The sequence below is a fragment of the Girardinichthys multiradiatus genome, chromosome 13 (assembly GCF_021462225.1).
Source record: "Girardinichthys multiradiatus isolate DD_20200921_A chromosome 13, DD_fGirMul_XY1, whole genome shotgun sequence".
Lineage (NCBI taxonomy): Eukaryota > Metazoa > Chordata > Actinopteri > Cyprinodontiformes > Goodeidae > Girardinichthys > Girardinichthys multiradiatus.
In genome coordinates this window covers 22,923,047-23,067,225 of record NC_061806.1, presented here as the reverse complement: position 1 = coordinate 23,067,225, position 144,179 = coordinate 22,923,047, and the positions used below count along the sequence as shown (strand labels likewise).

Below are 144,179 nucleotides of genomic sequence, written 5' to 3'. Positions count from 1 at the left end.
TGCTATTTGAAAAGCATTGGATGAAGATTCAAACGAATCCTTAAAAGTCCAAAGCTTGACCTGAACAGAAGTATGAAAATCCCATGTCCTTACAGTGAGGATTTGTTTTAAAAACAAAAACATAATTGACATTTTGAGAGCATTTAATCCAAATTTAATAAATAGACAAAAGGTCTATACTGTTTATGAAAATTGTCAAAATATTCTCAGACGACCAAACCTATAGAACAATATCTGTTTAACACTTTTCCAACTAAAAATAACTATCAGTTCCACAATACAGAGATTCAAATATTCATGAAAAGTTCACAGTTCATTCACAGTATCATAAAATTCCCAAAGTATTCTCAAACCATGTCTGTTTTGCTCTCTGACTTATAGAATATCTATTTTCAAACAGAAAACAATCACTAGATATGCAGCTGGTTTGTCTTTGTGTTGTCAATTAAATCCATTAAAATGAAAATCTTTTTAAAGTCATATAGTTTTATTCTAAGTCACTTTCAAAAATACATAGTATGAATGAGAACTGATTCATACTTCATGGTTAATCTGTCCACTCAGATTAACAAACAACTATTTATGTTTCTTATCATTAAAGCTGAAATATTTCATTCACAATTTCTTTAATGGAAAAACGCTAATATTGATATTTTTGTGCATTTTACAAAATTGTCCAACATCCCTGGTTTCACTTGATATTATTCATTCCCTTCATGGTTTTACATCTGTTTGCTCTTCTTCTTGTTACACATAATGCAACGTATTTAAAAGCTGATGTGCTCCCAGTCTTTCACATGTTTTTCCTTGCCCTTCACTGACTTCCAATTGGAGTTGTTGCTTTTGGTGATGGAATGGGACGCTGACACAGCAGGACGTATAAAAACTGTCCTCATCCCACGCGGCCATCCTGATCAGGCAGCACTGACCAGGTCCCCACCCCACCCCCGTTACTACTGACAGCAAAGACATCCATGCAGAGACATTTTCCACTAGATTATCACTTTATATAGAAAAAAAAATTGTTGATCTCAAATATTTCGCGAAGTCAGATGCAAGTGGGTATTGGAAAGAATTTATTAAGGAGGTCAACAGTAATATGGTATTGCTTTGAGTGAACACAGAACAAAGGACAGATTTCATTTAATCACTGCACAAGTAAAATAATCTAATTTACACGTCTTGGAATAAATAAAGCCCACAAATAAACAAGACAGATAGGGATTATCTCAGTCTAAATGTGCAAGCTTCTGGTAGCCTTCTGTTGACAGTACTGGGAAGATTTTGCTCTTAATGAGATGCAGCTATGGAAACCCTTCAGGAAAAGAAAAGGAGAATATGCAATAATACAAGCACAAGAAACAGTGTGGAGACTTTTTTTTTTCCTTTTACGCTTTGTTTTTCATGCCCAGTGCCCTCTAATAAATTTTTGTCAATATTGATAATAAATTATGATTGTTTTAGAAAATAACTTTCTTGGATTGTTTGATTCCTCTAGTTTCGGTCAAATCATCTACTTCTCGTCTTTGGCTTTTCCTGCTTCCACACATGCATACGCATTTTTTTAAACAACATTGTTTTTGTATTGTAGTGAGCATAAAGCAATTTGTCAAGGGATAAAACTGAAGCTTGCAATGCACCGCATTGCACATTGCTTGTCCATCCAGACATTCCTCTGTGCTTTTGCATCTTTCTGTCTATTCATGCCTGAAGCAAAGACAGAAAGACCTTAAAGATCACAAGACACGATGAGAGAGAAATTCCTTTTGAAGTCAAAGCTGAAGCAGGGCCAGGATGTAATCTAAGATACAAAGTAATAACAAACTGAGTTTTTCTTTTCAAGTCAGGTGAATACAGATAAAGGAACATTTAAAGGATATTTTGAAAAGGAAGTCAGGTGAGACTTTAATCTATTTGTTATTGAAGTGGTTTTACATACAGTGAAATATTTAAATCCCTTAAAATATTTTACAGTTGGTTACAACCACAAACTTCACTCTGTTCTGCTGGGATTTTAGGTGACAGATCAACTCACAGTGGAATATAATTGTGAAGTGAAAGACAAACTATATAAGGTTTTTAAAGTTTAACACAAATAAAAATCTGATGAAAAATATTCAAGCATTTGTGTTCTGTCCCCCTTACTAGAAGTCATCTAAATAAAGAGAGTCCACCTGTGTGTAAGTTATTCTCAGTATTGTCCAGCGGTTCTGTGAAGACCTCGGAGATTTCCTAAAGAACATTAATGAACAAACAACATCATGAAGACCAAGAACACAGCAGACAGGTCAAGGAGAAAGTTGTGGACATATTGAAAGCAGAGTTAGCAGAGGGTTTACCAGAACTGTAGTCTGGCCATGGAAGAGAGGAAACATCAAAGCAATTCAACGAAAACCATAACAGTACCTGTTTGCTACAAGCCAGGGAGCACAACACACATGTGGAAAGAGAGGAGACCAAAATTTCACTTTTTTGTAAACATGCAAAATAATACACGCACCACTGTAAAACATGATGGTGACAGCATCACGCTGTAGGGATGCTTTGCTTCAGCAGGAACAAAGAAGCTGGATGGAGCTGAATACAGGGCAATCCTGGAAGCAAAGCTTTTAAAGGTCCTTCCAGCAAGGCTGTCCTAAACTAACAGCCAGTACTACAATGGAATGGTTTAGATAAAAACTAAATAATGTGTTAGAATAGTCTAGTCAAAGTCCAGTCCTAAATTACAATTAAGAATTTAAGGCGAGAACTGACTCAAGCATGAAAACCAGATATCCTTTATCTTCTACTTCACAATTATGCTCTCGTGAGTGTTGGATTTTCATATAAAAAATCTTAATAAAATACATTAAAGTAAACTTAAAAAATGTGAAAAGGTTCTAGTGTGAATACTTGCATTGTAATGTAAAACAAATAAAACATATAAAGACAAATACTGTGGCATACAGGGAGCAGCAGTTTTACCATTTGGTCCAAACCGTTGTATTAAAACCACAACAGTTCTGCCGAAAAGAAAGTTAAATGTTATGAGGATTTTTATACACAGTTTGCGTTAAAACACATATATAAAATATAATTTTAATGTATGACTGCGACATAAAATTGTATATTGAACATGTAACAGTGAACACACAACGGAGTAAATTAAGACACATGTTTTTGCAGAGGTTAATTCTGTCTCCATAAGGCATTTCAAACTGTAAAATTTGTAAATTAATTGCTGCATTTAGGCTTAGATTGAAACCAAAACAATCAGGTGTTTCAGTAACATGGTCACATCTTAGTTGATTCTTCTTTCATAGACATGCTCAAAAGAGAAATAATTTCAGAATATGAGATATTTAAACTCTTGTGTGGATTTCTGTTAAATCTGTGTAGAACGGTTAAACCTTTCCTTTTGTGTAGCTGACAGGTTAGTATCATTGGGTCATCTATGATATATTATCAGGTTGCAGCGTTTAGCAGGGCGTGTCTTCCACAGAGGGACTGATGTCTGGTAATCTGCTTCTCAGATTCCTAATTTTCCCAGCTCTGCTTGCAGTGTCCGGTTTTTCTGGATTATAGATACAAAGCTAGAGAAGACTAAAGAGTAAAAGGAACACATTGAACTTTTTCATCAGTCATCATCTCTGAAATGAGCTTGGTCTGTCAGATGCCTTGAGGATTCTGGATCTGTGGTCTTTGGATCAGAAGGTAGAAGAAGACTGCAAGGAAAAATGAAGAAGCTTTGAATGTTTTTTTTGTTTGTTTCTTTGTTTTTTGGTGCCATAAACCTGAGTTTGAGTTACAGAGAAAGTTAGGAAGGTTTTTCCAACGAAAAAGGGAATTAACAGTGTTTGCATAGATTCCCCATTGTAAAGTAAGATTTTTGGCTGATTTTGTGGCCGTCCCAGACAGCGTGTTGGTTAAAGGGACATTGTGATGTTCTCTGCTGTGGAGCAAAAAAAAACAAAGGTAAAAGTGGTGGGTTTCAACATCCGGGTCTTTCAAATGTGTCTGCGGCGATGGTGATGGTGATGATTGTGCATGTCCTCCATGGTGATTCTGCCCCAAACGCCGATCACAAACGTTTCGATCTCACACTCGTTGTCTCCCCGAGCGATGCGGAAGTATCCGTCCTCCCCCCAGTTCTTACCCCAGGAGTTGGCAGCAATCTGGAAATAAAATACAACACTCAGCAAATCAATGAACAGTTTGATTTGTAATAATCGCCCTTAAAAACATGTCTGTATAAAATATAGTTTTAATTTGTTTGCATTAGAAAGCAGTGTTATTGTGACAATGAAGAGAAAATTCAAGACTTTTCTTTATTATGAACTTCAGGAACATGAAAATCAGTGACTCTGTGTGTTTGGAAAAAAAAATCATACCCAAAATTTCTGTGGTGTCCCATTATAGTCCCTGTCCTCTCCCCACCTGTGCACAAAGCAAAATAAGAAATGAGAAACAGACAAAAATCCGGATAGACCAACACAAAGTAGAGCATATGAAAATGATGTATGGTTTTCATATAAAAATCTGAAATCTGTGGTATATATATATAAATTCAAGCCCCTTTACTATGATACCCCTAAATAAAACCTGGTATAATGAATTGCTTTCAGAAGCCACTTAAATAGTAAATAGATTCCACCTGTGTGTAATTAAATCTGAGAAAAAGAATCGCTGTTCTGTGAAGGCCTCAAATGTTTGTTAAAGAACATTATTGAACAAAAAGCACAATGAAGACCAAAGAACACAGAAGATGTTGAAGAGATGTTTAAAGCAGAGTTGGGTTTTAAAGCAACATTTTGAGCTTTAAACATCTCAAAGAGCTCTATTTTCTCCATCATCCAAAAGTCTGACATAAACTACAAACCTACCAAGGTGTTTGACAACCACCTAAACTGACCAGTCGCCAAGGACAGCAATAATTATTAAAGCAGCCAAGAAGGCCACTCTGGTACATGTGGAACAAGGTGATCTGAGGCCAAGATTAAACTTGCAACATTCAAAACGCTATGTGTGGTAAAAACAAAAAAAGAAATCTAATACTAAACATCAATCTGTACAACCCCTACCCCTCTGAAACAGGGTGGTGGCAGCATTTTGATGTGCAGATGCTTTTCTTCAGCAATGCAATGCAATGCATGACAGATTTTGAATAAAATGTAAAAAGAATGTATCATTTTCCTACTACTTTACAATAATGCTATACTTCAAGTTTTTGATTCATATAAAATCACAATAAAAAATATATTAACGTTGAAAAGTCCAAGTTGTATATGCTGTGACAGGTCTCAAACATATCCATTGCAAACATTTCTACAAGATATGACTGTCAGAGAAAAGTATATATGAACTGCAGTCAAGTGCTTTGATCTTGTCAACATCTTAAAAACCAGTTATTTATATCGCAGCCTTTTCACACCCATATGCTATTCCATCCAAAGAAAATGGAATTCCCCTTTTTGATTCGCGTTTACACCCTCAAGATATGGAAACAGGGGATAGGTTATGAGGAAATGAACGCCACCTCGGTCCACCAACACCAACATAGAACAAAACATTTAAAAATATACAAGCACAGCAAGCAAACCTTATCTTTACTTTTCGTGCTTGCCAACAGATTTGTTTTCAGGAAACCTTGGCATCGGCCCACAAATTCCCACTATGGTCCCAAGCCTGGCTGTCAGCCCCAGCAGTATCTGCTTAGCATCATCAAAACAATCTCCCAAAGCCAATTCCCATCCTGTTTTTGCACTCCAGGCCTCTCATTTCCCAAGAGACACCCGGTGCCCAATCCCTTGTTATCTTTTTATAAAAGAAGGGAACGTTGGGAAACAGAGCAGAAGGTTGGAATCTCTGCCAACAATTACCTCTTTTCTATTCACGGTTCCAGCACAGCATGGCTCCACCCTGCTCATTCTAGCTCTACTCAGCACAAAAGTTGTTGTGCTTCCATTGACTCACTGACGGCTAGAGTTTTGGCCGTCAGCATTGTGGGCTGTGCTGCTATTAACCGTTACTGTTTTATGGGTCGTGTGAGCCTACCAAACATAAGATAAGTTTCAAGTACAAACCTGCAAAGAAAAAAAAAACACTCACTGTCCTCAAATAGTAACTTCAAACCACCAACACGGCTTTTGGTTTGACCTGCTCCATCCATTCTTTTTAGGTTTTCCCGGCACTGCGGCAGTGTGCGATAAAATGTGTGACTTGTCATTGGGTTCCTAATGCCGCTGATATACAACGGATCACGCTCATGGTCAATCACTGGACAGCAGTGTGTTGATATCACATTTGGCACTGCTCAGCCCTGGACCTGCTGATGACCAGAGACCAAGGAAGCCAATACCGGGCCGGAAAACCAATAATGGAACGGGCTGAGTGGAGGGGAGCCACCCAAAGTAGACCCCATGGAAAAGGGGCATCTTTGGGTGCCCCTTTTCCATGGGGTCAACAACATGCAACAAGAAGAGTCTAAAAGAGTTTGTGAATGAGGAACAAACACACCTATACTCATGTGTTTGTTTGGGAGAGATCCCATGTGCATGCCTTCCAGCATTTTTACTGATACAGACAGAGCCAGACAGAATCAGACTACTACTTATCACTTATCAGACGCCCAAACACAAGCTCCGTTACTCACTCATGGACAATGATGGACATACCACTGTGCCTGTGCTCCCCTCATCCCTCTCTGCGTACCTCTTCTGGCCAGTTGATCCCCCTCTCTGTCCAGTGCGGTAAGGATCAGTATCCCAGACAATGCTCTGTCCACCACACTGGACCTCAATGCTTTTTTCATAAACCTTCCCAGGCCCCAGCTTAAAGGAATGCAAGGCTACATGATTTGGGCTGCAAAACACAAGGCCCCCAGCAGCCCAGCCCAACATCTCATCTGTGTATAAACCTGTGTCACTTATACATCCACCCAACTAAAACAGTTTTGAGGAACAAAAATGTCAGTAGCAGCATTCAACAAGCAAAAGAAACTATATAGAGAAGTAAATAAAATGTTGCATCTAGTTATGCAAAATTTGATTCACAAATTTCTGAAGTCAGCGCTCCAAGGGCCACCTCACAAAGACCTATACTGGACATGACAACTGTTTTTTCCTTGTGTTAAATCACTAATAAAGCAAACTGGGCTTCGCGACTCTTGTTAAATACGAGACATTGTGATCCCTGAAAGAAGCAAAATCGACTCAGCAACTTCCTGTTGGTAGATATTGTTTATAGGAAGATGCATGTTTAAATGGGTCCTTTTCATACCCCCACAATAGATACAAAATGACAAAAACAGCAAAAGTACAAACAGTACAAATGGTTAACAGTTGTTGGCAAACCAACTGGGGTTGTTTCTTACACCTCATAGGGTGCGGTCTTGATGAATAAGTGCAAAGTCTAACCAAACAGGTAAAAACAAAAGACACTGCCTCAATCATCAGGCTTAATTAGCCTGTCTGGAGATTTTTGCAGTTGTCCCTGCCGGATCGGGTCACATAGTGATAGACAAATGTTTCCAAACCTACATTCTTCAACCCCTGTGGTAGGCACTTTGCAAGCCAGTTGTTAATGTTTCTGACTTTTTCATCACATTCTAGAGATTTTATCACTCTAATGACAGATACATGTCAAAACCAGCTAGAAGAACTCCAGAGAAGATTCTTGTCAAATGTGTATGAGTAAAAGGCTTGTTGATGATATTTCACAGGTCAAAACCTTCCCTTGCCTTTTATTGTCCTCCAGACAAAACGTGCTGCAGCACGAAACAAGTACCTGTCTGTCTGGCGGGGATAGTTGTCTAAATGATAACGGGTGTTTTTTAGTCTGGATTTGAGGGGGAGAAAATAAGTGGAAACAGGACTGTCTGCGTATGGAGAGACTATGGAGGCACAATAGAACGTGAAGAGATGTGGAAGCAGAAAAGATGGAGGAATAACGAGAGAAAACGGGTTGGAGTGGGCAGTTCCAGGTGCGTTAGTCGTCTACCTGCCTGTATATTTGTGGTCAACACAGTTATAGGATGGAGGAGAGGGGAACGCTGTGAAGAGCAAATCGAGGAGTAGAGCCAGAGGTGTATCTCTAACAGCTGGAGTTTGGGTGGAAATTTTACTCACAAGAACATTTTTGGCATTGGGCAAGCACATGTGCAAATGGAGATTTGAACTGAACTCAATACAGGCAGCTACTCAATTGAAGACTAATAAATCGATTCATAAATATGTCTTTCTGCTGATAGAGCATGTATGAAATGAGGGAAAACAGACTCATTATCTATTAAAAAATGTTCATCTCCAGGCTGTAATCAGATTGTTTGATGTAAGTTTCTGTAATGTTTTTCTGCTGATAAGCCAAGAATCATCACAGTTGATATCAAAACCCACTCCTAATATCCTGTTTGTTCATGGTCAACCTAATTAGACAAAAGAAGCCAAAAATGATCTGTTGTTAATGGTTACTGTATGGCAGAAACTCACCCAAGGATCCTGACTGAGTGTGTGCCATGTTTGCGGTACTGTGGCTGTTTGGCAAAGCTGACGTCAGTGTGTTTGTAGATCCCACTCTTGTAGACAAAGAAGTCTTCGTGGACATCCATAATAGCTGTAAGAACACACAAACAGGAAGAATTAGATGGCAGATTCAAACAAACACACAGACACATACTTTCTAGAATCTATTATATTGGAGGGATAAAACCTTGTATATCTGGATTTATCTAAAACCAATTGGGCCCCCAATTCAAACACACTCATGCATCAGAGAAGGCTCTAATCTTTGTTTGTTTTGTGTTTGTGGGGGGAAGGGGTGCATGTGTGTGTGTGTGTGTGTGCATTCATCACTATGAGCTGAACACCTGACCCTAGAGATGCTTCTCTATTCAAGTACAGTAAGTACGGTATATCATGCCTTGTAAAAGTATTTATACACCTTGAGCTATTCACATTTTGCCACAAACCTTCATGTATTGTATTAGGATTCTGAGGGATAGACCAACACAAACTGCATAATTATGAAGTGGAAAGAAGTGTGCATGGTTTTGTTTTTTTCTAAATAAAATCTGAGGAGCGTGGTGTGCATTTCTATTTAGCCCCATTTACTCTCAGAAAGAAAGTTGTGGAGACGTTTACAGTTAAGTTTGGTTATAAAACAAAAACAGAAGTAGCCAAGGGACCTATAGCAGCTCTGGAGGAGCTGCAGAGATCTACAGGTCAGGTAGGATAATTGTCAACAGGACAATTATTAATTGGTGCACTCAACACCTCAACAACTCTGGCCTTTATGGAAGAATAGGGAATGAGAGGTCCCATTTGCAGTTTGCCATCAGCCATGTAGGGAACAAAGCAAACATGTAGAAGAAGGTACTTTGGTCAACTGGTCAGATGAGATGAAAATGTAACTTTTTGTCCACATCCTGCTCTTTTTGTCCAACTGCTATGTGTGGAGGAAACCTAACTCAGCACATCACCCTAAGCACACCATCTCCACAGGGATATACACTCACCGGCCACTTTATTAGGTATTAGGGTTTACAGAGAATGGTCCGAAAATATCCAGTGAACGGCAGTTCTGTGGGCGCAAATGCCTTGTTGAGAGGTCAGAGGAGAATGGCCAGACTGGTCCGAGCTGATAGAAAGGCAACAGTAACTCAAATAACCACTCGTTACAACCAACGCATGCAGAAGAGCATCTCTGAACGCACAACATGTCGAACCTTGAAGCTGATGGGATACAGCAGCAGAAGACCACACCGGGTGCCACTCCTGTCAGCTAAGAACAGGAAACTGAGGCTACAATTCACACAGGCTCACCAAAATTGGACAATAGAAGATTGGAAAAACGTTGCCTGGTCTGATGAGTCTCGATTTCTGCTGTGACATTCAGATGGTAGGGTCAGAATTAGGCGTCAACAACATGAAAGCATGGATCCATCCTGCCTTGTATCAACGGTTCAGGCTGGTGGTGGTGGTGTAATGGTGTGGGGGATATTTTCTTGGCACACTGTGGGCCCCTTAGTACCAGTTGAGCATCATGTCAACGCCACAGCCTACCTGAGTATTGTTGCTGACCATGTCCATCCCTTTATGACCACAGTGTACCCATCTTCTGATGGTTACTTCCAGCAGGATAACGTGCCATGTCATAAAGCACGAATCATCTCAGACTGGTTTCTTGAACATGACAATGAGTTCACTGGACTCAAATGGTCTCCACAGTCACCAGATCTCAATCCTATAGAGCACCTTTGGGATGTGGTGGAAAAGGAGATTCACGTCATGGATGTGCAGCTGACAAATCTGCAGCATCTGTGTGATGCTGTCATGTAAATATGGACCAAACTCTCCGAGGAATATTTCCAGTGCCTTGTTGAATCTATGCCACGAAGGATTGAGGCAGTTCTGAAGGCAAAAGGGGGTCCAACCCGGTACTAGCAACGTGTACCTAATAAAGTGGCTGGTGAGTGTAGATATTGATATTTACAGGCATTCTCTATCCAAGCTCATAGAGACATGCAGACTTGCAGCTAAAATGTTAAACTCATACTTTCATTGCACCTCACACTTTTGGACTACTTCATATTGGTATCACATAAAATGTGTAATGTGACAAAATGTCAAAACATTCCAGAGGTCTGGTTAGTGCTCAAGGCACTAAATTGAATGTTTTTAAGAATTAATGTAATGAATGCGTGGGTTCTCACCGGGTACTCCAGCTTCCTCCCACAGTCCAAAGACATGCCTGTTAGGTTAATTGGTCACTCTAAATTGCCCTTAGGTGTATGAATGAGTGTGTGTGCATGGTTGTTTGTGTGTTGCCCTGTGATGGACTGGCGACCTGTCCAGGGTGTACCCTGCCTCTCGCCCATAGACTGCTGGAGATAGGCCCCAGCTCCCCTGCGACCCACTATGGAATAAGCGGTAGAAAATGACTGACTGATGACTGACTGTAATGAATGCATTTTTAATGCCTGAGAAGACTGCATTGACTCTAAAACAAAATTGATAAATATGAAACAAAGGCACACACATATGCCTTTACAGCTTTGTGTCTTCATGGTGAAAAGTGAAATTTGATATGAGGCCAACAAGCATTCCTGCCTGTACTGCTGAACAATAAAATTACACGTGGCCGGCAGAGAATTAGAAAGGACTCACACGCACATTACACATATACTTCTACATGTGACTTCTCTATTTAAAAGTACTTGACAGTGGCCTAGATGAGCAACAGACAGTGAGGCAGCTGGTAAAGAAAAGCCGGGTCAATCCCATCTGCACAAAAGCCAATCATTTGTGACCTTGGTACTGAGGTCAGAGTTGAAACCGTGGACAACAATTACAAGGGTAAGAGGGTCAAACATGACATCCTAGGTTCAGATAGTCTGGATGAAGATGTAGGATGCCACGGCATTGTAGAAACATTTTCTTTTTTACAGAACGCTAGGAGGAAATGTTAATAAAAAATATTTGTGGTGACAATTATTGAAAATAACACAGATTTATGTAAGGAAATGGCCTTACCTTGCACAGGCCCATTATCCATGATCTCCTTCATAATCTCCTTTTCCTAAAGAACAAGATAAAAGAAACAATTTACTGGAGAAGGAGACAGGCAGATCTGATCAGAGAAACAGAGAGGAAAACAACAAATGCTTCTGGAGTAAAAACTTAGATAAAAGAAATTGAGTTATCAGGGCCTGCTGGTCTTAATGCCTTCCTTATTGACTTCAACAGCTATCAGGGAGCAGAAACAAGAGACTATAATGATTTTCAAAAGCATTAGCCGCCATTTAACACTGACAGATGCTGCCAGATAAAACCCAATGCTGGCTGCAGGTCAGTGGAGACGAAACATTGAATCTTTTATAGTCAAAATCAAAGAGGTTTGTTATTGTTTTATGACCCATTAATTATTTTGTGTAACTGCACTGCTTTAATGACATAATTAACGCTCACTCCTATGTAAAGTCATTTATATTTCGATTTGCTAAAGTTCTTACAGCAGTTAAGGACAGGACACACAAAACATTAGGGTAATGTCATAAAAAGTAAACACAAATCTAATTTCCAATAAATCTCAAAGCCTTTATATGACAATAAAAAATCATTTCATACAAGGATTTCTAAAGTGGGCACTGTAAGCTGGTGTTGTATTCTCAGTAATTTATTTATCAATATATTTCAAGTTAAATAAATCTAATTCATAACAATTAATGATATTATAATTCCATAAAGCTGGTACAGATAAAGCACATACAGTTTCCAGCACATTTATCAGCAGCAATATAAGGTTGTGTTTAAGGCTATTTAATAAATGAATTCTCTCACGTACAAGCATAATCTCACACTGAACGTTTTTTAAATGTGTCCTTTAATTTGAGTGCATTTATTCAGCAGGGGGGAAAAAACCATGTTAAGAAGCCTTTTAGCGAAATTCCTGATTTGAGAGTTATTGTGTCTAGGAATGATTCAATTTTAATTCATGATTTCTTGTTTCTTTTGGGTAAAATATGACATGACACACAGGGCCAAACTCTCTTATGCCACTCTTCAAGATGGGAAAGACAGGAAAACTGGCCATTCAGGCAAGGCAGATGTGTTTTGACCTTCATAAGTCAAAAAATGTCCACATGAAAGCAGCTACTCAGTAAACCTGCTCATATGAAATTTATTTATTTGTAAATTTATTTACTTTATGATATGCTGTGATAAATAAATTGTTATATATATTTTTTTGATAGTGCTACACATTTCTATCATATATGCCACTGATTTACATACAATTATTATTATAATACATTCAACATAATGCTGCAAACTGTGATGTATGCTAAAGATGAAAAAAACAAGCAATACATCAGGTAGGTAGTGTCTACTACGTAATCAAATGTGGTAAACTGATGCATTTCTTGTGTTTTCTGAGTAATGATGGTAAATTAAATGCGCAAAATCTTGTTTTTAATCTCAACTTGTTTGTGGAGCTATGCACATGAATATGCATGATGGTAGATGGTTGCTCTGTGAACAGTTGTTGATCTGTTTGGGGTTTATGAGACATTTCTGTGGTTGAGCAATTCTTACGTTGGATGAGAGCCTGTAGGGTGGTGTGGACTGGTAGATGTCATTGTGATAGTTCTGTGTGTTGGGGCAACGCTGTGTCGCTTGCCTCTTGCCCCGCCCTACTGAACGGCTCTGCATCATGCAGCGACCCATCTCTGCTGGGGTTTGCTGCGGAGGTTGGTATGGATAACAGTCCTCTGTCACAACTCTTTAATGAAAAAACAAACATTTCAACCTTTTATATACATAAAGGTTTGTTTATTTTCAGGGTGAAATGCAAAGTTCTTACCCACGGCGCCGGAGGTACCACCAGGCTCCATCTACCCGCCCTCCTGCACAGCCTCCTTGGTTGCGAGTGTCACAGGAGATAAGATTTTGGGGCGAAAGCTGAGGAGTCATATGACCCATGGACTGAATGGAGATTCGGTCTGATGCCACAGCTAGTAAAAAGAAGCAGAGACTAAACATTGTGCATGTTCTTGCTTGTATCTCTTCCTCTCCTTCAATACCTTTAAAAAAGTATTCATACGTCTTTATGTGATAAAACAAAACAAAAAGGTGCATAATTGTGAAGTGAAAGGAAAAGGTCTCAAGGTTTTACATTTTATTTCTAATAAAAGCAAATTATAAAGTGTGACATGCAATTTTATTCAAGCCTTTTTTTTTTTTTTTTTCTGGAATGCTGGAGAGATCCCACCTGAGGTGCATATCTCTACAGCTCCTCCAGAGTTACCATGGGAACCTTAGCTGCTTGTCTGATTAATGCTTCCCTTGCATGGACTGTCAGTTGAGGTGGATGGCCATATTTAATAGCTTTGCAGTTCTCTATTCATTATCTAATGATGGATTAAACAGTGAGCGTGTGAGATGTTCAAGGCTCAGGATTTTGTTTTATAACCTAACCCTGCAATAAAATTATCCAAAACGTTCTCCCTGACCCATCTGCTGTGTTCCTTGGTCTTCATGATAGTGTTTGTTCCCTAATGTTCTCTAACAAGAACAGCTGGATTTATACTAGGATTAGGGAACCCACCTGCAGTTGAAAAAGCCCATGAGGCGGCACAGTTGCCCTGATCCAGCGGTTCGTGAATCTTCCCCGGCCACTTCTCCACTGAGTTGAAGTGTGGTGGTAGACGATCATTCTGAGGATCCATGTTCATCTGTAAGAAACAGAATGAAACACAATTTAACTAATTCTGGTGTTGATCAGTAAATTAGTGATTTCATAAAATCTTGTAAAATGTTTTTGTATGTTTTTCTTCTAATAGGAAATGTATACACTGTGCATTGCTTTAGTCACTGTTGACTATGAGCTTTCAAACACTTGTTCTCAGGTCAGTATGTTTGTCTAAGCAGAAAAGGCTGCCTAACAATAATAGTTCTTAATGTTAATATATAGCCTAAAAATGAATGAATCATCATTCAGGCTTATGTTACTCCCCGATGAGGAATGTGCAGAGAAGTCTGGTGAGGCCAGAACAGTTACATATCTTACAATTGTCCTCTATAAAAAGAGCAATTAAAATTCTTGCAGAGAGCTCTGTCTGACAAGTTTGGATCCCAGCAAGATTACATAAGTCTGCTAATCAACTCTACAGTGTAAGAGGCTTCTGCATATAATTAGGACCATTTAGATCTGGGTCACACAAGAACCTCTGATCCCAATCCTTCCTTTAAACCTGTTGGTCTGTATGGTATCTGTGTAAATGTGAATGCATTTCCAGGCTTACATTCAGTCACAGATAATACTCAGATGCCAGACTTGTTCCCTCTCACTTTGCACTTGAGACTGGATGCTCGCCCAGTCCGCCAAAGGTTTGTAATAACGGAGTAGACACTTCTAACTGACTTCCCTCTGTCTCACAAAGACTTCGATTACCTGCACCACATTCCACTGATTAATGATGGGGTATTCAGAGCAAACACAGCCACCTTATACGTAACTAAGGAATGCTGTTCTCAGGTTTGTAGTTGTGCAGGGTCAAAGTCCAAAAAGCAGCCATCCAGACGAAAGAGACAAATTGTGCAAGAATATGTTGGCAGGTGTTTGTGTTAGTGGTTCTCATGTAAGTCATGTAATCCCAGTGTCCCAGACTGTAAAATGTTGAGGGTTGGGTCAGGGATGTCTGAACGGGTTGTGATGCTGGTAGTGGCACAGGTAGGGACATGCCAACAGCGAAAGAAGGAGTCTGTTTGGGTGGGGATGGATGGAAGGTGTGAACTAAACAGGGAGTTGTTCTTTATCTTGCCTCCATCATCTTCAACGTTTGATGTTTTGTTTCGGTCTTATGTTATCTGTCTGGGTAGAATGTAAACAAAAGATGGAGCCAACAAGGGAAGGGCCTCTATTGCATACCAACAAACCCCCATAATTAGGTAAACATTTTTTTGAAATCAGGGCTCATTCATAAAAGGGAGCTTGCAAAGAAGCAAAAGACCCAACTGAGTGGCACATTCCGACCTGTTGTTTATATCTAGACACCCAGCTCCACTAAACCCCTCCTGCAGCATTCTCTGAACATGTTTGCATGCTTTGAATTCATTTTCAATATGACATTTCCATTTTCTAATTGGATTTTGCATCTTTTTAACCTAGATGGAATAATAATGAGCATGATTAAATAGATTAAAGAATGCTTGAAATACTTCAATAAGTCCACAAAATAAAATGTGTCACAACCAGAGGTGTGTTGATTAGTTATATTTCTGTGACTTACACAGATGGAACCTGTGGCTTCTTTCTCTGTTTTAAAGATTTGCGGTTTATAAAGAACCATTTAATAAAGGTATTGAATTATTACATTAAAAAGCATTTGTACAATGCGTTGCAATAGTGTTAACCTTTTCCCGTTTTTCATGTTGCAGCTATAAACCTGAAGATGTTTTATTTGATTTTATGTGAGAGACCAACACAAAGTAATGCAAGTGGAAGGAAATTGATACATAGTTCTCAAACTTGTTTTGTAAAAAAAATCAGAGAGGTCTAGACCTAAACCTAACAAGACATGGACATCCGCGCAAGTAGAGCATCCAAGCAACCCATGGTAACTCTGGATGAGCTGCAGAGATTCACAGCTCAGGTGAGAGAATCTGTTGCCAGGACAACTATTGTTTGTGTAATTCACAAATGAAGCGTTAATGAAACTGTGGACAGAAGAAAGCAATTGCTAAAAGAAAGTCATAAGAAATCCTGTTTGTAGTTTGCCACATCCATAGGGTAAACAACAAGTATGTGGAAGAAAGTTCTCTGTTGAAAGAAGAAAAAATGAGTTTTTTGGCCTACATGCAAGACATTAATTTGACAGAAAACTAACACCCTGAACATACTATTTTCACAATCAAGCATGATGGTAGCAGCATCATGCTATGGGGATGCGTTTCTTCAGCAGGAACAAGGATGTTTGTTGATGGGAAATGGATGGAGCAAACAATATAGCAATGTTATAAGAAAACCTGTTAGAGGCTGTGAAGGACTTGAGACTGGGGTACAAGTTCAGCTTCTGGCAAGAAAACAACTGTAGACAGACAATTAGAACACTATGGCTAGATCAAATTACATCCATGTGTGTGAATAGCCCAGAAAAAATATGGAAACGAGACTCTGACACAATGTGAAAACTAATGTTCACAGACGTTCTCCTTCCATTGTGACAGAGCTTGAATTATTTGGCAAAAACCTTTATCTCTTAATGTGCAAAGAGGGACATAGAGATGTACCCCAAAGACTCACAGGTGTAATTACAACTAAAGGTGGTCCTACCATAGGATTTACTCAAGGAAGCTGAATACGAATTCAAAACACGCTTTTCAGATTTCTCAAAAGAAATATCCCTTCCTTCCTCTTCACATATATTCACTACATTTTGTGTTGCTCCATTGCATGTAATAATAATAAAATATATTGAAATTTGTGCCTGTAACATGACAAAATGTGACATGGTCAAGGCAGTTTTAGTTGGATCCCTCTGAGCCCTCTACTTATTTACGGGAATGAACATTGGATCTACCTGAATTTCATTCATGTTCATAATAGTGCTGGAAGGTCTCTGTGTGCCTAGTCTGAAGCGGATGCCTTCATCCAAGGTCATGCCAAAGAACTGACTGTAGTTGGCAGCTTTCCATCTGAAAACAGAAAGAATAAGAAAAAAAAAACCTTTGCAACATGTCTTCAACATCAGTCTTCAAAAAGCCTCAACACTAAAAAAGCCATTAAGTGGTGTAACTACATGATTGCTTGTCTCTGTGTTTGTTTTATACCCGTAGTTTCCTCTGTTGACGGCATGGATGACGTCAGGTTCAATCAGACAGGCATTCTGCTCGCACTCCCAGCGTCCAGAGGACCCACATGTACTGCAAGACAGGAAAACAGAAAGTAGTGGGTTATCAAAGCCTGACAGCAGCTGCATAGGGTCAATAACCACATTTATACTAAAGGCAATAAAATCAACTTCAATAGAAAGACCCAATGAGAGACCAGTGCAGAGGCCCAGTGGAATTCCCTAATAGGAAATTAATCAAGAGAGGAATGCAAGAGGAAGAAACTGGGTAAAAGATGGAAAGATTTTGGGAAACATTCAGATGAATAAACCCTGTCCATTTTTAGTCACAAGACCGCAAGATAAGGCAACAGGATATTAATGATGACACACAGAGACTTTTATTACCGTGATGCTTTGAAGTAATTTACTTCCTGATGACTCACTCTGGAGGAGTCTGCCTGCATATGCTTGTGTAGTTTGACAAGTGACAGAGCACAGCACTTTATATTAAGATATTTTGGATTATCTTAACAAAATGGAAGTCTTTACACAACTTGAGCCCAGAAACATGTTATTTTATCATTTTTTCTTAATGTGAGGACACAATAAATGCTGCAGGACTGTTCACGAAGATTGTGCAAAACTGAATCAGACAGCTGACTCACACAGCAAGTCATTGGAAAATACATGGCTTTAGTTTTTCCTTTGTTCTTTTATGCTTCAAGGTGTATGATTGAAAGCTTTTTCTAAGAGCTAAAGTTGAGGTTAAACAGCGTGATGGAACGTGCAGTTAAGCACAAAATTATTCACACCCCTGGTGAATTTATGGTATTTAAAAAACTTTTCATTAAGGTTAGAATTTCTGATAGGAAATGAAACAGGTAGCTTTCAGAAGATAATAAAACAATATATAGAAGTATCAACTTTGAAAGAAAAACTGTTCTTTTGATATAATTTATTTTAAAAAATGTCATGCAGAAAATTATTTATACCCTCCCCTATAATCAATGGAAAATTTTGGCATTAAAACAATGGAACCCTTCCTTAAATGTCTGACCAGTTTTTGTATGGTTCCACTGGTATGTTAATGATTTATCTTTGAGGTTGGAAATCCTTCTTGCTTTCACCTAATCGGTTTCAAGTTGGGACTCTAACTGGGCCACAAAACATTTCTTCCAGTCACGAGCAATACGGTAGTAGAATCAAAAGATTACTTTAAACCCCAACATGCCAGTAGTATAAATAATTGTGTTGTAAAAACATCAGTAGATCTGTTGATGTCCTGATTATTGCTCAGCCAAAAGCCCAATCTGTGACATGGCAATATTTGCATGTAAAATAAGTAACTTTGTTTAATTTGCTCAGAATCTATATTAATGTCAGGTGGGAATGGTCATCCTTGCATCAGTAGTAGCCAGGATGTGTGTAAACCCCTTATACACTATTGTTGTGAATTTCCCTAAATATCACCACAGAGCCAAGATGGCATATGTGTACCACCAATGCATGTTAATGCATATTCGATACATAACAAGGTTAATTTTGTCACCATCTAGTGGTTGGAGTTTTGCCGAATTGTGGAATTTAGCTATTTTGGATACTAAATAGCTAAAGTCACACCTATAACAGTCTCTACCTAATTTAGAAGCTGTTTGAGATCAAAGATAAAAAAAAACTTTTTTCGCAATGTAAATAAATAAGGGCTTAATGCAATGTCTGAGAGATACATCCCCTCTAATTCTTTATTCTGATCATATAGACAAACTCTTTGTTTAAAGAATATAAAATAGGCAACACTCCAAAAATTGCGACAGTTATTGTACATTTACCTTCATTAAGGTAGATATCCTAACTATCTGTTCATATCAGTTTGGCTTTATATTAAATACACACTTATTTCTCTGTGCTCAGAAACATCATAACTGCAGAAATATTTGACAAGTAAATATTTTTTATTGAAAAAAAACACCCTTTAAAAGAACCATGTGCTGGAGGAGATAAACTATCAGGACTCAAAAAAGCAGCACATCTGCACAGTAATAATGAGCTTGATGACAGAGTTATGGAGATAAAGTTTGACTTTGAAATAAAATATGAGCACTGAGATGAGACTGGGAGGCCATATTTACCATTTAAGGTCACAATACCTATTAAAAACAGAACAAGCAAGATGACATGCTGCAAACTGTCTCGCCACCCTGATCAGCATCACTGGTGTGTGTTTAGGTATCTGTTATTTGCTTAAGCTTTGAAATCATTACTGCCTTTGGCTGCTGTCTAGTCAGATGCACATGGAGCCAAATCAAAGTGCAAATATTTGGTTCTTCAGACACTTTCATCAGAAAGTGCAATGTTTCACATCATTCTGGGCAGTTATGGTGCTTTCACAGAGGAAACATCTCAGAAACATATCAGACAGGCAATACCAGTTAATACCAGTAGCTACATGTTGGAGAAACTGATTTAAGTTTTAAGTGGCTTGACTGCTGCTAAGGAGAGAGTTTGGAAGGAGCCAGCTGAGAGTTAGCTGTCAACCCTAAGAGGAAGCTGTGATCTCCGTCCTGCAGTGCTAAAAGAACACACGTTTAGCAAATTAAGTGGAGGGAGTGGGAGTAGGGAAAGGGGGTGTTAGTTTCCCCCCTTTGTCATTGTTGTGGCGTAACTTTTAAAGAGGCCATGTGCATGGCCTTAGTGAGCATGTGTGGGAGCTTATGCACCTATAAGAATCTTCGCTTGATGGGAAAATAGGGTTTGAAATGTGTTAAGCATTGCGTTTTCTGTTAACCAGCTTGGGTTTAGCTTGGTGTTCTAATCCATCTGTGTTTGTTTGTCTTTTTTGAGTCGCCAAAATACTGCACAAGCGCAATCTAAAGAATTGAAAAAATGAAAATAAACTGAACTATAAAAAGGAAAACACTATTACAATTTTTCAAAACACATATTTATAAAGCAAAGGGCCTTTAGATATTTCACAGAACTAGGATATGTTTTCCCCTTCCCAACGCTGCAAAGAAAAAAGAAAAGTAATTATTTTCTTGCAGGTTGGTTTGGAAATTGACATGCCAAACTTTTTTCTCATGTGGTATCTGACCGCTATTGTGTGAAGGGTCAGAAATTAGGGTCAGAAAATTAGGGTTAGAAAATGTGCTATTGTGCCACTGATTTAATGATGTCAGTTAGGTAGATATGTAAAGCTAATCTGTGTCTGACACTGCAAGGAAACCAGTCCCACCATGCAGTTTGCCTTAACTGCCAGGTAAACTGCACACCCAAAACAGAGTTGTTTCACAAAAATATTTTCTCCGATCATATGAATGTTTTTATGAATACCTTTTTACATTCTGTTCTTCTTATAATGTAATTCTGTTTTTTGACATTGTGTTTTATAACAAGTTGGTGTCTTTGGTTTTGTTTCACTGTTGTTGCATTTCAGTGTTCCCATAAAAGCTGTGCTATTGTATCCTAAATACTCAATGAGATGAATGCAGCTAATCCTGAAAGCTTGGATAAGAGGGGTAAGAATGGTTTGTTTACAAAATGCTATGACTAAAATTATAGTGTGTTCCTATAATAAAAACAAAATATCACACTGACAATCAAAAAAAACCATGAACTGACCAGGCCAGTGGACCATGTCTATGTCCAAAACAGGTCATACTGAGCACATGTTTTAACGCACGCTTTAACTTGGCATGAATGTGAGAAACACAAGTCAAAGTCAGGGGAGGAATTTAGCTGCTTCTTTTTGACTTCACTCTCCAGATCTGCTGCTCTTTACCCAGACTGCTTGCCATTCAAAAAAACATAGCCACATGAACTGTGTAGTCAGTCAGTGTTTGCCTTAAGTTCGAGTTTAATTCCACATCAGGGTCAGACAATGAGGGAACGACGTATAAACACGTCCTTCAGGAATAGCGAACAGGAATAGCAAATCAACACTACCAAGAAGATTCACACAGAAATTTACTCAAGGAGTCAAAACAAGAACCATGCAGCTTTGTCTTACTGGATCCAGGATTAGTTTTATCTTCTGAAGTTAAGTGCATTTTTATCTACATCAAAGAAGGAGCTAAACAGGAAAACTGCCTCAAATACGATCAAATTGACTATGTAACTCAAAGGGCAACATGAAACAGCTGTCTATAAATATAATTTTGCTATTACAAGATATGGGGAAATTTTTGGGCCTTGTTTTGTTTTAGTCTGAGTTAAGTTGTTGCTATTTTAGTCCTGCAGATACAGACTGAACTGTGCTTTGATGGAAGCCCATTAGAGTAAATCATTTAATCAGTGAAAGCTGTTCATGACATGCTGCATATTGCTTGAAATCAGCACAGTCATCATGGTGGTCTTAGCTATTTCACAGGCACTTTCCTGTTTAGCATTTTAATATGCTAATATGAGCTACAGTGGATAAAATGAGTACTGAACAAATCAATGTGAATATATTTATAATATATTCACACTAGATGTCATTGCCAGCCCAAGAAATCCACACATACCAAGAAATCAAAAAGAACTGGTCAATTAAGTTATTTATAGGGAATTAGTATGGTGCCCATGCAGAAAAATATATGCAAAAAGGCACAGAAAGCCAAGAAATCAGCTGAAATCTGTTAGTATTACGAAAGCTTATAAAAAGGTTTCTCATTACCAAAGTACTGCATGCAGTGATATGATAAAAGTAAAAAGAAACTTTACAAAAAAAGCCTTATTGTCATAATCTGGAGATGGACCATGATTTCACTATAAACCAGCAACAGGCCAGGTGCCCTTCATAAGTTTTATGACAGAGGAGTCAAAGAAATGCTCAAAAGAGTTGTCCATGAGCCAAGGAGCACTCTTAGATAGTTTCATAAAGTCAGTGTTAGAGCACTCTAACTGCACAAGACTCCACTGCTGAAATAAAAGCATGCTGACGCTTATTTAAAATTTGCTGATCAAGATTAGTCAGTTATATAATGGGAGAATATAGTCTGGTCAAATGAGACCAAAGCTGAACTCTTTGGATGTCATTGTACACACTATGTTTGGAGAAAGAATGATTCTGCACATCACCCCAAAAACATCATGCCAAAAGTAAAGGTTGCAGGTGGGCAGATCATGGTGCAGACTGTCTTACATCACATGGTACTAGCAGACTTCATATCACTGAAGCAAGGATGAATCGAAAAATGTACTGGGGCATTCTTAATATGAAACTGAAGATTAAATGTTTGGATTTCCAGGCAAGACAATAGTTCCAAACACACAGCCAGGGACACTCTTTAAGTGGTTTCAGAAGAGGAAAGTAAAACTGCTAGAATGGCCCAGTCAATCATCTGACCCCGATTCAACTGAAAATCTAGAGCGAGATCTTAGTAGCAGAATGTACAGAAGGGACACCCAGAACCTTTAAGATTTAAAGACAGTTTGTGTGAAAGAATGGGTCAAATCACATCTGAGCAATGCATGTGAATAGTTTCTCCATACAGGAGGGGTTGTCATTACCAACAAAGGCTTTATATTTTCTACAAAGTATTTAAAGAATTTCTGTGAGTATGTTCAATACTTATTCCCAGGGTCATTTGAATTTTTGTTCCTATAACTATATTTGTGGACTACTTTGCTTTGATTTCTTTTTGTGCATAATTTATTGAAACCATGTATCACTTTACCATTGTGAACTACCTTGTATTGATCTACAACATATAACAAATAAAAAGCAGTAAAGCAAGGACCATGTAATGTGACATAAGAGTATTTATTCGGGGGTTAAAAAAGTTGCGTTCATTTCTCTGATATTAAATTGAATCATCCGCATCTTCAAAAAATCTGTAGTCTGATTATTTTCCATATTTTTTATTATTCTTAAATGCAGGCACAAAGAAAATGGAGAAAGATCAATCAAAAGGTTAAGGAAAACATTCAGCTTTAGGGTCGTTAGAAAAACATTTTGAGTTTGAAGCCAAAAATGTATGTAGCTGATACAGAAAAAAATGGAAAGGTAGGGTTTACATACCATAAATTGCAGTTTTCTTTGTATGTTTGCCCTGTATAGAACTTGTTTCCATTTCTTTCACAGATGCCTGAGAAGAGACAAAGAGATGGGGTTTAATATACATGGGTTTGATGTGGCTAAACACAACTGATCCTTTAACTAATCTCAAAGAAATTTGAGCGCAGCTTTAAATGTAGAGATGCAAGATGTACACACACAAATGAGTGTATATTCAGCAAACACACCCATACAGCGTATGGGAGATCTAAGGAGCTCTGAGCTCCAGTAATCCAGTGTAGGAATGTGGAGTTTGCTCCTTTCCTCCATTCCAATGGCTTCCTGGACTCTCATGGTTTAACCATTTCATACTCTGCTTCTACACCTCTACTGGAAAGGAGGGAAGGAAAACACTTCATATGACATAAATCCTTCAGCAGGGGTAACATTTCTGACAGCAAACCATGAATCAGCTTTAGTCTTTGTTTTGAATCCCTTTGACCTTCCTCCTCTTGAAGTTTGGACCTTGTTACAGAGAAAACTTAACTGACTCAGACAGACATGATGAGGTTTATCTACCCTCTGATTTACAGTTGTTAGGGGTGTCAGCGCCATGTGGAATTTAACAAATGACATGGCCCAGAATTTACTGTGGGTCCCTGAGCTGATAATGATTTATGGTTGAGACCTTCGACACCAATCCTCCACCCTTACAGCTGTCTAAGTTGGTCTGCCATAACTCACTTGTTGCAACAAGTTACAGATTAAAACTCTCCCACCTCCCACTTTCAGAAGGAATAAGTTCATTCCACATAGGAAATTTAAGAAAATATATGTCCAGGCATGGTGTCAAACCTCAAAAGACCCCTACCTTGCTGACCATTAAAAACACAACTGCTTAGACCCCTCTTCCCCTCATTGTCTGTCTCTCCTACCCTCCACATAGCCCACATTCTTTCTCCTGATCTCCTCTGGTTCAGTCTTACACCCCTCCTACTCATTCCTAGTTAATAAGAATCCCACTGTTTCCTGCACTGATCCCTGTCATTGAGGGTCTTTGCTTTCAATGGCACCTTCTCCACCTCTGCAGAGAGTGGTGCTATATCTGTTAAGGGAGTCCAACTGCAGCCACGTGCATAGTATGCATTGAGATGTAGGATGAGGTTAAATGAATACCTAACTCATACGACTTATTAATTTCATTATGGTACAATATACACAGGGATCAATATTGCATTTTTTAAATGAAGGTGTGCTGTTTTAATTCCAAAATATAAAGATGCACAGAAAAAATCTAACTCAGATGACTTTTTAGCTTGATCAGCCCTCGGTGGAAACTCAAAAAGCCAAACCTTTTCTGATCAGTGAACGCACCAAACTAAGGTTTATATTATATTTTTCTAGACAACCCTGGTTCATTATTGGGTAGTACCCATGGAAGCCAAGAGCTGCAGAGGATGTTGTTGAAGTTGATTCTGTCTAAAACAAGTATTCTTTATGATTATGTAATTTATTTTATAAGATGGTTTATTTAGGAACTGAGAGAGAAAGCAATACTTTCAGGAGATAACAGGAATATGGACCATATTAAAATTTCTCTGTTTGATTATTTTGGGCTTTCAGCCTATGTTGTGAAAGAAACTGAATTTGGAAATGTTGTTCTTTTTTAAATAAAAGTAAAAGCCTCCAAAAACAGTAACTGCTTCCTCATAAACACTCATGTCATGTCCTCTAATTACTCGTACTCGTCTTCCGCTTTATCCGGGACCGGGTCGCAGGGGCAGCAGACTCAGCAGAGACGCCCAGACGTCCCTCTCCCCAGACACCTCCTCCAGCTCCTCCGGGGGGAGCCCAAGGCGTTCCCAGGCCAGCCGAGAGACATAGTCCCTCCAACGTGTCCTGGGTCGTCCCCTAGGCCTCCTCCCGGTGGGACGTGCCTGGAACACCTCCCGAGGAAGGCGTCCAGGAGGCATCCGGTATAGATGCCCGAGCCACCTCAACTGGCTCCTCTCGATGTGGAGGAGCAGCGGCTCTACTCCGAGCCCCTCGAGGATGGCCGAGCTCCTCACCCTATCTCTAAGGGAGTGCCGGGCCACCCTACAGAGGAAGCTCATTTCAGCTGCTTGTATCCGGGATCTCATTCTTTCAGTCATGACCCAAAGTTCATGGCCATAGGTGAGGGTATGAACGTAGACCGACCGGTAAATTGAGAGCTTCGCTTTTCTGCTCAGCTCTCTCTTCACCACAGCGGACCGGCACAATGCCCCCATTACTGTGGCGGCCGCACCGATCTGTCTGTCGATCTCCCGCTCCATTCTTCCCTCACTCGTGAACAAGACCCCCGAGATACTTAAACTCCTCCACTTGAGGCAGGAACTCCCCTCCAACCTGAAGAGGACAAGCCAACCTTTTCCGGTCGAGAACCATGGCCTCGGACTTGGAGGAGCTGATCTTCATCCCAGCCGCTTCACACTCGGCTGCGAACCGCCCCAGTGCATACTGTAGGTCTTGGCTAGAGGGGGCCAGCAGGACCAGGTCATCTGCAAAAAGAAGAGACGAAATCCTCTGGTCCCCAAACCAGACCCCCTCCGGCCCTTGGCTGCGCCTAGAAATCCTGTCCATAAAAGTTATGAACAGGACCGGTGACAAAGGGCAGCCCTGTCGGAGTCCAACATGCACCAGGAACAGGTCCGACTTAGTGCCGGCAATGCGAACCAAACTCCTGCTCCGCTTGTACAGAGACCGGATGGCCCCTAGTAAAGGGCCCCCGATTCCATACTCCTGGAGCACCCCCCATAAGGCATCACGAGGGACACAGTCAAATGCTTTCACCAGGTCCACAAAACACATGCGGACCGCTTGGGCAAACTCCCATGAACCCTCGAGTACCCTGTAGAGGGTATAGAGCTGGTCCAGTGTGGTTTTGGTCCACGGCCGGGACGAAAACCACACTGCTCCTCCTGAAGCCGGGGTTCGACTATCGGCCGGACTCTCCTCTCCAATACCCTGGCGTAGGCCTTACCAGGGAGGCTGAGGAGTGTGATCCCCCTGTAGTTGGAACACACCCTCCGGTCACCATTCTTATGTAGGGGGACCACCACCTCAGTCTGCCAATCCAAAGGCACTGTCCCCGTCCGCCACACAATGTTGAAGAGACGTGTCAACCATGACAGCCCCACAACATCCAAAGACTTGAGGTACTCAGGACGGATCTCATCCAACCGCGAAGCCCTGCCACCGCGGAGTTTTTTAACCACCTCTGTGACTTCAGCCCGGGTGATGAAAGAGTCCAACCCCGAGTCCCCAGCCTCTGTTTCCACCAGGGAATGCGTGATGGCAGGATTGAGGAGATTCTCGAAGTACTCCTTCCACCGCCCGATAATGTCCCCAGTCGAGGTCAGCAGCTCCCCACCCCCACTGTAAACAATGTTGGCGAAGCACTGCTTCCCCCTCCCGAGGCGCCGGACAGTTTGCCAGAATCGCTTCGGGGCCAACCGGTAGTCCTTCTCCATGGCCTCACCGAACTCCTCGCAGGTCCAAGTTTTTGCCTCTGCCACCGCCCGGGCCGCGGCACGCTTGGCCCCACGGTACCCATCAGCCGCCTCAGGAGTCCCACAAGCCATCCACAGCCGATAGGACTCCTTCAGCTTGACAGCATCCCTTACTGCCAGTGTCCAACACCGGGTTCGGGGATTGCCGCCGCGACAGGCACCGCAGACCTTACGGCCGCAGCTACGGGCAGTAGCATCGACAATAGATGCGGAGAACGTGGTCCACTCATACTCTATGTCTCCAACATCCCTTGGAATCTGGTCAAAGCTCTCCCGGAGGTGACAGTTGAATACATCCCTGGCCAAGGGGTCTGCCAAACGTTCCAAGCAGACCCTCACTATGCGCTTGGGCCTGCCAAGTCTGTCCGGCTTTCTCCTCCCTCAACAGATCCAACTCACCACCAGGTGGTGATCAGTGCACAGCTCAGCCCCTCTCTTCACCCGAGTGTCCAAAACATGCGGCCGAAGGTCTGATGATACGACAACAAAGTCGATCATTGACCTCCTGCCTAGGGTGTCCTGGTGCCAAGTGCACTGATGGACACCCTTATGTTTGAACATGGTGTTCATTATGGACAATCCGTGACTAGCACAGAAGTCCAATAACAAAACACCGCTCCTGATCACGCCTCTCCAGGTGTCACTGTCGTTTCCCACGTGGGCGTTGAAGTCCCCCAGCAGAATAATGGAGTCCCCAGGAGGGCCACTATCCAGCACCCCCGACAGGGATGCCAAGAAGGCCGGGTACTCCGCTCGGCGACGAGCAAACCCACCCCAGCCCGCCGCCTCTCCCTGTGGGCCACTCCAGAGTAGAAGAGAGTCCAGCCCCTCTCGAGGAGATGGGTTCCAGAGCCCATGCTGTGCGTGGAGGCGAGCCCGACTACTTCTAGTCGATATCTCTAGACCGCCCTCACAAGTTCAGGCTCCTTTCCCCCCAGCGAGGTGTGCAAATAATTAATGACACCTCACTGCAGGAAGGCTACACCATTACTTTTCATGCTGTTCTGATATTTTCTCATATTGCGGTTTTTAAAGAGAAATCTGAATCCACTAAAACTGGTTTTAGTCTATGGGTTTTCCAAAACAGCATAATAAAAGAGAAAAACATTAATTCATTCATTAATTCATCTTCTATACTGCTTATTCCATAGTGGGGGCACGGGGGAGCTGCCTATCTCCAGCAGTATACGGGTGAAAGGCAGAAAAAAACATTGCTCTCATTAAAAACAAATGGCAGTTGGTTCAGCCAATCAGCGATGGTTGATAAATTCATCCAAACGCCCAGCCTTATTAGTCAATTATCACTTAATCCTAATGAAATACATTCAAGTTTGTGGTTGTAACATGAGAAATGTGAACATTTTTAAAGGGTACAGATACTTTTACAAGGTACTGTCAAGTTAGAACATTTAGTGTCAAAATAGTTGTGTTCATTTTGAAAGTTTCTGTGACATCAGATTGATTCTCTGAACTGAAACATGGCTGGCTCAGAGTTGTTCTAGTTGTAGCTAAAACTTTGTAAAAGAAGGTTAAAACAATGCAGGCAGGTACATTGTGTCACTGTATTTAATTTTTATGTCAGCAGGGTCCAGTATTGCTCTGGGATTGAGCCTAAACAACCCTGATCACACAGACCCTTACAAAAGTAAGCGAAGCACAGACAAACACACAATCACCCTTACATACCAATGAAAGGTGGCTGAATGCCCAAACAGTGACCCCAGAAGTCTGGGCAACAGTCAGAGACGGTACGGTTGCAGAACAAGTCACAGTAGCAGATCGTATCCAGGTAGGGCACGGTGCACAGGTCATCTCTGCCAGGGCAGCAACCTCCTCTTCTCTGGCAGTATGAGCCAAATGGGTCCCTGATGCCGCCAGGATGCAGAGGGCTGGCCAGCTCCCTTTTGGTTCTGTCTGCAGCACCTTCCTGCACAACCAGGAGCATCACCACCGCAGTCAAAACAATAAGACACATGATTAATCTGTAACAAAGGAAGTGAAAAGAAAGCATGTCTTAGAAATGTATAGATAAACTGGATTTTATTCCACCCAAGCATGGTTTGGTTTGGTGGATGGTATTAAAACAAATTATATTGCAATCATACAAATCTTTGAAAGTACTGAAATCACAGAGTAAGCCAAGTAATTGGTTTAGGGCATCTGCCAACACCTCATGCGCATGCTGCTCTATGAGTCACACACATACATATCCATTGATCCACAAGCTTGGCAGAACAGATAGACGCACAACAGAGAAGTTTGAGCAAAATTTGCAACTTGTGCTCCAAACAGAATCCCATGGGATGCCTAAAGACTGAGCCCCTTTTCCCTGATTTTCCTTTCAAACAGCCAGGACAAACAGCAGCAAAATAGGAAAATGCAGTCAGCAAAGAAAGGAATGGAAACAACCGATAAATGTCAGGAACACTGAGTGCTTTAAAGGGGCAGACAGGTAGCAAAGATTATTGGGGGTTACACGTCAGAGCTAGTTGTCCTGTTTTGAAAGCACAATTCTTCTATTGTAATAAATACAAAGCCCAGTTTTTGTATGTGTTTGCATGTTGCTCTATTTAGGGTTCACAGCAATATGTTCTTTTGTTCTGGATGCACTTTAAAGAGTGCTGGTTTTAAGTTTCTGTCCGGGTGTGTCCATGCAGACCAACGGGAGGAATTGCCTTGCTGCTTATATAAAGAGCATCATCAATTGTCAATTCAGGAATCTGTTCACAATGAACATATGCACATAGTAAGGCGGTACTCTGCCTGAATGTGTCTTTAGTTGTCAAATACCTACACACAAAAACATGAAACAAAGCATACAGTAGCATGGGATGGGCAGGACGTCCCCTCTTTAGCACAAGTGTTTTGTTGTGGCACATTCAAGGCAGTGCAATAAAACTCCCACCAGGGTGCTCACAGAGAAGCTTCAGGTCAAACTGATGAACAAGTAATTCATGATAAACCCCTGAATGCTGAGGAGCATAATTCTTATAAAGTAACCTCCATCAAAAAAAAGTATTATTTGGAAGTTGGTTTAAACAAAACAAAGTTGTAAGGTATTCAACAACATATTCTTAAGCCAAAATATTCCCGCCCTCTAAATGGCTAGACTATAAAATATTAGAAATTACTAAGTATTAGTTAATTATATTATTTAGTTTTCAATCAAGAAAATACGTTTGTAAATGTAAAGTTGATCAACAGTAGCTGCTCTATTTTGGTAACAAATCCTACCCAAGCATTTTGATTTTAATTTAACTGAAGTCAAACATTATTCCCTTTTGTCATGTTTGGTGACTACTTAAAATAACGTTATGGCAAAATAGTTTATAGGGGTTGTATTAGTTACTAAGTTGATATGTTTATCATGTTAGTAAATAGCTTAGAGCTAGAATGGGAGACCTTTGCGTTGGAGCAAGAACTTCAGTTTGCGATAACAGTAGAGCTAAAGGCAAACTAGCTTGCTATCCAAGTTGCTTGATCCCCAGGCAGTCCTTGCCAATTAATGACAAATCTTAGCTGTTATTGTTAGAGAAAATGTTAAAGAGCCATCTTGCTAGAATAGATTTAATCGTATCCAGCTTTATTTAGCTACAGTGCTAATGCTAAAGACAAACTGGCTAGCAAGCTGAGTATTTTAGCCAGTCGTAGCCACTGAGTATCACGTCTTTGCTGTGTTTGTCAGAAAAAAGGTTTCATGCAATCTTGTTTAAATGGACTTAAAATGTTTATTACAATTTTAGTAACATTTTATGCAGTAGTTATAAAGTATATACAGTATATATAGTATATAGTATATATAGTATATAATTATTTTTAGATTATTTTTAACATGGAGGACAAACAGGATGACTTCATGAAAGAAACAAGGAAGGATGTCATGATTTTATGGCCATCTGTCTGTTGTGATAGAGCGGATCTTATGGATACATAAAAGCTGTTTGTACTAATAACTGCAGCTGTACTGGTTATCTTAATTAATAATTTTTAAAATGTAAATTTTTCTGATGTTTTGGTATAAAATTATTTGCACTCCATCTAACTTCCCAGTACGCACCCTTCGCAACAAACTGCAATGGACTGTGTTTTTTTCTGCTTCTAACACATCATCATAAAGAACCCAATGTTTATGAGCAGCCTATATCCCATACACTAACAGGTGCCATGATAAAGAGTTAATCAGACTTTTTTACTTCAAGGAGGAGTGGTCATAATGTTGGCTGATGTCAAAAATGTTCGCAAAAAAATCAGTATAAAACAGAACAATTGGAAGCTAATTTATTTAAGTAAAATCTTCCTAAAAGTTTGCAAGAATTATATTTTTTGAAAGTAGGTTGGGATTTAGCTAGCTAAACTTACTTAAAAGCAGTCACAATACAATGCATGCAAGTGGCTTAAATCATTTTATATGTGAAATTCTAACGCTCTGTTTCATCAGTTTAATAGATCAATGCTTAAGCTTTGTTTTTACTCCTGCTTCTTTAATAAAAGCTGCCATATGGTCAACTAGAGCTCAGGACAGCTGCTGTAGCCAAGCAACTACAGCCACAGATGGACCCTCAGCACCGACAACCATTCACATATATACAGGTCCTTCTCAAAATATTAGCATATTGTGATAAAGTTCATTATTTTCCATAATGTCATGATGAAAATTTAACATTCATATATTTTAGATTCATTGCACACTAACTGAAATATTTCAGGTCTTTTACTGTCTTAATACGGATGATTTTGGCATACAGCTCATGAAAACCCAAAATTCCTATCTCACAAAATTAGCATATCATTAAAAGGGTCTCTAAACGAGCTATGAACCTAATCATCTGAATCTACGAGTTAACTCTAAACACCTGCAAAAGATTCCTGAGGCCTTTAAAACTCCCAGCCTGGTTCATCACTCAAAACCCCAATCATGGGTAAGACTGCCGACCTGACTGCTGTCCAGAAGGCCACTATTGACACCCTCAAGCAAGAGGGTAAGACACAGAAAGAAATTTCTGAACGAATAGGCTGTTCCCAGAGTGCTGTATCAAGGCACCTCAGTGGGAAGTCTGTGGGAAGGAAAAAGTGTGGCAGAAAACGCTGCACAATGAGAAGAGGTAACCGGACCCTGAGGAAGATTGTGGAGAAGGGCCGATTCCAGACCTTGGGGGACCTGCGGAAGCAGTGGACTGAGTCTGGAGTAGAAACATCCAGAGCCACCGTGCACAGGCGTGTGCAGGAAATGGGCTACAGGTGCCGCATTCCCCAGGTCAAGCCACTTTTGAACCAGAAACAGCGGCAGAAGCGCCTGACCTGGGCTACAGAGAAGCAGCACTGGACCGTTGCTCAGTGGTCCAAAGTACTTTTTTCGGATGAAAGCAAATTCTGCATGTCATTCAGAAATCAAGGTGCCAGAGTCTGGAGGAAGACTGGGGAGAAGGAAATGCCAAAATGCCAGAAGTCCAGTGTCAAGTACCCACAGTCAGTGATGGTCTGGGGTGCCGTGTCAGCTGCTGGTGTTGGTCCACTGTGTTTTATCAAGGGCAGGGTCAATGCAGCTAGCTATCAGGAGATTTTGGAGCACTTCATGCTTCCATCTGCTGAAAAGCTTTATGGAGATGAAGATTTCATTTTTCAGCACGACCTGGCACCTGCTCACAGTGCCAAAACCACTGGTAAATGGTTTACTGACCATGGTATCACTGTGCTCAATTGGCCTGCCAACTCTCCTGACCTGAACCCCATAGAGAATCTGTGGGATATTGTGAAGAGAACGTTGAGAGACTCAAGACCCAACACTCTGGATGAGCTAAAGGCCGCTATCGAAGCATCCTGGGCCTCCATAAGACCTCAGCAGTGCCACAGGCTGATTGCCTCCATGCCACGCCGCATTGAAGCAGTCATTTCTGCCAAAGGATTCCCGACCAAGTATTGAGTGCATAACTGTACATAATTATTTGAAGGTTGACGTTTTTTGTATTAAAAACACTTTTCTTTTATTGGTCGGATGAAATATGCTAATTTTGTGAGATAGGAATTTTGGGTTTTCATGAGCTGTATGCCAAAATCATCCGTATTAAGACAATAAAAGGCTTGAAATATTTCAGTTAGTGTGCAATGAATCTAAAATATATGAATGTTAAATTTTCTTCATGACATTATGGAAAATAATGAACTTTATCACAATATGCTAATATTTTGAGAAGGACCTGTACATGCTCATTTTACACAGCAGAGGCTGAGAAGTGCACATTCACAGCTTGTGACTGCACAACGTAGTGAAGTACGGAAAAACAGAAACAAAACCCGGTTTTCAAGAGAAAATGTATTTTTAAATATATTGTTTTAAAACTCTGAACATTAATGTATACAGAAACATTATCTCAAAACAATGACAACTCAACTACAATCAATATAATGCAGTATTTTTGGCAGCAGCAGACTTTTTAACATCTTCTCTTTTTCACATCACTGTTTCAATTTCCTTGGAGATACTGCAGCACCAGCCACCAGATATTCTCTATATTTTTGTAAAAGGCCTTCCTGAATTATTTCCCTCTCTGTCACACAGTCCTGTCCAACACTGGTAATTGATGGTCATACAGTTCCCCTCAAGTGTTAAGTAAAACAGGTTGGTGAATGGATCACAGCTCTTTGAATTGCACAAGAGGACCAGACAGACGCAAACACAAACTGGTTCACATAAAACTGCTCAATCTGTAATTCACATTCACCTTTCCATGACAAATCTTCTAGAATATTGTCACACAGCTAAACACCCAGAAAGTAAATAAATTATAACAGCAAAGCCTTGACTAACACATAATGAGTCATAAATCAAACAAAAAGAGGACAGAGTTCAGCAGACACTTCAAATCATTTTACTCAGAAAAGCATTCAAGTAACCTGAGAACAACGTAAGCCATGAAAACTCTGAGGCTGCACCTGCCTGGAATCTGCCACACGAAACAAAGCTGCTGTACAAAGCCAAAATCAGTTTTTACCTTTTAATGAAACAGAAATCCTGAGTTTATAATCCAACAGAAACGAGCAAAGTTTTGTTGCTGCGTTAGTCAGGAAGTAATTTACAGGTAGTGAGAGTCTGAAAGGTCAGTCCTCCTTTCTCTTCTGCTCACACTCTAACAGGATCTGCTCTGTCAGACTGCCTTCTCTATATAAATGCAGAGCGCAGCTAACCACTCCCCCGACCCCCTTCACTCCAGGCCCTGTCCCCTGCTTCACTGCCTCCTGCAAATTCTCTCTTCTACTCATTCAGCCTCTTTTTTCTAGTAGCTATCTCTGTTTGAGTATCTGTTTTCAGCTTTCCTCTCCTTATCATCCAGGAACCTCCATGGGAAAATGCACTCAGACATGTCTGTATTCAGTCTACTGTAACCCAGTTTCTGTAAACTGTTACTTTCACCTACAGCCTTGAATTTGCCCTACACTCGCTGTGCAGAATTTATTGTCAAGTGTCACCTGGAGGTGCAGAGTTGTAAGAGTGGTGAGAATGGTAGAAGGCCTGCAACACACAGCCACCAAGAGCAGCAAAGGACAGGTGGACCTGGCTCTGGAAGGCTGCAGCAGCCCCAGGTGGACAGAAACAAGGCATCACCCTAGAGCAGCAATATGCTCCACACAGTGGTAGGTCATCAGTGAAGCACAAGAGCAGCAGCCCCCAGGCCACAAAGGCATAGGGTAAGGTGTAAGGCACAGAGTCCCACGACCCAGCCAAGGTCAAAGCCAGGACCCAGTCCCTCCTGAGCTCAGACACCCGCCACAACAATGTTTGCATGTGTGTCTGTGCTAATGTGGCAAATGCAGCATATGTGAGACCCCACTGCATTGCTGTGCAGAGTTCGAGATTCTTAAAGTGTTCACAGCAGCAACTTCCGATGACTTCCTACTGGACAGAGATTGCATAAACCCCAACTCACTCACCCTGGATGGATTGCTCAAGGCCTTTTATGTTCTAGCAGTTTACAAACCAGCTGCAGATTATGTTCTGCCAGAAATTAAAGCTAAATGCTCTAAATGCTCAAAATATGACTGTTTTTCTTTTATTTTTCGTCTGTGATATCCATTATCCTGAATCTTTTCTGTCATCAGCCTCTATTTTATTACATCTGATTCATTCCAAGGTAAATACGATTATTACAGGTGGGATGCAGTGAGTTACTGAACCCTGATGAGTTTTAAAATATCAGGCTTAATAGGATTGTCCTCATCATATATGTTTTATTCAATTCTGCTTCAGAATAAATCCATATGTCACTTTTTTATTTCAGCAGTTTTGATGGTTACAATCATAACACTGTAACAGTAAACACGTGCAGGCACAAGTAACCTTATGTTTTTCATTGTATTTCTGCAACAGTTAGGTTGTTAATCTCATGTTGATGTGTTAAATACTTAGATAAGGGGGAAAAAAAAAAAAAAGTCCTCAAAATTTAGGTAAAGAGACAAATTTATTTCAGTCAAGCACTGTTTTCTGGGCATTATTGATCAGGGGAGTGACATGGTGCCGAAGGAAGACAGCTGTGCTGTTAAACACGCCCTGCTCATCTGGCTCATTCGATAAGCCAAAAGCTGAATCAATGAGACACAGCAGGGTGTCAGACACAGTGGGGTAGGAGGATGGGGGGTAGAGAACAAAAATATCACTGACCAGACAAAGGGACCTACAGCTGAAACCACAAATTTACATATATGTATTTAAAAAAAACTAAGTTTTAGATTTGTCTCACCATCTAACATCAGCGCCGACTAAACTTTTGCTGTTCTAGGTTAGTTAGTATTACTGAAATTACTTTTAACGTGGTAAATGCTAGAATAATGGGACTATTTTTTTATTTTTTTTATTTTTCGTTGTCTTTAAATTCAGAAGTCCAAAGGCACTAAGATTGTACCTTTAAACAATTTGTAAAAGCCCAAATGATGATATAGTTCACAGTATTTGAGTTAAACCAACACGTATTTATAGCTTAAGGCCAACCTTAAATATGTAACATGAAAAAAATGTTTGACGCTGGTAAAAATATCAGGAACCAAGCTTTGGTTGTGCCCAAGGGTGAAGCAGATTGTGGGGTCACAATCTGCTTCACCCTTTGGCACAACTTGTAGATACCTGAAGGTGCCACATTCAGCAACAACTATACGTGTAGTATAAACACCAAGGGAATGGGCAGATATACTGATAAGAAAGGAGATGGTTTTGTTTGTTCCACAGACGTTTTGGTGCTAAATGTGTCTACAGATCCCGGAACAAAACTAAAAGAAGATGCTGGCTGAAGCTTGAAAGAGTTATTATTCACAGTAAAACGAGTCCTGTACTGGCATGAGCTCAAAGGCCACTCAGTGAGGAAAAAGTCATTACTCAGAAAGTGGCATTAAAAACTTTGTAGTTTGCATGTGCCAATAGGGACAAACATGTAACTTTTTTAGAGACGTCCCGTGGTCTGATTAAACTAAAATTTAAGTGTCACCATGGCCATCATGTTACATGTTAAATGTAAGATGTTGATCATGTTACTTTTGGAAGAAAAAGGGGGAAGCTGCAAGCCTGAGAACACAATCTCAACTAAAGTGTGCGTGTAGCAGCATCAGGTGTTGCTGCTGGAGGGGCTGATGAATTTCACAAAACAGATGACATCATGCAGAAAGCACATGATGTGGAAATGTTGAAGCAACAGCTCAAGACATCAACCAGCAAGTTAAAGGTGTCATAATGTTTCGAACAGATTTGACCCACATGCAGAAAGCAATTCAGGAGACAGAGTTTTAACGATAAGAAGTTTATTAAGCGTATGTTGAAAAGTGCAGGAGACTGGAACAGGGACACCAACTGTAAAATAAACAGAACTATAAGCAAGGGGAAACTCAGGACCTATATTCCCAAATTATATTTCTGCCTTACTGGTTTGAGGGAGAGATCCACCAGAGGGGGGTGGGGAAACCAGGAGGTTGCTTACCCGTGGGACCGGAGACAGTGAACACTGGTGTGCCAGTATGATTGATGGTCCACGTGTTTCTGTAGTTGGTGCAATGGAAGGAGGAGGGTGGACAGGGTTCACAGTGGTAGATCCACGGAACGAAGGAATCAGGAGACTGCCAGCAGGTTTGATCCAATGAGGAAACAGGAGGCTTGAGTCTTGGTTCATGGAGCTGGATAGCTTCTTTCCAGAAAACGGTAATCCATGCAGGGTTTGATGCTGAAGGCAAAGTCAGGTTCAAGTGACCTGCAAGGCAATAAATCCAAAATTACAAAGAGCAGAGCAAGAGCAAGGCAAAGTAATGTGGCTTGAGCTGTACCACAAAGGGCAACACTCTGGCAGTGAGTTGCTGGCAGCCTCCTCCTTAAATACTCCTCAGTAGATCATCAAGGAGATAGAGAACACCTGTCACCTCTCCTGTGGTTCAAAACGCCATCTAGAGGCCAAGAACAGAAATAGCACCAAAACAGACAGACATGGCACAGATCCTGACAAAAGGCTAGTATTTCAAATGGGAAATTACCTTTAATCTTACCACCAAATTAGCTACAAAGTGGCTTAAGGACATTAAAGTTAGCATTTGACAATGACCTTTACAAAGTACTGATCACTGGCCCAATTGTCCCAAAGGTGTGTGCAAGTGTGTGTATATATAGATATATATATATATATATATATATATACACACACACACTTATATATATTATATATCTATAGATATATAGATATAGAAATGAGGGGAATATATATATATTAGTCATATCTATTAGTCATCTGCCTGATTCAAAACATGGTTAAATTACTCAACAGGCATAAAATGCTTTCAGACGGTTACTAGATAACATGTGCAAAACTGGAGCAGTTCTGGATAACAGGTTTGCTTTTTAAAGAAGCCTATAATTATGGCTTTAACAAGTCTTACACAACCCTGTTCCTCCTGAAACAAGGCGCCCCAAGCTATCTTAACAGTATTCAAATGTCACCAGACTCTCTTTAATTATTATACCGTAACTGTATGTCATTCAGTTGTACTAACACATAAAGAAATTTGCAAAGCTACTGACATTAGGCGAGTCACTGCTTGAGAAGAATGGTGATGATGCTCCTTTAACCATAAAAACACAAGAATGCATGAAGGTCTGCAGACCCTCAGGAACAAAACAAAGACACATGAGTCTGAGAAGAAAGTCAGTACATGAGCAAGTGTGTGTGATTCATGTATAGGTCAGTGAAGACAAGAAAAGTGAATCATTTGGGATAGTTGTAAGAAGCCTGTTTCACAACGTGTGTAGGCGGTCTGTCATAAGACACATGTATGGGTGTACATTCAATGTGAGGGATTGACCCAGACTACAGTGACTCAAACTGACCTCTAAATTAACCAGAGCAGAAGGATCTGATATCAGATTAGCAATGCTTCTGTTAGTGAGGTAATTCAGAAAAAAATAGGAGGACACAGATTGCAACAAAAGAGTCTATACATAGAAAAAGTACTGTCAGCAGCCTCACTCAGGGGGAAATATATTACACATCCAGGTACACTCACACAAAAAAATCCGTGCACTCTTAAAGGTCAGCACATTTGTGTGTATGTGGTATATATTTCGTTTATTTGGAGCATTTTTATGGAAATTAACAAGCACTGAATCTGGAATTGACAGCTGCACAGCATGGGCCAGTCACATACACACACAGTCATTCTGGGGAACAATCGCTCTTTTTCTGTAGAGCGTTGGATCATAATCATCCCATGATACTAAAAAGACAGAGGCCGGGAACTCCAGCTGCACTGCGTCAGGGTGGGGGTCTGCACCACTTACCCTCCGGAGGAGGAGACTCGTGTCCGTCCTAATGCCCCTGGTGGATTTCTGTTCCAGGAACATGCTGGCAACACAAATGCTGTTCGAGAGCAGAGTGCATCACCAATGTGGATGTTTTCAAGGTGGTTACCAAGAAAAACACCCACAAAGGTCTTTATTTACTTGTCTGTCAACGTTTCAATCCTCACCTTTCTTGACAACATAACTATTACTAAATAAAAAACAGAGAGAACAGGTAAACTCTCCAACCAAATGAAAATTCCTTCACCAATAAAACAAAAGCCTGTCAACTTTTATTACACATTCACAGCTACAACCACTTCAAACAACAAAGAAAGTGAAGAGCCACACATAACGAAAACTGCCAGTGAAAAGTAGTTGAGGAAGAAACACTTTTTCAAAAAAGGACACTGACCTCAGAAATGCATGACTGACACATCTATGACATGTGAAATTGAGACCAGAGGAACCATGTTAATTCCTGAAATGAGTGCCCAAAGGGCGAAAATAAATCTTGCACATATATATCTTGACCAAAAGCTGATTCTTTTGTTCTATCAAAAATTAACGTTGTTTGTAGCACTTACATTTGTAAAGACGTCCTAGATTGATTTGTTAATGCGTAAAGAAAATCTGTTGACAGAGATGGTTGTCCATGTCAACATGAGTCTTTCCAGGGAAATGTGCTGCATGTCTCTCTATAAGTCTCTTATCAATCTAAAGTAAGGCAAAGATTGAACTAAGTTTTTGGAATTCAGCTAGAACAAAATGACAATATAAAAAGGTGTTTGGCCATAGCTGTCAAAATAAATTTAAGTGCTGTTTTTCACTTCTGCCACCCTTGTATGTCAGTCTCTCTGTCAACTCATAATGATTGTGAAAGCACTGGCTTACAGACTGTTTACTGCTGACAAAGGATCTGAATCATAGAGCCATAAAAAACCTGACCTTTTATTCAGAATCAAATAGACGTTTAGCTTGATCAGATTCGCCAGCTCAGCAGATGCAATAAAAGTCTTCATGTAATCAGTGAAACTTTAGTGACCATGCAGTAGATATGTGCAAATCATAATCATCTAAATAAAAAATGCATACTAAGGAAAAGTTTTACCCATATACAGCTATTTTTTTTATCACTGTCAGCAACCATTCAAGTTGTCTAAATTCTGACTTGTTCTTCCTTCTGATGCACATTAAAATTAAAAGTTTACTCTTAAATTACAATGATTTTATTTTCCCCTTGCAATGCTCAGTATGACCTATAGGACCCACTAGAACATGGCTGGATTATGGCAAAATGATTTTGAAAGTAGTGTTGTTGCGATGCTTTTCTTGTGGACACCCTATACGGAGCTAAAACGTATGTTTGTAGAGCTTTCTAGATATGCTTAATGTCTAGAAGGCAACTGCTAAACGGAAAAGCTTTTAGCTTTTCATGGAAAAGAAATGTGCAATTTACTAGCAAAGTTCTCTCAAGAGATTTAACCAAATTTCCTGAAGTTTCTGAATTTCCCTGGTTGGACTTTGAAGTTACTTAGTTTATAAGTTCTCATATCTAACAGAGATACTTGAATAAAGTCTTCATTGACATAACAGCATCATGCAGTTACTGCAGAAATGTTGGCTACACAAGAGGAGAATCTCTCTTTCCACCACATCTCAAAAGTACTCTATTGGATTGAGATCTGGTGACCATGGAAGCCATTGGAGACAGTGAAATGATTTTCATGTTCAAGAAACCAGTTTGAGATTATTCAGATTTTGTGACATGATGCATTATTCTCCTAGGAAGGGCCATCAGAAGATGGGTACTCTGTGGTCTTGAAGGGATGGACATTGTTAGTTACAATATTTAACAACTGGTACTAAACTGCCCAACATTTTCCAAGAACATATCCCATACACCATCATGCTGTTGCTAGCAGTCTAAACTACTGATAGAAGCAGAATAGATAAATGGTTTTTTTGTTGTTTACACCAAGTTCTGGCCCTACCATCTAAAAGTTACAGATGAAATCAAGATTCAACGGACCAGGAACAATTTTTCCAATATTTTATTGTTTAATTTCTACGACAGCGGCACTCAAGTAGAAATGGTGTGCGGTCTTGTGCTGGTGTTGCCCTTTAAATCTGTTGCGCATTCAGAGATGGTATTCTGCATACTTTAGTATTAATGAGCGATTAGTTGAGGTTCTGTCACCTTTCTATCATCTTACATCAGCCTGTCCATTTGGTTCTGACTTTTGACATTTCATTCATAAAACTGTTGCTAACTGTGTGTTTTGTCTTTTTTGAACCATCCTAAATAAACCTCAGAGATGGTTATACGTGAAAATCCTAGAAGATTAGTAGTTTCTGAATTACTGGCACCAACAACCATGCCACATTCAAAGTCCTTTAAATCCCCTTTTTTACCCTTTCTTATGCTCGCTTTGAGTACTTTAGTAAGTCATCTTCACCATGTCTAGATGCCTAACTGCATTGTGTTGCTGCTATGTGATTGGCTGAATTACTATTTGTGTTATCAAGCCTTTAACACCAATATGTAAAAGAGTGGTAGGTGAGTGTGCAATCAGGTATTTCAAAAAAAAAGTGCAGATTTTGTATTATTATGATTATTATTATTTTCATTCCTTAGCCATAGGGGAGAAAGCCTCACTTCAAAGATCTGGAGCTAACTTTTACAGTAGCCACAAATTACTCAAAAAGAACTGCATGGTATCTTCACAACAAAAGATTACACAACACAGTCAGAGCCTCAAGGTGTTGCTGTCTAATCAAGCAAACATCCAAAGTAGATGTTGCTCTTTGTGACATGCAGGGGCTTGTCCCTTAGTTTCTTCACACAAACATCTGATATGGTTGAAGAGATGTGAGATAAGAAAACATTCCTGGTAGATGAAATTATGTTGCAATCAGTATGTTGGTATATAACACTGTGTAGTTTAACTTTAGAAACTGAGCAGTAAATGTTATATGTGAATAGGAAGGTAACTACATGTCGGATGAAGACATTAAAAGCCCCTCTTCACATGAACTCACAACACTGTTCTCTTTTGTTGACGTCACCTATTTGCTTCAAGAAGAGGAGAGCTCAGGTGGTCCTGGATACATTCTGTCCTCTTCAAACCATCTATCTTTGCATGACCAGAGGGACTGACCCAAGGGAGGGGCAATCCTGATCAATACATGCTTTCCAGCCTTGCCCATATCTCCAGTGATGGAGATAATCTCTTCTAACATTTATATAAAATATAAATAATAAGATTAACTTGGATTCACTTGGGACATCTTGCAGTTGAGAAATTGAAAAATATTATTTAAAGAGGTACTCATTTAAGAGAAACCAAACAGAGTAAAAGTGAACAGTTGCAAAATAAATTACATGTTTTAGATTCACCTGAAACAGGAAATCAACATTGAATAGTAGAAAAGTGAATACAAAGACAAAGATGCCTGGCTTTCAAGAAGTCTTGTTACTTTATTTATGTTTGATAGTTTCAGTATTAAAAAATCAGATCACATAAAGCTTTTCTCAAAGCAATATATGACTACAACCTGCAGACATTTTAACCTAATTTTGAAGTTGTCAGCAATTGACTACACTTAAAAGCAATCAAATCAAGCCCTGATATACTGTATGTTACAGTTTTTTCTGTAGTGGTATATGTTAGATTAACACATCTGTTTGGCTAATTCTAGAAGATTTAGCTCATCTTAGTGACTTTCAATGCCGGACGTCCAACAGACTCCACTACAGGTCCTTCTCAAAATATTAGCATATTGTGATAAAGTTCATTATTTTCTATAATGTAATGATGAAAATTTAACATTCATATATTTTAGATTCATTGCACACTAACTGAAATATTTCAGGTCTTTTATTGTCTTAATACGGATGATTTTGGCATACAGCTCATGAAAAGCCAAAATTCCTATCTCACAAAATTAGCATATTTCATCCGACCAATAAAAGAAAAGTGTTTTTAATACAAAAAACGTCAACCTTCAAATAATCATGTACAGTTATGCACTCAATACTTGGTCGGGAATCCTTTGGCAGAAATGACTGCTTCAATGCGGCGTGGCATGGAGGCAATCAGCCTGTGGCACTGCTGAGGTCTTATGGAGGCCCAGGATGCTTCGATAGCGGCCTTTAGCTCATCCAGAGTGTTGGGTCTTGAGTCTCTCAACGTTCTCTTCACAATATTCCACAGATTCTCTATGGGGTTCAGGTCAGGAGAGTTGGCAGGCCAATTGAGCACAGTGATACCATGGTCAGTAAACCATTTACCAGTGGTTTTGGCACTGTGAGCAGGTGCCAGGTCGTGCTGAAAAATGAAATCTTCATCTCCATAAAGCTTTTCAGCAGATGGAAGCATGAAGTGCTCCAAAATCTCCTGATAGCTAGCTGCATTGACCCTGCCCTTGATAAAACACAGTGGACCAACACCAGCAGCTGACACGGCACCCCAGACCATCACTGACTGTGGGTACTTGACACTGGACTTCTGGCATTTTGGCATTTCCTTCTCCCCAGTCTTCCTCCAGACTCTGGCACCTTGATTTCTGAATGACGTGCAGAATTTGCTTTCATCCGAAAAAAGTACTTTGGACCACTGAGCAACAATCCAGTTCTGCTTCTCTGTAGCCCAGGTCAGGCGCTTCTGCCGCTGTTTCTGGTTCAAAAGTGGCTTGACCTGGGGAATGCGGCACCTGTAGCCCATTTCCTGCACACGCCTGTGCACGGTGGCTCTGGATGTTTCTACTCCAGACTCAGTCCACTGCTTCCGCAGGTCCCCCAAGGTCTGGAATCGGCCCTTCTCCACAATCTTCCTCAGGGTCCGGTCACCTCTTCTCATTGTGCAGCGTTTTCTGCCACACTTTTTCCTTCCCACAGACTTCCCACTGAGGTGCCTTGATACAGCACTCTGGGAACAGCCTATTCGTTCAGAAATTTCTTTCTGTGTCTTACCCTCTTGCTTGAGGGTGTCAATAGTGGCCTTCTGGACAGCAGTCAGGTCGGCAGTCTTACCCATGATTGGGGTTTTGAGTGATGAACCAGGCTGGGAGTTTTAAAGGCCTCAGGAATCTTTTGCAGGTGTTTAGAGTTAACTCATTGATTCAGATGATTAGGTTCATAGCTCATTTAGAGACCCTTTTAATGATATGCTAATTTTGTGAGATAGGAATTTTGGGTTTTCATGATCTGTATGCCAAAATCATCCGTATTAAGACAATAAAAGACCTGAAATATTTCAGTTAGTGTGCAAAGAATCTAAAATATATGAATGTTAAATTTTCATCATGACATTATGGAAAATAATGAACTTTATCACAATATGCTAATATTTTGAGAAGGACCTGTATAACCATGGCAGGTTCCTATGAGTGTTTACACATTCTTTAGATTGATGATCTAAGATTTAAATGAGTTTCTAAGGTGCTAATCCTACACAGAAAAAATATACAGCCATGTGAAAATATTAGAGAACACCTCATGAAAGCCTTTATTTTTTCAACATGGTTTAATAATTTAATAATGCTACGAAAGTCGAGTAATAAAAATAAACAATACAATTAAAAAGGGACTGCACAGTGGTGCAGTTGGTAGCACTGTTGCCTTGCAGCAAGAAGGTCCTGGGTTCAATTCCCAACCTGGGTTCTTTCTGCATGGAGTTTGCATGTTCTCCCTGTGCATGCGTGGGTTCTCACTGGGTACTCTGGCTTCCTCCCACATTCCAAAGACATGTCTGTTAGGTTAATTGGTCACCCTAAATTGCCCTTAGGTGTATGTATGTGTGCATGGTTGTTTGTGTGTTGCCCTGCGATGGACTGGTGACCTGTCCAGGGTTTACCCTGCCTCTCGCCCATAGACTGCTGGAGATAGGCACCAGCTCCCCCACAACCCACTATGGAATAAGTGGTAGAAAATGACTGACTGACAATTAAAAAGTGAACATTTTAGATTAAGAGTTCTGTAAAATTTAATAAAGACACAATTTCCGGTCAGGAATAAATTAGATCTCCTCCCATACTTACTCCCACCTAAAATGACTTAAACATCATACAGCTATACATTTAGTTTAGTGTGCTCCTTACTGTTGAAGTGAGAGTGAACATGATGGATCAAGGAGGCTGTCTAGGGCCTTCAAAATGAAGGGTGTAACAGCCTATGTTTCTGGTACGGGGTTTAACAAGGTCTCAAAAGAATTTGAAATTATAAATTACACTGTATGCAAAATAGAGGGCATTTAAAACAAATGTCTACATGCCCCTGTCTGGCCAAGCCGGATCACCCTCCAGCAGACCAGAAGATGCTGGAAGACGTCTACAAAAAAAACCAAATGTCATTGTGGGACCCACTGTAGGTTTTTGCTACTGTTGATATGTGCATGCTCGGGCAATCAGCAAAAGACTGCACTAGTTAATTTACCATGGGAGGTGTGCAAGGAGGTAACCTTTGCTGTCTAACAACACATGACTAAGGTTTGCTAGAGAGAACATAAACAAAGACGAGGACTTCTGGAAACTTGCTCTTTGGATATCATTCATTTATTCATTCATTAATTCATCTTCTACACCGCGTATTCTATAGTGGGTCACCGGGGAGCTGGGCCCTATCTCCAGCAGTCTATGGACAAGAGGTGGGGTACACCTTGGACAGGTCACTAATCCATCGCAGGGCAACACAGAGACATCCAGGACAAACAACCATGCACACACTCATTCACACCTTAGGGCAATTTAGAGGGACCAATTAACCTAACAGTTATGGTTTTTTTTTTTTGGACTGTGGGAGGAAGCCTGAGTACCCGGTGAAAACTCATGCATGCACGGAGAGAACTGGATATCAAATGGGTCTTAAACAATTATTTTAACACAAGAACATAGGGCATGTTTAGCATAAACACAATACAGCATTCTAGGAAAAAATCTCTTAACCACTGTGATGCATGGAGCAGGAAGTATCATTGTTTGGGGATCCTTTGCTACAGCAGGATCTGTCCAGCTCACCATCATAGGATCTTCTTTAGTCACTGATATGTAAACACAAAGAACCAAGTATCTAATGGGGTGTCCTAATTTGTTTTACAGCAGTGAGATTACAAGAGCATCCACAAGGCTATGTAGAAATTATGTAAGTATTGTAAACACATAGTTTGGAAATTATTGCATTAGTTACTGCAGAGTGACACATGCACAGCTTGACTTCCTCTGAAACAACATCTATGCCGATAAATAAAAGGAAGCGAGATAGGCTCTGAGGAGGAATTGATCTTATTTGGAGAGGAGTAGAGTTCAGAGGCCAAGCTCTGGGTCCCAGAGGCTGTGGCATCAGCAGTACTCCTCAGTCTTTGAAGTCTGTTTATGCTACCTTGCTTCTACAACAGTAAGACAAGTGATCCACTGAGGTACAGAGGGATGGAACATTGAAGAGTTATTTAATGCTCTGTCTCCTAACTATCTCTTGAAACCACTTGAATATTAATCTGGGGGTTTATATCAGCAGTATGTATCCTGACAGGAAGAGTCTGAAAAAGACAAGCCTTATATGTCTGGAGCTATCAAGCAGCAACAGCATGGTGCATGAGTTTGTTGATAATTTCAGTCTAATGGGAGCAAGAAGAGTCCTTTCCGGCTCTCCAACAAGCTGGCAAAGCTATGAGGTTACATTCTTGCAGCACATCCAGCATCATGTTCCATGTCAAGCAACTATGTGTGGACCGTAACCATGGGGACTGGGTTTGAAATGGACCACATAAATGTCACAAAACTGTTTAAAAACAGAAGCTGGCTCAAAAGGGCTCAGCGTGGAGCCTGAAGGATACAGCCCACATGTTTAAGTTGATCAGGTTTCAGCCACAAGTTTTTAGAGTTTCGGTCCAAAATGATGCAAGGAACATTTTTAGTTTCTGTGTTTTTGTTGCCTGAGGACATGTCACCTTTTCACAAAAGGTTAAAACCACCAAGCTATGATTACATGATGCAAAAAGTATGTGAACATGACGCTTAGAGTAATTTGACCCTGTAGTTTGATTTTTTATGCACCAGGCTACGAATATTTTTGCTCAATCTTAAACCTGGAAACTCAGGGAGTTGTAGCAAACTCAGTCTGCAGGTAAAATTCATGATTTAGATTTAGATTTTCAACTGACAAAGGTTCAATAAGTGAACATAGAGAGGAACTTATTCATAATGTGAAAGTTATGCTCACAGTCATTAATGCAACTTGTTTAACACTTTCTACTGTTTGTGTCCATGCTGGAGTCTCATTTCTTGCAAGATTTCTGTGATTTCTTATGAGCACAACTTTCTCCTTCCTTACTCTACCAAGTCTGTATTTTGAAGCTGTACTAATCATTTGTGATTCATGTCAGAAATGCAGTTTCACGTGTTTGTTAACTAAACTTATATCTTTTGTTGTTTTGTATAATTGTTGTTGTATACGGTAATCCTTATGTAATTTGCTCTTTGCTGTGATTTTTTTTTTTTTATCTCAGTTGATTCTGGGTTGTAAAACTGATACATTTTATCCAGAAATCAAATCAAATCAATCAAATAACTTAAGTTACTGAACAATAAATAAAACGTGTTCAACCACATGAACTTCGAAAAAGGTTACTTGAGGTGTATTAGCCCTCTTACTAACCAACTGACTGACTATTATCAAATGAATATTTAATAATGAAATAAATAAGTCAAAAATCCTCCAGAAAATTGTTAGCTAAAATTGAAAAAAGATTGTAAGTACCACTGAATGAGAGCTAGGTTGCATTAGCCCCTATTGTAATGTTTTTGACTTCTGACCCAATAAAGCTGACCTACAGGGTTGGACAATGAAACTGAAACACCTGTCATTTTAGTGTGGGAGGTTTCATGGCTAAATTGGATCAGCCTGGTAACCAGTCTTCATTGATTGCACATTGCACCAGTAAGAGCAGAGTGTGAAGGTTCAATTAGCAGGGTAAGAGCACAGTTTTGCTCAAAATATTGAAATGCACACAACATTATGGATGACATACCAGAGTTCAAAAGAGGACAAATTGTTGGTGTACGTCTTGCTGGCGCATCTGTGACCAAGACAGCAAGTCTTTGTGATGTATCAAGAGCCACGGTATCCAGGGTAATGTCAGCATACCATCAAGAAGGACCAACCACATCCAACAGGATTAACTGTGGACGCAAGAGGAAGCTGTCTGAAAGAGATGTTCGGGTGCTAACCCGGATTGTATCCAAAAAACATAAAACCACGGCTGCCCAAATCACGGCAGAATTAAATGTGCACCTTAACTCTCCTGTTTCCACCAGAACTGTCCGTCAGGAGCTCCACAGGGTCAATATACACGGCCAGGCTGCTATAGCCAAACCTTTGGTCACTCATGCCAATGCCAAACGTCAGTTTCAATGGTGCAAAGAGCGCAAATCTTGGGCTGTGGACAATGTGAAACATGTATTGTTCTCTGATGAGTCCACCTTTACTGTTTTCCCCACATCCGGGAGAGTTACGGTGTGGAGAAGCCCCAAAGAAGCGTACCACCCAGACTGTTCCATGCCCAGAGTGAAGCATGGGGGTGGATCAGTGATGGCTTGGGCTGCCATATCATGGCATTCGCTTGGCCCAATACTTATGCTAGATGGGCGCGTCTCTGCCAACTCCATTTCTCTTATCACTTCTCTCTCTCAGCATAAGCGACATTTTTAAATGTCAGTTCAAGGCTGTGATTCTGGGATTCCGAAAACATCTCAGATAATCTATCAGACTTTTTCAGAGGGAGGTAATAAACAAAGGGAAATGTAAAATAAGAGTGATCTTGTTGGAGGACATGAGAAGGTTGCTCTGGTGTCAGGTGCTCTTGTTTAGACTGACTCAGGTTGTATATTTTGTGAAACAGGAAAAAACATTTTCAGGATTCAGATGAAACACTATTTTGCAGATTCATGCACAATCATGCTCCTCTGCTTGAGGCAGAGAATGACCTCCGACCTGGATGGAGCTGTCCACCTTCTGCCAGCTTTGCCAACTTGATTGAAAGAAAAAAACAAAAATTACAACTTTCTTTTTCTGCATTTGCACTTGCTGCATAGTTTAAAGATGCTGTGAGCCTAAATGGTGTCTTTTAGCACTGTTAAAAGTCACCTAAAACAAGTAGCAGATAATGATTCCTTTTTATCCTTGTCTCAAAGGGGTTCTTATGGTCTGAGGCAAAATTTCCATCTGAAATTAAAGGAACATGAACTTGGAGAAGAGCAAAACATTTTACAAATATATTTTACTGAACTTTCATATATCATATATTGTCATGGATGGATTTATCTTACTTTTTTCAATTAAATAAAGAGTCAGTAAATAAACAACACAGAAATATAAATCCAGGGCATGTTCATATGTGTGCATGGCTGAGTGTCAGCTGAACTGACTTGAATGAATTACAATGTTTGGGACTAGTCGCTGTGTTTATTGTTATGTGTTAACAGGAGTGGAGACACTGTCAATGAAACACTTCCACTGGGATTTAGTCTGTGTTGACTGACTCTGCACAGAAATTAAGAGTATAAACAGAAAGCTCCTCTCACCATGACCTCACTGGAACAAATATTACAGATATTGATTTATCCATTATCAAAATTGTTCCAGAAGGAATTTTAAACTCTAGGCTGCACTGTCGCAACACCAGGGCCTTTCTCATCTGTGAGCACAGCCCACTTTCCTTTCTGCTCTGCAAGAAATAATCTACCCTTTGTGTGTTCATCCTTTAACAAGTATCTTTGGGAGGAAGATAAATTATTTCTTCTGCTTAAGGTTTTTCAGGTAGCTATGAGAAGAAAGAATTGGACAAAGAAATTAATCTTAAAATTGGACCCATGAATATGTAAACTGTAGGTAAAACTATGTATGTTTCTGTTTTTATTCTCCTGAAAAACTCTTAGTGGATGGTTGAAGCTTTGTCTTGGTTACAACTCTTACTTTTCTGAGTACAGCTCACTTAGTCACAAGTAGAAAGTCGTGTACACCTAAACTGACAGGCTGGGCAGGGAGAGCGTTAATCAAAGAAGCAGACAAGAGGCCGATGGTGACTCTGGAGGAGCTACAGATATCTATAGCTCTGTTGGGAGAATGTGTTGACAACTACTAGACATAGGCGACATAGGCAACACAGCAAACATGTAAACAAGGTGCTCTGCTCAGATTGGACAAAACAATTGAACTTTCTTATCAACATAACATACTATGTGTTTAAGGAATAGATCACAATGACATCAACCAGAATGCACTATCCAGGTAAAACATGATGGTGGCGATATCATGCTGTGGGAATGATCTTCTTCAGCAGGGAAAGGGAAGCAGGTCAGATTTAATGAGAAGATGGATGGAGATAAATACTGGGCAAACCTGGAAGAAACCTTACTAAAGAAGACTTGGGGCCAAGGTTCCCTTTCCTTTAGGACAAAAACCCTAAACATACAGCCAGAGCTACAATGGAATGAAACATATTTATGCATTACGTTGATTCAGTCAAAGTCCAGATATAAATCCAATTGAGAATCTGTGGGAAGACTTAAATTAATGTTCACAGAAACTTTCCATTCAGTCTGACATAATATGAACTGTATAAAAAAACTTTAGGCAGAAATGTTTATTTCTAGATCCTTAAAGGAGAAATATACCTTAAGGACATGCAGCTGGCATGGCAGCAAAAATTTGATCTCTGAAATATTACATCTTTAAAGCTAAATACAAATGCGCTCAACACTTTTCAGATGTTTGTATGTGAAACATTTTGAAAACCGCGTATCATTCTCCTTCCACTTCACAACTATGCACCACTTGTGTTGATGTATCACGTAAAACCCCAATAAAATACATTGACCGTTGTGGTTGCTACATGACAAAATGTAGAAAGGATCAAGAAGTATAAATATTTTTGCAAGGCACCGTACCTGAATATAGATATACCTTAAAGTAAAATGCCTTGAATGTTCATGGTGTTTTGTCTTTTGCGCTGTCTGGTATCTTACTGTTGTGAAAAATCTTCTTCTTCCCCACAGAGCATTCATTTTCATGAGAACAGGTGGTATGTATTGTGTCATTGAGTATTTCTCACTCTGATCTGAGCATATCAGTGCTGATTTAAACTTTCCCTAATACGGTTTTAAAGGTTTTTTAAAAACTATGTGAGAAGGAATATGCAGCAAGTTATCAATGTGAACATTGGCAGATGTTCATGTCACTCCATGCCTATTTATTTGTTAAAATTAAATGCTTTTAATAATGGTGTTTTCATAGGGTTTAAAAAAAACATTTGTACAGCTAGCAAATATAAACATTGTTTATTTTTAAAGTTTAACGTTTTCCATAAACGGTCCTCCTATTTTTGTAAAAGGCTGGAACTACTTTGTTGTCAAAAGACAAACTTGTCTCCTTACTCATGGAGAATATTTTGCAAGAACCTACGACAGGCTCCATTACTCAAATATTATCAAATGGCAGAATACTATGCCAAAGATAGGGGCTCCATAGCTGCAAACGAATTTGCAAAGGCGGTATGGAAAGATATGATCACAGTTTGCCATCAGGTCCCAATGTTTCTCAGATTTCCAACCTGTCTCCTGCCGTACTGCTTGTCAGGTTTCCATTACATCCCTGATGTTTCTAATGAGAAATTCCCTGGAAGCAATCAGCAGAAAATGTAAATATCTTTTCATTTAATAGGCTAGACTCTTGTTATGTCATGTCGTACCCTGGCTGCAGAAACTAAATATTTCCAGTCAGTTGGCTGGGCTGTAAAAGCTTCCTCACTGTCACACTCCAGTTTTCAAGATGCTTGGGTGTTTTCTTTGTCAATACTGCAGTACATTGTGTCACCCCAATTGCCATCATTATTTTTGAGCTGTATAATTATGTTACAGTTGTGGGTAGAGAAGCTACATTGTGTTATCACTGTTACATCACTGCACTGATTGTTACATAGTTTTGTTCACATGGGAAAGTTGGAGTGAACAACTTTTTAACCACATTCTGATGAGACCAAAGGCCAAGAAACAGGACCTCATTTAAAGCCTATGTAAGCAACTCTGCCATATAATTATTACTGGTGTGTCTCAGATTCACATTATCTGCTGAAATTACAGAAGAAAAACAGATTCATTGATTCAATCCAAACAGTATCGGGTTTTTTATATATATAAATTGCATGAAATTCTATTGTAACAAATTGCAAAACAAATCTTGAATGACTTGACTCAGTCAATTTCAGTTCAATTCAATTCAAAAATACTTTCATCCCAAAGGTAAATTAAGGGTAAATTAAATTGTAGTTCATATTACACAGGTTTCTTCAAACAGCTGTTGTAGATGCTGATGGCTGTGGGCAGGAAGGATTTCCTGTTGCAGTCTGTCCTACAGCAGACCTGAAGAAGCCTCTGACTGAAGACACTCTATTGTTGTACAACAGTCTCATGAAGATGATGAATTTAAAGAATTTAACTGTATTGTGCTATAATTAAGTTTGAATATGGCTATAGGGTTGAATTGTTTTAGAATAAATGGGATTAATATTAATTCATTTCAGTCAGTCATTTTCTACCGCTTATTCCATAGTGGGTCGCGGGGGAGCTGGTGCCTATCTCCAGCAGTCTATGGGCGAGAGGCGGGGTTCAACTGAATTGAATTCTGTATACTGGCAATTTGTAGTACCGCGTCTCTCGCCCGTAGAGCGCTGGAGATAGGCTCCCCCGCAACCCTATACAGAAGAAGCAGGTTTAGAAAAGGGATAGATGGATAGGTAAATTCTATATAACTGGTTATGAATTTAACCTATTTTTACTGTAAAGTCCCTAAGAAGGCATTCACTTTGAATTTAGCACTGTGTATGGACTGAATTTAACTACAGTGCAAATTCATTTAAAAAAAATCCTTAACCTTGCTAGTTCTTAGAGCTTCACAGCCATTGATAAATAGAGACAAAATACACTTGTAGCATCATAACTCCAGGGTTTCCGCTAAGCAGATCATTTTGGCTCCCTCTATCTAGAATATTAAGGATCAGGATGTCCTTCTCTGGAATGTGCAACAAAACAATCCCGGATGTCCCTCATGGATTGCTGGAATGACAGGAATGATGTAAGTATTTAAGCAAGGGTAAATAAAACATGCGTAGGAGTCTCCATGAACTTCCGAGAAGGGGTCTTAAATGAGATGTTGTGCATAATGTGAAAAAAAAAAGCCCAGGCAAATGAATCATGGGAGAAAGAAATTGCACCTGCTTGAAGTTCTGGGGTTTTCTTATCAGGAAAGGGTGTGTAAAAAGAATTTGATCCACCTTTAGTGCTCCCATGGTATTTAAGAGGGAAAGTCAGAAGGAGGTGCTGCTGTTTATATGCACTTGAATAATGATTATCAGCAAGTTTGACCACCTCTGAAATCAGGAAGTTCTCAAGTGCGCCTGCTACATTAAAGAAATACAAAAAAAAATATTTAATATTTCATCTAAAATGTGCAAAAAAAATTTTTTAAACTTGGTCGCATTATCTAAACAGAAAACAGCTTTCATTCAACACAGGATGTTTCCTTCATTTAGTATTTCTCCAACATTCACATATATCTTCTGTAAGTTGAAAATAATAAAAAATCAGCTGTCAGCTCTATACTTCCTGACATGATCTATCAGTTTATTATGACGCCTTCGAAACACCTAGGTTGTACCACTTTTTGATCCTATCACATGAGAGAAAGGGGGACGCAATAGTGCAAAGCAGACAAATGTCGCCATCTAGTGGTCAGAAAGAAATATTAATCTCAAAGTTTTATACGCTAATATGAAAACGAAGTAACGTAATGGGCAAAAATTCTAAAGGATTACTCTAAATAAATGAGAAATTACCACAAAACTAAACACAATATGCATTTGTGTTAGTTGTTGGGAAAAGAAAATTCAGGCTGGGACGTCAGGGTGTCAACAGGCGTCCGTTGCCAAGGCAACAGCTGTCCTTTTACAAACCTGAGTAATAGTTACACGACAAAAAGCGTAGCTTGAAATTATCCTTTCACTAAATTTACGCAGTGGCATTGAGTAAGCGTATGAATCTCTTTCTTACTTGCTCCAAATGCTATTTTGTTTTTATACATTTTAAGGTGAAACTAGTAGGAGAAAATGGCAGGAGAGAAATGCGTGTTTGAGCAGGCTTTTTCTTTCAGTCCTCTTCCCACTAAGAGCTTCTCTTTCCAGCAGGATAAGGACACTCTGACGCTGTTGATGAAATGGTGACGTAAGAAGTTTGTTAAATTTTCTGTCGTTTCTCCAGGTTTGTTTTTTCTTACTGAAATGTGCGTTTCTTTCAGGTCCATGCTGGGGAGGCTTTCAGCTCAGACTTACAGCTTTGACAGTAACTTCCACCCTTACAGCTGTGAAACGTTTGCTTTGGTAAGGCACGTTTTATCTATTTAATGTCATATTGTAGTTTAACATACAGTACATTTTGAAAGGCACTGTATTCAGAATTAATTCTTTTTTTTTTTCCTTTCAAAATTCCATACTTTTCCAAAATTAAATTGCATTTTTTTCAAGTTTTAAAGTGGAAATTCAAATGTTCCTTGTGTTAGAGTTAGTGCAGATATTTCTACAGAGGTTAGTATTAGGAAATGTGAAAATATGAACTGCATGGAGATGGATGGATGGATGGATGGATGGATGGATGGATGGATGGCAAATAATAGATGGTAGAATGAAATATGGATAAATTTACTCTATGAGAGCAGGATTAAACACTGTAAGAAAAACGTTTTTCCATACTTTCCATACTAATGTTTAAATCCATTTTTTTTCAGACTACATAGCAACCCTGTTTATCTTAAAACAAGGTCCCCTCCATGTTGTTCACATCTCATCATTTCAGTCTTGTATGAATGCAATTGATGACACTCTCCATTATTGTTCAGCATTTCTTCAAAGACCCTGAGGTGATTCCCAGTCTAAGAAATATGAAGGCCAGAGTCTGGGTGCCTCTTGGTATGTCATCCCCCCAGAGATCCTTTTATCAATGTTAGCAGGAAACTGATGTCATGTGCTGTAAAATGTTTGAAGTCAGATAAAGACTGACAGGCTCATGTGTATTGTAGATAACCCGGTAGTGTCTGTCAGTGTAGAGCTTGTGCCCTGTACTAAGATCTCCATGGAGTTGTTTGATCCAATCTACTCTTGCGGCATCCTGAGACCCTCTGGTCATGTAGTTAAATGCATTCATGATATCTACCCTGACTACGATGAACTTCGACAGGTGATCCTCTCTTCTTTTATTCCCTCTGTCTGTTTGTATCTATTTCATTTCTAAGTTTAATTTCAAGGGTTTTTTTCCTCTTCCAGATGTTGCAAGAAGTGGACTTTGAGCACTACTATGCTGTTGGGAAGATGGAGCGGGAAGAGTTTTTGTTTTGCCTCTTCAAGCACCTGTGTCTTGGCGGAGAGCTCTGCCAGTATGAGGACACCATTGATCCCTACATCAGCACCACAAAGAAAATATACAAAGACCTGATAAGGTTAGCACAATCTGGCTGTTCAAGCTGTTGCACGGGACTTCAAATTATAGAGAAGAATAACACAAATGCTTGAAAATTATTTATCAGTCTTTTAATCTTCAGTAGGCATAGGCCAGATTCTGGTTTCAAGGTATTACAAGGTTGTGTTATGTTACACCTTCAAACCAGTAAAAATTATCTGTCATATTGTTCCTATGATTTAGTCTTTGATAAGATGCCACAAAAAGGTTAGCTTAAATTAAAGCAGAGCTGCCCTCCTCCACCTATTGCTGCAAACTGCCAGTTAGGCTACTGTGTTTTTGTGTTGTAACTGAAAGACATATATAGCTGTTTGGAAATATTTGTAGTGATGAATTACACAGAATATATAGGAGTCTGTGTTTCTGCATGTTTTCCAAGTCACAATTTTATACTTTTCTAGTCTCAAGTTCCCAGAATTCCTCTGTTACTTTTCAGCCACATTTAATGAATGTATTCTAATGGGTTTCTACATGGGTTTAGGCTTAAATATGGTGCCTACAAAAACTTCAAACCGTGAAGAAGAGGAAGGAGGAATGGATGGATGGATGGATGGACTTTTTAGAAAAGGAGTTTGGTAGCAAATTAATGGAAAACCAACAAATGTAACATTTATTCTCACTTTCAAAAATCTTGTCTTAAATTCCATTCATTAGTGCAGATTGTGCAGGATCCCTGCAAGATCATACTATATTTTGTAGTTTTAAATCTTTGTTTTAAAGCCATGATATTGTGAAACTCAGGTCTTTTTTACTCAAACTGTGAGGATCTCATGCCGGCCCATGCCTGAACTTCACTATATGCTCAAATCAGTCATAATTGCATTATTTTGTAGTGTGCAAAAGGATGCAGAAACAAAGAAGATCAGCGTGCTGTCCACCGTGCTCAAAGTCAGTGCCTATGTAAGTGAGCAGTTCATATAAAATTTAGATTAAATGGTATGGTCTTTCTGAAAACTGAAAGAAAACTCTAAACAAATATCACTGCAGGAAAAGCTGGAGCTGTTTTTGAAAACAAAATATTTTTCTCATTGATTTTCTATGTTGTTTTTGTTCTTTAGGATGAGTCTGGGCTATGTTTTCCTGGAACTCGAGAGGAGGACCAGACATTTGCCTATTTGATTGTGGATCCTGTAAAGCGAAATGTGACTTTGTTTTACCACATCTACGGAGTGGGAAACTTCACACTTTAAGAGCTAGAAGAGGAAGACGAGTCCAAAGGTTTCACCAGCTTAAGAATTAAATATTGTTTGGTCCAATGAAACTGCTTCCAGGTTAGACTCTCTGCCTTTTTTCCCCATTTATGACTACAAGTAGTATTTTCAAATTCTAGTTTTGGCTATTATAGAATGAGGCCATACAGTGCCTTGCAAAATTATTGGCATCCTTCCAGTTCCTCAGCCAGAAATTTGAAAAATGGCTGCAGGCCCTTAATAAGCACAATAGGAATGCGTGCTCAACATAACATTTTTTTTTATATATTTTTTTTTAAGTGTACTAACCTGTCAGTGACTACTTGACTAAGAATAAAAATAACTTCTATTAGAAAAATGAAACATGAAATACTTTTCTTCAGAATTATAAACTTCTTTGTGTTAATCCATCACTTAAAAATTCACTAAAATCATTAAAGTTTATTAATATCCTCATGTTATATGTGCGGAAATTTTAGAAGATAAGGTAGCACCTGATGTCTTGTGTATGAAAACATATTTAAATCTGTCACAGTGTAAAGAAAAAAGAAGAGACTCAGAACAACAAACAGTCCAAAGAGCTTTATTGAAACAAATAAATTAATAAGTTAGTTTTCTAAAACATTTTTATCAGCAGAAACACATTTTGTACCTCTTCAAAAGATCAAATATAGGCTAGATTAGAAAACAAACCAACATTGCATTTTATTTAGCCAACTGCCCCATCATTTGGACTTGGAAGACTCTGTGTTGAGTTAGTATTTTGCTTATTGCTTGTTCAGTTCGTGCTTTATTCTTACAACAGCTCCAAAACCTACCATAGAAAAGCAGCTGAAAGAGTAATGAGGTGGAATGTCGAATGGCAGCAAGTCAGTGAAAAGATGGACAGATGGTAGGACATCACAAATAGATAAGAGAACGTGCAGATTGGTTCATGCATAGCATTCAGTCAGTTGGACAATAACTGTTTCTCCTAATCAGTTTTCTAAACTAGAGCCCCCTAGTGGCCTCAGAGGTAGTTGTGTGGAAGCCAATCATATCTAATGTGACATGCTTATGACAGCACACATGCCTGCAGAGATTCCTGTTGACACAAAAGTCCATGCCTCCAGCCTCCACATCTAAAGGGTGTTAAAATACCGTATGGGTGTTTATGGAGGTACGATGATAAGCTGACAATACAGTAATATTCTCAGAAAAAATTACAGCAGTTGTGAAAGATTAAATCTTCACAATAAAGTTTTTCTTTAGTTAAAGGTTATGCAAAAAAAATTAAAAAGCATTCTTGTGTGTTATTTCTATGGAAGAAACCACTTCCAAGGATTTCCAATGTTTAACGTAGGAGATAGAAAGCCGCACCACACCGTTTATAGAATAAGGGCAAAGAAGGCACAGGTTATTTGCTTTTATGCTCTTTCTAGAAGACATTTTGGGGGGGCGGGGGGTGTGTTCTGGGCCACGTAAAGAACAACATGCAATAAAGTGATCTTCCATTAATTATCATGAAGCTCAACATTCTAGGTAAAAAAGAAAAGACAGCGCTGTTCTTGGTAACACTGCCTCTAATAAACAGGCATTTCTGCAGTAATTCAGATACTAGAAATAAAGCTATCCAAGTATTTTTCATTGAAATTAGCAAAAAGCTTGGACGGTGCAGCAAGCTCTAGCATCGAGAGCCATCAGCATCGAGATCAGACCTATCTCTGGAGCAGAAATAGATCTGAACAGACCAAGCGATGAAGTACATTCACTGTTTAAAAGTCTCACCTAAATGGAAAAGTGGAGCACCTGAATCAGCTAGACCTGACTGGGGATGGAAGAATTTTTCACTGGACAAAAACACCAGGATGAAGGGGAATGTAATTATTTTTTTTTTTTTGCTGTTGCAGGCAGGAAATATGCGCATACATTAAAAACAACATCAATGTGCATGAACCAGATCAGCTGTGGGTACTTATCGTTCTGTTAAAAATGCTGCATTTATGTCTAAGGAAAAATATCAACACAAATCCTACATATACATTAGCAACCACAAAATAAAAAAAGGAAAAAAACAACTTTTTTAACAGGTTTCATGATATAAAATGCATGGGAATAATTACAGTAAGTAAATTAGCACAGAAAAACTAAATTTAGCACAACAATGGTTTTCCATTTATCAAGTGCCAAAGTAGATTAAGTAAAGGGGTTGCATTCATTGTTCATATGTATTCTGCACGTGTGTGTTTCTACACCCTCCAGTGTCGTCTGTCAACATGGAAAAGTTACTGAGCATATGTCTGCAAAAATTCAATTTGATGATCGGCTGCACACCCTTTGTTCTGAAGCATCTAATTGGCACGTGCATTACTGATAATAACAATCTGTAATTCATGCATTAGACCTGGATTTCTTAAGCATCATCCATTGTTTAAAACTGCACCCAATTGGGCTTAAGCTTTTCGCAAGTGCATGTGACATCCAATTAAGGAAGGAAGGTAAACACTGCCCTTGTGTTGCAGAGTTTGTGAAGTATTACTGACTGCCTGTACCACCTGAACCTGACTTGAGGTCCAGATGTGAATGCTGAAAACCAGTGTAAAAAAGGGTTGTTTCTGTGTCTTTAATTGATGTTCTTTAACCAGTAACAAGGAGGTAATATACATAGTTCTCTTGACATCTTTCTTTAGTATTAATCCAGATTTTTTGGACCCAGAGGCTGAAGTTAAAGGTATTTTGATAGGGGGGGCGAAACCAAAACAGGTTTCTACTGTCTTGAAACTATTCCAATCTCTAAAGCATCACAGTTTGAAGTTGTTTTTAGATTTGCAGCACGCAAATGCTTCCTCAGATTTGACCTCTGATCCACAAGAACTGGTTTTCTTCAAGTTGCTACAAAATGGCCTCGCTGGACTTTAGATCAACCAAAATACCTTGAGAAAAATCTTAAAAACATGGGAAGAATGTGACCTTAGCAGGTTGTTATGCTTAAAACGTTTATATACTGTAAATGCCAAACAGAACCTGTTTTGACTTCTTAGGAATGAGACTAAAAACAAGTTTCATTAAAGTTGATGGCTTAATTTAGCAAATTTGAGAGCCAAAGAAGCTTTAAATAAATTCATGATTAGTCATAACTGTAAATGTTGATTATTGTTTGTGTTAAACTCTAAATGTAAATGCTGTTTTAATCAATGATATAATTACCTAATTAAAATGGTTATTTGAAAACAGACCCAGTCATGATACTCCTGTTATAACTAGCCTAATTAGAAATCCGATTTATTATTATTATTATTTTACTAACTTGTTACCCTAAATCTGCTTCTGATTGGTTGATTGTGGTGTCTCCACCTCTGGCCTCATTACAAGCTGGGTAGAGAAAGGAAAGGACCAGAATAACCAAAATATAACTAGGATAGAAAGAACTGATCAACATTCCTGTTTCGGTTGCAATATAGCATAGTGTATGACACTGTTTGCGTCATACACTTTGCAATATAAAAGTATATTAAAGTGATCTTTACATTTTATCAATATGTTTCCTCTTAACGGAAGTACTATTAACGTTTTATAGTGGCCCAGCCAGGGTTCTAACTTGAATCTGATAAAGAATGTGTGGATGGAGGTAAAGATTAGGGTGATGTCAAGGAGGCCTTCCAGCCTCAAAGACTTGGAGCTCATTTCTTAAGATAAATCATCCAAATACCAGTGGAAGTACGAAAAAAACATGTCAGCCATTATAAGACAGTTTGACTGATGCAATGAAAATTAAGGTTTTTCCCATGATTATTCAGAAGTGTATATAATTATTTCATTTATCCATTTTTGATAAAAGCAAATAGTTTTTTTTAACTTTTGTTTCAAAACTGAAACTTCTTTTACATTGTTCTGTATTCTTTTAAGCTATGCTTGTCACATTTCCTGTCAAAACCAGACTTCCTGGTTAAATTAAAATAATTGTAACTCCATAGCTAACAGGGTATGAATACTTTTGACCTTAACTGTAGTAAATAGAGAACCTCTCAGCCATCCAATGAACTCTACCAGAGCTGACAGCCCGCCAGAGTCAGAGTGACCTTCTGGTCAAAACAACAGCTGTCAACCGCACACCTGCAGAGGTCCAAACGGTTTCCTGAGTGAAACAACAGCCAGATTTAGAACCAAGTAACAGCTACATTCATCACAACATAAACAATGTTGCCAACCTAATGACAGAATGGAAAGGTTAGTAACAAAGATGATTCAAATGCCCAATGTATAATAAAGAACACACAATTTCTCTGTGGTGGTTCTGGTGCTGAAAGCTAACAGTTTAGAGCTAGCTCTGAATTTGGGTTTCATTCTTCCTGTTTTTTACTTTCCTTTTTCTGATTAAAGATGGTATTACAATTCGATCAGATGATAAAATCCCTTTCCTTGGGCTGCAGATAAACTGACAGATCCTTAGATCAGAATGATGTGTGTTATTCTTGAACCTTCATTTTAGTAAACTTCCTTGGTACTAACCAGAGGGCAGATTTGTCTTTATAACTTGTTTTTCTTAACTTAATTGTTCGTAACTGTATAGATCTTAGACTGTTTAATAGTAAACCTAATTCCTTTTTTGGCTAGTTACAACCACTCTGTACATCTTTAACCCCTTACAGCAAACATTTATTTAACATTATAAAAAAAAAAAACTGATTATTTTGGTTTTTGCTGTCAAACCCATTCCAATAGGTAGATACAATAGATATAGATTTAGGTATTAGTATGGAGATTAGCTAAATTACACATACCTCTGCTTTAGCTTCTGGGTCCAAACATCAAGCACTATACTAACCAAAGACACCAAGAAAGTGATATACTGCAGATATATTAAATATTTATGACATTTTAACAGAACTTCACTTCAAAAGTTCTGGATTATCCCTTTAAAGGCAAGTCAAATGAATAAATATGGCAGAAGTGTGGGCTGCAAGACAGGGACATTTAGAGTTTTTGTTTAAAAAAAACCATAGATTTAGGTCACTAAAATGCACATAGTTTGTACAGTAGCCTGGAAAAATAGCAAAAGAGAGATTTGGGAATTACAACGAGACACCATGGCTCTATTAAATCCTACATAATCCTCAATACAATTCCAACAAAGCTGGAAACGTTTTTGTTTTTTTTTGCAGTTGGGCTTGTTGGAGTCCAGACTTTTATATAATATACACTAAAATACAGTCCAAATCCACAGTCAATCCAGCACATTATTTTCGCTCTCTTCTCAAGTGACATGTTTGGGTGATTAACGTAAGATGTGGAAAACAGAATTTCCCTTGTTTGGGTGGGACCTTGTGCCGGTGCGGCTGATCCAGGTCCAACCGTGCACTTTCTTAAAGGGGTCGATGGCTCTTGTTTTTGTTTGGAAGTTTCTCTTGCACAAAGGAACAGCTACATTCATCACAACATATAAACCTGTGTTATCACCCTAAAGTCAGAATGGCAACTTTCTTATCAAATGACTGTCAGTCGATTCAAGTGCCCAAGAGAAAATAAAACTGGATAATAAAGAGGAATGAGAAAATTCCTCTAAATATTTGCAAAACGACTTTCCACAATCTGTCTACTATTAAAGTTTTTAAAGTAGGTATAGATATACAGCATGATGTGAGTGGGTGAGACTACTTTAGTAGTCAAGTAACTTCCTCATCCAGTGAGTTGACAGGCGTGTGCGGTGAGCAGCTTTGGCTGAGGCTCCTCATCAGCTGGAGCCAGCTGGTGGCCACTGTCTGATCACCTCCAGGAAAAAGGGCAGAGGAATGGAGATTTGAGATAGGGAGGGGTAATCATAGACAGCTCTGATTTAATGGGGAAGACTGGCATGTCGGGCTGCTCAGAGAGAGGACTCAGCCAAAGGAGGACATACTGTAAAGGGTTTCTGTGTCCAAACAGTCGGCTCATTGTCATTCCAAGTTCCCGCTGTCAGACTGAGAGATGTTGAGTGTGTTAGCGGATGGGAAGAGGTCTCTTCGGTCCGTGGGGCTGTGGTAGTCAGATGTCAGGTCGGGGTCTAGGAGGGAGGACAACGTGACGTGGGAGGAGCCTTTCTTCAAGCACTGGGAGTAGAGGTTGAGCATGAGGTCCAGCTTGTTTTCTATAGACTGTACCTAAACAAAGACACACTGGACTGTGAGATATCAGACACCTTCTAACCTTTTCATCTTTTTTATTTGGTCAACCCATTCACACAGCTTCACAGATTCCTCATATATCATTCCTTCCTCTGGTACCTGTTTCTCCACTTTGACCACACGGCCCATCATGCTGAGCTCATCCAGCAGGTCTAGTTCTGGAGGGGTCTTCTCTCCTTTTTCAGGACGTGCTTTCTTATCCGGCTGAACAGCTCCTCGTCCAATTATCTGGTCCACCCTTTCACACAGACAGAACAGGGTAGTGAATAGTACGAAGATTAAACACTTGCTTGTTTTAAATTTCTTTATCTTACCCTTTTTTCTCACCAAAGTTACAATTTATATTTCAGAAATCTTTTACATGGCGTGTCTCCCTTTTTGTTGTGGCCTTTGTGGCTGTTTTGTTGTGTGCAATAATTAAAAATAAAAATTCTGTATCTTCATTAAAACCCCTGTGCTGCCAGGCCAAATTTGTATCATTCTTATATAGTAGTTTTGGGTTTTGGGATGCACAAAATCAGTCCATGTGCTGCAAATGGGCGCCGGGCTGCCCTTTGGACACTCCTGGTTTGGGCAATGTGCAATGATAGCCACACACAGTGTTTTGCATGAAGGCCACAGAGTAATATTTTTTGTCTGATCTAATCAGAGTTCCTTCATCCATGTTTGGTTGGTCCTCCACATGGCTTGCATCAAACTGAAAATTGGACTTCCAATGGCTTTTCACATGCCATTTTTCTAGTTGGTTGGACTGGATTTAATTTGGTGGTATCAGAGTATAGGGGCCTAATTATATGTGCACATTTAGATTTATATTTGTGTTGGTCTTTCTCCTAAAATCCCAATGAAATGTTGAAAAGCTTGAGGGGTATAAATACATTTGGAAGTCACTGTATGTAGTATATGTTTGCATTTTGGCTTTGTTTTTGATAAATACATATTGATAGTGTAATAATTTATGTGTTATAGTTCATCTGCAGTTTTAACCTAATTAAGGACCTTGTAAAGAAATAATTATTTATAAAGTCCTGACATGTTAAACATAAAAAATTGAGTATGACTATTATTTACAAAGACTATATATTTAACAGAAAATGTATCATGAGATGAAGCTCAGATTTAAAGAAGCAAATCCGTGTTCGTTATATGAAGATTAAAGTACCTCATCTGCAAGCTCTTGATGCGGCCCAGCATGTCCAGGTGTCCTGCAGAGTACTGCTCTATGACATCCTTCACGTCATATGGACGCAGTGTCTCCTTAAATTTTCTCTTTGCCACAAGGAACTTCAGGATCCTACACACACAAAAACAACACTCTTCCTCTTATTACCTTCCTGGACAGAGTTTGAAACCGCACAGGGAAGCGCACAGAAGCGCCATAAACCTTTGGAAAAATGCATAAGAGGGAGGCTATCAAACAATGCAGCCCCCCCCCCCTGAGGATAACAGGATTAATCAAAGTCAGCATGACCTTATCATTCACAAACAGGCCCATAAAGAAAGCAGTCACAAACCCACTAAACCATGTGGATATATCAAGACGATGAGCACCTCTCCCAGAGACATTTCTTATCGGGATTTGCTGTTTCAGCAATTAGAGCAGTTCCACGGATAGGATAACACACATACCTCTATTCTATCCCCAGTTTCTGCTCTTTTGTCGTTGTGACAGTTGTGTCGGAGCCACTGGTGGACCACAGCTGCTCCCGCTCCCTGGTGCACACAGCTCATAATCACCACCCACACCCTAGTGTGGGGGAGTCACACCCAGGATTGTTAACCCTACACTACTGTACCAGGTAAACACATCACTGACAACATCCTCTGGCTGCAAGGTTCTGCTAAAATGTCATGCAGGAGGAAGTAAAACTTGTAGAAGAGGATGTCCACACCTGGCTTTATGTATTGCCTGGTATCTCAGTTCCCTTTAATTCTCTTTGCCAGAAAGGCTGTCTGCGCAAAACAATATGCCAAAATAAGCATTAAATGCATGCTTGATACAGAATGAGCAAACTACGCTGTGGTCTCAGTGCATTGTTGTGTAAGTGACAGAGAGAGAAGAATGTCAGAATGAAGAAGGTAGAGCAAGAGTAAATAAAACAGTGATTTTTTATTGATCAGCAGGAACTCCTGTGCCTCAGTTGCAACACACAAAACAAAAAAAAACAACTAAATTGTACAATGCAAACATTCATTTAACTGTGTTTACAAATCTCTAATAGAAAGCCATACAGTACCTTTGACATTAGTCATACCCCTTGCCCTATTTCACATTTTGTCACATTAAAACCGCAACCTTCAATTTACTTTATCAGGATTTTATGTGACAGACCAACACAAAGTAGTGCAACATTTGAAAAAGAAAAAGGGAAAGATCCTACCAAATCTTGGCTTTCCACCTAAATGGTCAAAGGAGAGCATTATTTAGAGAAGCAGTCAAGATATCCATGGTAACTCTGGAGGAGTTGCAGAGATCCACAGTTCATGTGGGAGGATATGTTGATAGCACAGCTATCTGCAGTGCACTTTACATATTTCACCTTTATGGAAGTGTGGAAAGAAAAAAGCCAATCATGAAAGAACAACATGCTAAATTGTCTACAAGAAAAAGACATTTATGCAAAAGACTTTCAAAATCATGCACCACTTTGCGGTGATCCTTCGAATAAAAACCTAACACACTGTTTGTGGTTGTAACGCTATAAAATGAGTTATGAGTACTTTTGCAAGGCAGTGTGTATAGCTGCAGTAAAAACAAATCTTCCTCTCATCAAATTCAAATCCCATTTATATGTGTTAAGGTTTCTGGTTGTAACACAAACTCACAAAATGTGAAAAAGTTGCAAAGTTGTGAAGCTTATACGATATAAATTTGGGAGATTAATAATTTTACCATGACATGTTGAGGCAGCACCAGCATGACCAGTAAAGAAGAGGAGAAGGTTGGAGTGAAGCAGGAAAGTGAGAGGAAATGTTGAGGAGTTGATGGTGACCTGGTCCCGTAACAGCCATTAGCGCAGTACTCCAGCCCACATACAGCACTTGGATTCTAGACGACTTATGCGTTTGGAGTATTTTTGCAAGCAATCTTTTCTTAATTTGCAAGTAGGTAGAGATTTTATTTTATTTTTTGCCAAGGCAGGTATCCGGTGTGGGTTAAGGAAAATGTTGAAAGGGAATGAGGGAGTTTTATATCCTCTGAGGGCTTCTTCAAAATGCTGACTTTCCTTCCTGGTCACTAAAATGGCTTTAATAACACAGAGTCAGGTTTCAGCGCCCCACCCTTTTCCACACAATTTCCAGTCACTGTGCTGCACATTTGGCATTGCTAACTAAAAGATATTATCGTTTCAGTGCTAGGAAGTTGAGATCTAGAAACACGGTGATGACTGGGGACAGAGGAAGTGTCAGCTGTGGCCCAAAATGCTTGCAAAGCCACTGCAAACATTTCTGCAATTCAGCAAAGGTAATTCCCAGTCTCCAATAGCAGGTTTTATCTGGGTATTAAAAATGACTGTTTTGCTGACATGAACCCAAGGTGTGCCAAGATGGATGAGCCACTGCAGGAGCTGGTCTGAGTCTTTCTACATTTAACTATGTGCCCTCTAAATGACAAAACCCAAACGAACTGAAGTATACGTATAACAGATTAATTTAAAACAGAAAAAAATAAGGACTTAAAAATATTATAGCTGAAAGCTACAAAAAATGACATCAGATCACTATAAATGGAAACCATGTCCAAATTATTTATCTATTATAGCAGGCACTTCATCAAAGACTGCAAGCTTGCAAGTATTTTGCTAAGCAGTATCACATTTTTGCACATGGGGAGTTACAGAAGAGGAGCACACAGGCTTTGTTTTCTTCTCTCTTCTCCTTCTCTCTCCACACATAAACACAGAACCATACAAATTTATTGAAGCAACCCGGCACTGATAAACCACATGCATCTAAAGTGAAGTCTCAGCACTAAACTCTTTCTGTGTTTCCCTGACATCAATCATGAGCCATGCTGAGATATTGCACACGTACCTCTGAGTTAACCCAGTGAAAACACCTGCTGTTTACACACCTGCACTATCTATAGGAACTCCCTCCCTTCTATTGTCTGCAGCACAGAGCAGCTGAGGTCAGTTACCTGCTGAGTCAAGCACAAACATAAGACAGTACCATGCCCTATCAGTGGCATTAGACTGTTGCAGATTAATGCATGGTGGCACTTACCTGTAATAGCAAACGTACATCTGAAGTACAGCTTTGCTGTAAGTGGTAACCAATCGCTGTCGTTGACATCAGTTTGAATTTAGCAACAATAAAGTAAAATCAGCCTTAAACTACCTCACATTTTGTCATATAGCCACTTCAATGTTTGGGTTTTTATGTGACAGACCAATACAAAGTAGCACATACTTGTGAAGTGCAATGAAAAAGATACATTATATCTCTAGCACACACTGGGTGAGATGCAAAGTACACCTTTGTCAGGGTGATGGTCCATCAAGGGACAAGGACACATGTTTTTCATATTTTTTATTAATAAAAAATATGGCGTGCATTTGTATTTATTCCCCTGTGTCGAAGCTTTTTAGAACCAGCTCTTGCATTGATTAAAGCTGCAAGTCCTTTGGGGTATGCCTTGACCAACATCTATTTCATTCCACTACACAAACGTGCTACTTTATATTGATCTAGCACACAAAAACCCAATAATATATGTTTAAGTTTATGGTTGTAACATAAGAAAATAAGAAAAAAATTAGAAGGTGTGAAAAGATTTTGCAAGGCACTGTATGTACTGCCGATCCATTGGAAGCTTGTAAAAAAGCAAATTAATGCAAAAATGTTTTAAATGTGAAAAACTAAATGGCTTTGTCACAGACTATAGATCCTACCAACACATTCTGATACAATTAAAGAAACTATCTTCATAATAATCATGCACAAGGTCGTTTCATCCAAGGGCATCATGTTGCAAATATAGAACTCCATAGACAGCATCATACTACCTTGAGAAATGCAGTCAGGCTCCAGTGCTGACATCAGGGACCAGGAAACAGAGGTATTACAAACTGCTTTCATCAAACCCCCCAGGAGTACAGCGCAGCCACCGCACCAGATGTTTGTTAGCAATTGTAGTTTTCCTGCCACCATCAGTGAAAAAACTTCAAACAGATAATCTGAGAGAGTGTGTATGTGTGTGTGGAGGAAGGGGTGGTGTGCCCGCAGTGCTGCTTGTAGACTTCTTGGAATTTTCTGTTTTATGGATAAATATAAACTGAAAAACCAACATCGGTCAAAGATTAGGACAAGATAAGGTCACAAATTTTTTATATTATAACAAAGAGTTTCTCAAAAAAATCAAAACCATCTAGTAAGATTGTTTACTCAAGTACTACACGATCAAAGTATAAGGCCAAAGCATGATGCAAAAGGCAATAACCAGAAATAACGGAGACTAATCTGCAACAGGTTGACTGTTTTTGTGTTGATATCACCATCATAAATGTCATTGGAAAGTAAACCCTACAGGTAAGCAGAAGAGAATGTGAAACTGCTCTTATCATCATGAACATTCAGCATAAATGCTTTGCTGCCACATTTACATGTGGGTGGACACGTTGACTTTCAGATCTCCCTTACAAGCTAGCAGCCCCTTGAATATTTGCAAAAAGTCAGAAATGAATGCTGTCTGTATTGGATTTCCATGCAGCTTCTCTGGAACATGTCTGACATATTTTACTGTCAAAGTGCCTTAATGAAGAACCTGAAGCAAGATGTCAATCAGAAGAAAACTTCCAAGAACTACAGAAATATGAAGACATTCACAGCAGAAACTACTAAAAAGTTCATAATGGCTTTCAAAAGATAGGTAAAATTAAATAATATTATACTGTAAATAAATAATCAAGCTAAATATTATAATTTCTCACAGGATGTAGTTTTTGTTTCCACATTTTGCTGGTTAGGATGTGTTACTTATTAGAAGAAATAACTGTGCATTTCTCTACATTTGGCACATGTTATGTAAGGACATCCGCCAGGAAAATAATATGCCTACAGAACATTAGAGTTTGGCCAGTAGTGCTTCCATTACAGGAAGAAATAACACAATGTCAGAAACTGACTTAAATGTCACAAAAGCCCTTAATCACATTTTATTACCTGTTGTCCTTGTCAGAACCGTTCAAAATCGTTTGCCTCGGTTTTATTGTGTCGTGATCCATCTAGATACTGTTTTGTGTAGTTACGTCATAGGCCACCCTATCACAGCACCTTACACATGACCAGCCAAGCTCGCTGGGCTCGCTGAGTGACAAGGTCACATGGAGGAACCAACCGTGCCTGCAGTTGGGCTGTTACCTCCCCAAAGTGGCCATTTCTGCATGATCAGCTAAATCTGAATGAAATAAAGGCACAGGTAGCTGGCCTTTTAATGTCAACTACAGTATATACCACGCTTTTCTGGCCCGTATACACATGCACGTTTGATGTGGGTGGCCTCCATGACTAAAACCACACTAAGTATTTGCAGTGAATGCAGCCAGCTGTCTTAGAAAAGTGGTTTTAAACTTTTTATTTTGTGGAGTACCTTTTGTTTCGACCATTTCCATAGCAATGTCTCTGAACCAGCTGGATCTACAATCAGGTTGGAAACTAACATCCTTCCTTCTAGACAATAAAGTGTTTTGGTGTCTTAAAACCTAAAGCAGTAGTGGAATTAGTACAGGGGTTGGTTACAATGGAAACTGAACACTAAATGAAAGGGACATTGCTGAGTAAGGAGTCACGCTAACTGCTAACTATAATTTTTTTCTACTGATTGGTGTCAAGAAATGTGACAGGTGCTCCCGCTTCATCTGAAGGAAGATACTACTTCCAATGACTTCTTATGTGTTCTAACCTCTGTGATGTCTCGAGACCAATGTAAACTATTCTAACTCCCAAATTAGATCATCTCTCACTCTGAACATGACCACTGGAGTACAGACAGCAAATGAATGGTGGCACAAGAGCATCCCATTGGTGAAAGGACCCACCTGACAGCTCGTATAAGCGTTTTCACAGCTGGAATCACCTCATCCATGGCCACATCGCAATACGACTTGTCTTCCAGGCCTTCCTCTCCAACCCCCTCCACTAAAGTCCAAAAAACAAAAAAGAATATTAACAACATTCTTTCGAGCTTTAAAGAAATGTCTCATTTCTGCTTACCATCAACAGGTGGACGTGGCTTAAGGCGAAGGGAGGTGCGGAAACGCGTTCGGTCGTTAAAGCTCCAGCTCTTTTGGACCTTGCCAGGGCTGGTGGCTTCAGGGACGTTCTCCTGGCTAGGGGAGCGGCGGACACCGGAGCCGGGGGGCAGAGGTGAGGCCTTGTTCCGGATGGTTTGGGATGAACGGGAGTTGTTCATCCGGATTCGATCCCGGAAACCCATTTTACTGCTGACAGTGAGGTTAAAATAGTTAAATACATGGAGGCACACTAGAATTCTTGGAAAATGACTTGGAAATTTTTTCTTTTTGGTGTAGATTCTCAGTCAGCAGGACAGGGGGTTCTTAGTGCCTGCACAGAAGTAAACCGGATTTTCTTTACTAGTTTCTTGAAGATGTTTTGCCTCTCACCTGAAAGCCTTCTGCATTTCTGATCATTGACAGGAAATGTCAAACTTATCAGTCACTATTAAGCCAATTTGAAAGGTTGGGATTGCTTTTCCATGATCAAAACTAAAAAGACATTTGGACAAGAAGTGAAACACCCTTAAGAAACCAGTAAGGGACTCCAGCTCTCTTTTATTGAAGCAGTAAAATTTTGTCAAAATGCGTTTGGATTTAGAAAATTATTACACCATGTTATTGGGAGGCATTCAGGAAACAGCAGAATGGCAACCTAATTTTGTTAGAAAAGAGTTAATTAGTAGAAGGGAGGTAACAGAAAAACTTGGCCTCTTGTAGTATCAGTCATCACATAAAGAAACAGACAAAACAAATACACAACAAAGATGTACATTTCGTGTCAGTGAAGGACAGAGTAGCTGAAATACAGAGGAACTTTGTGCAACATTAACTGATACTGCCCTAAGGAGTGGCCTATTATGCATGTATTTGCACCTGAATCAGCAAAGTAAAACTGAAGACTTGCTACAGCGCTGGAACAGCAAAAAAATTGTCCTGCAAAAATCTCAGAAACCACCTTAATCCCGTCAGCAGATTGCATGGGCATCAAAACATTGGCTTCAAAGGGCAGCAACACAAAAGGCATTTCACTGAGCACTCGGTACCACTCACCACACGCCAAGTCAGGCAGCTATGTGGGGTCAACTGTTTAGAGGAGAAAAGCTATTTGGCAGGCAGACTCTACAAAAGACTGCCTCCCAATGCTGCTGGTAGAGCATGCTCTTGTGGAGATCTCCCACAAGGCAGCCACTTAGAGGTTACATACGGTCACGGATCCATAGGCAGCGCAACTGTCATGCACTTTACAGTAGTTCCGGCCAAGTCGTTCCCTCCCACATCTTTTGCGATGGTATACGCTTTGTTTTGCGTGTGATACACATAGGCCAGCTATTTAAATCAAAATTTAAACAGCAAGAGTATGTTTAGTGTAGACAGCATTTCATACAAGCAATATGAAAAGCTTTTGGTAGGAAACGGGGGTGATAGATTGATAGACCTTTGCATGCCATAGTGAAAGGAAGTAAATGCTTTGGATGCTTTCAGAATCATACATTTCTGCTCTTTCCAGAACATTGAGAGAACAGTGCATGCAAACAGGAGCACTTTAAACTCTGTACAAATACAACACAAGCATGTTGATTTGATACAGAGGTTTGGCTGGTTTAAAATGGAAGAGCATGCACAAAGCTTGAAGAACCCTTTTCTTCAAGATCAAACAACAATTTAGCAAAACAAGTAAGCTATTTTCCTATGAAACGTTTTCCACATTATCAAAGACCTTTGATGAGAGGAAAATTCATGTTTTTCTGAGACTGTATACTCTGCTCTACAACAGTATCCATGACCCATCTTATAAAATTACTACTGCAACCTTCAATGTATCTTATTAGGTTTTTTGCGATAGACCAATAGAGGGTACTGCATATTTGGACTGGAAGCAATTGGAAAAGTATGGAGTGCATTTGTATTTAATATATTTAAAGCATGGTTATATTATGAAATAATTTCCAAAACTACAATCAATTTTGATTTCTTTGAGAATCTTTGTTTTAATGTCATGCTCAGATTTTTACAGTCTTTTAAATGAAACTTCAGACACACTCATAGTTGATCTAATTTAACAATGAAATGTAATACCAACCCAGATGATTAATGTTTTTTACCCATATTAAATTATTTTTCCAGAAATAAATTCATACTTCTTAAAGAAATCAGACATTTGTTATAGCATACTCTTTATTTTCATCTAAAGCAAAACTGTACACCTATAAAAACTTGGCATACCGCTTAAACTCACAAGCTGGGTAAGAAGAGCATTAATTGGGGCAACCCTGGAGGACCTGCAGAGATCCACAGCTCAGGTGATTGGCTCTGTCAACAGGGCAGCTATAAGTCATGCACTCCACAAATAGGCCCATTAGGGAAAGACATCATGAAACAAATTCTGTTTGCAGTTGTCATAAGCTTTGTAAATAAGGGGCACCGCAAACATGTGGAAGAAGGTGGTCTGATCAGATGGGACCAAATGTGAACATTATTGCGTAAATGCAATTAGCTATGTGTGATGTACATCACCACTGTGACGTAATGGTGGTGGCACCATCATGCTATGGGGATGCTTTTCTTCTGCAGATACAGGAAAGCTAGTTAGGGTTGACAGGAAGGTGAATGGAGCTAAATACAGATCAATTCTGGTTAAAAAAAACTGCTAGAGGGTGCAATATTTTTGAGGTTTACCTACCAGCAGACAGCGAGCCTAAGCCTACAAGCCAAATTGATGTGTGTTATTTTAAAAAGAATAATGTGTAAAGATTTCAGCATCTAGATGTGCAAAGCTAGTAGAGACCCACCCCATAAAGACTTAAGGTGTGTTCAGACTGACCACGATTTCAGCAAAGTTTTCGCCTCATTCGTTGCTTGCCTGACATTTCGCCAGCCAATGGGCAACATCGCTTCACTCCTTCAGTTTCCTTCACTGCATCATCTAATAGGAGGAGCTTCTATCTGCTGCTCGCTAGATTGAACTCAACATTGTGCGAGTCACTGTGCTTTATGTACGGAAAGCTGAACAACACCACCGGCGTCGACGTCTCTGGGTTCACAAGAAACAGAACCATTCTGGAGAGTACCACCACCTTCTTGGGGGACGAATCCACCTCTGGGACACCAACTACAGGCACTGTATCCACACTGCAGAACACATGTTCATCTGTCTTCGGTGAGTAAATAAATCTCAGCTCAATACATACACAGCCAAATTGTACTGTCCATATCTTCTAAATATAATAAACATTTTTGTGCCTAAATACATGGACGAGGACCGCCAAAATACACCAGGCAAGAGCTGACAAAATTAAATAATTATGAATAAAATATATTTTCCTACATGAACATATATGTACCCTGAGCATCTGCTGTGAGTTTTATACTTGTATGAGGACTGTTGTGCTGAAAAGAGGGCTATAGATGCGACGCAAATTGACAGAAAAGTTCAGATTTTTTAACTTCAGCGAAATTCGCTTCGCGCCCAGCGCAGGTATCGCTTTACTCTAGTCGCCCTAATCGCGCCGCTCGCATCATGTGCTTCGCATCCATTGTGGGTTTCGCTTCACTCTTGCTTCGCTCTATTCACCTCGCTTTGCTCCTGAACGCGCCTTTACATAGGGTTAACATGTAAATCGCTCGCTCCTGTCGCGTCATTCGCATTCGGTGTGAATGCACCTTTAGGTGTAACTGTAGTAAAAGTGAACAATACTTTCAGGGGCTGAATCCAAATGCACTCCACACTTTGCAGATTTGTCTAAATTTTTTAGAACCATACATTATTTCCCTTCAATTTTAGAAACATGTACTACTTAGATTTGGTCTATCTCGTAAAATTCCAATACAGTATACTGAGGTTTGTGTTTGTAATGTGACAAAGTCTGGGGATATGGATACCTTTCTAAGGGAATGTAGTTAGAGTCATAAACCAACTAGGACTTTTGACAGAATTTAGCAAATCAGTCCTAGGTCTTGAAGTATTTACAAAAAAAGACAAGCCTTAAGAATGTATTTATATTAAGGACTTCACACAACTATTTGTGGAACAGAATGCGGTGTCTGTTTAAAGCCTTTAATTTGTACCTATGGTTGCACATATAAATTATTGCATCTTATATGCAATATTAATGTAACATCTTTCTGGAACTCACATGCTGTGAATGGCTTTTTGCATTAAAAGTAGGAAAACATTTAGAAAGCCACTGCACCCTGTCCACAAATCTTTGAGTGCTTCAGGCAAGGTAGGCAGGTTGTGTTGCTGAAGAAGTAAAAGCCGAGTTATCGATCTGCGACGTTTTAGCGTGCCCCGTGCACAGTATTGTTGCTGTGGGTACCTCTGCTTGCGGCCAACATGAATCCGGAAGAAACCTCGCTTTTTAGAAAGGAGCTGACTGGGGAGACACACAAGGCAGACGGAAAGAGGGTGAGGGCCAAAAGGGAGTGGGGAAAGTGAGGGTGCAGGAGGACAAGTAGTCCTTAGATGCAACCTGGGTACGCAGTGAACCCATGAGAATAAAGTGTAGCAAAGAGAAAACACAGAGAAAGTGATGGAGAGTGGAAGGAGTGAAGCTAGAGATGCAGCGAGAAATCAGATGGTGACCTGAATTGGCAGATATTTTGCTTTTACTTGCGCAGTGATCAAAAACTGAAAATAAAATGCATCAAATTAAGCGCTCCCAAGTCGAAGATGACAAAACTTAGCTACTTTCAATATTGGTAATATGGTTACAAATGAAGTCAGAGAAAGCAGAAAATTTTAAGAAGGCCTTAAATGAAAACGGTTTTCTAAGACAAACTGACATATCTGCATTCATTCAGGCAGCAAGAATAGGAGAGAGCTAGAGTTTTAGGAGATAACAGGAAGGCTGAACAAACTACACCAAAGTTGTTCCATTTTATTTTTGTCATGTTTTATGTAACATGATGTATTTGTAAAGCTGTTAGCAGCCATTTTAGAAATTTCAGAGTTAAGCAAAGGGTTTACATTCTGTAGAAAATACACATGAAAACTGATGTTTAGCAATGCTAATTTGCTAACCATGCTAATCATTGATATAAGATGCTAAACTATTCCATGATTTGAATTTTCTTTAACAATTTAGCAAAACTTTTTTTTACAGTGAGTGCTATTAGACTTAACTCACCTCCACTCATAATATAAATAACTGAATGGAAGAATTGCTAAAATATATATATATTTTGAATGCTGTTCTTTTTTCCCTCTCAAATTATAGTTCTTAAAACTTTTTCGGCCAAACTAGGTATTGGCAGGTTCTTTACAAAAACTGGAAATGGAAAATGGGATTGGTACATCTCTAGGTGAAGCGTTACTTCTCAACGGTCCAAATAGCCATTTTAATGTCTTGTTCATTTAACATCATATCAAAGCAAAGCATATGCATCATAGAGGCAATTATGGATTGTTGAGACACAGTCACTTTGAAAGGCGAGATGAGTGTTTTGTTAAAGCAGTTAAGCCATTAAGCATTTTGGGTTTCACCTGAGTATAACCACCATGATGTGACAGCAGAACCTCAAAAATAAGAGAAATCTCCCAGAAAAGTTTAATATTCGAGTACGATGACATGGTTTTTTCATCCAGTGCATGCATAGGGACTGCAAACAACCAATTAAACAACCAACCCTTTTTAATACTTGTAAATATTTCAGATTTGTAATAATTTTTTTGCAACCAATTTGCTGTAACTAATAATAGCCTTTCGTTTACAAGCACAGCTCATGACGTGAAGAACAAACCTGCATGGAGCTTCTGCCTTCCTGGGAACAGGTGAAGGATGGATGCCATGAAAAGGACAAAATGGACATAAAGGAAAGGAAGAGAGGAAGAGGAAATTTATGAGTGAGGAGCGAGAGATGGCAGAGATGGCTGGGACATGAGCTTTGCAGACAAACACAGTAAGAAGCAGGATGAGCCTGCAACAGATACTTAGATTAGTATAGAACGGTTAGAGGAACCACACCTCCATGCATTTGGCTTTGTGTCAGTGCTGTTTTGCCATGTGTCTCACGATCAGTGAGTGTGACTGTTGGAAGATTGTTTTGGCCACCTATTTGGATGAACTGTAGGGCTGAAAGAGGTGGTGAGGTGCCTACCTGTCCCCCGACAGATAGGGGGAGCTGTAGGGCCGGAGCCCAGACAGCAGCGTGTGGTAGGAGTTCTGCAGAACCTTCTTGGTGTTACGTTGTCGCTGGAGGTGACTGAACAGTAGCGTCAGTTCTCTGACACCCACGTGCACGAATGAACAAAAAAAACAAAACACATGACAAATGAAAAAAAAAACACCAAACAATGGAGAAACACAAAAAGGCCAATTCAATGGTCCAAACCCTTAAAAGAAGAGGCATACATGACAGAAATAATATGTGTGCAGGGTCCCAAACTTGTCATCAGCAAGGTAAACTAAAGAGGATTACTGGGAAGTTTTTTTTTTGTCTGGCTTGAAGGACTTTTGTTTGTGCATAGACGACTTCAAAAATTATTCCTCTAAGCTATAAAAATGCACTTTTTTTAAAAGTAACAGATAATTGTTTGATAATATCACACGTTGAAAATAAATTGTAGCCAACAAATTACACTGCTACTTTGTAAATATTTTCCTCCTTTCCCCAAACTATTCAAAAGCCATTATGGAGCGATTGGGTCCTTGTAGAAGCAGGCTAGTATGATTTCATTCCCTAACATCATACAGTATAATCAAAGAATAAACTATCATACATGAATTAGTGTTATCTGGTTATATTCTAGCTTCCACACTAAAATATCTATTTTAGCTTTTGAGGAAGTTTATTTTGAGCCCTGAACACACATGCTATGTGGAGGTTTTTGTCAGGGGAAATGTTTCCCATGATGTTTGGATTTATGTTTCTCATGCTCCCCTCCTTTTAAGCAAATAAAAATTTATGAAATTAATACATGAAAATGACTATACATGTAAAGTACAAAGGAGTATTAGGGTCACTTAAAAAATGCACCTTTTCAATTACTTATGGAAAAGATAAAGTCAAAATATTAAGAGTAATGTTGAAGTACAGAAAATGTATACATATATTTTTTTGCGGTTTGTTAAATCAAATTTGGAGGGTCATTTGTAGGCTGTCAATTTTAGCAGAGCCAGTTCAGTGATGTTGGACATAAAGTGGTAGCCTCAGTCAGGAGCACATGCATTGTACTTTTTCTGGAGTGACAACTACATTCAGAGAAACTTTCTGATGAAACTCAACATCTAGAGTGCAATATTAGGTGTCAATAAATGGGAAAATGTTAAATTCTTGACAGGAAAGAGCAGTGTCCCTGTGCATTGATGTCAAATTAAATGTCAATGCCACCCAGATAGATGGCAGGTCTGCAGGAACTTTAGTACATCTACTTTGTGTCATTTACATGAGAATAATTCAGTTACCAAAGTCACCTAGAGAACTTTCCAAATACATTCAACATTTACTGACGCATCAACACAGGTTTGGTTGGAAAAACCTGTACAATCTGCCATCAACAATATTCCAGGAAATTCAAGCCAGTTTGCTGGAGTTCACCTACCTAGAACTCAGCAGCTACATGAATAAGTGTTGGTTCTGTCCAGGGGCAAACCTTTTAAATATTGCCATTTGGATGGTTTTGACTAAGAGTCTTTTCCTCTAAGACTCTTGGTCAGTTTAGTCAAACTAGGCCTAGCCCAAAAAGGACAAATAAACACATTTAAGCAAGAAATTATTCATATACCCCGGCAGATTTGGTTCTTAAGTTATTTTCATTCAAAGAAGTTCATTTCTGATTGGAAATGATGCAGTAATCTCTAAGATAATAGGACAATAAACCAGATGTTTATTTACATAAAGAATGGCATGTTAAGAATTAGTTATATCCTAGTCAATGAGAAACAGCAAGATCTTTAATGAAATTGCTGCAATGAAACGTTTCTTGCAATTTCTGACAAGCATTTTGCATGTTTCCAATGGTATTTTGACTATTTATTTCTGGTATTTTTGTTCTTTGAGTTAGGAAGGCCTCCTTGATATCAGCCTAATCTTCAGCTCCCTCCACAGATTCTCAGGCAAATTCAAATTGGAACTCTGACTGGGCCACTCTGGTCACTTCAAACAGCTAAGATTACTTACAGTAAGTAAAAGTAAAAGATTTCTTTAAACCTAAATCTGATAAGATTTAGGTGCTGACTCTATGTTTGATGCTGGCTCAGTTTAGAAAACAAAACCACTTCTCTGTAACATTAAAAATGTCAACTCATAACAGAGAGGGAAAAAGCTAATGTTAGCTGTATCATCTTAGCAAATGCTTCCACCTAGATCCTTGCTGGGATATACCAAACCTGCTTTATAAAATACATTCTTAGGCAATGTCTTTTTGCTACCAATTTCTTTCTGGATTGCCTTAATCTATCAGGAAACAAGGGAAACACAGGTTTGGTTTGTCCTTCATAGGAATTGTACAGCTGACGGCACATTGGGATATTTCCTGTGGTGATGCTGATGTCAGGTACTGCAAAACTACTGGAGTTTTGCAGGAATCAAACAACTAGAACAAATTTAGTGTATCTTGCACAATTACAACCTTTCTGTAGCACAGGAAAGTGTAGCTATCAGTCTATCCAGGATGATATTTCTGCTTGAAAACATGCAACTTATAAGTTTTGTATAGTTGGTTGTCTGAGGAGACTGAGTTTTTAAAAGCGCTGTTTCAAATTGAAGTATTTGTAGATATTACTTTAGTTTCTGTCCCAGAAAGGAAAGACAGTATTTATTTCTAAAACCTATTTTGAAGTATTAAAAAAATATTCTGAAGAGGCTGACATTCTCTTTGAAATATATACTTTATTTTGAAAAGCTATAAAAAAAAAACACACTCTTAAATATTTAAATCAAGTGGCCCTAATACTCCTTCACAAATTTTAAGCAAACTTCCCAACAAACCATTTTGATTTTATCGAAAAACAATGTAACGAAAAATAATTTTTAATCAATGATTTATAATTAATAAAGTTACAAGTATTGTTTGAAAACGTTCTAGAGGTTATTTAACATTTTAGTCTTTGTTTTATTGGATGTTGGCAACCAAAACGGAATTAATGTGAAGTCCAAAAAGTGGTTTGCATGTGCATATTTATTTAGTCAGTAAATCATTTCTGTTATTAAACAAGAAGACTTACAGGTTGTTCACTGTACAACTGCTGGATGTTATGAATGAAGATAGCGCAGCTGGTCATCATAGACTGCTTCCAATAAATTTCATCGAATGAGTTGATGCATCATCACTGTTTTTTTTTTATTACCATACATCTCAACAATTCTGTGTTAGATTATTAACATTTATCCTAAAATACAAATGAATCACGCTGTTTTTATAACCAATAAACTCTTAGCTGCTGCTTTTTAACTGCATTCACATTAATCCCTTTTTCATCAGTTAGTTTTGGTTACTGGAACTCCTCATATAAAACACTCAATATACTGAATAGTTACACTATTCACCTGTAGTGTATCCTCTTAGCTGTATCATCCTCCTCCCTACATTTAGAAGACAATAACTAGTGGACATCAACAGCGGAGGATTTCAGTTGACCGGGCTATATAGAGAGGTGCTGATCACCGGTAAAAGTCTATGTGAAATAATGTAACATCTTGCATTGTGTTTTAAGTAATGCAGATAAATTTAGGCAAACTGACCCAATAACGCACATCTTTTACAAATTGATAAATGTACATCTTGGCTCACATTTACTGAACCTCAAAACATGTTCTGTAATTAAAGAAAGAAAATCTTAATTGAAATATTCTCTAATGTAATTGGCTTTACTGTAAAAAGTTTGTTTACCAAGAAGTAAAAAAGAAATTTATTTATTAGGATAAATAGTAAATAAAAAATTTGAGGTGGGGATTTTATTATTGCTCTAATAAACATGTAAAACCACAAATGCAAAATTAAATAAAGAAATAAAAATAGAAACATTACTTAAAAAATAATGACTAGATATCCACAAACAGTGGTAAAATGTACAATTAAATACTCATTATGTATTTAATCTTGATCGCATACTACAAAATATTGCTTGATCCCACTGACATGAATGGATAAAGAGACTAAAAATCTAATCCAACTTTTTAATTATTTTTATTTTCCTTTTGTGAGATTGTGAATATTTTAATGTCAGTATTTTAAATAGGAAGTGCCCCACAGGTTTCTGGTTCTTGTTGAGTCAGCTCACTGCAGACCAGAAGGCCTGATGGCAACACTTACCTGAATGAAGGTAACATGCTGTCGTAGAAATACCATGTCGCTGTGAGATACGAGTGTTTGGCATCTGTAGAGTAGAGACGCCATGCAGCCTAGAGAAAGAAAACAATGAGAGTCAACACTGCCCAAATGATTGGGAATGTGTAAAAATAACATTTTATGAGAGCTCATCAGCTTACACAGTGCCTATTACCTGTATGAGATTTGCAGCAGGCATCCTCCTCTTCTCAAAGTGCTTCTGTCGGTGCTGCTCTTGAACCTTCAAGGCAAAGCCTGAACCTAGGATACCCTAAAGATAAAAATTCACAAACCAAATAGGGTTGCTATTTTTGTCTTTGGCAAAAAAGTCACAAATTAAGATGTGTGTAAATAGTATGAACTTACAGCAGGTAGGGCAAAAAAGGAGACACCCAGAAGGGCAAAGCCAGCAGCCAGAAGTCGCCCCTGCCACGTACGAGGGGTCTTGTCACCATAGCCAATTGTGGTCAAAGTTATCTGAATGTGTGAAGAAATTCAGGTCTCAAACACAAGTTATTATCCCTACAACAAAATGTTGTAGGGATAATATGGAGGTGCGCAGTGCATTTTCCCTTGAACATTTTCCATTTTTACATTACAGCCACGCATTTATTTATTATTTTTTGCAAAGGGAAATCTAAAAGCTGTGGCATGCATTTGTAATTAGCCACCTTTATTCTGACACCCCTAAATAAAATCTTGTATAGCCTTCATAAGACACCTAATTAGTAAATTGTCCACCTGTATGTAATTATATATAAATATAAATCCAGCTGTTCTTTGAAGGGCTCAGAGGTTTGTTAGAGAACATTAGTGAACAAACTGCATCATGAAGACCAAGGACCACAGCAGACAGGTCAGAAAGTTCAGTGCAGGGATAGGCTATGAAGCTATATTTCCAGCTTTAAACATAGCACACCATCCCCATGATGAAACATAGTGGTGGCAGCATAATGCTGTGGGGATGCTGATCAAGATATTCCTAAAAGACTTTGTCATATTCACCTGCCAATAGGACAAAAGGACAAAGTCTACACCTTAATTCAGTTCAGAATCTCTGACTCCAAGACTTCAAAATTGCTGCTCACAGATGATCCCTATTTAATCTGACTGTATTTCAACTATTTTTGCAAATAACAATAAACTTAATAAAACTTATCTATAAATGTGCAAATATAGTAGAAACATACAACAAAAACCTGAAGCTTTTACTAAGTATAGATTTAGGGGGACAGAATGCAAATGCAAGTCAAACCTTTTACATTTCAATTTGTTGAAAATGTGCAACTACTTTATGTTGGTGTATCATGTAAAATCCAAATAAAATACACTCAAAGGTTTGGGGTTGGAACATGACAGAATGGGACAACGTTCAAGGAGTATTACTACTTTTGCAAGGTACTGTACTTGAAAAACAGGAAATCGTAGATTTAAAAGCAAAGCACAACAACAAGAATTACTCACATATCCTAAATTCAACTACATTGTATGAACTGTCAGCATTAAGCTATAAGCATGTTACACCTTAATGTGATTTTAAATCAACATAATTTAATCACCTATTTTAAAGTTGAAGGAAGTTTTGTTTCATTTTTTTAGGTTTTATAGCAGTGAAAATTATTTTTAAAGCTTGATGTTGTTCTTAAAACAAGGCCCAACAGGCACTCCAACTATAAAAATAGACTTTCACAATCAGTCCAAAAGACAATGACAAGTACATCCACTGGGAAAGAGCCCATAAAGTTGGGGTATTGTGCAATACTCACAGTCCCCCACCAGAGGGAATCTGCATAGGTGCCAAAATCTGAGTTGATGTCTTTCTCAGCCAAGTAGACAAGAAAGGAGGCAAAGATGAGCACCAGGAAACCTATGTACCAGGCTGTAATCAGCTCCTGTCAGACAGAGAATGGACATCGATCACACTAGTCAGCAGCAGCATCTTAAACATCCAGATCCCTGCTGTCATTACTATATCACTACTGTCATTATTGGCTACGTTTGCCTCATAATTGCATTTGGCTTGTTCTTTGAGTTGGTTGCGTCACTGCTCTCAAAGAGCTTTTACATCAGTTCATCATCATCATCACCGTAGCTCACTACATAATGCTGACTGTAGGATGTGTATCACTTCAGTCAGCAGAAGATGCACCACAAAGCAAGCAGCTCAAGGTGAGATGCTTGTTTCAAAGCAGGGAGCACTAACTACCAGCTGATCATCAATTAGTTTCAACACATTTCCTTTTACGTCACCTGTTAATAATCCATTCACCTTACAAGTACCCATCATGGACAATGCTTGTCATGCCACCCAAGTATAAGCATGCTGAAAATACAACCATATACTCCTATAATATAAATTTAAAGAGTCAGGTTTGTTTAGCAGAACAAGTGTAGCAGTTTGTCATCTCTACCTTGCTGTGAGCATAAACCACAGAGCCTAGTAGTTTCCAGGTGCCTCCCCGTCGGTCCATCCGAACCATACGCAGGATCTGCAGGAAGCGCATGCTGCGCAGGGCTGACGTGGCGAAGATGTTGCCCTGTGTCCCTGCAGCGATCACAGCTAGCGATGCCACAAACACGATGAAGTCTACAGAAAAAAGGTTTCAACCAAACAGAGGGCAACAGAAAGTAAGGTCACTATGAGATGAATCTTACAAATGTGGTCCACACGAACACACAGAACTGTTCGATTTGATTAACTGTTCACACACAGACTCTGACCTATGACACAGAAGGGCTTTCTGGCAAATCTCAGGCGTCCCTGCCATCCCCTGTATCTGCAACAACAGCCAGCTGCCCAGATCCTGATGAAGTACTCCAAGCCAAACACCACGATCATTACAAACTCCTGCAAATCACACACAAAAAATCTTTTGCATCTTAATCCATGCGTTTCTAAATTGTTATTTCTTTCAACATTTTCTAGGTTCTACTTTCCAGGAACCTAGAACTGTCTATTAGTAACACAATGTGTTACTAATAGACTCATTCACTCAGCTTTTTTTATATTTGCCTTCTCAACGCTTTTTGCTCTGAATGAATCTTCATTAGTGAAGACAGAGCAACTGCAAGATACAGTCTATTAATTTTAGGTCACGGCATTGCTCGTCGGCTCGTCGTCTTCCGCTTCATCCGGGACCGGGTCATGGGGGCAGCATTCTCAGCAGAGCCGCCCAGACTTCCCTCTCCCAGACACCGCTTCCAGCTCCTCTGGGGAAGCCCAAGGCATTCCCATGGCAGCCGACAGTCTCTCCAGCCTGTCCTGGGGCTCCTCCTGGTGGAATGCGCCTGGAAGGCGTCCAGGGGGCATCTGTTCCGGAAGCATCCAGCGGATATCCGGAATAAATACCCGAGCCACCTCAGCTGGTTCCTCTCGATGTGGAAGAGCAGCCACTCTACTCCGAATTCCTCACCCAAACTCTAAGGGAGTGCCCAGCCACCCTGCAGAGGAAGCTTGTTTCAGCCGTTCGTATCCAGGATCTCGTTCTTTCGGTCATGACTCAAAGTTCATCACCATAGGTGAGGGTAGGAACGTACACAGACCGGTAAATCAAGAACTTAACGTTATGGCTTAGCTCTCAATTTACCACAGCAAATTAGGTTACCTCTGTAAACATAATCATTAACATATTCCATTAGAAAATGATATTTTGTAACTTGTGGGATCAATTAGTGTAAAGTAAACCACAAGAGAGTTCTGTTACAGCAGAGCTACCTTAGACTGACAAGCTGCTTAAATAATTAGTTTTGATGAGTCCTTATTTGTAATGCCTGTTTCATAAAAAAAGAAAACTGAAACTAAACAGAATTTCACAAACTAAATAGTTGCATCATTGGTTTGTCTTTTATTGATTATGTGATGTACTTGTAATTTATGAAAACAACTAGCACTCTGCTGGAATGATTGTAACTGTATGGCTCATAGAGTAATACAGAGCTGTCCCTCCCCCACCTGTCGCTGTGCACTGTGTGTCAGCTGGCTGATACAAGACTCCTACACTTGCCCCATGCTTACAAGACTTGCAAATGTGGCTGTTTGGAAATACTTCTTCTGAGTACCATCTATTACACAACGATGTTCTAAAACTACAGCTGGCAAGATACAAGCAGGAAATATGTTAAGCAGCGACTGTAGGTTGGTTAACTGAGCAGATAGCCCGACTGTTTAACCATTATTTTCTGTTTCTTATACTTGTGTCTATAAAGGGCAGAACAGCAAAAAGGTATATTATTCTGCATAGTTTGCATGCTTACTAGAATACTACTGCTAAATTTAGCAGGTGTTTACTCTAGTTTTATGTGAAAACCAGTGTTTGAAACTCAAAATAACAGTTAAAAAAACATTGCATTTTTTTATCTGTAACAGTAAATATGTTATACTACTTTACTAGCAGAATGAATACTAGTTGCTTTTCTGTTTTAAATAAAAGCAATTAGATCATACTGTGTAAATACCAATAACTGTGAAACCAAGATATTTTTTACTTAAGGTTATCATACCAATATATTGATTTTATGCTTATGCTTTGTTTTTCAGTTTACATCTTTTGTCACTTGATGTTGAATTCAAGAAAGCATATCAACAAAACATCAGCAGAAATGAGCAAAAATGATCCAACGCACAAACTTCAACATTTATGATAAATGTGAACAAACTATGTCACCTCTTTGTGTTTGTTTTTATTTAATATTGTGGATTTCTGGACTGCACAGAACCAAAATATCATCTGAACAAACGATGTGTGTAAATAAAATCCTCTGACAGCCAATTGGCTGCTAATGGCCAGGTGATTGATGGAAGAGTAAACTGAATGAATGTGAAAGTCAGGAATATTGGAGTTAAAACACACATAATGATGGGTAAGGCAGGAGAAGAGACGGGAGGAGGTGGATGAGTCAGGTTTGGAAGGGAAAGCGAGAATCCATTAGTTTTCACTGAACAGCTAAAGCACAGAAGAAGAAAGGCGATCAAGGGATGGCTTTTAGGATTAGTGCATCATGTCTGTGATTTCCTGCAAAGTCAACATCACCTGAATCCTCTCAACTGCTTACATAAGTGCCTCTGTGATTACGCCAAGCAACACATATACAAGGATGTACATTTACAAAGAAGAAAGTAAGACTCTAAAAATGCATGCTAACAAATCTCGCCTGTGTCAGAAGAGATGAGGAGGAGGTCTTACCAGGATGAAGAGGCCTTGGTTGGCCATCTTTTGGTGCTCAGGGATAGTTGAAAACACAGACAACACCAAGCAGCTGAACACCAGCAGGAAACTGAAACACACATTTTTTACTAATTGAGTTGCTGAAAATCTTACACTTCATCAAGCACTTTGGTCAACTACTGTTGTTTTAAATAAGCCACAACAGTTAAATTTGACAACGCATTCACAGATAGTGATGCACAAGTTGAATAAAACTCATTAAAATATGCAGGCTTAACTATCTGTGTGACTGACCAGCAGACAAATACCACATTGTAAATAACCAGGAAAGAAATTATTGATCATAACTTTAGACAAACGTTTTTATATTCCATGATTGGTAAGAAACAGAACATTGACACTACATTTAGTTGCAAACTACAAAAAAGGGTCAAATGCATAAATAAAACATCAATAAACTGGAACATTCATCCATACATTTATCTGCTTATACATGCTTTACCCCTATTGGACAAGGGTCCCAATTTAGCATCAATCCTGTTCCAGTCTGGATACAGCCAGTGTATATTTACCACTAATGCTGATTAATGTGTACGTATGTCCCCCTTACTAAGAATCATATATTTGCCACTATCTGGTGGTCAGAGAGAGGTTAATGAACAAAGGTGGGCTACAACGAGTTACATTTACTTGACTAACTTTAAAAAAATGTACTTGCAGGACTAGTTTTACTGCACTGTACTTTTTACCTGAACTTGAGTAAAGTTATTTTGAAGTAACGCTACTCTCACTTGAGTGGCCACTGAAAGCGGAGGTGCATGTTCGGCAGACGACAAGGATTCCTGCTGATAAATTCACTAGATTGTCTGAATTTGGGAAACAAACCAAACTGCTTTTAAGATTATTTTAGTTAGTGCACTGCCAGAATATGACATGGTGTTGTTACATCTTAAAATAAACCATTAAAAAATGCTATTAATGTAAGAGCGTCTTTTTTTAAGAAGGTGACAACTTCAGTTTGAACAAAACTTAATCTCCCACTTAAGCTTCAGTGCTACAATGAAATAAAACAACATAAACTGTGAATAACTGTGCCTTGAGTTTAAGCTGCTCTCACGCTGGTATAAACAGTTCATTTTTCCAGAGTTATTTCAAATGTAGGAAGTCACCACTTGGCAATTATTATATTCAGATTTGCTGCACAGATTTTACTGTTTGAAGACATAAAAAAGGTAGGTAAAGAGATAGGTAAATTAATCAATCCAATAACTAATAACTAATTGGAAAACAGAAAGCGAATGGAAAATTGTTAAAATAAGAGATCTGACTGTACACCATAGAAAAGGAGCATTAAACAGAGAAAAAATATATATTTGTATTAATGGTCTCCAATCCTTATTTCAGTTACTCAATTCACTAAGTGAAACACATTTTGTAGATTAATTACACATAAGACTGTTTTCCAACCTTCTGGGAATTATGATGATATTTTTTTTGTTACAACCAATGAAAACATGACATTTAAAATTAGAATGTTACATCCGACCAGTAAAAAACATTTTAATACAGAAATGTGGGCTATTAAACATTTCGGCGGTGGCGGTTCAAGGCCCCTCCTTGAACAGCCACCTTAAAGTGGTGGAGGGTTTGAGTGCTTGAATGATCCGAGAGACTATGTTGTCCGGGACTTAAATGCCCCTGGTAGGGTCTCCCATGGCTCTGGGTGACGAGTCAGACGCCTTCATGAACACCACTAGAAAGAGGCACGTGACGTCGCCCATGACTCGTCGGTGAGCACCTGGTGGTCAGGTAACTCTGCGAGAGAGACAAGAGGCTATCCCCCAGTGGGCCCACCACCTGCAGGGGGAACCATGAGGGACCAGTGGATGTGGCAGCGAACGAAGGTGGAGACCTCGGCACCTCGATCACCGGATGCTTAACCTGGCTCTAGGGATGTGAAATGTCTGGAAATGTGAAAGGAGCCTGACCGTGTGCAGGAGGTCGACAGATATCGGCTAGAAATAGTCGGGCTCACCTTCGCGCACAGCATGGGCACTAAAACTCAGCTCCTTCAAGAGGTTGGACTCTCAACTACTCTGGAGTTGCCCGCGGGAAGAGGCGCCCCAGCTGACTCCCAGCTCAGTCGTCTCGTGTTGGGGTTTCACCCCGGGGGATGAAGGGTTCGCATGCCTGTGCCTTTGGGTCACAGACAGGTCTTTATACAATTCTTTATACTTTTTTATAGTTAAATCTTGTTTATATATTGCTTGTTTCATGTTGTGTACAGCCAACACCTAAACTGAGAATTTAAATGACTGTTAACTTGAAGGCTTCAACTGCAGGTCTGTGAGCTTAGAGAAAACAGTCAATTGCATTTCTGCCTTTGTTTTCCACATCTTCCAAAAAACCGCCACTTTGTTATCACAAATAAAAAGGAAGACTCGGTAAGCATCTTCTCAGACAATTATTGTGTCGTCTGCTTGCGTGGCCACAGTTTGCGGCTGGTGAGACGCCACAAAGAGAAAGACAAAGTGGACCTTCGACAGCTAGGAAGACACCGGACACCATGTGTGAAAAAACAGACACCCCGAATTACCACTGTATATTTTCTCAGTCTGGCGAAGTGTACACAATGGAGAGCTTATGCTTCATAAACGCAATAGTTAGTTTAAAAAAACTACATTGATGACTCAGTGCAAACAATGCATTTTGGTCATTTATCAGCTAAGTAATGTGCAGACTAAACCGACTTTCTTTCGCTTAATTAACTCAGCGCAGCATATGCACGTCCACACAAGTAGATTAGGTAGTGTAGCATCTCTGATGGTTTCTTTTATTGACTCCTCCTTTATGACAGGAAACAAGGTTCAACACAGTTGGATCAACAGCTTGGCTTTTATACAATAAAGACAAAACATTTCCAGAGTTAAAGGTTCTGAACAACTACCCTGCATTTATTTTTACATATAAAGTCTCAATCAGCAGTGCTTGATTGTATAAAAAATATTTTTTCTCAATTGAAGTTTCTAAGAAATGTATAGTTATATTCAATAAATTAAAATATGGGTTCCTATCAGACTCATCAGATTAAATGTATCCTTCTAAATTAACAGCCTTTAAGCAGGTATTAAACATAATTATCTTTAAGCCCAGGTTTCTGCATTAAATTGTTTTTTTTATTGGTCTGATTTAATATTCTAATCTTAAATGTCTTGGTTTCATTAGTTGTAAGCGAGAAATTATCACAATTAACAGAAATACAGGCTTTAAAACATCAGTCTCTGAGTAAAAAGGCTATATAATGTGTTTTTCTTGGTTGAGTTAGTAAAATAAATAAACTTTTCAGTAATATTCTAATTTATTGAATATGACTGTCCGCATAAAATATTTTAAATCTTAATATCTTGGTTACTCGCAAGGCTCTTCCTCAGTCAGTGAATATGATTTTTATCTGTTTCCATTAATGTCTGAGAGAACTCCCTTTAACTATGTAAAAACTCATTTTTACTCTATTTAAAAGAGCCTCCATTAATAAAGCAATGATAAAGGCAGCAATGACAGGACAGGAGAAATGCAGGGTTTTAAAGAAAAGGCAGAGTCATTTTTAGCGACACACCAGCACAGCTCCTAGAGCGTCTCTGAGGACCAAGAGAGAAGTCTTCTTCTTTTCAGGATGCTTTGCCTGCGGTGGCAGGAGAACTGCTGACAGACATGCTTTTGGCTATTTCATCTTAGATTAAGACATTAAGATTTACAGAAATTGACTTAGAGATACCACAGCCATTTTTGGACAAGTATGTTCTGTCAGTATATATCTGATCTGATAAGTATGTTTGTAATAAAACACACTTAGTAGCTTCATGACCTTCTCATCACAATGCAGGCAAATTAGCTCTGCACCTCCATCCATCTTAAAGACAGTCGGGTTTTTCAGTGTTCTACATGGAATATTTCAAGGAATTTGAATCATTAATGGAAAGCAGAAAATGATTTTACAAACAATACAAGAAGGTACTGCCAACAAACCAATCATGTCAATACATATATTTCATAGAGGACAGCTGACAAGGAAAGATGGAGAGGCAGGTTTGGTTTGTCCCTCTACAAAATGTAAACAGCCGACTTCTGAGTACGGGTAAAACTTTTGTAGATTTTATTGGGAAGTGCCTTGATCCTAACTTGAACCATGCAAGTTGATAAACAGATGAACAGTAGCGTACATCTGCCCCTGGTGCTTGTAATGGAATTTTCTTATCAAAGTAGGAGAGAAATTTACTCATTAAAAGAGCAAAACCGGGCTTTGTCTTTATAAGTTTTATTCAAAGGCATTTCAGCGTTTGAAGACCGTGTCACTGAGGTTAGTCAGTGAAGCAGAGCCCCGATCAACATTTACACACAGTATTTAAAGAGTATGTGGGTGTTACCTCAACTTCAAAGAGTCTGTGTTTTATGGCCCTAGACCCTCCTCGGGTCACAGGTAACAAAGTTATCTACGAGCAGACCCATCCGCTCTTCCTGAGACATCACCCTAAAGCATGGGTTTTAACCATTAAACTTCTGATAATGGTTTTACAGACCAACTCCTATTGGAGGGTAACAAAACACAGAGGTCAGAGGGGAGAGAGGTAAGGGAAGTTCAGAGCATTAAAAAGAATTTTCCCCAACACGCTTCATTCTTGGCTTTTTGTTTTAATTGTCAGGTCAACCTCAAAGCAGTATTCATCTTGTTTCAACCACAGCTTTTTTTCCCATTCAGCCTGAAGTAGCCTTCCTAAACATCAAGAATTCCCCAACTTGTTTGGTTGATTGCAAGTAAACATTTTTCACCACAAGATGTCAACAGAGTTACTTTGACTGATGTGAACATCATTTAAGACAACATTACAATCAAAGAAATACTTGAAATAACTAATAATTGTGCATTCACTCCTATGTAAGGTTAAGGTGTCTCCCACATGGTTGCATCCTCTATAAGACCACAGCAGTTCTATATATTAACAATATTGAAATACATTAGTTCTAATTGTGGCAGGCACATTTGGTTAACTTTTGTCTTTTTATTGAATTTTGTCAAATATTTAAAAATTATTTTGCTTTCTTTGCTGGTGCTGTGGGGGAGTACCTTGAACTGAAGCAATGGACTCTGGCTGGCACACTCCAATCCCAGATTGACTGATTGGGTGATACCATCTGGAGTTCCACCATGGGGGAAGACCATGGAGTCTTTATTCTAATTTTTGCATAAGTTCTCTTTGCTTTTGTGATTTGCTTATTTTGTTTAGTTATTAGTCATTCAAGTAAATTTTTAAGCTAACTGTGTTTACTTATTTTTGTTACTTAAATTTCTGTAGATGTTTTCCTTCCCTCTTCCTCAGTGTGTCAGTCTGGTCTGATCAGCCAGTATTTAAGTCCCCTTTGTTTGTTGTGTGGGAGGTCAGTTTGTTTGTTTTGAGCAGTTAGTTTGAGGTTTTGTTATGGTAAACCCTGACATTTTTGTCTTGAGTTTAGCTTCTTCATTGGACCTCTTTTAAGGGCCCTATAACCGTTATTTGAATTTTGCTATTTTGGGGAAATAAAACCCATGTTCTTTGAAAATTATTACTGTGTCCGCATGCTTGACCGGCCCAGTCTCTCACACAGCTATTGCTATTGCATGTTAAGCTTTTAAAGCAAAAACTCTGTGGCAGAATATTGGTGTCATTTGCTTTGTGAATTAGAGGGCGAGACAGAACAGAAAGTAGGCGAAAAAACTGAGGTGAGCCTACATGTAGGGCCATGTTAATGAGAGAAAGTCAGAGACTTCTGTGCAGGAATGTGTCATCTTTTAAATCTAACATCAGATCAAACCTGCTGTATGTAAGCAAATAGCGTATAGAAATAAATAAATAAACACTAAGACATTAAATCCTTGTGTGATGCATATGAGGAGGGAGTCGTATTTCTGCTGAGAGAACATTTCCTATCCACCACCCAGGACCACCATCCACCATCAATCCATCCCTTTCACGGAAACATCAATTAGGTCCAACGGATCAGTTCCACCAGATCAGCAGGAATGGTCTTTACTGCACATTAGAGGGAAGTCTACTTGGCCTTGACTCTTTCTAGACCCGACAACATCTCACTACGTCAAAAGATTTTTGTAAAAATAATGAGACTCATTTCAAAATAATTCAGAACAGCTGCTGCCAACATGGACAACAAGAGCATAAAAACAAATCCCTGAATATCTGTTAACGAATATCCTAACGTGTACGAATGCTCAGCACATTCAGACTAGGACGAAGACATTTTACATTACTACCGATTAAGATCATTTTACAAATTGTTGTGAGATTGTGGTCACATTTGAAAAATGATTAAATGATTTTGGAGTTGTGTTGATATGTAAAGAATCCCATGTAAGATTTGTACTTGAATGCACCATAGCAGAAGATCTGTTTGAGCCAACACCGGTTGTGGTACCAGTTGAATGTTACAGGCACTTAAGCCTATTTTTCTCAGTACCAGTGATGTTTACAATTGGACTGACGTCGTTTCTAGTGAGAAATGAAATTCACCTCAATGATGATGAAAAGTGGTGCCATAAGGCTTTGGTGCGTTCCACCTGTCTTTCTCCATTCTCACAGTAGCTGAATGATCAACTAATATGTTCCCAATTTGCAGACAAATTTAGTGATAGCTGGGAGTTTTAAAGCTGCTTGACAGAACACACAGCTGCGTGCTTTTGTACCACACAAAAACGTTCTGCAAGTGTGCAGGTTTAAATCGAAGGTTTTAGTTCAATAAACATGCACACCGAAGCAACAGGCCTATACCAAATATTTTCAGTAGGAATATGTGTACCATTACATCTCTAGCTCATAAATGTCATTACAAAAAAAACTCTATACTTCTCCAGACCCAAATGTCTAGATTCTTTTTTTCAGCATTTTTTATATCATTCTGGGCATTTAAGTACAAAGTTTTAAACTTGAAGCCTGCATAGAGAACAATCGGATCTAAGTATCTGTAGGTTCTACAATATATGTACATTCTTTAAAGCACAGTTTTTGAACTGTACAACCTTTAACAGTCTAAAAATACCTCTTTTAATGCTTTGAGCCACAAGTAGAACAAGTAGTAGACCAACTTAAATTTAAAGTTGTTCAGAGACCAAGCAGACATTAAAATTGCTTTGTATTTTTAATTGAGTGTAGATTCAATTTAGTAAGTCAAAGACCAAAATACTAATGGGTAAAAAGGTAAAACCAAGGTTTGATTTGGCATGTCGAAAACAAAGCATGTGAAATTAATGAATAAATATGAATACCACTGCATTAATTCAGCTTTAATAAACTTTTGCTTTGTAGAAAGTGGAAGAAAGAAAAAAAAACTATAAAAAACTAAAACATTTTTCTATACTTAATTTTCTTTTGTCTTATTTCCATAAATTTTTTACTTTACCCGAATTTTTAAGACTGAGTAGGAACCCTACATTAAATTACATGATTGTGTCTTATTTGCTTCAATCAACAAAAAAATCAAATTAAAGAGGAGTTTTAATAAAGACAATAACATGCGGTATAAAAGAACATCTTTGCCATAGATTGGGCTCCAAAGATATTGCCACAATCTCATGGATGAAGTAACTAATAACCCTAAGCCACTCAGGTGGTTTCCTGAAAGGTTGTCTGAATTAATAATTGCCCCTGAACTTTACCAAAAGAGAATAATGCATATGCTGCTTTATAGAGACAATAGCTGATTTTCTGCAAGATCTAGCTAAAAGTAATTTGTCTCTTGGAGAATATGAAAAATGCAAGCCCAGTCAAACCAGCTAGAGAGAGTAGCATTATGAAGGAAATTTTTAAAAAGAACAGCATTCTTCTGCTGAAACTCAAACTGAATGCTGTTACTCTACAAGCCTCTGCACATATGTTTCAAGTGTGTGCATTTTATATTCATTGCTGTAAAACTCCTGAGGGACGTCAGACGGCTGCAGAAGCAGACAACAGAAAAATGTTCAGCAGCCTACATGGCAACCAGTCTGCTTTTAATGGACACAAGGCAAGGTGCTCTTACTGCTGTTTTCCTGTAACCATATACAAGCGAAAACTGAGATCTCAAGTTACTTTGACTGGCCTCTGAGAATACTGACAAGGCAACGTTCTAATAAACATATATGACAGTGTGTGCTGCTACATTGCACTGTGCTGTTTGTGTATGTTAACACTTGGTGCTGCATGCCAGCAAGTACAGCAGAGAGAGGCAGACCTGGTGGGTTGTGAGAAAATGCAGCCTTGATTCAATCATCTCCATAAAACAGCTATCAGTTACGAACAAAAAGGCAGGTGGGGGGAGAGGGGAGGACACAGAGGAAGACTGAGCAGGGCAATACAGGGAAGAGGATGAACTGGAGGCATATAGACGTAAGGATGAAAGGATTAACATGTCAAAATAAAAGAAGTCTGTTAAATACCCGAACCCACAACCTACCCAATTGGAAACACAGGCAGTCTTAAAGTCCTGTCATTGAACACAAACGTTCTAGAGATATCGACAACAAGGGTATCAACCAAATATTATACAGGGACATCTCAAAAAATTTGAATATCTTGGTCACTGAACTAGTCTTTGCTACATTCATTACTGTGGGCAGGTCCCAAGTCCTGCAGGAAAATGAAATCAACATCTCTATAAAGTTTGTCTGCTGAAGGAAGCATGAAGTGCGCTAAAATATCCTGGTAGATGGCTGCGTTGACTGGGGACATCAGAAAACACAGTTGACCAACACCAGCAGATCACATGGCAACCCAAATCATCTAACAGTAGAAACGTCACACTGGACTTTAAGCGACGTGGATTCTGTGCCTCTCCACTCTTCCTCCAGACTCTGGGATCTTGATTTCCAAATAAAAGCCAAACTTTACTTTCATCTATATAAAGGATTTTGGACCTCTGAGCAACAGGCAAATGTTTTTTTCTACTTAGCCAAGATTAGCCCAGACATTTGTAGCTCATGTGTAGGATCCGTCAGTGCGTAGCGGCTCTTGATGCACTGACTCCAGCCTCAGTCCATTCCTTGAGAAGCTCCACCAATTTACACTTTTTTTACCACAGTTTCTCCTTCCTCTCAACTTATTATAAATATGCTTGGATACAGCACTCTTTGAACATCCTTCTTCTTTAGCAGGGACCTTTTGCTGCCTATCCTTTAGGTATTCCTTCTGTGTGTAACAAATCTGTATATGAGTTTAGCTTTCTCAAATTAGTGACAAAAATACTGAAAAGTTTCACGATATTAAAATTTTTTTTTAGATGTACCTGTACAGTACCTTGCAAAGTATTCTTCCCTTTCTTTTTTGTAACATTACAGGAACATCTGGCATTTTATATTATCGTCTGACACAAGGTAGTCTATGATTGTCAAGTGGTTATCTATAAGGATTATCCTCAGTACATCCTCCCATAAATCCTGACCAGCTTCCTTGTCCCTGCTGTAGAAAAGCCTCCCCACAGCATGATGCTGCCACCCTCATGATTCACCACGGGCATGGTGGAGGACATCATGCATTGTTAGTTTTCCAACCATACATAGCATTTTTCATGTAGGCCAAAGGTTCAGTCTAGGTCTCATCTGATCAGAGGACCTTTTTCCCCATATTTGCTGTGTACCATACATGCCCTGTGGCACACTGCCTTTCTTACCACAGTGACCTTGTTAGTTAACCTTTCATAAAGACCAGATTTGTCAAAGGCACCACTAAAAAATGTTTTCCTGTCAACAGATTCTCCCACCTGAGTAGAGAATCTCTGTAGCTCGTTCAGAGTTACAATCAGATTGCACACAGATAGCCTATTTATTAGGTGATTTATAAAGTCAATTTCTTTGCACTGAATTTTGTAAAGGGGCCTGAATACAAATCCAAAATAAACTTTTTTGATTTTCATTTGTAAAAAAAAGACAACCATCTATTCCACATAAAATCCCAACAAAACACATTGAAGTCTGAGTACATTTGAAGGCACAGATCCAGACGAAATTATGCACTTAAAAACCTCTGGTAGGCCTGTGTCTTAGATATGTCGTACCAACGTCAAATCCAGCACTTCTAGTATACAATTACCTGCAGCTCTTCAAAGTTTATAATAGCTGGGTTAATGAACAAGAAATTCGTAGTAAAACAACAGCTTTTAGTACCCAAAGGAGGAGGAAAAAGTGGAAAAGCAGTGAGTCAGAAGCAGTGGAGCAACTGTCGTCAGCAGAGGACGAGAAGAAAAAAAAAGCAGAGAAAGGTGGAAATAGTAAAAAGATATTAATAGCATTTCAGTCGCTTTAAATAGTGACTGCAGACGAAATGTGCTCAGGTAGGCTACAGAATACCAGTGCAGCACAGCTCATAGCGGGCCAGGTTGCAGGCGTCTGTATGAGCCCCCCTCCTACTCCTCTTTCTGGGACACCAAACTTTTCATGGCAACAACAAAAGACACACACGCACATGCAAATAAATAAGAGATGATATGTGCATTTTCTGAAATGAACAAAAAGCTGACTGAGCAATTCTTAGGCTTTAGTGATGGTATATGATCCACAAAGAAGTGTGTGTGTGTGTGTGTGTGTGTGTGTGTGTGTGTGTGTGTGTTCCTGTCTTGGCATCACAGTGAGAACCATTTTCTCGATTTCACCATCAAATTGAGGACCGTTTGTACCAAAGTGAGGACATTTTGCTGGTCCTCACGACCGATTTTGCTAACAGTTAGGTTTAGGACCAAGGTGTGAATTGAGTTTAGGTTAAGGTTAGAGTTAGGCATGCACTGGTAATGGTTAGGTTTAGGGTGAGTTTAGTGTCAGGGTTAGGGTTAGGGCATAGAAAGGGTTGAAAATGACTGAAAATCAATGGAAGTCAATGGGAGTCAACACATGGTCCTCACTACATATAGCAAAACAAGAGTGTGTGTGTGTGTGTGTGTGTGTGTGTTTGTGTGTGTGTGTGTGTATGGTTACCTGACATGAAAGTGTTGCACAAAAAAAGAGAAACCTGTTTGTTTCCTTTTGAAGGCCACGACCTTCAGAATATAGCGTATTCAGATCAATTATTCACATCTTTGGAGGTCATGAGAGAAACAGTGCTGTGGAAGCCAGGCTGTTTACATCAAGCATGGTACTCCTAGACACTTTAGCACAGATTAATTGTTTTACTTACATCGGCCTTCACAAGCCGTGTGTTGTAGAACGGACCTACAGCTGGAGGATCAAACACAATCCCAAACAGCCACAGACTGCTGCCGCTGCATCCTCACCGTCAACAGATGGTGCTTTTATAACACACTGCCAATTACATTGACATATTTTACCTGCTGGAGATCATCATTCCTAGCACCAGAACTCTTACAAGTGGTCCACAGAGCCACACAAACAGCATGCACATACTTACTGAAGCCCTTTTGAATCTTATTAGGAGGCAGAGCTGTTTTATTAAAACTATCCCTCTAGACTCCTTGGTCGGTTAGTTTCTGACTCCTACACGGAAATCATGACACAAAAAATACAGCACCTTGCAAAAATATTCATACGCCTCGAACACCTACCAAGAAATGGCCGTCCATCTACACTGGCAGGCCATGTGAGGAGAGCATTAAGCAGAGAAACAGACCAGAGAAGAGGCCCAGGTGACTCTGGAGCAGCTGCAGAGATCCACAGCTCAAGTAGGAGCAATAAAGAGGAAAACACTCCAGAGGATGAATGTGGCCCAAAAGATCGTTGGCTTCCTTCTACCCATACTTGAGGAACTTTGCAGTTCCCGCTGTCTTCAAGAAACCCATAACATCATAAAGGACACTTCTAACCCGGGTCGGTCTGCTTGATCTTTTACCGTCGGGCAGACACTACCGGTCAGTTAAAGCAAGGACAAGATTCAAAATCAGTTTCTATTTAACAGCAACAGCTGTTACATATATAATTTATTGCTCATGTTGGGACCACAGCCATAGTTACAGCGTGAAAGGCCAGTACAGACTTTTCTGGAACTTTCAAAATAAATTGCATTAACCTACTTCCGGCACAGCCAGGAAACGGGGTAACTGCGGACTTCCTGTGACGTCACTGTCCAAATAAAAGCACCACTCTTGCTACATTCTGTCTCTTCTATACGGGTCACCCAGGGGCCTGGACAGAGAGGCACAGCGCTAATGTCTCTTTGCTGGCAAACAGACATAAACTCTTCAAACTGGTCATAAGATCACGTAATCATATGCACAAAGTTAAGTACGAATGAATTACTGTCTGTGTATCCGGTAGATTCATTCATGAACGGGTGATTAAGGTACAGCCGTTGCTTGACTTTCTCTCTGAGAACTACAGACAGCAAACTGTTCCCAGAGGTCCCTGCAGAGACGCTGTGTCTACGACGCCTAGTGGAGTGGTTTCCCGGCATCACCGTGGTAACGTGCAATTTGGTCGGCCCGACAGAGCGCCCCCCCAACAGCTCCGGAGTTTAGCTGAAGCTAACCTTTTGTTCACAGAGCTTTCTTCAAACTTTGTCCTCACTTCAAACTTCTCCTCAGCATGGTTCACATACGAGGTTAAGGGTTTGGGCAGAGTGATAGAAGTGATTTAGGATGAAATGATCTAAACGTTTTTCATTTTATGAAGTTTGGTTTTGTTTCTGAAACTCTGCTATCTTAGTGCTAGCAGCCTATCTGCAGTACACGTGCTCAGTTTTGTATTATGTTTGTGTGTTTTTTTAAGGTTAAGACAAACTTTATTTAAAGGGTGATTTTAAACACAGAAGATTGATCATAATGCGCCGTCCGCGCTTATGCATTTTAACCTTTTTATTAATCCTGGTATTTTAAAGGTATGTGTTTGATTCTGGTGCCAAGCTATAAGCTTCTTTTGTTAGCTTTAACTGCTAACAGCTACGAACATGTGCTTGCATACATAAGCCCGTTTCTCCAGAAAGATTTGGTTCTTTTCCAAAATATTTCTCTAAATATTTTACTATTTCCTTAATAATATTTCTTTAAATATAATTTTAATAAATACAGGCAGCTAATGAGACACTGTTGAGAATTAGTCATCCAGAAGGTTGGTTTTATTCAGCAGATAATTCTTTAAAACATTATTTTATTAAAATAATCTTTTATCTGATCTTGCATTGTGAGTGGTTGCCTAAACGTTTGCTGATTATTGCCTAAGTTAATTCCAAGACTAACTTAACTTCACTTCCAGATTCTTCAAGATAATCCTTGGTTCTCAAACATAAACATTGCATGGTAATGTTGCATCACTCTTTTGGTCATGATTTTCAATCATCTTTAATCAACTTGTTTATATTGTACATAGTCCATTAGTCTTTCTTATTCTTTCATTCTGGTTGGTAGTTAGTTGGATTGTTTTAGCGTGGTAAATAGTTTGTTGATTGAAATATGTTTGACTTTGAGTTGACTTAGTTTTGTTAATAAATTCTTGTATTTTAAGAAATTGTGTGAATTCATTCCATGTGTGTGCAGAGTTTATGCTGTTCAATAATGTCAGAGCTTGGCTCATCCCTTTCAATTTTGTCCTAATACCACCGCCTTACCGGGCCGGTATTCACAGGACAACCTTTAACAGACCGAAATATTATTTGATAAAATATTAAGGTATTAATATTAAATATTAAATAATATTCTCAGATTCATAGTCACAACACTCATGCACAGACCAGTAGCTTTTACCCCAATTTCATTCTACTCATGACAATGACACTAAAGGATATTCTGGTTCTGAAGTATTAAAATCTGTTGACAAGACAATTATTAGTATTGGACTCCACAAATCAGGCCATTATGGAACAGAAACCAGATTGTTGAATTATTAAAAGAAAACCATGAGAGGTTTCATTTCTGGTTTTCCACAAGCTATGAAGGCAACCCAGAAAACCTGTAGAACAAGGGGATCTTCTTAGATTAGGTCAATTTTGGACGTTTTGGGCATACATGCAAAATGATATGTAGGGTAGAAAACTAACACAGCACCTTCCCCTTAACCCACCATACCTACTGCGAACCATGGTGGTGGCAGCATCATATTGTAAAGATCTTTTTCTTCAGCAGGATCTGCGAGGATGGTGAAAGTTGATGGGAAGATGGATGGAGGTAACTAAAGGAGAATCATGAAAGAAAACCTTTTTCTTGCGCAAGACTATGGAGGAGGTCAGTGTATCACATCAAATCGAAAGGAAATGTGGTGATATTTGTGGCTGTAAAGTGACAAAATGTGAAACAGTTCCAAGGGTGTAAATACTTTTACAAGGCACTGTTGTGTAATAAATTACGTAGAAGAGATTATTCTAAATAGGGCTGCACTTTTATCGGTAAATGTTTTTTTCCCCAGTTTTATGCTTTATCCACTAACAAGCAGTATTTTAGTGTGTTTCCTGAAGTATAAGGTTTAATTAAGTAGAAATATTCCCAAAATTCATTAGGGACATTTCAGTGTTTTCAGCTGTTTCTTTTTCAAATCTTTTCCAAACCACAATCCAGAGGGCAATCACTGAAAAACAGAACACTCTCACGCTTGTTTAATTTACTCCTCTAGTTCAACATTACACTTGCTCAGCTATTATCCAAATTACTGAGTCTCAAAAAAACATTTTCACATGACGTTATTTAAAAGTGTGATTCTTTGAAATCTATTTTTGGGACACCTTCACCTTGCACACTTGTTCCCATATGCAGGCAAGGTGGTTTATCTGCATTTAGACGGTACTATAGCAATCAATCCGAATTGTTTCACCTAAGAACTCCAGCTATCTGTTCAGTTATGGTTACAACTTCATGGTCAGGGCCATTCCCGGGCCGCATGTGACAAGAACGAAGGACAAACTTGGACACTCACAAACCTTGTAAAGCTTTCCCAGAGACCTTTGCTTCTTCTAGTGAAAATTGTGACCTTGTCTGTGGTTCTCATGTGTCAAAGCATGGCAGAGAAGTATCATTTTTTAATGTAATGCAAAAAATATCTTTACACGTGTATCCAAAAAGCTCACATCTTGGGAAAAATAGTCTCTTACCTGCTCTGACAAAAGAGAATGTTAGGTGCAAATCAGAACCAAAAATGTTCAGATGAGAATCTACCTTTGTAATGTTGTGCAATAATGCACAAACGCAGAAAAGATGTGTAATTTAGTCTGCCACAAAACTTGTATTTGTGATTCAGTTTTGTGCATTTTGTGATCATCTGTTAGTGTCATAAGTTGTGGTTGCAGAGGGCCACCCAGGAGCAAACAGGAGCTTAAGATGAACACAATGATTTATTAAATAAAAACTGAGAACTTACAGGAGGCACAAGGGAAACAGGAAGAATTACAGGCATGAGAACTGGGAGTGCAACAGGAGGATCAGGCAGGGAGCAAGGACAATGGGTAAGCTTAAATACTGAGGTATGAGTGGAAAAAGGACATAGAATACTGGTCCTTCTCAAAATATTAGCATATTGTGATAAAGTTCATTATTTTCCATAATGTCATGATGAAAATTTAACATTCATATATTTTAGATTCATTGCACACTAACTGAAATATTTCAAGTCTTTTATTGTCTTAATACGGATGATTTTGGCATACAGCTCATGAAAACCCAAAATTCCTATGTCACCAAATTAGCATATTTCATCCGACCAATAAAAGAAAAGTGTTTTTAATACAAAAAACGTCAACCTTCAAATAATCATGTACAGTTATGCACTCAATACTTGGTCGGGAATCCTTTTGCAGAAATGACTGCTTCAATGCGGCGTGGCATGGAGGCAATCAGCCTGTGGCACTGCTGAGGTCTTATGGAGGCCCAGGATGCTTCGATAGCGGCCTTTAGCTCATCCAGAGTGTTGGGTCTTGAGTCTCTCAACCTTCTCTTCACAATATCCCACAGATTCTCTATGGGGTTCAGGTCAGGAGAGTTGGCAGGCCAATTGAGCACAGTGATACCATGGTCAGTAAACCATTTACCAGTGGTTTTGGCACTGTGAGCAGGTGCCAGGTCGTGCTGAAAAATGAAATCTTCATCTCCATAAAGCTTTTCAGCAGATGGAAGCATGAAGTGCTCCAAAATCTCCTGATAGCTAGCTGCATTGACCCTGCTCTTGATAAAACACAGTGGACCAACACCAGCAGCTGACACGGCACCCCAGACCATCACTGACTGTGGGTACTTGACACTGGACTTCTGGCATTTTGGCATTTCCTTCTCCCCAGTCTTCCTCCAGATTCTGGCACCTTGATTTCCAAATGACATGCAGAATTTGCTTTCATCCGAAAAAAGTACTTTGGACCACTGAGCAACAGTCCAGTGCTGCTTCTCTGTAGCCCAGGTCAGGCGCTTCTGCCGCTGTTTCTGGTTCAAAAGTGGCTTGACCTGGGGAATGCGGCACCTGTAGCCCATTTCCTGCACACGCCTGTGCACGGTGGCTCTGGATGTTTCTACTCCAGACTCAGTCCACTGCTTCCGCAGGTCCCCCAAGGTCTGGAATCGGCCCTTCTCCACAATCTTCCTCTGGGTCCGGTCACCTCTTCTCGTTGTGCAGCGTTTTCTGCCACACTTTTTCCTTCCCACAGACTTCCCACTGAGGTGCCTTGATACAGCACTCTGGGAACAGCCTATTCGATCAGAAATTTCTTTCTGTGTCTTACCCTCTTGCTTGAGGGTGTCAATAGTGGCCTTCTGGACAGCAGTCAGGTCGGCAGTCTTACCCATGATTGGGGTTTTGAGTGATGAACCAGGCTGGGAGTTTTAAAGGCCTCAGGAATCTTTTGCAGGTGTTTAGAGTTAACTCGTTGATTCAGATGATTAGGTTCATAGCTCGTTTAGAGACCCTTTTTAATGATATGCTAATTTTGTGAAATAGGAATTTTGGGTTTTCATGAGCTTTATGCCAAAATCATCCGTATTAAGACAATAAAAGACCTGAAATATTTCAGTTAGTGTGCAATGAATCTAAAATATATGAATGTTAAATTTTCATCATGACATTATGGAAAATAATGAACTTTATCACAATATGCTAATATTTTGAGAAGGACCTGTACAGGTGTAAGTAATCGGGAGGATATGTAGATCAGCTAAGGAGCTAAGGGAGGGAGGCTAATTCACACAGAGGAGCTGAATGGAGATAAATAAAACCCTAAGAATCTAAATAAACATAATCTAAATGTACGAAGATCACAAGAATGAACTAAGAAACTAATACACAAAGGAACGAACTAAAACGGCAATACGTAGAGAACATAAACAACAGGGAAAGGAAGAAAACAAAGACATGTAAGAAATCCAAAACTCAAACACCTAAAGATCAGAAACAAAGCAGAAAATTTCATATTTAACTCAGTTACCGTGGATTTGGCTCATAAGTCACAAAAGCAAATGTTTGCACAAACTTTACACTTTGAGTTAATTGGACAGAGACCAATCAAACTAACCAGTTAGATTAGAGATTCTTGAGCTGCGTTTGGAGTTCCCAGGAAATAGGAGCTCTAACACTAACACTTACTATGAAACTTTCTCAGTCACGTCATTGTGCAATTTGCTTGTCTAAGTGAACAAAGATTACATTGGGACACTGCAAGGTTCCATACTTGGATGCTTTTTACAGCATTTATATGCTCACCTTTGCTCAGAATATGTGGTATTACAACATCTCCTCCCATACAGTGCGAAGAACAAGTATTTAATACACTGCCGATTTTGCAGGTTAAGGTACTGTTCAACTATGAGTGATGGAATCTAAAAGAAAAATCCAGAAAATCACATTGTGTGATTTTTAAGTAATTAATTTGCATTTTCTTGCATGACATAACTATTTGATACACCAGAAAAACAAAACAGAAACCTTTGTTTGCAATTACAGATATCAGACAATTCCTTCTAGTTCTTGACGAGGATTGCATACACTGCAGCAGAGATTTTGGACCACTCCTCCATACAGATCTTCTCCAGATCCTTCAGCTTTCCGAGCTGTCGCTGGGCAATACGGACTTTTAGCTTCCTCCAAAGATGTTCAATTGGGTTCATGTCCTTTCCAGGACCTTGAGATACTTCTTACGGAGCCACTCCTTAGTTGTCCAGACTGTCTGCTTTGGGTCATTGTTACGCTGGAAGACCCCAACCACGACCCAACTTCAATGCCCTTACTGAGGGAAGGAGGTTGTTGGCTAGGATCTCCCGATACATGGCCCCATCCATCCTCCCCTTGATACAGTGCAGTCGTCCTGTCCCCTTTGCAGAAAAGCACCCCCAAAGAATGATGTTTCCACCTCCATGCTTCACGGTAAGGATGGTGTTATGGGGTTGTACTCATCCTTCTTCAACAAGTCACTGGAGCTGTGTGAGGTTCCCTCCTGCTTCAAACACTCCACCATCATCCCAGTACCCAAGAAACCCACCATCACAGGGCGAAATGACTACAGGCCTGTCGCCCTGACGTCTGTGGTCATGAAATCCTTTGAGCGACTGGTGTTGAAGCACCTGAAGGACATCACAAACCCCCTGCTGGAGCCCTGCAGTTTGCCTACAGGGCATACAAGTTGGCAGATAATGCAGTCTACTTGGGACTACACTTCATCCTGCAACACCTCAACCACCCAGGGATGTACGCCAGGATTCTGTTTGTGTACTTCAGCTCGGCCTTCAACACTATCAACCCAAACATCCTCCGCTACAAGCTCATCCAGCTCAAAGTCCCAGCCTCCACCTGTCAGTGGATCACCAGCTTTCTGAAGGACTGGCAGCAGCACGCTAGGGTGGGGAGCGTCTTCTCCCTCACAAGAACCATCAGCACCAGTGCCTCGCAAGGGTGTGTTCTTTCCCCACTCTTCTTCTCCCTCTACACAAATAACTGCACCTCAGCGGACCCGTCTGTGAAACTCTTGAAGTTTGCAGATGACACCACTGTTTTTGGACTGATCCAGGATAGTGATGAGTCTGCATACAGAGAGGTGATGGATTGGCTGGTACACTGATGTGGTCAGAACCACCTGGAACTTAACCCACTCAAGACTGTTGAGAAGACGGTGGACTTTTGGAGAACACCACCCCCACATACCACCCTCACTATCGTGTTGGATCCTTAAATGCAAGAAAAGAGGCCAAAAACCACAAAGCAAGAAACATCATGGACCAAGACCTAAATAGTACCCAAGATGTAAAATCTATTATTAAATCAGACTACCGGAGTGAGGGTCCCTCTTGCTTGAAGCGTTCCACCACCATACCGGTTCCCAAGAAAAGCACCAACACAGGATTAAACAATTACAGACCTACTGCCCAAATGTCTTAGGTCATGAAATCCTTTGAGTAACTGTTTTTGACGGGTCTCCACCTTACTGACCTGCAGAACCTGGTGAAGCATCTTCTCCCGCACAAGAACCATCAGCAGCAGCACCCCCCAGTGGTTTGTTCTCTCCCCACTCCTCTTCTCTCAGTACATAAATGACTGCACCTCAGCGTCTGTGAAACCTCTAACGTTTTCAGATGACACCACTGTTATTGGTCTGATCCAGGACAATGACGACTCTGCATACAGAATGGAGGTGGATTGGCTGGCCAACTGGTCAGGTAAGAACCACCTGGAGCTTAACCCCTTCAAGACAGTGGAGATGATGGTGGACCTTCTGAGAATGCCCCCCACTCTGCTACCACACATCATTCTTAGCAACACTGTCTACTGTGGATTATTTCTGGTTCCTAGGAACCACCCTATCCTGGGACTTGAGGTGGTCCTCACACATACAGACACTGAACAGAAGAAGGCCCAGCAGAGACTGTACTTCTTGTGGCAACTCAAGAAGTACCACCTACCACAAGAGCTGCTGGTCATTTTCTACGGGCCCATTATTCAGTCTGTCCTGTGCACATCCATCACTGTGTGGTTGTGGCTCATCCACAAAACAGAACAGGTCCAAACTACAACAAACACATTGGTCTGCAGAGAGAATCATCAGGGCTGACCTTCCCTCCATCCAGGACATGTACAGGTCAAGGGTCAGAAAATGGGCAGCTAAAATCTTTGCAGACCCCACACATCCCTGACAAAAACAGTTAGGACTTTTATCTTAAAGTTGGCACTACAGAGAACTAAAAAACAGCCGCATAGAGAGAGTTTCTTCCCCCATGCTGTCTCTCTGATGAACACAGTGAAAACCTTACTACCGGAGTAGTCAGCTATTGTGAAACAAAATAAGCACTATTAGGACCTGCCTTTCTTTTTTATTTATATATGAAGAAGAAAATTGGCTGTATGTACATATACACGTGCATACTGCTCATTTAGCCTTATTTTCATTTTCTCTAACGTTTATATATGTATACTTCATGTTGGCATGCTCTGGGCGCATGAGTGGATTCTGGTTATGATTCATCTTAAAAAGACTGCCTGAATAAAGTATTTTGTGTCATTACTCCATTTCACACGTTCACAAAGAATAATTTACACATCCAAAATATTTCTGAACCAAATTTGTGCCCATAGAGACTTCACAAGTTATCTCCCACAAGATTAGTGAGGATATTAAATTTAAAACAATCACCAGCAAGACTTATCTCAGCTATGCATGTTTGCCATTTTACATATGCCTGAATATCAACAATATTCAACACAACAGTTTTATGAATTATATTTAAGCAATACTCCGAGTACAACCAATGTTTAGCACTATTGCAAAAACAGTTAATCCTAAAACAGGTCATTAACATGGTTAAACATATTTTATACATGTTAAAACCAGCCAGTTTTTTTTTTCCTGTTATTTTGTGCAGTTAAAGCTGGTGGTTTCTCATTGCTCCGAGGCATGATTCTGCATAAATATCGTGCATGGCTGGTTGGAGACTGAACAAAAATGTGCAGCATGGTCACATATTTAACTAGTAAATGGAGTGAAATTAAAACGCAACCGCAGAGGGAGGATAAATTTGTGACGTGAGAACGGTTTCATTAGGGGCTGCTTGCACACGTTTCAGAGTTTGTGTGTGTGTCTTTTCTAACTGGATGTTGATTAACAGTAATTTCTTGGTAATTGGTGATACTATGACCAGCAGAAAAATCAAATGAGAGAGTATTTTACAACATTAGGACATTAGTGTGAAATTGTTCTCATAAATTTTAGGAATTTATGTGGCTGTAGAAAAAAAAAGACACTTTATCCACATTATTAAGATCTGCTGACCACAAAGCTGGAATAATGGTGGCCATCATGAAAACCTCAATGAGCTGATAACGAGGTGTACTTGTGGGTTTATAAACAGGAAAAAATTGCCTCTATTTGCCGCTCAGCTTATGGTATCCACTGTATGAGATATTCTCTGTTTCAGGGCTGTATCAGAGAACAACACAACAGAGACGGGGAGATCTGAGAGCTCTGACACTTAGCTGTGCTACAGATTACCTTTTTACTTGCAGCACCGACAGCTTCTTCACACAACTTGTAAAGAAACCTATATAATGTTCCTGTCAGGGTTCTGGGGTTTTTTGTGTGTGTGTGTGTGTGTTCACTTTGTTTTTAGCTTTCAGGTGGTTCCAGAGTTTCTCAGGTTCACGGGGTGCACGGGGTGACAGGTGCGACTGATCTGCTGATTACCTTGAGGAGTATTTAAGCAGGAGGCTGCCAGCACTTCAATGCCAGAGTGTTTGCCTACAGTGGCTGAAACCTGAACCTTGTTTATCTTCGTTGAGCTTCGTCTTTGGCTCCAGTGATTTCCTGGATGCTCAAGTTTACCTATGTTTTGTGGATTACGTTCTGGATTTCGTGTTTTGGATTAAGCTGGCAGCTTCCTGGAAATTCCTGACTCCTGAACCAAGGCAGAGGTGTACCCTGTCCACCCTCCAATGCAAGTACCTGAACATTCAACTCTCTCATGAACTCACCAGTATTCACTCCCCAGCTCGTACTGAAGCATATGGACAACCTAGCTTCGCACACCCAGGTTCTGACTCCCTCTACCCCTGGCGATTTGACGGCATTTACTTAGTAAGACACTTTCTTGTTTACAAATATCGTTTTAATTAACACCGTTCCCTGTTTCACCAGTTCTCTTCCCCTCTCTTTCAGTTGGCGAATTTTCCCATTCATGTCCCTGTGTTCATGTACTGTAAATAAACACCGTTACACTTTCAGCTTGTTTCCTCTGAGTGTTCTCTGTATGTGGGTCAGTGCTATATCGAAAATGACAGTTCCCTAAATGTGGTTACACGTCTCACAGCTTCTCTTGCATTGAATGGGTTCAAGAGGTGAGTTGGGAAAGCAGTGGGTTTTCTGACAAACAAAAGATTTCGACACCACCACCAAGTTCATCTGGCTCATAAGTTTTATTGTAAGGGTTTTATCTTAAGCAGTTGCTCACTGAGCTGGAAAAAAAAAAACATTTTTGCCCCTTGAAAGTTTTCTTCTGTTTTCTCATTTTTGTCACACAAGTGTTTCAGATCAAACTAATTTTAATGTCAGACAAAGATACCCTGAGTAAACACTAAATTCCATTTTCCAGTCATGATTTCATTTAAGGGGGAAGGAAGTAATTGCCATATGAAGCTATAAACTGGTTGTGTATCAAGAGTTGCCATCATGTGTTTGTGGTAACAAAGTTCACACTTTTACTAGGGCATTCCAAAACCATCATTTTGAGTTTTTTGAGCTATTCAAGGCACTGGCTGGTGTGCTGCATAACCCAATTGTACTTCAGCTTGAGGTCCTGAATAGATGAATGCACCTTTTCCCTCTGGATTTTCTGGTAGACAGCAGAATTTATGGTTCAGTTAATAATGGCATGTCACCCAGGTTATAAATAAGCCCCAGACCATCACACCACCACCACCATGTTTTACTGTTAGTATAATCTTTTTCTGAAATGCTCTGTTAGTTTCATGGGATGCACACCTTCCAAAAAGTTTCACTTCAGTCACATCAGTTGACAGAATATTTTCTGAAAAGCCTTCAGGATCTCTTATTACTGGGAAGAAAAGAGTGTAGTAGAAGGAAGAAAGAGCTTGCAATATTTAAAGTTTTTCAAAAACATGAATTTCAGATCTCATTCAAATAAGGTGGATGTTGTAGCAGAAGATGGAAAACAGTCACGAAACCTCTGAGGTTCATTGGAAACGAACGCCACCCCATGACCCGCAACACATGTACACCTTACACTGTGATTACCCCTCCCTCCTCTTCTGAGGCTATGACTGAATTTCAAGCCAATCATCATTACTCTGTGACACGTCTAATCTTGTTTCAATGGCTGCAGGGTTCTCAGGTGATGTATTACACATGGCTGGGTGCAGCTCTTATGGATTGAGTGGCAAAACAAAAGAAAACGGTGACAGTTATATCTGAACCCACTAATGGGATTGGCCCACAATTACGAGGTTATAAGGGTGTGAGAAAGTAAGCAGAAACCACCAACATCCTTGGTGGTCAGCAGTTAGAATAGAGAAACTGACCGGGTTCCCAAAGAGCACTATGAATGCAAAAAAAACAGCTTTCACATTGTTTCATATTTTGCCATGTCTGTTGACGAATCTAAAAATGGACCTTCCATGGAGTTTAAAAGTGAAGAAACTGACCAGATTATTGTAGGACATCATGTCCTCCACATCTCTGAATTACGCGTGATGCTTTTGATGGTCCCTATTTTGCATTGTGTTGGTGAATTAGGATCTGAAATTCACACTGTGCTACTAGGTCAGGACAACAGACCTTGGTCATGGCATCATCGTCTAGATTTATGTTGTTTTTTTATTTTTTAGATATGAAATGATCTCGAGATGAAAGCTCAATGATCTATACAGAGTTCAAGACTACCCCTTTGTGGTCAAATGATCATTAGCTAAATTATTCAGAAAGTAGGTCAGGCTACCTCAAATGAAGCATCTCTGACCATTGAAGTTCCAAGATGGGTTAAATCTTCATTGGTGAAGAATGAGCATCTGCGTAAATGAGGTAGTTATTATTGGTTTATTGTTGTGACATTTCAGTAGCATCAATTCTTTAGCAGTGGTGCATATCTCATGACTATATATGAACTCTCAGAGATGAGTGACCCTCAGAGTGACCATCATGCCACAGATTTTTTTGAGATCTCCAAAATCCTGTCGCAGTTTGGCTTAGCTGTTGATTCAATTGCGCATGGTACCAAGTCAAATGCATGGAAAGTCATTGCTGGATGATTATTTGCCTAGAACTGCACGTCTATGCCATTAAGACACACTGCTAATATAATCTGGTCTCACCAGAGCTGTGCAAAATTACTGGGCTCCACAATTTATTGCAAGATAGGCCAGGTATAATGATGGCAGCTGCTAAAAGAAATAACAATTTAAGCCTGTGTGACAAAGTGCATTTTTTCTATTTTCACTCAGAATATTTTGCATTTTCTAGGGGTTTCAGGGTCCACTTAAATTTTATAGTTTTATGTTTAGATCATTTATGTGCAAAAACCCAAGAATTAAAACAGGGTGTACCTAACTTTGCTCATGACTGCACATTAAATAAAAAAACATTTCTCTTGACCAAACCAGCTTCTTTTACCTCTGTACTCTAACCATTTACAGCTGACAGTGAGATCAAAAAGTGAGAAAACCAATGCAACAAGGAAAGAACAACAAAAACACACTACAATATTAGAGGATTTGATCCCTGGCGTGGAAACTGCATGTAATGACACCTTTTTGTCCAAATCAGTAGAGTTGGCTGATGATATTAGGTTAAGGCTGTCAATGAATTGCATTGCATTTAACACACCAACACAAAATCTTTGTTTTATCCTTCCATAAACAGTAGAAAAATGCCTAAACTGCAAACTTGACCAAAGTTTTTCCAATATTATTTAACATGCACTTTTAAAACATAAAGATGAACTAATCTTTTACATATATACAGGTCCTTCTCAAAATATTAGCATATTGTGATAAAGTTCATTATTTTCCATAATGTCATGATGAAAATTTAACTTTCATATATTTTAGATTCATTGCACACTAACTGAAATATTTCAGGTCTTTTATTGTCTTAATACGGATGATTTTGGCATACAGCTCATGAAAACCCAAAATTCCTATCTCACAAAATTAGCATATTTCATCCGACCAATAAAAGAAAAGTGTTTTTAATACAAAAAACGTCAACCTTCAAATAATCATGTACAGTTATGCACTCAATACTTGGTCGGGAATCCTTTTGCAGAAATGACTGCTTCAATGCGGCGTGGCATGGAGGCAATCAGCCTGTGGCACTGCTGAGGTCTTATGGAGGCCCAGGATGCTTCAATAGCGACCTTTAGCTCATCCAGAGTGTTGGGTCTTGAGTCTCTCAACGTTCTCTTCACAATATCCCACAGATTCTCTATGGGGTTCAGGTCAGGAGAGTTGGCAGGCCAATTGAGCACAGTGATACCATGGTCAGTAAACCATTTACCAGTGGTTTTGGCACTGTGAGCAGGTGCCAGGTCGTGCTGAAAAATGAAATCTTCATCTCCATAAAGCTTTTCAGCAGATGGAAGCATGAAGTGCTCCAAAATCTCCTGATAGCTAGCTGCATTGACCCTGCCCTTGATAAAACACAGTGGACCAACACCAGCAGCTGACACGGCACCCCAGACCATCACTGACTGTGGGTACTTGACACTGGACTTCTGGCATTTTGGCATTTCCTTCTCCCCAGTCTTCCTCCAGACTCTGGCACCTTGATTTTCGAATGACATGCAGAATTTGCTTTCATCCGAAAAAAGTACTTTGGACCACTGAGCAACAGTCCAGTGCTGCTTCTCTGTAGCCCAGGAATGGGGAATGTGGCACCTGTAGCCCATTTCCTGCACACGCCTGTGCACGGTGGCTCTGGATGTTTCTACTCCAGACTCAGTCCACTGCTTCCGCAGGTCCCCCAAGGTCTGGAATCGGCCCTTCTCCACAATCTTCCTCAGGGTCCGGTCACCTCTTCTCGTTGTGCAGCGTTTTCTGCCACACTTTTTCCTTCCCACAGACTTCCCACTGAGGTGCCTTGATACAGCACTCTGGGAACAGCCTATTCGTTCAGAAATTTCTTCTGTGTCTTACCCTCTTGCTTGAGGGTGTCAATAGTGGCCTTCTGGACAGCAGTCAGGTCGGCAGTCTTACCCATGATTGGGGTTTTGAGTGATGAACCAGGCTGGGAGTTTTAAAGGCCTCAGGAATCTTTTGCAGGTGTTTAGAGTTAACTCGTTGATTCAGATGATTAGGTTCATAGCTCGTTTAGAGACCCTTTTAATGATATGCTAATTTTGTGAGATAGGAATTTTGGGTTTTCATGAGCTGTATGCCACAATCATCCGTATTAAGACAATAAAAGACCTGAAATATTTCAGTTAGTGTGCAATGAATCTAAAATATATGAATGTTAAATTTTCATCATGACATTATGGAAAATAATGAACTTTATCACAATATGCTAATATTTTGAGAAGGACCTGTATAGGAAGATATTAGGCTTTAAAGTGAAAAGAGAAAATGAACATCAAATAGAAATTCAGGTAGAACACTTTGACTTTAGATTTATTCAATGTCTAAAAGCTTGTTAGACCATGACTTTTTCACACAGGTTGTTTAATGCAGGTTTTAAAGGTGTTACTTGCCAAATTTTGTCAAGGGACTTTTTTTTTTTTAATTGCCTTTCATTGGGGAAAAATAAATAACTGATGCCTCAAATGCAAAGACAATTCTAAAACTATATAAAGGATTCTTAGTTAAACAAATTGAGGAGGTAAAGGAAAGGGATCAAGAAAACTTTAATTATACAGTTAATGTTTAGAAAATAGTTGCACAGTGCAGCAGTGGCTGGCACTGTAGCCTTGAACCAAGAAGGTCTTGGGTCAAATCTCAGCCTGAGCTCTTTTTGCAAAGACCATGAAGAAAAAAAAAATGTTTCCATCTCAGGTAGTTTTTCCCTTCAGATTGGATCCAGTGCTTGATTAGCAAAAGTTCTTTGTGTTTCATCTGTTGTAAGCTCTGGTTCTGCCAGCAACAAACTGGTGCTGGGGAAACAATTACTTTTGTCAGGAGCTGCAAGCTCATGGAGATCAACAACCATCCAGAATGCTGTGCAGAAGCAGAAGTTTTGCAGAAGCAGTTTATAGAGCCACAGCTGGTAAAGCACTAGAACCTTGGATCTTCTTTGGTAGAAAAACCCTGCCAAAGAACCAGACGTCTTTAGAGCAGAGGTGCCCAAATCCAGTCCTCAAGAGCTACTGCCCTGCAACTTCATTCAGCTCTGCAGAGGTCTGGTGACGAGCTATTCATTTGATCCTGGTGTGGTGGAGCAGGGAGGCATCTAGAAGTTGCAGGATAGTAGCTCTCACAGACTGGACTTGGACGCCCCTGCTTTAGAGGGAAAACAAATGAAAGAAATATCATAGATCACAATATTTGTGGTCCTTCAGGGACCATCGATGGCTTGGCTCCTCAGGTTATTCCAGTACATTACGTAAGCTGCCACAAACAATGTCAGAAGAAACATTTTTCTATTAAAATATGGAGACGGTCGAAACATAAATAAGGTGGTTAAGTTAAAAAAAAAAATGTTAATGGTTTTGTTTTTATGACAGCAAAAGTAAAACATTTATAGGAATTGAAACTAATGATAGCAACCTAGGATACAAAGGGAATGAAAGGAAACTCCCAGCCAGGAGGAATACCCCCACACTTCTGCTGCGTCTCCTCACATAATTTATACAAAGACTACTTCACATGTTGGCTCTGGACTGTACCACAGAATACAAATCCTCCAGTGTGTGCAGAGCTGAACTACAACAGGGACAGGTGTGAAAAGGTCCACAGAGAAAACAAGTCCAGCTCTGATGTAATTGGGGTTCAGGACCAAAACCCAGGTCGCACCACATGGAGACGTTGTGTTGTGTTCTTCCTCAGTCCCAGTGTCGACGCTGTTTGACTAAATGCCTCTTTGTCTGTCTCCGCCTGTCTCCGTGTATCTGTCAGTGTCTGAGTTTAATACACTTTCCAGACTGGGTGAAAAAGGCTTGCATCACCTCCTGCCTCCAAGAGAAGACACCTTTCATGTTAACATGCAACATATTTGTTGTCACTCTGCCTGTTTCAATAACTACTTCTAGGGTTTTACCTTTTAGACACAAACATGTTGAGAGAGAAAAAACATGTTTAATCAGCTGTTTTGTATTTATTAAATTCCTTGAACTAATAACACAAACTAAAGGAATGGGTAAAAAAGCACAGGCAGAGTTAGATGTTTTTTTTTTGGTGGGATAAGGAGCACTAATGGTCCTGTGCTTTTATATCTACTTACAGTAAACACTAGTTCAATAAATATTTTTTCTGGCTGAAATCCATTGAAACCGAATGGTCAGGAAAAAACAATTACTGCAAGCTGCAATGTTCTTTGAGCTGCAATCACACAGTTTTAGCTCCAAACATTTGTTCAAATGTAAATAGTGCAGAAAGCAATGTGAAGAAGTGGCCCTCTGGTTCTCCTAATTTTGGGGTCAAGAAAATTACTTCCATTTAAGGCAGGGTGTCGTTTTTTCCCCTCTGGCAAACATCCCCCTAAGGGCAAACCAAAAACATTAAGCAGGAGGGGAGAATTTATCAAGTTTACTCTCTTAGTCTATAAGCTGAGTACCTACATTATTATATTATTATTACGTAAGTATGCTTACGTAAAATATATAGTGTCTAGAAAAAGGTTGCATTTTTTTGTGCTAAAACTAAAACGTTAATCTTTTATGTGATAAACTACCACACAAAGTAGTGCTCTTTTCTTAAGTATCAGGAAAATTAGACATTTTTTACATTTTTTTAACAAGTAAAAATAGTGGCGTAGATTTATATTCAACCAGCCACATTTAGCTGAAGTTACTGGGGCAACAAACTGCTGAGTTTAAATTACACACAGGTAGACTCTATTCACTAATATAAACTAATTCTGGGCTCCATAAACAAATTCTTTATTTTGGGGTAGCAGACTAAGATCATTGTGCAAAAAACTTTAATAAAACATGGAATCTTTTCCTCCAACCTTTTAGTTAGTATAACTCCTCGTTTTCCACTCTTCCATGTGCTGCTTGTTAAAACTCTCACATTGTACTCTTGTTAACTTACTTCAGCCAATTAAGTGATTGGCCAGGAAGAGGAAGGCCAACTGAATAATTTATGTTATAATACATAATGTTATAACTAATGCTCCTCCTAGGCTCCATTCATAGTTAAGACCTCTGAGATCTTCATCTTGTTTCCATTCTGTCTTTTACTATGCATTCATGACGCTTCAGCAGATTCCAAAATGTCCAGAGAAAAAAAAATTTATCCAGATGGATGGATGGAAGGAAAATAAAACAAGAAAGATTTGAGCAGTCACTGAAAGAAGTACATGACTCCCCTTAATAATGTTCACTCTGAGACAGGTTCTAGCAGCTGGGGGGTAAAATGATTGATTGAAAAAAGACGCCTCAAAAGAGAGAGGAAGAAGGATAGAACATATATAGTACGGTAATATATATTAAGATGGGAACAGGAGGGGTGAGAGGTAGTGATGACCACAAAGAGTTAGTATCAGTCTGGGAGAGATAATGAGGAAAAAATAGTGGACAAGAGACTGAAAGAGGTGGTTGAATAATGGATTGGACAGACGAGAGACAAGGAGAGCCAGAATGGAAAAGAGAGAAGTATCGTCTGTGAGGTCTCATCACACACTCGCTGACATTGCTTTAATCTTGGGGCCAAGAGGAGAGAAGAGGGCCCACGCACATACTCACACACAGTTACAGGGCAAAGATGGCTGCCGGCATGTAGGGGCAGATTTACACTGTGTATTTCTGTATGCGTTTGTGTGGAGCAGCATTAGCAGCTGTTTTTTGTACAGGAAGAGAAGAAAACAAAGTAAGGCAGAACTTCTGGATGAAATCATAACATCCAAAAATGAGGACAGTTTCATTTGGCAGGTTTATGTTTGTATTTTATGTGTTACATTAGCACATTTCTGTGCTTTCAATGTGAAAACATGTTTTGGCATCAAATGAAACTTTTTCTTCTCTGATAACCATTCATTATATTCAGCCAGTGTTGTGAAAAGGAGAGTAAATCTTTGCGCTGGAAGCCTGAGCAGCAGATGATGTACAGAGTCTTGACAAAGTATTCATACCACATGGTTTTTATCACATTTTGTCACAGAACAAACACACATTTTAATGTGTTTGATTAGAATTTTATGGGAGAGACCAGTCCAAAGAACTGCATAACTAAACACAAATAATCAGGATATTAAAAGGTTTTACAAGCAACAATCTAACAAGTGTGCCTTGCTTTTATATTCACTACATTTATATCTGAAAGTATTTTGGGGTATGTATCTGTCAGATTTGCACATCAGGACACTAATAAAATTCCTCATTCATCTTTGCAAAATAGATCAGGCTCACTAAGATTGAATGGAGAGCATCGGTGAACATCTATTTTCCAGCCTTATCACACATTACCAGCTAGATTTAAGTCAGGACTTTACCTGAGCCATTGTAACTCATGAGTATGCTTTGATCTCCAGCTGTATGTTTATTGTCCTGCTGGAAAGTGAACATCCATCAGTCCAGTTTCAATTGCTTTGCAGCCCCTAACAGGTCTTCTTCCAACATTGCCCTGTACTTAGCTCCATCACTCTTCCTATTTACTCTAACCAGCTACTATGTCCATTCTGAAAAATAGCATCAGCACAGCATGATGCTACCACCACCATGTTTCTCTAAGGGGATAGTGTGTTCAGGGTGATATACTGTGTTAGTCTTACTGCCACCAAATAGTGTTTTGCATGTAGGCCAAAAAAACTTGATTTGATCTCATCAGTCCAGAGCACCTTCTTTCACATGTTTGCTGTGTCCCCTACGTGGCTTAGAGCAAAACCCCACAGCATGATGCCGCCACCACCATGAGCTATCACCTCAGCGTTAGTTTTCTGCCAAACAGTGCCTTTCATATAGAGATCAAAAAGGTAATTTTGGTCACCTCTGACCAGGGCACCTTCTCTAACATTTTATGACCACATGATGGGTCACCTATGTGACTTGTGACAAACTTTACAACAATGGCTTTGTTTTTTTGTCTTGCCACCTTCCGTAATACTCAGATTTGTGAATTGCAAGACTAATAGGTGCCATGTTGACAGATTGTCCCACCTGAGCTGTTAATCTCTGCAGCTCCCCCAGAATTACCTTTGATTTTCAGATCAACAGTGCAAACAGTTCAGAGCTTGGGATTTTGCTGATTGATCTTCTGTGTTCCTCGGTCTTTATGCTGCTTGTTATAGTGCCAAGACCTCATGGGGGAAAAAAGCATTCAAATATTCAGCTCTTCTTCCCTTCAGATCAAGGTCCATTATCGAGTGACTACACCTTTCGAATTTCTGTTTGTAAAACATTTTGAACACCGTGCATAATTTTTCTTCCGGTTCGCTATTAAAAGCTACTTTGTGTTGATTTATCACAATAAAATACATTGGATGTGAGGCTCATGACAAAATGTGAAATGGCTTCAGGGGTGTGAATACTTTTGCGAGGCACTGTAGAAGTTAGATGAGAGAGGGAATGTGGCCTATGAGGAAAGAAAGTCTTTAAAAAGACACCTGTTGGTTGAAAGTTTTCTGCAGAAATAAGAACAAGAGAGACAAACAAATGGGTTTTAAAGGAATAAACTGAAGTGGTGTGGTACAAAAAATAACATTACAAGAACAGGAACTGAAAAAGCAACTGACACAAAACAAAAAGTAAAGAAGTGATACTGCAAGCAAGCTAAACATTTTACAGCAGGAGATGCAGCAACGCAAGACAAAAACAATCTCAGGAGACTGACAGGCAGCCTGCGTATTTCAGAGTTCCTCATTAGCATTTGATTATTGTTTATGATCTTCCTGCAAAGCCACTGGCCAGGCATCTACACACAAATATGACCACTCAGGCCATTAATAAACATATGCATGAATGCTCACACATTTTGCAAATGTGCACCTGCCAATCAAGACCTTTGCAGACAGCAAGCGCACTAAGCGATGACACACACATTCAGACACATTGCGTATTTGTGCACACCGCAAAGCGCCTTCTGCATGCAAGGCAGACCTTTTAAACACTGGTCCACGTTGTGATTTTGTTTGAGCTCCATCTCCATGGTGCTGCTTCCTCAAATGTTTATAGTGGCTGCCATTATAAATTAAAACGATCTTAACAACACTTAAGATGGGCCGTGCATGCTGCTGTGGCCAGGCAGAAAAAACAGGAGATACACACGGAGCCCTACACTGTCCCAGGCGTAGAGAAACACGAGACAGAAAAACAGAAAAATACTTGAGGGAGACGGGTAGACTAGGGTTAGTCTTTAATAAAAACAGTAAAAACTGTCAATAAAATTTTACCGAAGAGAAAAGCTGGCTCATGTTTGTGTGCTGTCATGAAACTGGTAACATCTTTGCTTCGGTTAATCGCATGTCTTCAACATTTAATTTTTATCCACATAGATAAAGCAATTTAAAACCAACTGACTGACAGACAGAGAGTCAGTGTGTTAGTCATGGTGTGAAAGTAAGAAAATAAGAGGAAGGAACACTAACACTTTGCTTCAGTGTTTTTTTCTTGTTATGGTTCGCTGGTGTCAGTTTAAAACAAAAATAAAAATATTTGTTTCAGTTTAAATATCCATGTTTGAGTTTAAATGACAATAAAAAAATCTAGTAAGTGTTTGTGCCTCCCAATGTGCCAACAACTACTAATATCACAATCCAGTTTAGCCTGAACTTTAACTAGGCCACTCCAAAACCTTCATTTAGATTTTCTGAGCCAATTAGAGATGCATTTACAGGTGTGTTTTTGGATCACTGTCCTGCTGCAAACCCAGGGGTGAGCATTGGTTTTTGCTTTGAAACTCCTCCATGAATGCAATGTTTGCCCCGTCTCTTTTCTTTTTTTTTTTTGTTGAATCATGAACACTGACCTTAACTGAGCCAAGAGAGTCTTGCTGAGCTTTAGATGTTGTCATGGCTTTTTCTCCATTTCCGGATAATGTTTCTCACTGTTGTTCTCTGTCTTAAAGTCCAAAAGCCTTAAAAATGACTGTGTAACCCTTTCCAAATTAATAGATTTCAGTGGCTTTGTTTCTCATCTGGTTCCAGTTTTCTTCAGTGAATGATGTGTTGGATTTTGAGATCTTTCCACCTACTTCATGTTGTCAGACAGGTTGTGTTTAAGTCTTTTTTTAATTCTATACATCTCTTAATCGGGATAATCAGGATGGCTAGCAAAATCTGAACCAAAAATGTGGTCAATCACAGAAAGAGAGGGCAATTATATTTTCATAGAGCTTCCTGGATTTGCTGCTCCAACCTCCTCGACCCTTAACCTCACGGACAACTTCCACCACCAACTCCATTCTGTGATCCAGATCACCACATGAACCAACACCTCCAGACTCTGCTCACTCCTCCTTGGCTTAAATCATTAACCTCCAATCTGTGAGACAAACCTCCCCAAATTCTCCCATTCAACCTTTTTCTCATGGTGAACCCCCAGCACGTTTTCAAGAAACCCACCCCTCCCTTCAGACCCAGACCTCTATTTTGTTTTGCAATAAATCTGTTAAACTTTGATCGCATTCTCCTGAGTGTTTCTTACATTCCGGTCAGAAGCTTGCCACGAAACATATCTACACAATGTTTCTAAAGAAATATGAGTATTTTGGTTTGAAAGTTTTGAAATTACTTAGACTGCCATGTTACGATAGCGACTGTGTCGCCCAGCGGTACCCCACATTACACTGCTGGAAGGTCAGCAGAGGTTTTTGCATAAAAACTGTGTTTTTTTTCTTTTTCTACAACTCAAATACATGCATGTTAAGTTCATAGGTGTTCTGTGTAATTATTTCCCCGTCAGCACTTGGATGACTTGCTGAGCCTCAAAGATGGAAAATATTTTTTCTACAAGGACAAAAGTTACTGATTAGAAAATAAGTTTTTGACCAGTCTTTGGAGTTTTGCAAATCCCTTGAATTAGTGATTGGTTATGTATGAGTGCTGCACTTGTTTAAACGTTTACAGCCATGAGTAAGAGATCCCTTTTAAAGGTGACCTATTATACTTCCTTTTAAGCATTTGGGATAGGTCTATGGGCTATACAAGACATGTTAATTACATTTTTCGCACAAAATCATCTTCAGATAATGAGATTTCACCTTCTCAGTGGACCCTTTTTTGAGCTCCTTTCAGAATGAGCCGTTTTAGGGCTCTGACACTTTTATGCAAATTAGGTTTATCTGGGCCCGTCCCCAACCAGCACTTCGTACACGTGAAAACAAATCCAAAACCTATAAGACACTACAATAAGTACTTACATTTCTGTTATCTGCTGATTTGCCACGGACAGTACGGACTGAATTTTTCTTCAGTCTAAGTCTTTCTGCAAATCCTGACATGAACTAATGTGAGTTCTCAAAGCAGTCCGGGGTGAAGTGATTCGCACAAACTAGTACTGTCTTCGGCAATGTGACTGGAAAATTGCCCTCAAAAATAAAATGAAGTCACGAATCTCTATTATCCAACAGAGGGAGAATGTGCATGGACACATGTGGGTCTTTGCAGCCAACAACAGAACATCTGCCTTTGAGGGTAGTCATTATAAAGCACATGTAAGATAAAACCGGCCGTAGAGACGTGATCCTCTACTGAACATCAAGTGGGTGGAGCTCCACTTCAGTTGCTAGTCAGGGGTGTTGCTCAGGTAACGTTGCTAGGTGCCTGTCTAATTGTGACGTCACAACTACACAGCTTTTGAAATGGCTGAATGTTTTGGGTTTTTTTGCATTTGGGCTGTTTGTTCAAGCATTAGAGACCCAAATGTAAGAATAAAAACAATCAAAAAGTGAATTTGGGATAATAGGTCCCCTTTAAATCACTTTGGGTAAAAGCATCTACTAAATGAATCAAATGTAATATAATGCATAAACCAACATGTTAAATTAATTTCAGCAGTTGGCTCCTCTACACCGTTTATTTCTACATTATTCAGCATGTGAAGATGATCTGTGTGCTATGGCGCAGACACCAATAACGATAAGCCTAATGTGCGCTGCACAGAGATAATGGCTGAAACTATTGATTTATTTTCTAGCTGTTGTATGGTTTCAGCAGCTGCTGGCCACACAGACTCTGGTTCCTAAGCGTACTGAACTATCACTCTCACACACAACCTGCAAATCATGAATACTATCTGTCACTTGAGCAAATCATTCAAACCTGGCATCAAAATTCAAATGCTAAGTGTCTGGACGTGGTTACTGTACTACAGGCCTAAACACAGGACAGCACTAAGTCTTTGTATGCAAACATAATATACAGTTGGCATACTGAAAAAGAAAACAAATGTGCTACATTCACAGAAGATGATGCCACAGCAGCTTTGACACGGCTACTGATACATTTCCAGTCAAACAAGACTCACATTATACAGAAAGGGCTGTGCTGTCAGCTGCTCTGTTTCACTCACAGTTACACACTGGGTTGCAAAGCTTTGACTGTACGGGGTAATCCGAGGACCAAAACCAGTGACAGGAAAAACAAATGTTCCAAGAGTAGAGTAGGCAGAGAGCTGGAGATGAAATTTAGCAGCTACCATATTCAAACATGCATCAAACTCCTTTCAACCACATGACCCTTTCAGTGCAGAGGCTCATATAAACAACGTCTTCCAGAAGCAATTATACCCCTTGAATAATTGTAGGATTATATGTTAACATGTTTTTCAAAATGTTGACAAATTACTCAACCCCTTTAATACACACCTAAACTGACAGTCAAGGAGAGGAGAGATTATTTCAGACAATAACCCACAAGGATAACTTTGGAGGAGCTGCAGAGATCCACAGCTGAGGTGGTAAAATCTGTAAAAGGGACAACTACTACTCCACAGATATGGCATTTATGAGAGAATGGCAAGAAGACAACAGCCGTCAAAAGAAGGTCATAGGAAATCCTGCTTACAGTTTACCAAAAGCCATAAAGGGGATGTGGGACCAAAGACCCATTTGATCCTTCCACCTCATATTTATGCACTACTCTGTGTTAGTTTCTGTATTATATGTTGCACGGAAAGAGTAAAAAGAAGCTGCATTTCCCTATTCTGTGAAAGCAGATCTGAAGTGTTTTGAGGGTCTTGACTATTTGAAATAATCTCTTGGCATTTCCTTTAGACCCCAGATGCCAAATATCACACTATTGCTGGCTGGCTTCCACAACAATGCCATTACATATACACAGATTACAGCAGGTTATAAAATGTCAAGACCCCTCCTGACCAACCCCTCTGCAGGATGCCATCAGTGTCGCTGTTGCTTATATGTGTGGATAAATTTCACCTTCAGCATTTTCACATCTCCTGGACTGGAACGATAATTAATGACACGTAGTTTCCCTTCCTTCTGATGCTGCATAGTTGCATGTATGTGTGTGTGTCTGCTTCTCCAGTTCCTCTGTGAATGTGACCACAAAAGTGAGGCCTGGATATTGGGGGAAACCTGACTCCCCCCGGACAGCCATCACAGGACAGACAGTCCTCTCCCTGGGGAGGGCAAATTTTGCCTCGAAAGGAGAAATTAATACAGCACCTAACCTCGACTATCTGATTTCTCCGGCACACTGCCGTTCTCTTTTCCCATCTCCTACTTCATATATGGACTAGTTGTGTAACATTGCATTTTATTTATTTAAGTGACTGTGTCAGAATTCTATATCAGAAAATGAAAACTACCTTAATCTTTCCCACATAGAAGCGTTTTCTTTTCATTTAAATCTACTGTTTCTGGACATACTCAATATTCCCCCACATACATTCGATTTCTGAGATATCTTCTAATGTTGACACACGATTCATTGTCACTATTTGGAAGTATCTAATGTGTCCTTTAGAAAGATATTTCATCCCTGCAGCTGCAGCCCTTGTTGTATGAAAAGCAGAAAGGGATCAATGAAGTATCAAATAATCACACTAATTAGTTATTAGCAGCTTAAGCACAGCTCCTCTCATCCCTTTTCTGATTTTCCTCTGCCAAACTGTTGTTAGACGGTATCAAGCCACCCTACAGAGAAATGAACCCGTGTGGCAGCCAGGGAAGATAAAACAGTCGCTGCAGAATGTGACAAGACATCAAATAAGACAGAAAAACACATGAGACGAGACTTTAGGATGCATGCATGCAGTAGTCTAGTTTAAAAAAAGGAGTCAAACTATTAAAATGAGAACAAGTAGAACTTACAGGACTTGTGCAACTGAGCAAAATCTGGTTGATATAAAAAATCAACACACCCTGTTAAAATTCCAGATGTACGGACCCAGGAGGGGACATGGGGGAATTTTTTTCTTTTGCGTCCCCACGCAATACTTTTGCGTTCGCTCGCAAAAGTTGTTAATCGCCTTGAGAAAGATTTTGGAACAGCAGCACATATGACAAACTGTTCACAAAACAAACAGCACTGATATGGCATCGGTATGGTTTATTTCTCGTATGCAGGTTAACACACAGTCAACAATGCGATGAAATGCTTGGGATAAGAAGAACCGTTCAACTCACTATAATAACAAAAGCACTAATGACGTGCAATTAAAAAGTACATATCATGCAGCAGCAATAAGCTAATAAAGTATCACAGATGTGGTTTCGTGCAGTATTATTGTCCAGAGTTCAGTAGTCTGACTTGAATATCCTTTTATTTAAGGCCGATTTCAAAATAAACTCAACAAATCTCAAAAACGTGTATAGTGTTTGTTCCATTTTTGCAGTTGTCTGGTTTGGAAACTATCTCACAAAGTATTGTGGGATAACGCAAAGACTATTGCGTGAGAATGCAAAAAGTATTGCGTGGGGATGCAAAAGAAAAAAAAATCCCCCATGCCCCTTCGTGGGCTCTGTACAGATGTGATGTGAAAAAAGGGAACAATAAAAAAAAATTGGACGTTTTCTGTTACCTCCCTACACTCCCGACTCTTCTATGTTAATTAGCCACTCTCCCTCATTTCCCATCAATCCCTCTTCCCCCAGCTGCTTCTCATTCCCTTCTGATTAGCCCTCTTGGTTCATTGGTTCATTCTCCACTCTTCCTCAGCATTTATACCCTCTAGTTGTCGTTGTTCACTGTTTGCTACCTGACTCCATGTCTGTTACCCAGTCTATGCTACCTTTGTAAGTCTTTTTCACTTAATTATTATTAGAATTAAAAAGCTCTCAACTCACCATGCTGCTTCCTGGCGTTGTTCTAACAAGAACACAACATATTATGACAAATTGGGTAAGTTTTACTTTTAGAGCTCTTTTGTGATGGCTTGGTTCGGACTGAACACAGAGACACGTGTACTGCCAAAAAGAAGAAGATGATGATGATGACGACGGCAATAAATTTACATCACTTTTTCAGAGGGCATTCTTGTAATATCTCAAACTAGAGATGTGCAATAAGGACATTTTCATTACTTCCAGACAGAACAACATGTTGTAGAACAAGTTTTACTCTAAACCTAAATCTACCAGTGATATGAATAATTTGGTGCTTAACTGCATTGCCCTGCTTTAAGAAATGTAATTGATTTTCAGTTTTCGCAGTTGTCATTCCACAGCTTATCAAGCTTTCCAAGACTTCTTAAACCTAAAGAGGTTTTGTGAAGTTTAAGCTCAAAATAACATGTACAAATCTAACTAAACTTTTCTGAGAATTGACATACTCTATCTAAACAATCATTATGTTAATAACTATGTTTTTCAAGTGGGAGTGATAATTATTGCCTTCCTTTGCTGCTGGTAGAGTAAAATCTGGGTGGTTTGCAACAAAATGTATTTTTTGGAATCTGTGAGCTATCTGCTTACAGCAGACTGTTACTGAGACTTTTTATTTTTTATTTTCTGATTTAACTGCCTTTAGTTTTAACTGTTTTTGGTGTTTGTAGAAATGGTTTATGAAAAATGTGAATAAAGTGAAGTTAAACCAAAAAAAAAATGAAAACACTTTTTAAAACACTGCATGTAGTGTGTCGGTGTTTTATATTTAGATCACTTTTATTTTGCCCAAGTTTAAGGAGAATCTTCAGGATTTTGAAGGATGGATTGTATTTCAGGAAAGCTCTTGGAAAGTTGTTTGAAAGTTGTGTTTTTTGTGATGCTGGGAGTCATAAAATAATTCCGATTTAATTTAAAACGTATCTCCTCCAGTAATTGCAATGTTTGTTTTTTTTTATAGTTTTTGCGGCACTTGTGGCCTTTATTTTTCCAGTATTTTTTTGTCAAATTAGGCAGGCAGGATATAGGGGCAGAGAGAGGGGGAAGACCTGTGGCAAATGTCAGCGGGGCCGGGACTTGAACCCATGGTGGCCACATCGAGGACTAAAGGCGCTGTATATGGGTCGCATGATTAAGCCCTACACCACCAGCGCTGCAGCCCCATCGAGCTTAATGCTATTATTCTATACTGCTAACATCAACATACAAATGCATTTTTATCTTTTTCGATACATCTAGCTGTATCTAGAGTCAATCTGATGTAGCATACTTACCAACATGTTAACAACGACATAACATTGCAAATCCTTTCCAGCCAAGCATACTTTAATAGAAAAGACAATCCACCTAAACAATGTGCCGATGTGAAAGTGAGATATGCTGTCAACATAAAAACAACAATTAATGTCTAAATGTGGTTAAAAAGCTGTTTGGGTTGATCAAATGAGCTAACCAAGTCTGATTTTAATTGTCTTTGTTTAGGCTAAATTTGAACAGGACATGTCGGCTTAAACTGTCAAATTTCCGATTTTTATTTGAGGATTTAACGTACCTATTATATCAAGAAATATACTGTAAATAGGAAATTTGACTGTTTTAGCCGATATTTCGCAGACCAATTATTTGAATTAGGTAATTCGCTCAGAATAATCCACCACACAATTTGCATAGACACCACAAACCAGCATCAACACATTGGCATCATTGCCACCTATCCCTACTCTCAGATCCAGTTTCAGTCCTGTTAATCTCCAATTTCAGCTTAAACCCATGATTCACATCACTTCACACTTTATTATGGTACAACCACAAATTCAATGTGGTTTTTTTTTCTTTCACAATAGACCAACACTGCACATTACAACCGATTCATCCCCCAACATACCACATGGTGGTGGCAGCTTCATGCTGTTGGGATCCTTTTCTTCAGAAGGGACAGGGAAGATGTTTAAAGTTGATATGAAATTGAATGGAGATAAATAAAGAGCAATTCTGGAAGAAAAGCTGTTAGAGGCTGAGAAAAGGTTCACCTTCCAGCAGGACAACGACACCTAAACATACAGCCAGAGCTACAATGGAAAGCTCTCATGCATTATAACGGCCTAGTCAAAGTCCAGACTTAAATCCAATTGAGAACTGGGGCAAGACTTAAAATCTGATGTTGACAAACAGTACAAATCCATCCTGATTTGATTTGTCATGTGAAAAATTGAATTAAATTGAATAGACTAAATTCACGTTGAGCTATTTTACAAAGAATGGATAAAAAAGTGTTCTCTAGATGTGCAAAGCTGACATTGTCCAAAAGACAGCAGTAATTGGTTCTAAAGGTTTTAACACAGGAAACTGAATCTAAATCCTCATCAATTTACAAAAAAACAACAGTAAAATACTAAACCTCAGAAGATAAAAGATATTTGTTATTTAATTATCAACTGCTTCAACTATTATTGTAAAGTATTTATCTTTCTGAAAGAAAGATTGAAAAACAAATTGGAAAGACAAAAAAAGGAGAGGGAAGAGATTATGAGTTAACAATAGAGAGAGACCAAATTAGACAGTGCTGGCCTACAGAAAAAGATGATATTCCTGCTCTGGAGTAATGGGGCAAAAGTGAATGAGGGAAAAGGGCTAAAAATACTATGAATACAGCAGAAGTTGTACTATGTGCTGAGGTAAAGAGATATAGAACAGCAGCTTTGAATGAAGAACAAGTAGATAATGTGCCATCATGAGAAGGTTGGAAAACCCACACAAAGTGCAGAATAGCTTTCTCCTCAAGCAGTTTTATGGTGCCACTTTCTGTTGTGCCCCACCTTTCTTTCTCCTTCTACTTAGTCATCAATAAAAACACATTTGTGTGCTGACTAAAAGGCAAACAACAAAACAAAAAGCTATTTTCGGGCAGTACTCAAATGATTAATAATGAAAAAAGAAGGGCTAAGACTAAATGCGTCAGTAGTTTTTGGAGGGAGGCAGAGGGTCCTGACTATACAGGGTTTTATGTGGCATGGTCAAAACGCAGACCAGACTGCTTCAGTGATCCCAGTGAAAAGTAGATTAGTTGTCTGAAACTGGGTTCAGAAAGAATGAAAACTGCACAAACAGACGCATTCAATAAGCAAGCTGTCAGCACTAAATTAGTTTGTTAGTTTTAAAGATGAAAAGGCAATACACCTTTGGAAAAAGTTACAGTGAGGTAGTATGGATACAGCACTGTTAACAGAAAGAACGTATAAAGAATTACCAAATTCAAGTCTCAGGAAACTTATTGTAGATTGGGAAGTATTAAGTTGAGAGTCCCATATTGTCATAATTTATTTTTGCATCGATAAATAATGAGGCATCGGGGTCCAGCTTTCATGAACTCGTGTTTGTGCCACTTCAGGTTAAAGTGTATAGCTATCTGTGCAGTCTGCAAAAGAGTAGGTAAGTTGGCAGGTTAGTCCTGACTTATCCAATGCAGGGATTTTTAAGTGATTCATATTGTAGTCCCAAAATGAATTCAACTCACGATACCTGAAGCTATAATGTCAGCAACACCCAGTCAGCCATGTGGTTGCATTTTGCATGACAAGTTTTTACAAAATCACAGCTAATTTTCATGTGCAGGGCTTGTATCACTGCACTATAAGCCATGCACATTATTTTTATATCCTACCCAGTTGGGTTTTACCCTAAAGCTAATTGTTTTTCACCCTTTATGATGATGTTCAGAGTGAGAAAGAGACCTTATCGGCTGCTGCCAATCCTGTCTGTGTCATGTGAGCTGATCTTTACGCTGTGCTCTGATATTTCAAGACAGCTAGTAAATACATTCAAAAATGTACAAAGCTGACCGCCAAGTTCCTAAAGCAGAACAACTTTTTCTTTGTTTTTTCAGCACATAGTTAGCTTAAACTGCAGTAAACTATGTCACGAGTCAAATTATTAACAAGTGATATCAAAACAAAACAAAAACACATGCGAACGTTTGCTAGCTCTTGTTGTGACTATGCATCTGAATATATTATTTAATATTTAATATTAATACTTTAATATTTTATCAAATAATATTTCGGTCTGTTAAAGGTTATCATGTGAATACCAGCCCAGTAAGGCAATGGTATTAGGACAAAATAGAAAGGTGTGAGCCAAGCTCTGACATTATTGAACAGCAAAACTCTGCACATATATGGAATGAATTCACACAATTTCTTAAAATACAAGAATTTAACAAAAATAAGTCAACTCAAAGTCAAACATATTTCAATCAACAAACTCTTTACTATGCTAAAACAATCCAACTAAACTACTAAGCAGAATTAAAGAATAAGAAAGACTAATGGGCTATGTACAATATAAACAAGTTGATTAAAGATGGTTGAGAACCATGACCAAAAGAGTGATGCAACATTACCATGCAATGTTTATGTTTGAGAACCAAGGATTATCTTGAAGAATCTGGAAGTGAAGTTAAGTTAGTCTTGGAACTAACTTAGGCAATAATCGGTATACCTTTAGACAACCCTTCACAATACAAGATCAGATAAAATATTATTTTAATAAAATAATATTTTCAAGAATGATCTGCTGAATAAAACCAACCTTCTGGATGACTAATTCTCAACAGTGTCTCATTAGCTGCCTTTATTTATTAAAATAATATTTAAAGAAATATTATTAGGGAAATGGTAAAATATTCAAGGAAATATTTTGGAATAGAGCCAAATCTTTCTGGAGAAACGGGGCTTAATTGTGTTACTTAGTTATCAGTCTAGCAAAATAATGTTTAGGAAAATATTATTTACTGGATTGAAACTAACAACCTTTCTGGGTAAATATTCTTTAGCAGGCGAGTACGAGTTCTTAGCTCTTACCAGTTAAAGCTAACAAAAGAAGCTTATAGCTTAGCACCAGAAACAAACACATACCTTTAAAATACCGTTAATAAAAGGGTTAAAATGCATAGGCGTGGACGGCGCGTTATGGCCGATCTTCTGTGTATAAAATCACCCTTTAAATAAAGTTTGTATTAACTTTAAAAACACGCAAACACAGAACACAAAACTGAGCACATGTGCTGCAGATAGCCTGCTAGCACTTAAGATAGCAGAGTTTCACAAACAAAACCAAACTTCATAAAATGAAAAACGTTTAGATCATTTCATCCTAACTCTCTCTATCACTCTGCCCAAACCTAACCTCATGAACCATGCTGAGGAGAAGTTGTCCGGGCAACGACGAAGTTTGAAGAAACGTCCACAGTCAACAAACGGTTAGCTACAGCTAACTTCTTTAGCTGTGGGTGAAGGACGGCTCGTTCTGACGGCCACCAAACTGCACGTTACCGTAACCACGGTGATGCGGCTCCTGTTGTCCTTCTTTCAGACCGGGAAACTGCTTCACTCGGCTTCGTAGAGACAGCGTCTCTACCGGGAATTCTCTATAACACAGCTTGATTCTGTAGGCGTCAGAGAGAAAAGTCAAGCCAGGCTTGTACCTTAATTATTATCCCGTTATGAATGAATCTACTGGCTACACATACAGTGATTCATTTGTACTTAGTGCATGTGATCGATGATTGTATGACACTCTCAGATCCAGTTGAAGAGTTATGTCTGTTTGCCAGCAAAAAGACATTAGCGCGCTGGGTCTTATTTTGAAAGTTCCAGAAAAGTCTGTACCGCATCTTCATGTTTTAATCCATGGCTGTGGGTCCCAACACTCTTCAGCAAACCACTTCAGGAGCAAGACCTGAGTTTATTGAACACTGTAATTGTATGTTGAGCCAAATGTATATTAGAAGAAGAAGAAGAATGTTTTTTAGCTGTCCTGGGTTCCAATCCCGGTCCTAAAGGCCTCCGCTGCAGGCCTTCCACCCAACTTCCTGTCTGCTTACTTTTGAAAACAATTATGAAAATAAAGCCCACTGGTATTGCAAAAAAAAAATCTTTAGAAGAACTACAAAAAATATCTTTCTATTCCACTCATGATGATGAACCTTCATAAGATCATTCTTAAACCCTAGCATTATAATCCTATAACATATCTGTGCTGCTCCTCAATGAGACATTAATAATAGATGGCCAGTAAATCTTCACCCTCCTCCAAACCAATCAATCTCTCTGGCTGGCCAGTGCTCCCCCTTTAATCCTTTTCCTGTCTACTCTTGTGTACTTTTCACTGTATTTTCAGGCTAAAGTCCAGTGGAATGTTGCGCTCAGCCAGACGCTACAGCGCTTTACCCAGCCAAGGCTAAGATCGAGACATGTGTTCTTGGATTTCAGTGGCCTGGATTTAGTTGGCTCCATGCAGTGCTGTATGACCTGATTGCAGACCAGTCGCAGGATTGGAGACCCACGACCCTGGAAAACACTCCACTGAGATAAATTAATGTGGCCAAAACAGAAGGCCTCATGTGAACATCTATATGTGGCACTGCCAATGTTGGAAAAGGGTGGAAGGTCAGATTTGAAGGGAACTACTGCAACTGAGTCTTCTGAATGACCCTCTACAACCGTAAAAGTACATACATTTTTACTCTGTACTAACATAAACACAGGTATAACTGAGCTAAAAGAAGAGATCAATCAATCAAGTTGTGTAGGCCAATTTCTCATACTAAGAAAATCTGTGGAAGCAACTAGCTGTTTAGTAACTGAATCTAAAATGTTTGAAGACACTGAAAAAGTTAGATAGATAATTATAAATTTGAGCTATTAGCTGCAGAATTCAGTCAGTGGGAAAAGCATGCTTTACTAAGCTTGGCTTGTCCATTCATTGTCTATACCTCCTTAGCCATGCAGGGTTGCGGTGGGTGAGATGAGCCTCAACTGCAGCTTTTTTACCATGATGTAACAGCAAGAAACATTTTTTGCTATACTGGATTAAATAAAAGTTTGAAATTTTGCTTAGTGGCAAAAGGCAAAAGGCCTGCACTTGTATAGTGCTTTATCAAGCCCCCAGAGACTCCAAAGCACTTTACAATACAATCAGTCATGAACCCGTTCATACACACATTCACACACCAACAGTGGTGAGCTACATTATAGCCACAGCTGCCTTGAGGCGAGGCTGCCATACAATCTGTGCCACCAACCACCATCGGCAGGCAAGGGGGGTGAAGGTCTTGCCCAAAGACACAGTGACTGAGACAGACAGAGCAGGGGTCCAAACCAGCAACCCACCGGTTACAGGATGAACCTGTACCACTGTCGCAACAGTGGTAGTATTAGTATACCGTTAGTATTAGTCAAATAACATTTCAGTACATTATAAAGGAGGCTTTATAGATTGCATCCAGTTCAGTAATTTATTTTCATGGTTGTGAATACTGGTTTTAACTGCTGTGATCACTAAATGATTTACATCCATCCAATCACAAGATTTCTCAGATTTTTAAGAGAGAAAGTTGATAGTGAAGAGAATTCTTTTTCATTGCCATTAAACATTGTCCCACCCCTCTCTATGAGTTTTGGTATCTCAGCCACTAAAAACTTATATGGACCTAAAACTTTCTGACAACATGTTTATAATTTGTCCTGATGACAATGACAGACTTGGAGCCTCACAAACAAACATTGCTCCAAAAAAAACACACTTCTTAAATTGAACTATATTTTTAAATGGTACAATTTGTGAAAAAATTGTACGAACATGAAGCAATCTCAAGCATACAACCCATTTTTCATGCAAACATCATTAAGTAGAGCTTATCATTCCTATCACAATTATTTTTTCCCAACATGCAATGAAGAGGCACGATATTGCACATCCCTATGCCAAAATGTAACCAAGACCATCTTAGTGGGATGTAAACAGAATCAAGCTTCTGTAAACCTATATGTTTAATGCAGGTAGGTCAGATAGATTTAAAGAGGTTATAATAAGTATTTGCTGAGAATGACTGAAAGAACCATAACAACACAAGTGGGACTTAACATTTTAGATTGTAGATGTACTACTTGAGTCAAGCCCCGATCAGGTTGTCATAGCAACCAATCAGGTTTATATGCAAAGAGATTCCTTGTACCTCAATGATTTTTTAGAACATTCTGGGAACTCTGTTGTGTTTTTAAGCATGTTTCTGTCTTTTAAGCCCTCCTTCTTTTCCAGGTAGGCAATACGAGTTCAGCAGAAGAGAGGGTGTGCGAGGTGAAGGGTTTAGGAGGATACACTTGGTGCCAGCTCTAAGTGAGCATACGGCTGATGCTTAAGAGAAACGTTTTGAGCAAGGGATGTTTTATCTACATAGAGAGAGGGAAGATAGAGATATTTACAACTATGTAAAGGGAGTGTTTAGAAGGGAGGGTGCTATAGTTATCTAAAATCATGGCACAGTATGATCAGCTCAGTAAGAAGATTAGAAGAGAGGCTTTTCAGCCACTTTTTTCCACACCAACTTCAACAAACCCCTGCGATGAGAGGCTCTTCAGAAGCAACACATCTGTTCCAGGGTCCCCTGTTACAATGTAGGACTAATTAAAGAATCAACTGAAGTTGGCACAGCACCCCACACAGCAGTGTATGGTTCAATTTTATTACAACAGATCAACAGACCTTTAATTGAACTACACGGTACACCATATTTTCCTCGCTGGCTGAAAGCATGTAATTAATCAAAAGAAATGCAGAGCTTGTGACTCTGTACCATGGGAAGTATGCTCTTCGGTAGACAGATGTGCACCAAACAACAACTAACATCTCAGTGCAAGGATTTCCGAAGAGCCTGTTATGTTTCCATCTCAGGGTGTGTGTTGGTTAAGACCTTCACATCCAGCAGGCCGTTACTCGAGAACACCAAGGCCAAGATGAGTCAAGCTTCGTTTTTGGGGCCGCACCACCTAAAGCAGGATATGGACACCTCTACGAGCCTCCTTACTGGAGAAATACCAGTAACGGCAGAGCTACTACAATCCAACATTGGAAAATGTCACTGGCAACTAGCTTGAAACAGAATCAAAGGATAGCCCTGAAAAAGAAATTTCAGCGTACAAAGATATATTCTCACAAGAAAGGAACAGATCCAGTGTCTTGCGAAAGCGTTTATACACCTTCAACATTTTTTTATTATTTTCCACACTACAACTATAAACTAAAATACAATAATGGGATTATATGTGAAAAATGCGAAGTAGTTCTTAATAGTGAAAAGGTTAAAGGACACATTGTTTACTAAGATTTTTTTTTTTTTTTCAAATAAAAATCTAAAAAGTGTGGCATGCATTTGTATTAAGCCACATGTCACTGAAATAACAGCTTCTAGTCTTTTAGGGTATGCCTCTACCAGCTTTAAATATATAATGACTGAATTTTTCTGCCCATTCTTTTCTAATTAGCTCAACCTGGACAGGACAAAGAGCACCTAGAGAACATATTTTTTTGAGTCTTTTCTTTGCAAGTCTTTTCAGTTGGGTTCAATTAGGTTTGGACTTTGACATGAATATGCTTTGATCTTAGCTTTGAGCTCTGGCTGTGTGTCATTGTCCCGCTGGAAGGTGAGCCGTGAATACAGTCTAAACCCTTTGGCCGCCTCTACCAGGTTTCCTACCAGGATTGCCTTGTATTTACCCCAATCCAGTCTCCTATAAACTCTGACCAGTTTAACTATCACAGCTGAAGAAAAGCATCTGCACAACATAATGCAGCCACCACCATGTCTCTCCTTGGGGGTGGTGTTGTCAGCATGATGTGGAGTGTTAGTTTTCAGGCCATGCATGGCATTTTACAGGTCAAAAAGCTAAATTTGGTCTTATCTGACCAGAACGCTTTCTTCCTCGTTTGCCTGTGTCCCTTACATTATTAATGCCAAATTGAAAAAATCCAGATTTGTGGAGTGCAAACGTTAATAGCTCTTCTGTCATCAGACTCTCCAATCTGACCAGTGGATCTATACAGCTCCTCCAGATGTGCCATGCTTCTTGGCTGCTATGATTAATGCTCTCCTTGCCTGGTCTGTTAGTCTACATGGACAGCCATGTTTGGGTAAATTTGTAGTTCTGTCATCCTCTTTCCCATGTCAGATGATGGATTAAACAGTGTTCTCCAAGATGTACGCAGTTGCAAAATTGTTTTATAACCTAACCCTGGTTGACCTCCCCTTTAACCGTTATCCCGAACCTGTGTGCCGTCTTCCTTGGTCTCCATTTAATATTTAGGTGACTTCTGAAGGCATGCATCATTTTGCTTTCACTTCACCATTATGCAGTACTTTGTGAGCGCAGAAAATTCCCCTTAAATAGACTGAAAGCTCAAGAGGTATCAATACATTTCTCGTCTCACAAATGCATTGGCAGTACGTGGTGAGAACACATTAGAGTCACAGCCCTGCAGTGGGATTTCCCTCTGCAACAAACACACGATGGAATTGGCAAGCAGACAGCTGTACTTGTATAAACAATGACACGGAAAGCAAGACCCGGTCCATGAAACTCCCACACATAACGCTCCGTCCATCGTGTGTCAGACGCAAAAACAGCTGGAAGACAGCTGCTTGCAGCAAAACAATCCAGGGCTTCACTCGAGAAGATGCTGAAATATATTGAGACACTTCAACAATGTGCACTGACTGAACTTAACAACTACTTCAGTTCCATAACTAAAACAACAATATCTATTTTGTTATTAACGAGGTTACAAGTAAAGTCTGGCGTAAATTCGGTGTCTGGATTGAGAAAGTGACTAATAATTCACATACTAATCTTAAAATTCAGCAGATAACAGGCCTTCCTACGTGTGAGCTCACGCTCTTCCACAGTTTACAAGTTAAATAAATTATAGCATATTGGGCATGAGGGTACTTTAAAATCCTGACTGTATGCTCCCAGAAGTGGAGGAGTAGCTTAAGTTTGAAATGTGTTTTGTTAAAGTGTGCAATTGTTCAGCCTTTTTATCCCTTCCTGTAATAAATCCACTTGAAATTTATAAAGAAATGATGAAAAGTCAGAAAAAAACAAGTTTTTATAACTTATTAGCTCCTCACATTTGATATTTTTGAGTTTCATCTAAATATTTTAAGCACATCATTCTCACATAGCTAAGCATGTCAACTTAAAATGAAAGAAAAGTGGGTTTTGATTTAAAAGCTAGCGCCTCTGGAGGGTTTGGACAAATTAAATTAAATATCCAAAGTTGTTCTGATGATTTAATAAGACAGAGACAAGGGGAAAATTGAACAGTTGACCCCATGTTGAGATGATGTATGGGGTATGATCAGCTAATTGCAACACAGGCAACTCAGGAGGCTTAATAGGAAAATTCATCAAATAGTTGCTGTGTATCAAAAAGCTGAATTGGGAAGTCCAATTGAAAAAGGAGTTTTGGAAAACTTTTTTCAAGTTTCTTGTAGGCTTAAGTTTAATATGAATATGAACAATACTTACATGAATGCATGATAGATGAATGCCCATCCTCTTGGTCTCTCTAGCACGTTGTAAAGGAAGTTTTGCAACTTTCTGAAGCGCTTACTTGAGGCGGACGCGTTGGCCCGGGGTCCGGGCGGTCCGGGCAGCGGGGTGCCCAGGAGCCCCGTGCGGTGAGACGGGTGTCCGCGCTCCGGCGTGGACGGCTCGCTCCGCTCCGTCTGGACAGCGGTGAGCGCCACGAACTCTACCCGCCTGTCGTCGCTCGGGGCCGGGGGCGCGAGCATTCTGAGGCCGCCGTTGTTGGATGGACTTCCAAGCATTTTTTTTTTTTTCTGTCGCGACTGTTTCTTCTGTCACCAATGGATCATACTCTGTTTTGTCTAAAAGTAAACTAAAACATATAAAGTCCTAAAACACTCCTCGTGCTGGCTGAAACCATGCCTTCTGGGTTGTTTTTGCAGTCTCGGTAGCTTGGTCAAGCTTCAAAAGTTATCTGTAAATCAAGACACGGCTGTGAAAGCCAGAAAGCCCAATAGTTGGATAAGTGCGTCGCGCTGAAATGTGATCCTCAAGGACCATTGCTAAGAGTCAGGTGTAAGAGGTTGATCAGTGGACTGCAGAGAAGAAATCGCACATGCATTAAGTCCAGTAACACTGCGAAACGACCTGGCATCACTTTGAAATTATAGAGCAAACAGTCTTACTTAAAACTATTATTCAACAAAACAAACAAGAAGGAAAGTAGTGCAGTGGTTCCCTGTTGTCTAAAGTCGTTTCCGTAAATAAATGTTGTAATTGAGTTAGTCTTAGCTGTTTCTGTTGTTACCGCGCCACATCAGCTCTCCTCCTTGTGCGCCTCTCCGGTCCAGCGCTCCTCCACTCCGGCAGGCGGGGTGGAGCGCGCAGGAGTCAGACACATGAGGGTGATGGCAAGAAATCACATCTGAAAAAAAAAACAAAAAAAAAAACACGAAAAGGTTGGGAAAGAGTAAACAAAAAAGGGTGTCTGAAGCCGGTTTGCGAAATATGAAGCAGGTTTCTCTTCGGTGAGTTGATGTGCGAGGAAAGAGACGGAGAAGTCGGCGCATCGGGATGGAGAGCTGCACAGCAGCGGGACCGATGAGACAGCATTAGCAGACTTCTCGTTTAGGAAGATTTTCAGGATGATAAAATGATCCCTGAGTCCGAAAAGTTGGATACAAGTGTATCCCAACAAAATAGAATACAATCAAAAGTTAATTTATTTCAGCTTTTCTATTCAAAAAGTGAGTCTATATATTTTATAGATTAAAAACACAGTTGTATATATCAAACGTTTATTTCTGTAAATTTCCATTATTACAGCTAATGAAAACAAACATTTGAATATTAAATAAGACCAATGGAAAAAATTGTTTTTAACACAGAAAGTGAAACGTATGACCATGTTGTGGGCTACACAAACATGGAGACGACTGCTCACTTGACAGATGTCCAGCAGTGTCAGTGACACCCTCCACAAAGAACGTAAGCCAAGGTCGTTGCTAAAGAAGCTGTCTGTTCACAGAGCATTTTAATGGAAAGTTGAGTGGAAGGAAAACCTCAAACTCAGACATGTAACACATTACATAAGATGAATAAAAATATATAATTTTTAGATACAGGGATGTCAACTTACTGAAAGCTATGTCCCTGTACTGTAGAATACAGGCACTTCGAAGTTGATCAGGGGTCCTTTTGGGTGAATTATTGCATCAATGCTTTGCGGCATGAAGACGATCAGCTTTGTGGCTATGCAGAGGTGATAAGGAAGCCCAGGTTGCTTTAACAGCGGCCTTCAGCTTTTCTGCATTGTTGGGTCTGGAGTCTCTCGTCTTCCTTTTGACAATACTCCATAGATCCGCTGTGAGGTTTGGGTCAAGCACAGCGATATGGTCATTAAAGCAGGTATTGGTACTTTTGACAGTGTGGGTAAGTACCAAGTGCTGGAAAATGTAATCAGGGTCTCCATAAAGGTTGTGAGCAGACAGAAGCAAGAGGAGCTTTAAAAACTTGGTTGGGAGTAGACTTCAGCCTCAGTCAACTCCTTGTGAAGCTCTCTCCAATTCTTGAATCAGTTTACTTGACAGTCCTCTTAAGGCTGGAGCACTTGAAAGAGCAACCTTTTTCTGTTTAGCCCAGAAAAGACAATTCTGATGTGGTGGAGTCTTAAAACAAGGAATGTGACAGTTGTAGCTCATGTCCTGTGTATGTCTGTGTGGTGACTCTTAAAGCACTGACTAAACTTTCTTTTAATACAGCACTCTGTAAACAACAAGCTTCTTTAGCAAAGGCTTTAGGGGAGGGTGCCACCGATTGTCTGCTGGACAACAGTTTGCTGGACAGTGATCATCAATCATATGATTGTGTGGGCCATAAAATAACATTTTTGTATTAGAAATCCTTTTAAATGTCTTTTGTAATATTGTAATTTTCAAAAGAACTGAACTATTTGTATTGGCTGTATGCCAGAATCATTATAATTAATGGAAATGCACACTGATTTTCCCCTTTTTAATATGAATTACAAAAATAAATATACTTTTAAATGATATAACTTACTGAGATGCACCTACATACTTTTTATTGGTCATATGTTTAAGTTGTCATCAAATGGTAGCTTTGTTTTTCCTTGAAATGTAAATGTCACTTGTGTTTATTGTTAGAGGGGGGCTGGATCCATGGCTACAGCCGTTTGAAACAGTAGGGACAGGTGCTGAGGGACACAGCGACGCTTACGGCCTTTACCTCCTCCACAACACACACTGCCTTTCTAAATCCATGACTGTGACACAGAGGGGCTCGTGGTTATGACACAAACGTGATATTATATGGAGCTCAGGACCCTGCAGCAGGATCACCTGTCTGAGGGCCTCTGAAGAATGCATGGAGAGGTGCCTCCCCAACACTCTGTTGGCCACACCATATTAGGAGGTCACCAAAAAGGGCTCATATATGTAGAAGTTACTCACAGTGGTGTGTTTTCTTTAGTTCACTTCAAGTGCTTTCCAAAGTGAAGAAAGGTTATACAGGGTTTCAAATAATTTCACAACTAAAAATCCTAAATGTTTGGTGTGTATTTATATTTAGCCCTCTTTACTCTAATAAGACAAACAAAAAAGATCCAGAGCCCATCAGTGAGTAATCAAACATAAATCCAGCTGTTCTAAGAAGGCCTCAGAGGTTTGTTAGAGATTATTGAACAAACAACATCATGAAGATCAACAAATACTGCTGACAGGCCAGGGAGAATGTTTTGTAGACGTTCAAAGCGGGTTATGGTCATAGAAACATATCCTATGATTTAAAAATCTCTCAGAGAAAAATCCATCATCTGACAATGGAAATGCTATGGCACAGCAACTAACCTACCAAGACGTGACAGTCCACTTAAACTGACTGGGTAACTGCAAGAAGCAGCTTGGAGGCCCATGGTAATTCTAGAGGAGCTGCAGAGATCCACAGCTCAGGTGGGGGAAGCTGTTAACAGGACAGTTGTGCACTACAAAAGCCTGGCAAATATCAAAAAGTGGGAAAAAAAGAAAGTTATTGCTGAAAGAACGACAGATGAAGTCTCATTTCCAGTATGCAACAAGCTGTGCAAGAGACCCAGCAAACACGTAGAGCAAGGTTCTCTGGTCAGATGAGACCTAAATTGAAGTTTTTGCCTTAAAAGCTAAACTCTTTATGTGGTTGAAAACTAACACAGCACATCACCTTATTTATGTGTTAGACTGGTCCAGTCAAAGTCCAGACCTCAATCCAATTGAGAATTTGTGGTAAGACTTAATTTTCACGATGCTCTTCATCCAGTCTGACTGAGCTTCAGCTGTTTTTCCAAAATGAATGAGCAAACATTTCAGTTTCTAGATGTTTAAAGGTGGTAGAGACATACCTCCAACAGAGTTGCAGCTGTAATTGCAGAACCACCGGGTTCTACAAAGTATTGACACAGGGAGGCTGAATACAAATGCACGCCACGCATTACACATATTATGTAATATCTTTCCAGCTTTAGCTTAAAATAAAGAACAAATCTGCTCCTTTTACTTCAACAAATTATCATTTACATTTTGTAAATTCTCACCAAATATAAGGAGTTTTCCAGAAATCCTTATTTCCCCACCTGCATTTAACAGGAAGGCTATCCTTTTACGTGCAACATGCATTTACATTATTCCATATCACCAGCAGAGGCAAGTTGATCACGCTAACCACACATGATCCTGTTAATTGTTGTGCAGCAGTTTATGGAACATGGAGTCCCTGGAATGACATGTGGGAATGCAGCTGGAGTGTCACAAGTAGGAAATCTCGGCATTATTCCCAGGACCCCCTCGCCTCCATGAACACCCTTACATAACACATCACTAATCTTAGGCTTGCTTCATCATGGACTGATGGAGTCGTCGTTGGCTTGGAAGTTGAATCACCTGCTGACAGCTCCAGGTGGTTTCAAGTGGCTTTAATTCAAGATGGCAACCCTTGTAACTTTGTTAGCTCAATTTGACACCAATTCTATATGCAATTCATTTTCTGATTAGCTAGAAAAAAAAAATCAATAGCACACCTGAAAATATGATATACAACAAAAAGTCTTTGTCTTTTATTAAAATAGTTTTTTTGTTTTATTTCAGAGTTAAAATAAATACAAGCCACAAACATCCAGTGACTTTTATTCAAAAGCAGACTTTGGTGCATCTATTGTTTAAGTTAAATACAGCAAGTGTTTTAGATGAAAGAGTCCCTCATGTCCCCCATTCTTGCTGCTGAGTATAATTTTTTTTCTAAACCAAGAAAATGGAAAACAATCGACCCAAAAAAGAATGAAGACCTTGCATGCTTTTTGTCCAACAAGTCAAAGTTGTGAAACCCTTTTTATGTTTTAGATCTACAACAATTTACAGATTCATCTCTGACAAAAATCTGACCCCCTGATTTGTTTTATTTAATATGGAGTGTTTAGTTTATTGGTGAGGAGGTAAGAATTAAAAACAAATCACAATAGATCTCTTTCTTGCATTTTAAAATAATAATTGATTTTTTTGTGGCTCACCAGTACTTTCAACTTGATAATTTTGGCCCACATGGCTTAACGTTTAGACACCACCTTTTTAAGCTTTTTAAATATTGCTCTGACTGCGGATATTAACATTTACCTTATTTGATCATCATGTTCTCTTGTGTTTCCCATTTTAAAGAGTAGCAAACAGAAATAAGCCTGTGTTTCAGGTCATATTTATATCTCAGGGAAACATTCTGATCAACTTAAAAATTGAATATACATTTAAATATGCTTCAATTCCATTTATTTATTTTAATTGTTTAGGGTGGGCAATAATTAGCGCCAGTGACTTGGTTAAAACACTTTAACATGGATTTTTTTTCTTCATTGAATAAATGTACTCAAATTAAAAGGTAAGGTTTTATTGAAAGTTTCTGTGAAAGATTATGCTGCTGCAATAAAAGATTAATTTATAACACGTTATTTACTATAGCATTTTTTTGGCACTAGTGGCCTTTATTTTGTAAGTTGATCAACAGGAAATGGGGAGGAAAGAGAGAGAGAGGGCTAGACCTGCAGCAAAGGTCAACAGCCCAGGACTCCACCCGTGACCACTGTGTCCAGGACTATAGCCTCTGTACATGGGTTGCGTGTTTTACCCTTGCACCACCGCCATGCCCCACTAAAACACTTTTTTGATGTTGGGGATGCGTGGAGGGCACAGTTTGTAGTCCTTTTTATCTGACCGTCTGGGTACTTTACATAAGTTAGTGGTGCTTCAGAAATGTTCCTACAGTAAAGATGTGTTAGGGAATAAATTATGTACGGTATTATTCCTAAAATACAAGGCTGAAGGAATAACATATTAAATGCTGTTTAGAGACTAATCTTGTTATTTTGAAGTCTGCAAAGAGGTCTTTGGCCTTTTCGGTTGTCCTTCTAGGCTCATTTGTGTTTTAAATAAAAATGCTAATCTAAGCATCATTGGAGCAGCACTCAATGTTTGGAATACTCCATTTAAAACCTTCTGGGACAACACACGATAGCTGAAAACACTATTAAATAAATAAATAAATACAAATTTGGAAATTGACAGTAGAAATGTGCAAAAGGAAAATCTTTAGCAAGAGCTTCCATGGTCTTTAACAGAGATTATGCAGAGCTCAGTGTAAACATGAGGTCTCAGTATGCTCACTTTTCTCCTCTCTGCTGTTTAACAGCAGGTAGTGACTTTTGAGTGTTCAGTAACACCCTGCAGAGCACAGTGGAGCTCCGGCGGCCCACAGCCACTCATGGAACCTTTGAGAAATACTCAGATTAGCTCTGCCCTCCACCCCCAATCATTTTACTTCTGTTCCCCACTCTGACGTTTACTCACACCACTTAATGGCTTTCCCAGACCGCAGTTCTTGTTTGTCTTTGTTTAATCTTTCCTCTCTAACTCCTTTCATGTTTCAGCCGTCTTTAACACAGATCCTTCCTGAATGATGGAAGCACAGGAGGAGTATGGGAGGGGGCAGATTAATTGTTGATATAGTGTCTGTTGTACAGTGTGAATGTTGTGATAAAGTCTGATTAAAGTCTTTGGAGAGATCGAAGTGACGTTGTCAAACCGTGCTGCGTTTGGGGACAGAAACCCAGGGCGGGTTGCTCACTCTGAACATCACGTACACACTGCAGGAAACCAAAGCAGTTTTACAGTTCAATCCAACAGTCTGCCATTCACAAATGTGAATATGTAAGTGTGAACAACTACAACCGCGGACTGAGCCAGGAAATGACAGCTTGTTTGGCCGGAGGACTCGCTCACTAGACCATTTATTCCAAGTCAAAAGCACTTCTGTACTTACTACCAGTTTTAAGAGTGATGGTTTAGGCTCCAATGTGCCTCGATGGACTATTTTACTGACAAAGACTTTTCGCTGTCAAGGGTACTGTATAGAAATCCCTGCCTCACTTCCATCTGTTAAAATAAAGCAGAAAAACAGCAAAGCTAAAAATAGACTGCAAAAACAAAAACAGGAAGCAAAATAAATGTTGGATAACTGTACAGCTTTCTGAACATACTGACATATTGACCTACCTGCTTTCCAAAAATATTGATCAAACTTTAAGCGTTTTCACATTTTATCACACTACAGCTACAAATCTTAATGTGTTTTATTTGGATTTTATGGTAGACCAACATAGGGGTGTCCAAAGTCGGTCCTCGAGGCCCGGTGTTGAGCATGTTTTAGATGTTTCCCTGCTTCAGCACACCTGATTTACATCTATGACTGATTAACAGGCTTTTGATAAATTGCTATTACCTGAATAAGGTGTGTTAAATATGGGAAACATCTAAAACATGCAGGACACTGGCCCTCGAGGACCAACTTTGAACACCCCTTAGTGCATGGCTGTGAACTGGAAGAAAATGATACAGGGTTTTTAGAGTTCACAAATAGAAATCTAAAAATTGTTGCATGCATTTATATTCAGCCCCCTTCGATCCACTAAATGAAATCCAACGCAACCCATTTTCTTTGGAAGTCACTTAATGAGTGAACAGAGTCCATCTGTGTCTAATTTAATCTCAGCATAAACATAAAACAATACCCTAAACTTTAAACATCTCATACTTCAAACCATCCTTGGTTGTTCACCAGTAGGCCAATGGTTACTTAGGAGGAGCTGCAGAGATTCACAGCTCAGTAAGGAAAATCGGAATCTTGAAGAAAGATGTTTGTCACAAACGATGGAGGTTTACCTTCCAGAAGGACAACGACCCTAAACATACAGCCAGAACTACAATGAAAGGGTTTCATTCATAGCAAACTCACGTGTTAGAATGGCCCAGTCAAAGTCCAAACCTAAATCTAATTGAGAATCTGTGGCAAGACTTGAAAACTGACGCTGATCCAGTGTGACTGAGCTTAAACTATTTGTCAATGAAGAATCGGCAAGAATTTCAGTTTCTAGATGCTGAAAACCTTTGAAGACATCTTAAAGGACTCTCTGTAATTGCAACCAATTGGTAGTTTAATGTACTGATTCAGAAGGACTTTGAAAATTTGTGGTTGTAACCTGAAAATAAGTCAAAAGGTCTTCAGTGTAAGAGCGGAACAACATTACTAATTAATGTTATTAAAATGTGAAAAAGCTTTGGTTCAGCACATTACTGTAAGGAAAAAGATGGTGGTGGAAACAGAAAAGACACTCAAAGTTTCCTTTAAGGCCTCATTCATTTCTCAGTTGTTTTCAGTTAGCTTCAATTCGCTGAGCAAAGGTGCCTTGAAGAGTTCATTACGATTATATCATGTTCAGCTCCCTGTGAGCAGTTATTGCAGGCAGTGTTTGAAAAGAAAAATCTAACACATAACACATTTAGGCACTGTGAAAAAAGTATTTTTCTTTTTAGGTTCTCCTGCACAGAATGGATCATCTGCACAGAAATGATCAAACTCTGCCTTTATTCTGAAATCCGTAGGACCTGAAAACATTTATAGTTTGATGATGATTAAAAGCACATCTCCTGATGCTTCAGCGGAACAAACACAAAGACCACCTGAGGAAAAGTCCGCTCCTGTTATGGTTTCGTTTCAAAGCTCGGAGAAAGACCAGCTGGTGTGAAGGCCCAATCACAAGGTCTTAACCACAGCCAGAGCATTCAGCAACCAGGTCATATGGCCAAAGCTGCCTTGATCTGACGAGGTGGGCAAGCCAAGAAAAATACCACTAGACAATCCCTTTCACGCTTGACTTAAGCACAAATGTTCTCACAAGCCCCATTCTTATTATAAAGAGCCGAGCAGGAGTCTGCACTCATTAATGCCGTTATTGTTCAGTGATTTAAGTCGATTAAGAAAAGGCCTCAAAGTTTAAAAATGCTTATTTGTGGGTTAAACTGAAATCATTTAACCAGAAATCTACACAGTTGAGCGTGCTTTTAAACAAAGAAACAAAATAAGTTCTAAAATGTTAAGCCTGTCATTTTTCAACTTTGGTTTTCATTTCTGACCAAGTGTTGACAAGCATAATGACCTCTTCCGTTTAAGATTTAGGTAGACTAAAAAATGCAGTCTGATCTCATAAAAGCTAAGCAGCCCGCAGCATAATAACCCGTGACTCGACTGTGCCTCATGAAACAGTTTCAGCTACTCCAGTAATAATAAGATTAGAGCTGTTCATTTAGGCTGGATTGGATTGGGGGGAAGGTGAGCAGATACAGTACTGCTGCTTCAACAACGTGCTTGATGAAAGTACTTGGTGTGTTTAGGAATAAAGAAATATGCTCCAGAAGTGCATGCAGATTGTTAGATCAGTGCTGCCCTCTGATGGCCACTTGGTTACAG

At 39.4% G+C, this 144,179-nt stretch overlaps 3 protein-coding genes across 9 annotated transcripts; 1 reads left to right on the top strand and 2 right to left on the bottom strand.

Annotated features, from left to right (window-relative positions):
• Positions 1-1,059: 1,059 nt before the first annotated feature.
• tinagl1 (tubulointerstitial nephritis antigen-like 1) lies at positions 1,060-37,150 on the bottom strand. Of its 3 annotated transcripts, none has more exons than XM_047383862.1 (12): positions 36,790-37,150; positions 28,520-28,760; positions 23,307-23,373; positions 17,304-17,396; positions 17,054-17,168; positions 14,080-14,206; positions 13,336-13,486; positions 13,068-13,254; positions 11,508-11,553; positions 8,466-8,589; positions 4,371-4,416; positions 1,060-4,154 (listed from the first exon to the last, which is right to left on the bottom strand). In XM_047383862.1, exons 1-12 carry the CDS (start codon positions 36,976-36,978, stop codon positions 3,987-3,989), a joined length of 1,554 nt encoding a protein of 517 aa, XP_047239818.1. In that variant the 5' UTR covers positions 36,979-37,150; the 3' UTR covers positions 1,060-3,986. The 3 variants fall into 3 exon arrangements, with proteins under 3 accessions (XP_047239818.1, XP_047239821.1, XP_047239819.1); XM_047383865.1 differs by having other exon boundaries at positions 28,520-28,815; positions 36,790-36,928; XM_047383863.1 differs by lacking the exon at positions 36,790-37,150 and adding an exon at positions 33,823-33,956 and having other exon boundaries at positions 28,520-28,815.
• Positions 37,151-53,602: 16,452 nt separating this feature from the next.
• Positions 53,603-56,735, top strand: cfap300 (cilia and flagella associated protein 300). Of its 2 annotated transcripts, none has more exons than XM_047383985.1 (7): positions 53,603-53,900; positions 53,974-54,055; positions 54,571-54,640; positions 54,751-54,908; positions 54,995-55,167; positions 56,021-56,087; positions 56,246-56,735. In XM_047383985.1, exons 1-7 carry the CDS (start codon positions 53,893-53,895, stop codon positions 56,375-56,377), a joined length of 690 nt encoding a protein of 229 aa, XP_047239941.1. In that variant the 5' UTR covers positions 53,603-53,892; the 3' UTR covers positions 56,378-56,735. The 2 variants fall into 2 exon arrangements, with proteins under 2 accessions (XP_047239941.1, XP_047239940.1); XM_047383984.1 differs by having other exon boundaries at positions 53,604-53,895.
• A 209-nt stretch (positions 56,736-56,944) lies between these two features.
• Positions 56,945-135,839, bottom strand: LOC124879418 (potassium voltage-gated channel subfamily KQT member 4). 4 transcript variants are annotated; one of them, XM_047383982.1, is made up of 15 exons: positions 134,841-135,839; positions 85,206-85,296; positions 82,744-82,870; positions 82,434-82,609; positions 81,789-81,914; positions 80,389-80,499; positions 80,198-80,293; positions 80,008-80,096; positions 75,495-75,515; positions 74,072-74,128; positions 69,733-69,962; positions 69,558-69,657; positions 63,680-63,811; positions 62,617-62,755; positions 56,945-62,493 (listed from the first exon to the last, which is right to left on the bottom strand). In XM_047383982.1, the coding sequence occupies exons 1-15, from the start codon at positions 135,140-135,142 to the stop codon at positions 62,290-62,292; spliced, it is 2,001 nt and encodes a 666-aa protein (XP_047239938.1). In that variant the 5' UTR covers positions 135,143-135,839; the 3' UTR covers positions 56,945-62,289. The 4 variants fall into 4 exon arrangements, with proteins under 4 accessions (XP_047239938.1, XP_047239936.1, XP_047239937.1 ...); XM_047383980.1 differs by lacking the exons at positions 74,072-74,128; positions 75,495-75,515 and adding an exon at positions 75,852-75,977; XM_047383981.1 differs by lacking the exons at positions 74,072-74,128; positions 75,495-75,515 and adding an exon at positions 75,852-75,977 and having other exon boundaries at positions 69,733-69,959.
• Between the last annotated feature and the right edge of the window lie 8,340 nt (positions 135,840-144,179).

What these genes read in the sequence shown, in the direction of transcription:
- cfap300 (XM_047383984.1), top strand. Translation starts at nt 53,786, where the DNA reads ATGGCAGGAGAGAAATGCGTGTTTGAGCAGGCTTTTTCTTTCAGTCCT. An exon ending in ACTACGATGAACTTCGACAG is followed by an intron (nt 54,909 to 54,994) that starts GTGATCCTCTCT and finishes TTCCTCTTCCAG; the next exon opens with ATGTTGCAAGAAGTGGACTT. An exon ending in TGCTCAAAGTCAGTGCCTAT is followed by an intron (nt 56,088 to 56,245) that starts GTAAGTGAGCAG and finishes TTTGTTCTTTAG; the next exon opens with GATGAGTCTGGGCTATGTTT.
- tinagl1 (XM_047383862.1), bottom strand. Translation starts at nt 36,978, where the DNA reads ATGAACCAAGACTCAAGCCTCCTGTTTCCTCATTGGATCAAACCTGCT. An exon ending in CACTGTCTCCGGTCCCACGG is followed by an intron (nt 28,761 to 36,789) that starts GTAAGCAACCTC and finishes CTGGTTGTGCAG; the next exon opens with GAAGGTGCTGCAGACAGAAC. An exon ending in TGAACATGAATGAAATTCAG is followed by an intron (nt 14,207 to 17,053) that starts GTAGATCCAATG and finishes TGTTTCTTACAG; the next exon opens with ATGAACATGGATCCTCAGAA.
- LOC124879418 (XM_047383980.1), bottom strand. Translation starts at nt 135,142, where the DNA reads ATGCTTGGAAGTCCATCCAACAACGGCGGCCTCAGAATGCTCGCGCCC. An exon ending in AGCATGTTACCTTCATTCAG is followed by an intron (nt 75,978 to 80,007) that starts GTAAGTGTTGCC and finishes CGTGGGTGTCAG; the next exon opens with AGAACTGACGCTACTGTTCA. An exon ending in GCCACGTCCACCTGTTGATG is followed by an intron (nt 69,658 to 69,732) that starts GTAAGCAGAAAT and finishes TTTGGACTTTAG; the next exon opens with TGGAGGGGGTTGGAGAGGAA.